Source organism: Callorhinchus milii, unplaced genomic scaffold (assembly GCF_018977255.1).
Source record: "Callorhinchus milii isolate IMCB2004 unplaced genomic scaffold, IMCB_Cmil_1.0 Scaffold2, whole genome shotgun sequence".
Classification (NCBI taxonomy): Eukaryota; Metazoa; Chordata; class Chondrichthyes; order Chimaeriformes; family Callorhinchidae; genus Callorhinchus; species Callorhinchus milii.
In genome coordinates this window covers 93060041-93204219 of record NW_024704743.1, presented here as the reverse complement: position 1 = coordinate 93204219, position 144179 = coordinate 93060041, and the positions used below count along the sequence as shown (strand labels likewise).

General features: G+C 39.4%; 1 protein-coding gene across 3 annotated transcripts; it reads left to right on the top strand.

Moving 5' to 3' along the window:
• The first annotated feature begins 26810 nt into the window (after positions 1 to 26810).
• On the top strand, positions 26811 to 112661 carry neto1l (neuropilin (NRP) and tolloid (TLL)-like 1, like). Of its 3 annotated transcripts, none has more exons than XM_007888012.2 (10): positions 26811 to 27301; positions 28274 to 28327; positions 28723 to 28860; positions 29642 to 29890; positions 74240 to 74281; positions 74395 to 74522; positions 86078 to 86306; positions 94109 to 94222; positions 96878 to 97436; positions 111959 to 112661. In XM_007888012.2, the coding sequence occupies exons 1-10, from the start codon at positions 27268 to 27270 to the stop codon at positions 112050 to 112052; spliced, it is 1641 nt and encodes a 546-aa protein (XP_007886203.1). In that variant the 5' UTR covers positions 26811 to 27267; the 3' UTR covers positions 112053 to 112661. The 3 variants fall into 3 exon arrangements, with proteins under 3 accessions (XP_007886203.1, XP_042188094.1, XP_042188093.1); XM_042332160.1 differs by lacking the exon at positions 111959 to 112661 and adding an exon at positions 106955 to 107163; XM_042332159.1 differs by lacking the exon at positions 111959 to 112661 and adding an exon at positions 101339 to 101909.
• Positions 112662 to 144179: the final 31518 nt, after the last annotated feature.

Here is a 144179-nt window from a genome sequence, read left to right as displayed (position 1 = left end):
CCCTTTATTATGAAAATAAGATATTAAAGAGAAACATTGATCAATAATGCTGACTATGTCATCAAATACCAGAAACTGTCATCATGTCCAGCCCCAACACAATCAGAGTATCTGATTCGACATAATAATGTAGCTAACTACATTCACTTGGCAATTTGTAAATACTTTGTATGAACATCAACCAGAAAAAGTGACAACAAAAGATAACATCAAAATAATCTGGGACTCACAAGTACATACAGATAGAACAGTAATCTGTAACAAACCCAATATTATCATAAAAAAGACTAGATTGTACATGAAGCATTATTGATGTGGCTATCCCAAGTGATTACAACAAAGGAAATAAGAAACTAGAGAAGATTGGGAAATATATCGATCTACAAATTGAATATGGACGTATGTAGCAGTATAAAACAAACATAGTTCCAATAATCATCAGCACAAACTGAACTGTTAATAAGACTATTCAGAAATGACAATCTTGCACCATCTTAAATTTTAAGAAATAATGGTCGAACGGTATAAGATTAAGTGGAATAATAAAAATAATAATCCTTGATTTTGAAATAGCACTGGTCATGTCGGGAGACCGTCTCAGCACGCTTCACTGCATTTACTGTAAAGTATAGTGATTGAGCCTTGTCTAGGTGAACAGCCATATTATTCCTTATTACTGATCACTGCAAATTAGAACCAATACATTGAAGAGTTTACTAGTCTTCATATAAAATAGGAACAAAACCTCTACCTATTCCTCCCCACTTTCTCTGACTATTATTTAAATCTGATGCAATTCTTTTTTGCTCCAGCACAATAGATTACATTTTGGTGAAAATATTGTAGATCCATAATTGTGCTAAAACAGAATATTTAAGAGCATGGTAATAACATGCAAATGACTGTTCAGCTGGGATTTCGAGCCACATGGTGTACTTGCTTTGTGAAATAAGTTAATTTGCTGCTGTTGAGCTCATAAAAAATAAAGCTGCAATTTTGTAAAGTGGTTCTCACTCTTCCCATTTATATATTTAGTATGGTGATAAACTGTATTCTGATCCAGCTCATGGTTTATAGCAAATCTTTGCAGGCATAATCATCAAAGGCATCAAACAGTGTCACGCAGCAGTAGAAATGATCAGTAATGTAATTTGCGGAGGATCAATTATAAATCAAATATGAATATCATTTTCCAACACTTTAACCAACTCACAGATATTCCAAGAGAAATAATTATAAAATGACAAAAGAGTCCATTATAGACCTCAACCGGATACTATATAACCAGGAAGGAAAATAACACAATTAACCATATCAATGGAAATCACTGAAGATATAATCATCTTCAGAAAATATACAATGGGCAAAGGTGGTGCATAAATTGGCATTGTTTTTCGGTTTTACATCCCCTTCATAGATATGACTTAACAATCATGTTTGATCTTCAACTGCTGTTGCTGACGTAGAAAATAAATATTAAGATATTTTTATTGTTACTCTCTTTTATTGAAAGCGTGATGTGTAGAAAGAATGGCATATCCAACAATTCAACTATTGGGGAAAAATTCTGCTGTGATATTCCAAGAGGTCTTCTGGATGTCTGACATATTGCAGGAACCCATTATCATGCTTAAGGCTGAGAGTTCCATGCAAATAACAGTAAGGTATCTAATTTGAGGAATAAATTTACAGAGGCTGTGCAAATTTACATATACTGGACTGACGTTTCTCAAAAGAAAAAAAATGTTCATTGCTAGTGTTCAAAGGATTGACTGGAGATGCTTGAATTTTATTGTTGTAGTGGTCCCTACATTCTGAGATGAGTGTGGCTTAGGCATGCCATTAAGTTACAGCAGTCTGAACTGTTGTGCCTACAACTGTGTCAGTGTGTTTCATGTTTCATCCTTTTTGTATCTGTCCATTACACTGACTACTGTCAGAACTCAAAGAGATTAAACACTTTTTACTGCCCTAATCTACCCACACATAAGGCTTGAAGTTGCATCAAGTTAACTCTGAGCATTTTGTCTTAAAATATAAGATTGCACAAAATCATGGAAATTTTTAAATTCAGTTTTATTTTTGAAGCCAGTTATTTTTAAGAATGGCAGAAAACTACTTTCCAAATTAAGGCTCAATTTAAGAATTTTTCACACTTGCACATTCTTAAATTTGAAGCCAATATGATTGTATGGACTAGATGGATTATCAGACCTATAGTTTCCCATGGAGAGTGAGATTCTAGCTTGATGTGATTGAAATGGCCTACCCCTGCTCCTGATTCATATGTTCTATTCTTATGAAATGGATTAGCTCAGTTATATGTTTGTCTAAAGTTGATTGATTGAGTTGATCTTGTCCCACCAAGAAATATTCTTTCCTAGGCCCCCCAAAATCTTCAAAGGTCAAGTGTACTGAATATACAGTCAATTCACTTTACAGTGTGCGAAATACTGCAGATGCTGGAAATCTGAAACAAAAATATGTTCCCAGCGACTTCTGTTTTTGTTTCACTTTACAGTATATTCTGTGAAGCGCTTTGAGGCATCTTGAAGATGTGATAAGGCGCTATATCAAATGCAAGGATAATGACTATTATTAATACCATGTAGAATGCAAAAGAAGGATTTCTTCATGCTACTGTATCAACTATTAAGAGTTTAGTTAGGCCAACCAGCTTCATGTGATTCCATATTTCAGGTCCTGAGAAACTCATCCAACTGAACACATAAAGGAGAAATAACATTTTGAGCTTTCCCAGCTTAGACCAATACAGCTTTTGAAGTCCTTCACCTAATTGTCCAATTGGTAGATAAATGTCGCTTTGAAACTACATGCTATAACTTTGTGGGGTCAATACTTAATATATTGTAACCTTCTTGGGAGGAGATAGGCTAAAGTTGCAAGTGGCCAAAATGTGAGCAGGGAGTTCCGGAATATTGCACTCCTGCCATTCAATTCATCTACTGTCAGATAATAGCGATGAGATGGTGAGATGACCTCTGGCGGCATATGTTCTGAAATAAATGTGGTGTCCATCACTAAAATGTTAGTCATAGCAAATAGAAAACCAATTTACAAGGTAACCTGGGAATCAGAGACATAGGAGTTATGAAGACTGCTGGCAATAGGGAGCAAGCAAATCATACAGAGTGACATATTGTTGGAAAAATGTACTCCATCTCACATTTGCCATCAAATCATACTAAGCAAAAGGGTATATTTGGTGTTAGTTGTTTAATTTATAGTCAAGTAATACACACTATAATATATTCAAAGAACCATGTCACCTGCATCTGAACAGAATGATAAAATCAATGTATCTTATAAAATCACATTATTATTTATAGTAATGTTAAACCTTACACCTTTTACATTGGAAATTTGCCTCAAAGTGCTTGACAGAATTTAATAATTTGATATAGCACCTTTCTCGTTAGGAGAATGTCCCGAAGTACATCACAGGATTTACTGTGAAGTGGAGTGACTGTGTATTTTTAGGGAAACATGCAGCTCCATTGTGCTCAGAAATGTCACTCAAACAGCCATGAAGTGAATGACCAATTTTATTTGGGGGATTAATGGCGAGGACACCTGGAGAAACTCTCTTCTCTTTTAGAGTGGTGTCTTGAGATCTTTGAAGTCCAGCTGAACATGCAGACAAGACATCAGTTTAATGTCTTATCTATAGGAACATCACCAACAATACAATATACCCCCAGCACTGCAATGGATTGTCAGTTTAGGCTATGTGAGTTCAATCCCTAATGTGGGTCTTGAACCCAAGGCCTTCTGACTCAGAGACAAGAATGCTACCAATTGAGCCAGACAGATACACATATAAACATTTACTCTAATAAATACATAGAGATGGAATTCATAAAATAATAGTAAGCAATTTGATATAGCATATTTCACATTGGTGAAGTCTCAAAATGCTACACAGAATTTACTGTGAAATGTAATGACTGTATTTTCTCTTCTCGAATAGTGACAAGGGAACTTTAATGCCCATCTGAACAGGCAGAAAGGACCTTGGTTTAACGTCTCATCCCAAGGATGGCACCTCCAACAATTCAGCATCCTCCAGGCAATGTATTGGAATGTCAGCCTAGACTGTGTGAGCTCAAAGTCCCAACGTGTGGCTTGAACCCATAACTTTCTCAATCAGAGGAGAGAGTGCTAGCAACTGAGCCAAGGTGAAGCTTTAAGCAAAGAGGAAAACGTGTTAATAAGTTGCACCCAGAATCAAGTTAAAGTTCAATTTCATCATGTTAATCAATCAAAGACAGTCAAAGATTTGCTGAAGTTATCTGTCTTCACACCGTGATTGATATTTTGTTAATGACTATCACTGACATTTAAATGTTATTAGCAATATCTTCCCTGTATCATAGATGTTTCAAGGAAGTGATGTGGAGAGGATAAACAATTTTTATACAGCTGTCATTGTAAGATTTTCATTTTGTGTTCCTGCAATCAAAACACAATTTATAAAGTGGATTGTGCACCAAAAGTCCCTGAGGGCTGTTTACAATTTGTTCGCAGTTCTTAATGTCTGATATTGTGCATGCTGTCACTACATGTTTGAAGACTTATCAATGAGCTATATCATGAGATTAAAGAATACTTTAAAAATCTTCCTTCTTGATTTAATGAAAATATCAACTACATAAATTATTTTTTTTAATATCAACAACAGACATTTCTACAACAGAATTGACTCTCCGGCCATAAAATGTAGGAACATTATAAAGTATTCTTTAATTCTTGTCTAATTGAAATGCATGGCAATTCATGAAAACCATCTGCAGTTATTGTCATGCTAGAATGGATATGCGTGATTATTTGTGACTCAAATGACTTTCTGTAACATTGCCATCAGATTGAATGAAATTACAAATCTCTTACTATTGATGTCAAATTCATGCTCCTCCATATATTGAAAGGAAAGGATTTGAAGAACACGAATGAATCTAAATGAAATGTTTCCTGATCTTGATTTAGACTTGGAAACAATCTTGTTGCTTCAAATTGCTATATGCCAAGCTCTGACAAAGTGGAGGATAATATAGGCTCAGTCACGAAATAATTCAATCATAACTGAATTCATCACAGGAATTGTAAGTATGCTCTATGTTGGTGATGCAATAAACATTGTCCTGTCTGTTTCATATTATCATGAACAACCTGCCTCCCTGCAATCACTTTTTAAATCTTTTTCATGCTGAAATACGTTTGTTTTTGCCCTAGAATTATTGGTGAATTATGTAATAATTCTGATTCTTTGCATACCATCTCTGAACTTCATAATAATAATTTTATATAACACTTTATCAGATCATTGAGAGATCTCAAAGCTCTTCACAGGATTTAATGCAGAGTAGAGGTTACCAAACATTTTTTGCAGCCCCCCCATCCCACCCCCTTTGGAGATTCATGTCCCATGCATGCTTCCCTTTTTCTAAGAAACATAATTTTTGTACAAAATTTTATTTTTTCAGCAAATATAACATACTGCCTAAGACAGTAAGCAACATAAACAGCCACTACTCTACAACTGAATAAACTTGATCATAAATGAACACTTGATGACTCACAACCCTAACCCTAACCCTAAGTCTTAGCAAATAGGATAAGCCTGATTGGTAGCACAAAACATTCTTAACCAGCCAGATCCTCACCTGCCCACCTGATAGACACCCCGCCACCCCTCTCCACCCACCCCCAACAATTTGAAATTCATCGTATTGAATATAGTAACTATGTATTTGTAGGCAAATGAAGAAGCCAATTTGTGAAGGGAATATCCCCCAAACAGATATGAAATAAATGAAAGTGTTTTCATTTACAGCCAGATAAGATACTGATGCAGGTCCCACAACTAATGCTGACCAGCATCTTTGCAAATCATCATCCTAATGCAAGAATCTCTATAGCTGTTCCACTTCCAAAACATGGAAGTTTTGGCTGCCATTGTTTCCTTTAATTCAGAGGTTGTCAGCCTGGCTTAGTTGGTAACACTCTCACCTCTGAGTCAGAAGGTACCAGGAATTCCTGATACCAGGAATGGGGAAGCTTAGCTATGAGGACAGGCTGGAGAAGTTAGGACTTTTCCCATTAGAACAGAGAAGGTTACGCGGGGACCAGATAGAGGTCTTCAAGATCATGAAAGGTTTCGACAGGCTAGATAGGGAAAAGCTGTTTCCGCTGGTAGGTGTGTCTGTGACTCGTGGTCACAGTCTTAAGATATCTACCAAAAAAAGCAGAGTGGAGGTTAGAAGAAATGTTTTCACTCAGCGAGTTGTTAGAATTTGGAATGATCTGCCCGAAAGGGCAGTGAAGTCCGATTCGATAACAGCTTTTAAGAGAGAACTGGGTAGGTATCTGGAGAAGACAGGTTTGCAGGGTTATGGGGAGAAAGCTGGTGAGTGGGGTTAATAAAAGTCAGTTGCTCTGTCCAAGAGCCGGCACAGACTCGATGGGCCGAATGGCCTCCTTCTGTGCCGTAACATTCTATGATTCTATGATTCTATGTTATGACTGAAACCCACTTCAAGTTTCAAGTGAGATTTAGAAACAAAGAAACACAGAAATCTACCATGCAGAAGTTGGCCATTGAGTCCACACCAGATCCATAGAGCAAGAAACTTGGAACTCAATAGTCTTAACTAACACTCAAATGCAGTGCTGGGGGTTTGTTGTATTGTTGGAGATCCCATCCTTTGGCTGAGATGTTAAATTGAGATACTGTCTGCCTGTTCAGGTGAACGTTACAAATCAAAAGAAGAGTTTCTCCTGCTGTGCTGGCCCAAAATCCCCCAAATAAATTTGATCACTCACTGCAAGTTTGTTTGTGGGACATTGCTGTGTGCAACTGGGTGCCTTGCTTTGCACACAAAATACACAATAAATCCGTTATATCCTGTAAAGACCTTTGAGACAAATCAACAACCTGAGAGGTGCTATATCAAAGATTATTATTAATATTATTATTAAAAGAAGCAATATACTAGTGACCGTTCAGCATATTACACAAAGGCTAGTAAAAACTTCAAATGGTACTGCACATTAAAACAACAATTTTTATCCAATGATAGTTTAATTTGTCTAGATATAATAATGTGCACTGAAGTACTTTGTTCCAGAATAATGCCTCCTTTTCACTTTGCAGATCCATAATTGCCACTTTGAAGGGAATTGAAGCTCCTTTTATTTAACCAATAATAGAAGAACCACATTGTATTGCTGTTGATTAAATTTATGGTACACAGCTATGGAAGCTATTGTGATCCAGGAAAATTCTGCAAGGTATTGGGAGATATTGGCACTCATATTGATATTCATTATATGAATAAAAGTATTTCTGAACTCAAATAGGGATTATAAAGCTTTGATCTTCCATTAAAAGTACATACTTTACAAAATCCCACTCAATCTTATTTTCATTAAAACAGGAAACTGTTTCTTAAATAAGACTAATCCTAAGGCCTTCACCACCTTCCTGATAAACTGATTCTAAAGCCAGCAATATAGAGTGAAGACATTTATTTGAGATGGTCTTTCTCAGTAAAACAACTGTGAAAACAATGGGTCTATCTTTCTCTTCAAAGCAAAATGTGAGTAATTTAATCATCTATGGCTAATTGACAAATGTTTAGTGAAGTGTGAAAATGCATGAATTAGCATTGGAAACAGATGATGAAAGAACCTTGTGTCAATTAGGTGCATTTGTAAGAAAACACAGCAGTCAATTTGCACACAGCAATGTTTCACAACCAGCAATGAAGTGGATAAGTGGATAACCATTTTTTTTCATTTGGAGAATTATTGGCCAGGACACAAGGAGAATTATTGGCGGAGGAATGGAATTGAAGGTTGTAAGGGTCAGTGTTGTTTTATATACTCATGAGTTCCAAAAACTAAAGGGCTCTACACCAACAGGGATATTTACAACTGGCCAGCTGGCAGTGTATGATCTGCTAGTGGGAGCCATGATACTCCAGAAGAGGCCTTTGTGGCATATTGTCCAAGTAATAAAGAGATAACAAAAGGCTTCAAATGTCTTCTGGTGCTAAAAATGTAATTAAAAATTGAGAAGTTAATACTTTTTTATATCCATATGTAAACATTGGAGACTTGACCTTTCGTGGCATTGAGCTCCATACGACATTGATACAACCTGANTTTTTACAATGGAAGACATAGCATCCATCAAACAACCATTTCATTGATGATGGGGACTGCTCTCTCCGAGACCTCACAGAAGTTGAGCAGACCATGGTGCCTATGGTGCCTATGTCTGCACAAAGGCCAAATTAAACCTATCAGGATTGCGTCAATACTTTTGTTCTCTGGAGTATAAAGAAGCAGTCTAAATGTATTGGAAAAGGTACCTATGCCTGGTGTTATACCAGGTAGTCTGACAAAAAGGATGGCAATGGCTTTCTGGGGACATTGAAGCATTATTGGCTGGCACGGAAACTACTGTAATAGATGCTTGTAAATATGTCCGGGCAACAATGTATGGATGATACCAGGGGAGTGATCAAATTGTGACACAGAGGAGTGCATGAATGTGAGTGTTATACCCACTGTTTTAATATGGGTCCCTCTGCAACAGAGGTTCTGCAGCAAAAAAGTGGGTAGCATATGATCTAATGATGGGAGCTTGATACAACAGAGGAATGTGGCAAAAAGGAGAGTGGCATGAAGGAAGGCAGTGTGAATGTCAGCAACATCCTATATTGCCAGAATGCAATGCCCACGCCAACTCATTGATCTGCGAAACCAGCCCGATCCCCTTCAATTGCTGTACAGAGCTACAATAAAACACAATTGTAACGCTTTCAAGTTTTCCCACTAGTAGCAGAGTGTCAAATTATGCCACCGATTCTTATGCTCATTATTCTCTTGTTGTGGCCTTTAAATGCCTGACTGGTTAGTGCTATGGTGGTGCATTATGATGGGTTAAACCATGCCACTATTCCACTCCATGACTGTATCATGAACCTCGTAGAGTTTATGATGCAGTCTAATTTTTCTCTGCATGTCTACTAGCTTTCCTTAGACAAATTACATAGCTCACTTGAGGGTCTACCTTACTGTGTTTTTTTTCTAAATCATTATTATTATTACTTCCAATAAACCTCTTCACTTGAGAGATGTCATTAACTTCTTGGCAGCAGTCTTGCCAAATTATATTTTGGTCTCCCTGGGATAAACTGAGATGGGTTTGTCCAAATATGTGTTCATTGGCTGCCAAGAACAGCAATGAAGACATCTATCTCCTGAACGGAAGATTTGCAATTCAATTTTCTATATCAAGCAACAGCAGCTGTGATTTCAACAGAAGATGCCTGCATTGTGGTTTGCAGTGTCCCCAGAACCACCATTTACTGCCATGTTATTACAGTATATTCTGTGAAGCGCTTTGTGCTTTGAGGGCACAAACTGAACTTGTTGGACCAACTAATGACTTTCCTCCTGGCTTCAAGGTGTCAGGCTTCCCAATAGAATGTCAGAATTGAGTCAACATGCTGTGGCGGTCTCGGTAGTCTTGTGCCTGAGCCAAACGGATCCGTAGTATTCCAGGGCACTAAGAATGACAGCCCAGCCAGCCTGGCTCATCGGCAGTACTTGGAAGGGCAGACCAAGATTGGGGATAGAGATTCTTCCCACTCAGCTCCCGTTAACCCTGCAAGCTAAAGCCCTAAGGCGCAGGGTCACACTAGTTGGACAAGCAACGAGGAAGCTTGTCAGACTGTGATATGAAAGGCAAGCTTTGAGGTTGTAGCTGGTTATTCTCACACAGTACCCCAATATACACTCTGGGGACTCCAAGCTTTGATCTGTGGCTAATAATCTCCAGAAACAGGTAGACAGGATGCTTACTTCTGAAGGAAGAATGCACATTCTGTTCCAACATATGGGAATTTCCATGTGCAGGTAGCATGTGTTGGAACCCTCAGTTTGCTTTGGATACTCTTAAGCTGGTGATCAGTTCCCGCATGTGTTATCCACCCGGCTGAGTGAAAAAAATACAATATTTCTCCCCCGCTATCCCCTTCCCACCATAGTGTGTCTCCACTGTGCTTATTGAGCTCATTAGCCTCTTGTGTATAAACATAGTCTGCAATTTATGTAACTCCTTTGTCACAGCAAAGTGGCAATTCATAAATTGGTGGGTATGGAAGTGTTCATTTATAAATAGTAGGAATCCTCCTTAATCACGTCACTAATAACACCCAAAGCACAATTTTCAAGAGAAGCTTCTGAATTTGTTATCACTGAAAACAAAATATGTTATCTTACATAGAGTTGATGAGATTGATATGGCAAGGAAACAGACCAATTGGCCCAACTGGTCTGTGGCAGAGTTTATACTTCACCCAAGACTCCACCCCTTGTATCCCTCTTCTCCCTACTTCCTCAAACATGTATCAAGTTCCTGTTCAATGCATTGATGCTTTTTGCTCCAACCACAGCTTCTGGCATTGCATCCCACATTCTCACCACCCTTTGCATAAAGAAGTTTCTCTTCATCTCCCTTTTAAATCTACTGCTGGCTGTCTTATATCTATTTATATTTATAATTGCTCTATGCCATTGGCTGCCATGTTTTGCCCACAAAACTGTACAGTCAATTCACTTTACAGTATATTCTGTGAAGTGCTTTGAGACGTCTTGAAGATGTGATAAGACGCTATATCAAATGCAAGGATTATTTAATATTTATTATTATATCCTCTCATTTTAGATTCATCTTTTAGTGGAAACAGCCTATCAATATTACATTGTTGAATCCTTTCGTAATCAGCATTTCAGGTCCCTGCTCAATTATTTCTGCTCCAGAGAGAAAGGCTGCAATACATCCTGCATAGAGTACTCCAAACTGGTCTAAACAAAGTTGTATATAATATAAACATTACATATACAATTCCATGGGTTTAAACAAAACACTAGTAAAATTTCAGCAACTCAGCAACAGTATTTTAAAACTTGTTTCCAAGAAATACAATGTTGTTAAAATTGATAAAGATTTGGGAAGTATTTTCTGGGAAGCTGGATGGATCAACAACCCAGTCCTATATGAAACTGTTTTTGTATTACTATGGAAAATTGAAGCAACATCAATAATAATAATAAAAATAATCCTTGCATTTGATATAGCGCATCTTCAAGACGTCTCAAAGTACTTCACGGAATATACTGTAAAGTGAATTGACTATATTTTTTGTGGGCGTAATGCGGCCGCCAATTGCATACAGCAGTGTCCCACAAACAGTCGTGGATTGAGTGACCAATTTATTATTTTTTTAGGAAATTTGGAAGCAATGAATGTTTCATATTTTTCAAATGGCAAACAAACCACCTGAGACCTATACAATTCATAAATAAAAACAAAAATACAATTGCAGAATGTAGAATTTAATGTTCAAATGCTGCAATAGCTATTTTGGAAAAGTCAATGTTTCACATGAATTCTGGATGAATCCAGATCTTGAACAAGTTGATGAAGTAACATCATAATAGCTTTAAAAGGAGAGGTGTGTCCTTGCTCCAAAATAACACAAAGAAATCAGGCATTTCCGATATTACCAATTGGTTGCCGTGATTCTCCGAGTCAATTCACTTTACAGTATATTCTATGAAGTGTTTTGAGATGTCTCGAAGACGTGATAAGGTGCTATATCAAATGCAAGAATTATTATTATAACACTAATTTCACTGCCTCGGGAATATGGCAGGAGGTCAATAGGGCTACAATATTTAAAAATCACCAAGTTAAAGAAAAAAATGCTTTGTTTCAGGATGACAGAACATGTCAGTAAACATAAGTCTAAAATTTCAACTCCATATGCTGAAATGTTTTTCTGAGAAACATTAGTAATACTGCAGAAAAACAGGTAAAAATGAGCAATTCTACAGGTCTAGAAGAAAATGTTTGTTTTAAAAATGTGCAAATATCAACATTTGTAATGTACGTATACTGGGTGCGAACATATATAAATGAGACAAAGGAAATCATCGTCCTTTACATTGAGCCATCAGCATAGTTAGAGTTCCATGGATAGTATAGATTTAGTGGAGCGTTCACCAGTTGGTGTACTGTGAGGAAGGGAAACAACAAAGGAAGATGAAGAAGGTGAAGAATTGCCTGAGGCATTATCTGCTATTGCAAGCCCAGCCCTGGCTTATATGAGGCTAAGTCAGTTATTGCACTCAGGAGCCTGCCTAGTGGGGTTAAGTTTTAGAAGGAGATTATTAAATCTCCTTGTGCAAAGCACAAACCATTTAGTTAAGAGCATCCATTCTTCAATAGAAGGCAGTAGGTGTATCATCACCAAGATTGTTGGTGTCATATTTAATTTTAAGAAGGATGCACATACGTAATTATCTTCATTGCAGATGGAGATCAGATTTGCACAGATTGCAATTGAGCAGATGGTACATTCAATGGATGTATTTTCTCAAAGGGGAACACTTCTTTTTTTTCTCTCTGGCAGTGTTCATTTTCCTAAAGAGATATCTGCATTTGAAATGCGCTGCCCAATGCATGAGGTCTATTGACCATGATGGTCAACATTTTTGTTGACTGATGGTCAAGGGAGCTACATGCATGTAGTTCTGGTGATGTCAAAGTTTTGATATTGTAAATATCCCAATTTTATAGATGAACCAAATTGGCAGAAATATGTCAGAAACACTGAAAATATTACATGTCTTATTTAATCCTTAGAATTGTGAACAAAATTTCTGGTATCGCTTAAGGAATTCTTCGTGTTAATTAACACACAGGACACTTTAAGGAAATCCACACATTTATAGCCTCTGTATTCCTTAACACTATACCTACTACATCAGAGCTTACTTGCACTCACCTCACTGTTCCCAACTCCAAATCCTCCGACATCTTGACAGACTGCCGGCAAGAAATAAAATCTCAGGTCACTGACTTTTTCTTGTCAGTTTTCTGATGCACAACAGCATCATAACTCCATGTATTTAGTCTAACATAGAAATCCTCTCAGCTAGTAATACATTACTCCATTGTAATTATGTATTTAATTGTATTGAGTTGCATAAACTTTCAGTAATATTCTTAATAAGGAATGCATTCACTAAACAAAACAAGAAACTACTGGACAAAACAGAGTGGTGCAGTGCTGAGCATGTTGTTATTAACTATGATGAATGAATCAGGAAACATTATGGTTTATGATATAAATACATTTTTTGCAAATCACATTTGCATATAAATTTGTTCTCTAGTGTGCATTGATACACTTTATAGCTTGAATAAAATATTCTCTAAAAACAAAGTGGTGATTTATGTTCTAATGTTTTAAACACAGAGCAAGAAGATAGATATTAAGGCACTTTGATTATGCTTGTGAATTGTGAAAATGCAGTGAGTTACTGAATAGAATCATTGGTGAATGTTTTGTAAAATTTTAAACAGGCTTTTGGAAATAAACCAATTGAAATGCTCACATTTCTTTACATGTAGTGAAGCGATGAAAAATTAAAGGTGATGATGATAATTAGACAACCTCTCTCAACGCACCTTTAAAGATGACATGTGTATAATTATAATATTACAGAAACTACCCATTAAATGAAAGTCATAGAGGAAAAGAGTTTTTGCAAATAGAGCATTTTAATAAAGCTTTAATAAATGCAGTCACCTGCACTGACTTCACTGTAATGACCCCAACTCCAAATCCCCCAACACCTTGACAGATTCGCAAGAAATAAAAACCCAGATAATTGACCTTGTATCATCATTTTTCTGGTGCAGTACAGCATTGTAAGTTCATGTATTTAGGTTTAACATAGAATTTCTCTGAGTTAATAATACATCACTCCATTGTGGCAGCAGGGCCATTCTGTTTGGTTTCTGGTCATACATAGTAAAATCCTAGCAGGAGGTCAATAATCTGGTCAATTTTGTGAAGACAACCAACAGTAAATGGGGTAGAGGATAATAATGATTCTTGCATCACACTAGAGAAGACATCAGTTTATCATCCCATCTGATCGATAACACCTCTGACAATGCAACACTGCTCCATTACTACATTGGAGTGTCAGCCTCGACCATAAACCTAAAGTCTTGATGCAGGATAATCCATTATTAAGAAAAGTGCTGGAAAAACGAATGTTCAATTTTATAAATTTTAGGCAAGAGTTAAAATTGCTCATTCCCTCTATGGCTGTTTGTGACACATGGCTGTGCATAAATTGACCTACAAAACACATTACTTTACTGTATATCCTGTGAAACACTTTGGGACGTCCTCTTGAGAGTCAAGAGGACTGTGAGCCGAGTGAACCGAGTTGACACACAAAGATCTACTAAGATCAAAGCAACAACTCTGCTGCCACCCTAGCTAAAATTAACAAGGTTACCACATGACTATGGATCAGACCTTGGATTAAAGGGCCAACATTTATTGTACTGCACTTTATGGAACATGATTAACCTTAAGCACTTGTGTTTCAAGCAAGTTCTGAGACACGAGATAACAGTTTCCATTGCCCCTGTGCCATTGCAGCACAATCTGGCTCAAGATGCTAAGTGCTTAATTGTTTCAATGTGTCACATTTTTCTCTGTATTCTATTGATGGGCTTTTGTTCCTGATCTTAATTGTTCATGGAACGTGATCACGTGCATGCTATATTTTACAGAGAACTGCATTATACACAGAGAAAACAAGCAGTTGCAATAAGTTGCAATTCAAAGTCTATATTTACCACGGAAATGTTAATGGAAATCTATTTCATAATGGTATTGCGTGAAGCCAGCTATTAGACCAAAGCACATCAAAACCTTCATAGCATGCATTTATATTTCTGATAGGTATGAATAAATAATGCTTTTATGTACAAAAATTGAAATCCATGCAAATTAATTGACTTTTACCCATCCTGAAAGTCCACTTTTGTTTACCATTGAATGATTCAATTATTTTAACCTTCATCTCCAAGGAATTATAAATTAGTCATTTATTTAGATTTCAGCTCATATGGTATGAAACTCAAAAATCACCTAGCATTTCCGGCAGTCACACTACCGAGATGTTAGAAAATGCTTAATTGCTGAAATATTACTCTAATATTAATAAAGATTAAAAATCTTAGATACGTCATTGTTGGCATACACATTGATTAAATGCATCTCCAATTGCCTGAAAACCAATTCCAAATTTATCAATAAACAGTACATGAAGTTGACCTGAGCATATTAATGGAAAATAGTCAAACAGGAATCAGAATGGAACCACAAAAATAACTCTTTGATGGCTCAGGTAAGTGAACATGCTGAAAGAGTTATTGTGATGATATCCTCACGAGTGATATTCAGAAGCTAATAAAGTGGAACAGAAATCCGTTCAATGTCAGTCTGACTCATTTGTTAACAATTCCTCTTTGGATCAGAAGGTTGATGGTTTAAACTCCACATCAGGACTTTCAGATCATACAGGGTTTTGTCAGCTTGTTGGAGGTGCTGTCCCTCAGGTGAGCCATTAATCCAAGGGTGGGAGTTCTAGAGGGATGAGGTCAGATTGGCCAAAAATGCCTTCTTTATCCAAACTAATTTTGTGATCTTTTGATTCCATTCTGTTTGTTCGGGTGAGCTTTAAGGAAATTGGTGGCCATGTTTCAGGTGCTTCTTTGATTTGGTTTCAACATGGTTATGATGTGGACCCACTGACTTATCAGATTCACAGCTTGCCTATTTATTTCCCAAGCGCCAATTGGTTTTCGCATTAAAGCTTCAGTTTTTCACTGGAATCACTTCCTCCACTCATGAAGTGACATTGGTGTAGATTTAATGACCCAGAAATCCACCATTTTAAGGATAAAAATGTCTGGCTTCCAGATCATTAGCTCACCTAATGCGCATGCAAAACACACAAGAAGCGACATCGGCAGCAACCTTATGACCTGGTAAATGGCTTCTTTTTCAGTGCAGGAATTAACCAGTGCATAGGAAACAGATTGTCCAGCTACATTATTGTGCTACACTATTTTGTCTTTGTTTTTGTCTAGGTTGGGATTTTAAGCATCCCAACTCACGAGATATAATGTGACTCCACTGTATATCGAATGTAAAGATTATTAATCAACCTTTGCTTTGTCCCTTCAGTTCCTCATTCATTTAGTTTTTGTCAGGAAATATTTATGTATCAGTGATTAATTGTTAATCAATACATGTTAATCTTACAGTGATGACATGAGAATCGTTATTCTCTCAATGAAAATCAGAAATCAATGATGCACTCCTCTCTTCAGTGCCTACTGTGATAGCTACAGCTGACTAAAATGTATAAAGAAAGCATAATTAAGACACCTCCATAATAATAGTTAAACTCATCTTTTCCTTCTCCCCCCAAGCTCTGATACAGCTGGTATTTTCAAGCACTTTCAGATATCATTCCAATATGAAAGATGCTGTATAATTGTACTGTAACTCAAATATCCTGATAATTAAATGGGGCAATGCTTGATGCAGTGTTTCACTGACAATAGGAACCAGGACAGTTTAATTGTTCTTGTGCGCAAGTTTGCTTATCTCAGAAAGAGTACTCGAGGGAACAAAACGTTTTTTGGGTATGGGTAGGAAAAATTAATACAATAACAAAATTAATCAGGTTTGTTGCTCACAATCAGTGCCCAATGACCCCTGCTGGAAAGTTCAGATTATATAATGGGTGAGAGCAGGATCTACACAGTGATGGCACTCTGAGCTGAACATTTGCCATTATTGATTGTCCAAGCTGACTCATGAACATTTAGGTTAAATACCAGAAGACTGCCAGATCCTGTGAAATTATACCTTGGTATGAATCACTGCCTTCACTAGAGGAAGGAGAAAATTTTGGGGAAAATTGCTGACCTGTTATTTCAGGACTAGTTTCTCATCTTTAGGTACAGTAAGTTGCAAGCATTTCTAGGAATGAATTATTCTCTCTATATTATGACTTCAGACTGAAACGATAGCGGGATTCGCAGAGCAATTAAGAAAATAATTGACACCACTTTTGCAACTTCATGTCTGTAGAGAGTAACAATAGCAGACAATAAGCAGTTGTTGACATTGGCAATACATGTACCACAGCAACATGCTGCAGGCTATATAGAAGCTGTGAAACGAGATACCTCAGTGCAACATACTGCCACACTGCAGCATGTTGTAACCACAGTATAATACCACTGTGTTTTAATTTGGAGAATGCCCTCAATAGTACCAATTGCTGCTAATGTGTAAAAGTGTTTCCATTTTACTTTTGAATTAAATTTTGCAGAATGTACAAAATAAATTGAAACTAACGTATTCAGGTCATAAAGAGAACTATTGCCTTTCATTTTACAAAGTGAACTTCAAAGCACAATATGGAATTCATTAGATTGCTTGTTCAAAGAGCCAACACTGACCCAATGGGCGTAATGGATTTCTGTGCTGTAAGACTTTGAGTATATTAATCCACAATTCCCCTATTTGCACATATTAGTTAAAATATTATTTTTTTTACAAATAAAAACAAATTAAGCCATCAAAGTCCTTAAGAATTTGTCCGCAATGTCCGCACTGAGAAAGGTCATTAAAAATGTTGATATTTCACTCAAGGTGAGAAGAATGAAGACAATCACTTGGAGTTGGAAATGGGATTTGTGACCAGAGAGGAGTGCAGAATTTATGTGACAGGGAGTATATAATAATAATCCTTGCTTTTTGATACACTGTCTTTCAAGTTGGGAAAATGTCTCAAAGCGCTTCACAGGATATTATTGTGAAGTGCAGTGACTGAGCATTTTGAACTATGTATGAATGTAGCATACATATGCATGTGGAAGAGTAGAAAGAAATGCTGATTGAGAAGTACAGAGGGTTTTAAATGTTTACAAGTGGTTGTAGGTACTATCACAGGCAGTGAGTCTATTGTAGCAGAGTTAGCTGCCTTGATATGACACTGAATCAGTACCGAGGGGCAGTGCACAGGCTGAACCAGGAACTGTGACTAGGCTTTCAATCTGCTGTGCCAAGAACCTCGGAAACCCTCTATAGTCAGTCTTCATTGCCAGGTCACCATTTCCCTCAGCGTCTTTGACACTGGGACCTCCGAGCATCCACAAAGAATATTGAGGTCAAAGGAATTCATAACTAGCTAATCCCAGATCTGGTGAATCCGATCCTCTGGAATTCTGCTTGGACAATGACATCATGAAAGTCAGGACTGAAATGGGCATTCCAGAGGATCATCCTCAACACATGCGGGATTCACTGGTTACAAATCACTTTGTGATTCCATAAGAGTCAGTCTGTTTGCTGTGTCATGCTGCATGCAGGATGTCACTCGTTCACAATGTGACCTGTTATGTACATCTCAGCAAGAATCAACTGCAGCGAGAAACCCGGTACATTTCTTTCACTGATGGTTCACTTAGACTTTCTGTGCACTGACTTTCACAGCAGCCAATTCACACACCCAATTGCTTTCTAAACTTTGGATTTGGAAAGTCCTGAGGTTTTGCATTAAATAAAAAGCTGAAAAGAACTAAGCCAAATTTGAATTAATGTCAAAACTCATCTATGATGAATAGAACACTAATTCTTGCATTTGATACAGTGCCTTATCATGTCGTTAAAGTCTTTCAAAATTGTAATAATTCAATTTATCTTGCACCATTCTCTATGATTATGTTTCACAATGCAGCTCAAGATGAAATACGGTAAAACTTACGTAGGTCGTATCAGTCGGGACCACAACATTTAACATGACTTACCCAAAGTACGAGGTGCAGGGAAACTGTATAAATCATATAACATCCAATTTAATCGATAATCTACACTGCGCATGTGTAATTCGATGCAGTTGTAAGCATGCATGCAATAGTTCATCATTGCATCGGTAAGTGCTCGTGGGGTTACAGGTCAAGACTACATTTCCTGTGATTCAATGCATCTCGACTCATCACTGCATGCGAACTTACCAGCAAGCATTGGAATCGCATTAAGTGATTCCATCAGAAATGAAGCTTTTCTGCGCATACATCAGTGGATCAAGAATACGTTTCCAGGATTCAATGCAGCCGGACGGTAAGTGGACATGTGTCACTGGGTCAGGATGTCACTTCCCGTGATTCAAAGCACCAGTATGTGTGGGAGTAATGAAGCAGCATAACAAGTCAGGAGGTAATTAATACGAGTAGTGCAAATAAATCAAAGTGGTTTTGATAGGAAAGTTAATGGGACTTAGGTGAATATACGACTTAGACAATTATACGATCTATAAATATGAAACTTATGTGAGCTGTACTGTATAATTTAGCCACAGCAGCAATTTGCTCGCAGTATTGTCTCCAAAAGAGCCGTGAAGTGAATGACCAATTTTACCTGAAGGAATTTGGCTAGGACACAAGAAGAAACTTTCAGAGAGGTGGGTATACATAACCTTCTGCGGTGTTGCCAACAAATTAATATGCTAACTTGTACTTACCAGGTGGGAATCCCTAGACATCATTTAGAAAGACGTGTTTAAAGAAGAAAGTAATTTATCAGCGGACACATGGCTCTGTTTGGCTTCCAAGTCGTATGTCATGGCTTTGCTAATGAGGCCTGACTATTTCCCATTGGGCTAAGATCATTAACTTTTGTACTTATCAACTTCACTGATTCCCCACCTCAAGGGGGCTCAATGTGAGGTTAAACAACAAGTATTTAATATTTCCAGATTTGTGATTCTGCCTTGTATGAAGAGCACAGAGCTACTGAATGAATGAACAAGAAAGCCTCAGGAATGCTAAATTTGGATTATGATCCTAAACCGTTTGATAGGTCGCATCCATTTAATTAATTTGAAGCTATCTCTTATCCACACTCAATATTTGCTAAGCTTCAGTGTTTGGAGTTGACAAATTTGTAAGAATCCAATTTATATCCCACCACCTTTCTCTGTCATTATGTTTGCACAATGTAGTTCGAGGTGACATATAATTTAGTCCACATTACTCTCGTGGAACTAATGACAATTTGAAAAGTGATTTCAAAACAAAATAAAAAACTGAATAAATATTTTCAATGACACCTTTCCCCACCTCCCCCCTCTCCCAGCATATACACATAAAGATGTAGTGGACCATACATAATGTACCCTGTCCAGAGCAATTTCATCCACGGCTACACAGAACTGAAAAACAAATAATGATTTATTACCTTGTTAAAGATGAGAGTAGAGGTAAAAGTAGGTGCACACATGTGATTGGTCTAAGAGTTTGATCTCTCTCTGGTGCTGAAAATATAGCGTTGAAGTTTGGGTTTTTTGTCAGCTGAAAGACGTGCACACCCGGAACCAAATCAACACCACAAAGAAAACACAATCCGGCTATGTAGATATCAGTAATCTTTCTTCCAATATTTATCTAAGAGGGAGACAGTATTTTCTAACTTATGCACCAATGGGTCGACATTGATCGAAATTTTACACAGAGGAAGGAATATTGAATTTCATATCACCAGGGCTGACAATCTGTCTTAAAATGAAAACCAACTGGTAGCCAGTACACGGTATGTAGCAATATTTGGCTAATGTTCTTAACTTCTGAATTGATTCTACAGACATTCGTATGGGAGGAACAAAATCCAATAGATGGGGGCGCGGGGGGGGGGGGTAGGCCGAGCATGGCCCCAAGCAAGAAGATTCTTTATCAGACCATTACTATTAAGATTACACAACCGTAAACGTAATAGTTATCCTTGCATTTGATACTGCATTTTTCACATCGGGAGGATGTTTCAAAGGGCTTCATAGAAATTAATGTTAATTGAAGTGACTGTATATCTGCAAGTGAATGCGGTAGTCAATTTTTATCCAGCAACAACAACAGCAGCAACAAAATTACATTTGTATAGCGCCTTTCACATCAGGAGGTCGTCCCAATGTCCCACAGGCAGGAGGTGACTACCAATTTAACTGGCGCATTATTGTCTACTTTCTCTTTTCAAATAGCGTATTACTATATTCTGAACTCTGACTGCATTGTGTAGGTATAACATTAACTTGGTAAAATACTGTTTTACCTTGATATCCATTAATGCCGTGTAAATGTGTAGTACCAAGTATGGTAATACATTAGTGTTCATAATAACTGGTGTGTATACATTGCCTTTTTATAGCATTGCACAAGGTTCCTTTACACCAATGCCAGAAATATTACAAAGCAAATGGGAGAATTAGAAGTATAAATCAATCTGCAGGAGTATGATGTAATAGCAATTTGCGTGCAATTTGGAGAAAATTGGAAGCTGAATATAAGAACTGAGGCAGGTAAACAGGAAAGGTTATGAATGAAAGGCACAATCATAGCAGTTGAAAGCGATGTATCAGCAGGTTATATCATTGTAGTTTGAAATGCAAAAGATTATAGGATGTAAAGCATCGGTAAGCTTTTTTTATAAACCATCCAACTCTGACAATTCTATAGGGGTCTATATGTACAGGAAAATCAGGGAAGATTGTAAGAAAAATAATATGGTGATAATGGGATGTTTTAACTGTATGTATATTGGGAGATGAATAGTAGTACAACTAGAATAGAAACAATTATTGAATGCATACGGGATAATTTTTGTGAAAAAGTATGTCTTAACTCCAATAATAGATTAAGCCATATTCAATTTAGTTGAGTAATGAGCCAGAAATTGTTAGCAACCTGGAAGGAAGAAAGCATCTTTGTAGTGACAGTAATAAGACTGAACTCCATATCAGCCTTTAGGGGGAGAAACAAAGGTCACAAATCTGAATGCTGAACTTAAACGAGGCCAAGGTTGAAGAAATGAGAAATAATTTACTAAAATAAAATGAGAAGAAATGTTAATTGGTAAATCAACTGACCAAGATAACATTTTCTCATCTGAAGGACAACAGCTTTGGCAATGCAATTCACCCCCAACTCATTAGATAATGTTAGTGTCCCAATACAGCAGTTTGAATGAACAACCTTCTGATCCAGAAGCAAAAGTGCAACAAAATAAACAAAGCGTCTAGAAATCAAGAGAGTGGTAAAGGAGGAGATGAGTCCATTAAAAACAAATTGAAAGAAGGTCATGGCAAAACTGGTAAAGGAATATTTTGCTTCAGTTTTCACTTTAAAAACCTGAACGTAGAGAGAATATTTAGGGGTCAATCAAGGTGACAAATTAATATAACTAGTGGCATTGGAGGGATTAGTATAATGAGTGGCACTGGAGTCAGACATGCCTAGATTATTTCCATCCTCAGGTAAGGGAAGTGAATAACTAAGCGAGGAAACTAGATACATGATTTCAAGAAACTTGGTTACCAGAGTAACTGAGAATCTGGATGAATATGAATTGATGAAGGAGAGTCAACACGGTTTTATGAAAGGTAAATCATGTCTCACAAATCTGACTTTTCTTGTCAGCGCCACTGAGGTGATAGAATTTATAACAAGGGGCCTGGAATAGAAAAACAAGGAAATACTGCCACAGTTAAAGTGCCAGTGAGAACTCATTTACGGACAGTTCAGAAGTAAGGAACATAGAGAAAAGACTGGGAAACGGGATTAGAAGATTTGTTGTGATCTAATTGAATAGCAGAACAGATTTAATGTGCTGGATGACCTGCTCCTGCTGCTATTTTACAATGTTACTTTGTTACTAAGTATCCTGGTGTGATATGCATGGTGTGATTATGCATACAACAACAAGATTTCATTTATAGAGCGCCTTTCACGTCGGGAGGACGTCCCAAGGCGCTGGACAGTTGGGTCAGGACCCGAGCAGGGGGGAAATGGTCAGGGTGAGGGGAGGGAAGGGAGGGAGCGAGGAGGGGGTAGAGGCATCAGTTGATGTAGTTGTACTGCTTGGGATAGATAATAGCTCCCAGACAGCAGTGGACTAAATATTGCTTGAAATTTGCCTGGTGGTATTTCTTCCTACCTATATTTTATGACGATACTTGCATATAATATAGCCATTTCACCTTGAAATGTTTAAAAATCTTCCAACAATGGACTTTGACAGTAGGAAATGTGGCAAGTCTGCATATACTGTATACATAGCATATCACAACAGTGTAATTCACTGCACTTCATGACAATATAAAATATACAATGCAATAACAGTTGTGTTTTCTTACTGCAGTGTGTGATCATCTGGTCTGTACAGTGCATACGATAGAGTACCTACAATGATTATTAATAATGTGAGTTCATCGTTGTCAGTCTGAGATTCTGTCTCCATGTTCTAATGGATATTAAGGATACAGTGGTGCAATTTCAAAGAAAAGTTTGTAGTTTTCCAAAAATTAAGATTGAATGTGGTCACAGAATCATAAGAGGCATAAAGATGGAAAAGATCCCATTTGGTCTCCTCATGCTGGTCTCCTACCCTACCAACCTTCTTACTATAGTATCAAGCTGCTTCATAAATAAGCAGAGTTTACTGGTCTTAACCACCCTTTCTTAGTTTCAGCTATTATTTACTGTATTTACTTCCTAGTATTTATTCTGAAATTGCCTTTCATAGCCTTAGTCAGTGATTAATTTATTAGGTTGTTTTAAAACAGGGAATCTTTCATGTGCTACTGGTGATTGAATGTATTAGTTTCAAACTATTAAGGCTAATAGAATATTATTTCCAACTATAGTTCTACTGCTTTCCTTCATCATAGGATGAATATTTTCTAGTTTTATTGGCTTTCTGGAAATTCGCAAGATAGACTTGCCACATTTTCTACTGTCAAAGTCCATTGTTAGAAGGTTTTTAAACATTTCAAGGTGAAATGACTCTATTATATGCAAGTATTGTCATAAAATATAGGTAGGAAGAAATACCACCAGGCAAATTTCAAGCAATATTTAGTCCACTGCTGTCTGGGAGCCATTATCTATCCCAAGCAGTACAACTACATCAACTGATGCCTCTATCTCCTCACCATAGTGTGCAATGAACAACGACTATTCCAATGATAGAGAAAAATGTTGATTTTCCTCCATACAGTTGTATGTGTTTTCCGCATGTTTCGCCAACAGCTGTTGCCCTCAATAAACTGGAAGCTCTGATTCTCACAATATAATGAATGAGGGCAAACCAACATTTCACAGAGAGGCTGCTGCACTGTAGGATGATGGCTTAGTCGCATCATGGTGAACCTCCAATGAACTTACATAGACCAGGCTGATTCTCCAATGCAGTGCATTATTTGAGGTGTCCGCCTTTGGTTGAGACATTTAACTGAGGCCCTTCTCCCTGTTCAGGTAGACACTAAAGATCCTGGCACCATTAGAAAAGAAAATTGAGTTTCCCCTTCACTTTTTGTATTTCATGACTTGCTGTGTACAAATTGGCTCATCACGTTTGCCGACAAAATACAGTCACTGCAATTTATAACAAATCTTGCGAAACGCTTTGAGATGCTTTGACAACATGATAAGGTGCTACATGAAATGTAAGGATGATAAACAACTCACAGCGTTAACTGTAAAGTATAGTGACTGTGTATTTTGTAGGAGAATGTGGCAGCCAATTGTGCCACAATGTCTCACAACATCCATGCAGTGAAAGACCATTTTTTTTATTCCTTCAGGGATTGCTGGCTGGGTCGCCAGGAGAAACTCCCTTATCTTTCATCTAAAGGATTGGTTCCATGTGTTCAGTGAATCAGAAATTCTTCTATCAGATACGATTGCAGATTGTGGGTGAACTCTCTACCGGTGTATTTTAACAAAAGCAAGTGAGACACAGTTACACTGCGACTCGTTTTGTCGTTTATTCCGGGCAGTGGGGACCTTGAGGTGAGAAAAGGAATAGCACAAGTTGCAACATTTTTTTTCCCCTGCAGTGGATTCTTCACTCCCCACTTCCGACCAAAATGATCTGTCCATTCTGTGCCAACATTGAATGCAGCAGCAGACACAACCCTGTGTGCTCGCCGTTTAATGTGCACTGTTCTTTACTCTGGGCTGTTGCATTCACTGCAGCGAAGCTGTTGACTGGTGAACTCTCCTGACTGGTGGGGAAGTCGGTGCAAACGTCGGGAGGGAGGGATGAGCAATGAGGATCGGGACAGTAGCCACACAGTGGACGTTATCTTACATTTCCAACTCTGCACCACCGAACGTGAGCGGCATTGCAATGGAACAGAAACTCCCTTCCAAACCCAAACGTTTGCAAAACTAAGCATTTCTTCCACTTCCAAGCACTCAGCTGACCAACTGGTTGGTGCTCTCTTTGGACGCGAAATAACGTTGTCTTTTCGTAAAAAAAGAACACAAAACCAAAAAAAAAAATTGGCTTTGGATTGTGCAAAAAAGGCGGGGACGAGAGCTTATCAGTGGATATTTCTAATATATACAAAAAAAAAGATTAGAAGGTCAACAAGTGCATCTTGAATTGGCAGATCGGTCTCATGAGTGTGGGTTTTAATGGCAGTGAAGGCGCGGGGGCACTGCAGCGCTGGGTTTATTGAGCAGTGGACAGTGTGTGGGGGAGACACACGTTAAATCTGAACAGAAATCTGAACACCGAAAGCCCTTCAGTGATCTGCACCTTCCCTGCCAGCGGGCAATGCTGACTGACCCCCAGCGCCCAACACACCGCCAGTCACCAAGTGTGACTCACTGTGTTATTGGCGGCTCCCTCCCAACATGCGGCCAAACCTCCTCCAGTCGCAGCTTGAGATTCCTCTCAAAAATCACAATAACCCGCGCTCTTGTCCTCTTTGGTTCAGTTCATTGCCAACCTTTCTTTATTTTTTGCTGCTGCTGCTGCTGGTGCTGGTGGTGGCTGCAAAGAGAGAGTGAGAGATCCACACACACACACCACACACACAGAGAGATCGGCGTAAAGACTGCGCCTCTGAATCCTACTAATATTTTTTTCCCCCCCAAAAAAATTCATGTGCATTTGCTGAGGATCCCTCCATGTTCCGAGGTTGCAGCTGCACAGTTTCTTGGCTGCAGTAACTTACTGGCGTCCAGGCGTCTTTGCCATCTCTCTCTCTCCCTCTCTCTCTCTCTCTCTCTCCAGTTATGTGTCTGTCGCCACAACCCGTTTTCCTCCTTATCTTTTTACCTTTCCTGCCGCAAATGTGAAGCCTGATCCGATCCTCGGCTGGGTTTGCATTTTATTTGTTGTGTGTGTGTGTGTGTGTGTGTGTGTTTGTTGTTGTTGTTGCTGTGTGTGTGTTTGCGTGTTTGTGTGTCTCCTCTTTTTTTGTGCACAACCCCCCCCCACCCCCACCCCCCCAAAAAAAAAATTCGTCGACAAAAGATTTTTATGCATTCCTTAGCAATTTTTTTTTTGGGGGGGGAACAAAAATTACGAATTCGTCGCCATGTGACTGTAAGGTCTTATTTTTCTTGTTGCCTTCCCGATCTGCGGTGGGAACCTCGTCTCTTGGATTAAAAAAAAAGGAATGAACTTTGTTTTATGATTTCTGCAAACCTTCCGAGAGAAGGGAAGTGGGGGGTGGGGGGGGGGGGGGGGGGAGGGGGGGGATGTTGGAGAGAACCGTGATCTGAAATGGGCTGTCGCGGACCAGAGTGAGAGAGCCAGAGAGAAGTCTCCAATCCGATGCAAAACACGTCCAGCAAAAGAAAAAAAGGGAGAAAAAAGAGCGATCTGTGTTGGAGGATCTGCGAATTCAAGTGGGGTAGTGCTGGTGGTGGGGGGATATTAATCAAGTTTATGCCAAACCTTTTGATCTTGCATTATCCGTGGGGTTTTGGATGGATCTCTCTGCTTGTGGTGGTGGTGGTGGTGGTGGTGGTGGGGGGGGTGTTTTTTTTTAAAAAAAAGGATTTTGTTAAATAAGGCTTTGAAGGAGGAGTAATTCCCCTTTTGTACGGCGGCTCCCAGAAGATTGCAAAGGTGGAGCGATCAGAGGGCTGATGACGGACCTATTAATCCCTTTAATGCATCAAAAGAAGCGAGGGATCGTGGAAACGTTTGTGTGGAAATCATGGGAATATTGTGATCTGCCCGAGGCTCTGGGCGAAACTGGTGATTAGTTTTTGGGGTTGAGTTTTTTTTGAAAAAAAAGACTCCCCTGGATTTTTCCCCCCCCCCTCTCTCCTCTCCCCCCCGTTGTTTTACACCGACTTGGAACGTGGGTGATCTTGTTTTCTCTGCTTTGATCCCGAACCCCCATCCCATCTCTCATCACTCCTGTTAGCCACGTTATAGCTTAAATGGAATTAGTTTGGATTGGAGCCCCTTTGCATAAGAATCAGACATGGTCCAAGGGCATCGCCTCGGATTGCTTCACGGTAAGTGTGCAGCCGATTGCATTTCACCAGGCGATGTTGCCCTCTGTGATTCGGGGGATGGGAGAGAGGGATGGTGGGTGGGTGGGTGGAGGGGGGTTGGTTTTGTGCTTTGCACAGAAAGCGACCCTTACAACAAGCTGTGGACCATCGTGACACCGGGTCATGTTGATCAGGACCGAGAAGGACAGCGCCTGCAATGAAATCAGGAAAGAGAGTCAGAGAACGCGATACGGGGTTACTCAGGGCAGCCCTTGGATTGCACAAGTCATCTCGTCACTGAGATAACTCACTGTCTTCCACGGGATAACATCTGTCTTCTTCCCCAGAGTTTATTTTTTTTCTTGCTCTCCCCCCCCCCCCCCAAATGCGATTCTTTCTTGTAACCGTATCTATATATCCGACGCCAACCCGTTATGAGATTCCACGAGGGAATCGTAAATCCTTTGCTTAGGAACTCAGATAGGAATGGTCTGGAGTGTTTTTTTTAAGAGCAGGAGAGAGAGAGAGAGAGAGAGAGAAATACAGAACTTTTATAGAGGATTGTAGGATATCCTCTTTTGTTGATCACTTTTTATCCAAACGAAGCCACATTCTGCAATAAAAATAGCTCAGGTGTGGGCAGCATAACTTGATACGTATGAACGTATGTGGAGTGTATAGATCTAACAATTCATGTGTAAATGCTCACTGCAAGTTTATCATTGAACTTGCCATGTCTATTGTACACAGAATCTGTATCAGGCGTATTTATAACATCAAACTGCAAGTTGCAATTAAGACAGGACGCAGCAAAGTGCTAGGAAAGCACATGCTGTTGGAGATTTCTAAACTTTAAACTTCTGTGGACTGCAATTAATAATTTCCGTGGACTTGTCTCCAGCAGTAGAAGGTGTATGTTTTCTGACAGTACTGACGTGATTCAGATAAACACCACAGTATTGCTTGTGTTGAATATTTTCGTTTCTGTTGCAGTTGTATCAAGTCTCATCCTACTCGGTCTGTGTGTGGCAACAAAAAAGGATTCAGGTAATGAATAGTACAATGTACTTCATTGCCAGGTTCATTTCAGTATGTTTAATTTTCTGATTACAATCACAGCAGATACTGTTCCACGTGGGTTTAAACTCTATTTAGAATGAGCTGCAGTGATGTGAAATAATTCATTGAAACGTAGAGATGAATCATAATTTAAAACCCTTCTGCAATGCTTTTGCCAGAGAACAGTTACTGCATTAAAACACTGCAGGTTACTGTGCGCCAGAGTGGACGTAGATTTATTCAGTGTGGGCGAGCAGAGAAAGAGAGAGAGGGGGGGACACAAGGGGGAACCAGACGATTTTTTTTCAAATGAAAAATAACTTGCTGGCCTGGCTTTACTGACTCAACACATTTTTTTGAATCTGAATCTGAACTGTTCACAGACAAAACAAGGTCTTCAGAACGACAGAAGCCGGTGCAATGTGGTTCCTGGATCAAGAATCCCAATGGTGGTTCCTTCACTTCTCCCAACTACCCAAGCATGTACCCTCCTGACCAAGAGTGCATATACATTATAGAAGGTACGTCCAAGGGGCATTGCAGTCAATATACGTTTCACTAAAATTTAGGAGAATTAACAGATTGCTGTGCTGAGATTTCCCACTTGAAGGAGAACAATACTCAGCAAACACCCAAAAGAGTGATTATATCTCATGTTTAGCCCCCAAAATATGCAGTCAATTCACTTTACAGTACATTCTGTGAAGTGCTTTGAGACATGTTGATGGCGTGATAAGGCGTTCTATAAAATGCCAGGTATTGTTTTGGGGGCTGGAAATTCAATGTTAATTAATGATCTTTAAAACTGCCAGCATTTAAAAAAATTCTAATATCACTATTTCTTCAAATATTAAAAACAACGTGCTTGACATTTTTAAAACAAATAACTGGGTCCAGGTTGAATTCTTGATATAAATTATGAAAATGCCTTTTCTTATCGTACCAATAATAGTCTTACACTTCTCTTTACGTCATACCTGTCTTATTGGTTTAATGTTAGAAATCAAAGTTACTCTAAGATCAAGTTACTGTTAAATAAAATCACAGGGTATTATTTGTAATATCTTAGCTATTACATGAAATTGTATACAAGTGTATATTAATAAGTATATATAAGTACTTAGTGCATAACTAATAAGTACAGATGGCTTTACATCATGCATTGCAAGGTTACAATACATTTAAGATTTGGTTGAGGTTATAAGCAGAACAAGTTTATTGTTATTATGTGTAATATCTGACTCGCTCAAATGTACCACACAATTGTAACATGCTCACTAATCCTCTGATTTTATTGTTCAGCTGCTCCAAGACAAAGTATTGAACTTTACTTTGATGAAAAGTATTCTATAGAACCTTCTTGGGAGTGCAAGTTTGACCATATTGAGGTACGAGATGGACCTTTTGGGTTTTCTACTGAAATTGGACGTTACTGTGGTCAGCAAATTCCACCTTTTATAACATCATCTGGCAGATTTTTATGGATTAAATTTTTTGCTGATGGGGAACTTGAATCTATTGGATTCCTGGCAAGATACAACTTTATACCAGGTAACTAGTACATTATTTTCTTATCTGAATGCTGTGACTGAAATGAAGCAGATATTACTCTCATACCTTTTCTGAATAATGCCGTATGTTTGGAAGTTGGTGTGGCAATTGAAAGTTGATAGTTTCAATTAAAATGTTCTATGCTATTGAAAATATTTACTTTTATTCATGATTGAAAGATTCAGCTTTCTTCCTTACTGTTACAGAATAAATAATCAGAGTAAAATATTCTATTTTATACTACACAAGATATGAAATGATTTAAAATGAAATCTGTTTTGTTATATATAGGATTAAGAATATTTGAAATTGATTAAAGCTGGGAAGGAGCATGGAATAAATCAGATGGGCTGAATTGCTTTTTTCATTCCTTATTGAACTCTATGGGGGTTAAAGAAATAGAATGGATTATTGCATGCTGGAGTTTTTAGATAATTCACTTACTTGTTGCTTGCGGTGTTCTTTTCAAGAAAATCCTTCAAGTTTGTTGAACATAATGTAGCACAAACATGTTATGCAGCATTGGTTTCTTATTTCAGATCCAGTCAATGTGGGTTAATATCATTGTACTCTGTCAGTGCCCTCTTTTACAAGATATTGCCATGGGCTGTATAAACAAAAATAACAGCTCCCATCTACTCCTGTTACTTAAGGTATATTTGCTTTTCATAGAAGTGTGTGTGAATTACCAATGGGTTCGTTTCCTGACTCACTCTCTGAAACACTGTGTATTATGCTGATATATTATAATTAACAAGAGAATTATGGGCAGAGCCTAACTAATGCTTAAAGTGTAAAACAAGGAAATTAATTTATTATCACAGTATTTAGATCAGATTTATTCAGTGCTATGCACTAGGAGGGCATAATGTTTCCAAGTAAATTCCCTCCAAAAACAAAGGATAACCACCATAGTTGGTTGTTGTTGATTTGTTGTGAACGGTTAGTATAATTCATTACTTACAAAGAGGATGAGGTGAAGGCTGAAGAAGAAGTTCTCTGAATCAAAATGTTGAAAAGACATGATTTAAAGGGGAGTTACTTTCACTAGAATGTGTTTTTTGTTTTAGTTAGAGGCTTCTCCGAAGACTTACTCACAAAAAACCATAGTCTCAACTGATAACAAGGCTCAGCCTGAAACATGTCCTGTTTGCTTTTAAAGTGTAAAACAAAAGAAATTAATTTACTATCACAGTAAATTAATGTGATATTCTGCCTTCAACTAGTTCAGCCTAAGTCTGCCTTCAACTAGTTTATCTCAGCTGTAGCAGCAGTGATGGTACTTCTGTTGATTACAGTAACCCTGTGCAAGGGAGGATACAAAACAGCCAAGGTTCTTACTCCTGATCCCTATCCAGAGGGACATGTGCAGAATAGAAAATATGTAGGGATATTAAATTAGTAGAGGTGGGTCCCCCACCTCCACAACATCGTCCGGCTCCATCACTGCCTCACCCTTCAGGCTGCTGAAACCCTCATCCACGAATTCATCACATCTAGGCTCGACTATGCCAATTCTCTGCTTGTTGGCCTTCCCGACTCTCCTTTACAAGCTGCAGATCATCTAGAACCGCAGCTCATGTCCTCTCCCGCACCAGTCTCCATCACCACCACCCTTGCCTGGTTTCACTGACTCCCAATTCCCCAGAGGATAGGGTTCAACATCTTCATCTCCGCCTTCAAGGTCCTCCACAGCCTTGCTCCTCCTTTCTTCTCCTACCTGCTGACTCCTTATCAACCGGTCCACTCCTTCTGCTCAGCAAGCTGTGGCTTGCTCCACGTTGCCCGGCTGACCTGTTCCACCATTGGCAGTTGGGCCTTCAGTCTTTCTGCCCCCATCCTATGGAACTCCATCCCACATTCCCTTTGCCTTGCTCCCTCCTTTGCCTCCTTCAAGGCTTATCTCAAAACTCTCCTCTTTGACCATACTTTCGTCAATTCCCTGCTCTCCACCCTCCTGATCCCGATCCCCAGCTTGGATCCAAATTCCTGACTGTCCAGCACCTTGGGACATCCTCCCAACAAGAATGGCGCTATACAAATGTAATTTTGTATTGTATTCAGTTGAAATGTCTCCTATGTTTGAACAACCTGCCAAAAGGTTGTTTTGGTTCAATCATCCACTGAGTCGAAGGAATGGAGGATAGTCAACATCCATGGAATCACACTGCAGGATGAGTCAATGCCTTTGAGAAGGATGAAGGGAGAGAATGGAAAGGGAGAAATGAAGCATTTGACAAACATTTATTGTGATCGAATAGGAGAGGAATATTGACTTTCTTTTTTTATATCCCAGTGACGTAACACATAAGTGACTTAATTATGTGTATGAAATGATTTAAATCATTGTTACAAGTTTACAAAGAAAAAGTATTCTTGGCAGGTGCATTTCATGAGTAACATCATAATTGCGGCACATGCAATAAAGATGCTGAGCAGACAAGCAGAATCCTGTGTGACACAAAAATTCTTTATGCTTTCAGCTGGGCAGAATTCAATCATACAGGCTGTAGATGAATTTACTGATGTTACGTTTAAAATCTGCCCATGTGGTAATGCATATCTTTTCATGGTACTTTCAGTGAATTCCAACGTTCATTGAGGGATGTCCATGATCATTTGTAAAAAGATATTTCACGAAAAGTATCTTTTGTTTCACCCTGCTCCCTGCTAGTTGTTGCAATATTTCCCCACGCATAATGCAACAAGTTATGTTCTTGTTCTCTGGATTCTGCCAGTGTCATTTAATAGCCAACCATTATCAGGGCTGCAAGTAGAGTTTAGGCTTTTTTCGTTTGTGTTTTTGCTTATTTTCAAAGAGAAAGATTTAATCTCTGTTTGGAACATTCCCAGTTGGCCTGAGCAGAATTAGAAAATCACTATGTAAGAAACACCAGGGAAAGTCCCAAGCCCCACTCATGCATAGCAACGAACAATAATGTATCAAAGCAACATCTCAGAGGGGAACAACAACAACAACAAATTACATTTGTACAGAAGCCTTCACATTGGGAGGATGTCCCAAAGCGCTGACCAATAGATGTATATAAGATTTTAAATGGATTTGAGAAAGTAATCCCACAACAATGTTTTCAGATTTGCCAAGGTAGCAGAGCAAGACGGGATACATTCAAGGTTATAATTGATAGTTTCTGAATGGATCTAAATACCAGGACGTTTTCTTACCTAAAAGAACAGGTTACAGAAAGAATGGTTGAGCCCTGGGCACTGGAAACACTGTGGGCACTTAAGAAACAGTTTGGCAATATAATGGGAGGATGGCAATCTAGAAACATGAGATCAAATGGGCAAAGGATGCCTCTTCATCCAAACTTCTCTTCTGATCTAATGATCAATAGGGCAGTGACTGTACATTTACTGAGATTAGAGCAGCTTGAATTTTGATACAAGGTGCTTTTGGTGCCATTTTAAAACTTCAGTATATTGGTTGTCTTAACTCAAATTGTCACTTTATTTAATTGTACTGAATTGAAATCAATTGTTCACTCAGAAATTTGTGAGTCTTTGTGTGGTGCGGGACTCCGAGACAATCAAGCTCACACAGACAGATTAAAATGTACTTTTACGATTTTTATATAGCAATATGCGTGATACAGAAAGGTAGAATGATAGAGCCGGAGAACAGAATACAGTGTTGCAAGTTTTTTTCTTCTTTGCCTTTTCTTCTCAGCAGTTTCTAAGTAGTTTCTTCTTCCTTTAAGTGGTACCTTCTTTCTTCCCAGGTCTGTTCTAAAGACCATCAGCTGCAACAGCTACATTTATACCCACTTGATTGTTTAACTCTTCCTTCAACTCTAACCATCTGGTCTCTCTTACAGAGAAGCATTTTCTTGGTTTTACCTTTCTATCCCATTAAAACATTCCTTCTACCCCTGGCCGCATCTTGATCACATTGATCGAAAAACATAGACTTTGAGAAGGAAAAGCAGTTTTGCACTAATAAAAAAAGTGCCATGAGATAAGGTGCCTAAACTTCCTCCAATTATGATCCATGGGGGCATCCAGGAAGACTAGAAATTTGTATCTACAAAGTGCAACTGGCAGTTCATACCATTTGCTACTTTCTTATCTGTCATTATAAAATGTTAATCTATTTTTTATGAATACATGTAAACTCTAAGTGTGCTGGTGTGTTCTGTAATATAAAGAGACAAAAAAGTCATTCACTTCATGGCTGTTTGTAGGACTTTGCAATGCCAAGCTGGTTGCTGTGTTTGCCTACAAATACACTTTACAGTAAAATCACGTAAAGTGCTTTGAGCCGTCTCAATGATGAGATGAAGTGCTATATTGAATGCAAGGATTATTGTTACCATAATGCATCATATTTTGCTGCTTAAACCATATTTACAAATAATAATGTAGTAAAGCTCTTGACTGCAGACATTTACCACAAACATCAACATGTTATTTTTTAATTTCATCATCTTGACAAACACTTGTATAATTTCTCCATTGATGGTAGGAGTAAAAATAACTCACTGCTGTTTTCTATGATTTTTCCTCTTGTTGAGAACATCAGCAATAGGGAATGCACTAAACTCCTGATAACTTGACTCTGTCTTAAATAATCTCAATTACTTAAGTTGCCAGGCTATCAATATTCCAGTTGCTTCCCATGCAAAATGTTCGTAAGGATTCCATTTTACTTGTCATCACTTGATATCCTGCTTAACACATTACTCATCACGTTCTAGAAGTTGTTATAAGTACTTACTTCAGATAACTCATCCTATAAGATGGCATCTCGCATGAAAGAACCTTTGACTGGTGCGGGTGCTCTGTGGCAGTTGACATGCTCAGATGCATTAAGGTAGCCTCTCATCTCTTGTCACAGGATATGGTGGGAGGCAGGGGAGGAGGCCACAGGATGGTCCGTATTGAGGAGATGCCAACAACTTCTTGGACCCTTACTGAAAGCATGATGGATATGGTGTGGCACTCTTCCATCCAATTGATTTAGCGAAGAATCTCCCATCTTTCCTGTGACAGTGGCCCTTATGGTTTGGGAAGACCAATACCTAACTCGCCACTTTGGATAATTTGGTGCTGAGTCCTTTTCCCTTGGGGTGTTGATTTGTCCAGAGTTTACTGTAATTTCCAGGAAAGAAGCAGAAGAGGCTGGATGAGAGAGCCAGGAAGGCAAATTCATTGTGCTTCTTGATGGCTTGCATTGATTTTGTCTTGTCCATTGAAGTCAGCAACAATAATCTGAGGTTGCTCAGTCTCTATGATAATAATTACTAAAGTCTTGTATTTAGCTGTGTCTTGTCAATGTTTGTCTTATTTGAAAGCAGTTCATCTTTTTGTGTTGGCAGAATTACTACACATTGCTACCAGGTGTTAACTCAGTAATATTTTTAAAAAAATACTGTTCCTTGCTAGGGCAGACGTTCTTCTTTGTAATTATGATACTTTTGGTTAGAGAGAAACATCAAGTTTCAAACTGAAGCAGGTCTGTTGTCAGCAAAACTGGTGAATTTGTTGGCTTTCAGACCCCCAAGAGGAAAATGGCCATTTTCCTCTTGGGAAACTGGGAGCCACTTGTGATACGTCATTTGTGATACCATTGTGATACCTTGGTCAACACAACACAATTAGAAGTAAGTTAGATATATAAGGGTAAGAACATGTCTTCATTCATAACAGATCTGATGTGATATGAAACATTAATTTGTTCGGCCTATATTGTCAATTTGAAATCTTCTCATTCGTCCACAAATCCTTTCATGCCTTGGCACCCCTATACCTTTCTGGCCTCCTATCTCCTCACTCCACTATCCGCTGCCTCCGCCCGCTTGGCTGGTTCTGGCCTCTTGCCTGTCACTTGTCCACTCCACCATTTACCACCACGTTTTAAGCCACTACACCTTGAAGCTTTGGAACTCTCCCCCTCAATTCTTCCATCTTGCCCACTGCTTCAACTCTTTTTAGATCATGACTGAAGACCGTGCTTATGATCAACTCCTCCATTCCCCCACCTCTGTGTCAAGCTCCGCCACTGTTAAGTGCTCTGCGACGCTGCCCCTCGTGAAGACCGCTATATAAATGCAAGTTGTTGTAATCAACCTCAGATTATATATATAGGTAAATCTACAGCGTTGTCTCCAAAACCACTCAATATATTTTTGAGTGTATCCTTCTGCAAACAGCATGTTGCATTTGTTCAGTTTAATACAGATGTTTACTTAAAAATTCAGCACATCAAGAACTATAGCACCAAATGAAATATACTTCTATCCATCCTCTATTACTGAATAATCCATGACTATTACTCTAGAGAAGTATATTTTTATGCATTAACAGGATTTAAAAAAACGCTGAACTTTGACCTGTAATGCACAGCATCCACACCTCAAACAGCCTCCACATAGAAGGCCGCTATTGAATACAGATTAGTACCTTGAATACCACAAAATAATTAACAACAGATGAAAGGGAATAATTTGTAAAATTAGTTATTGGATTTCATAAATCATTTGAGCTTCATTCCCCGAGTTTAATTATCTCCCTTGTTCAGGTTACACTCTTACCATTAAAATTGGAGTTTATTTTCCAAATCTTGCTGCCACACACAATGTTTTTTCAGTGATCCCGTGCATCACTAGGTCTGGGGAGAAAATGTTTTGTGTTGATTTACATTCCAAATTCCGTAGAGCTTTTTTTATGGTGCAAACATTTCCCTGTTATTAGAGTAAAATCCTTAGCTAATTCTAATGAACGGGTAGATTCAAAACTGCATTTTCTATTTAAATTCCATTGTTTCTGAGGCTTTTAACATGAGTGTCAATATATATGGCTAGTGGATCTCAGCCTATTGGTCCAAGGAGCCATCATAACAGATTGCGCAACTCGTAGGATTACAAACCTATTACTCGGAGAAGTATTCTTTACTTTCACTTATTACTGGTTTCTACCATGAATAGTACTCTTTTGGAGTGTCTTTATAGCTGAAGCAGCTACATTTATCAGGGATTTCTCTCAACTTAGCACAGAGATGACTCTTTACTTCCATTGAGTCTCAGCCTTGAGAAGCCTTTATAATGTAGGGTATAATATCTCAGAACTAAGCTACTATTGATAGCAGTGTTTCTCTGCATACATTTCAATATATATGACATATACAGGACACCAAATTACAATTTGCTAGACATTTAGGGGGAGAGTGGTATGCTGAGTTTGAAAGTAGCCATTCTGAAGATCTGCTGGAGCTTTGAGAAAGCAAATACTCTCTTTCATACGAACATAAGTAATGCTAGACAAAAAAAGCCAAGGTCCATCTCGTTCGCCTTCCACGTTCCTGGTGGTCGCATGCACATATTGCTCAAACTACCTATGTACTATATCCCATAACGTTATTTCCTAAAATAAAACTATCTAATCTGTGTTTGAAAGAATCAACACTCGCTGCTTCAGTTGTCAGGGAGCCTGTTCCACAAGTTCACTATTCGCTCACTGAAATAGTGTTTGCATAGATTCTGAATTTACCCCCCTTCAATCGCAGGCCATGTCCTCTGGTTTTACTATTCTGGACAAATTGAAACAGCCTGTCATGATCTATATTGTCTAGCCCCTGTAGAATCTTAAAGACAACAATCATGTCGCCTCTCAATCTTTTTTCCGTGTACATGGCCAATTTACTTTGACACTCCTCCAGTCCAGTCCTTCCATTCCCCCAATCATTTTGGTTGCCCTCCTCTGTGTCTTCTCGATTTCTCCAATATCCTTCTTGTGCTGTGACAACCAGAAATGTACACAGTACTCTAAGTACGGTCTCACCAATGATTTATACAATGGCAGGATTACCCCACTATTTTGGCTTGCTATTGATCTTTTGATACATCCCAAATTCTGGTTTGCTGTACTTACTGACACAGATCATTGTTGAGGAAGCTTCACTTTATTGTTAATCAGGACCCCCAGGTCCTTTTCATTATCCATACATATTATTTTCCTTCTGTTCAAGTAATAGTCCTTTCCAGGATTTTTTGTCCCCATGTGAAGTACTTTACATTTCTCCACATTGAATTTCATCTGCCACCGATCTGCCCAATTCCCAAGTATGTTCAAATCCTCCTGTATACTATCTTGTTCAGCTTCGCAATCTACCACATTCATTAGCTTGGTGTCATCTGCAAACTTAGCCATTGTGCTTGCGGACTCCTTGTTCCAGATCATTTATAAAAATATTAAACAAAAGAAATCCCAAAACAGACCTTTATGGAACTCCACCGGTAACATTTTCCCAGTCTAATGACATTCCCTGTACTACCACCCTCTGGGTTCTTCCGGTCAACCAATTGCACATCCATTGTAATATACCTCCACTGATTCCTGCTTTCTTTACTTTCAGTACCAGCCTCTCAAGAGGAACTGTATGAAAGGCCTTACTTAAATCCAGATATACAACATCCACAGCCTTATCTTTATCAAGTTCCCTTGTCACACCGTTAAAGAAAAACAGTAAATTAGATTGGCAAGACCTTCCCTTCATGAGCCCATATTGGCTATCATTTATGATTTTATTTTTGTCAAGATGCTCCATGATTTTATCCTTAATAAGAGTTTCTATAATTTTACCCACAATGCACATCAAACTTATTGATCTGTAATTTCCTGGGTCACTTTTGTTACCTGTCTTAAAAATAGGAGTAACATCTGCCTTTTTCCAGTCCCCCGGCACCTCTCCAGTATTCAGTGATTTTTGAAAGATTTGTGCCAGCGTTTTTGCAACTTCCTCCCTTAGTTTCTTGAACAGGCCCTTGTGTCCCTTTCAACCTAAAGCACCTGATGAAAATGTCTAAACAATAAAGGAATGTAATTTTATTTATGGATGTGGTGACCTTTTTGTTGGAGGCATTAGAAAGAAGAATTGACATTCATGAGAAGGTCGAGATTTTCCTTCAACATGTTTGAAGTTGCTTTGGTCTCTAATGGCTTACCTTGTCGTCCCAGTGTTCGTAACAACATGCTGGATCTGTGACACCTCTTTGAATGCCTTTCAGGTTTTCCTGGATGGCCAACCCAGGTTTGGCTTTCCTTGTGGAACCTACTTCACCTTTGCTGATCCTCTCATCTCCCACTCCCACCCCCTGGTAATTGGAACTGTTTCCTTTCCCGCATACTACTATGGCATTGCCTTGAACTCCAAATCACGACACCTCTAACAGTCTGGTACTGATGGTTGCTTTCAACAATGGCATTCTAATCTGACAGCCTTCTGTCAAAGATACAGAGGATGAATAGGATGAGAGTGGAGGAAGGGCTTCAGCCAGAATGGAGCCAGTAAGGAGCCAGCATGGAGGAGGCAATAGTGCACATCACTGTTTTTTTTCCACACAGTTGATCACGCCATCCTCATCCACCACCTTTCCTCCATCATCCACCTCAATGGGACCACACTCGACTGGTTCGAGTCCTACCTCATCAACCATCTGCAGTACATCTCCACAAATGGCTTTTCCTCCTGCTCCCACCCGGTTAACTGTGGCGTACCCCAAGAATCCATCCTTAGCCCCCTCCTCTTCCTTATCTATATGCTCCCTCTCAGGGATGTCATCTGCAGACTTCCACATGTATGCAGATGACACCCAACTCTATTTTTCCACCTCACTTTGCGGTCCCCAATCCCCTGATGTTCTGTCAGCCTGTCTGTCAGACATCAGGAGCTGGATGAGCGCAAATTTCCTTCAGCTAAATGTTGACAAGACCGAAGCCATACTCTTTGTATTTTAAATCGCACAGTTCTCATCTCCTCCACCTATCCTACCAACCCCTAAAACTCTCCGAACCCGTACGCAACCTAGACATCGGGTTCAACCTCCAATTATCCTTCCTCCCCCACATCCAGTCCCTCACCAGCACCGCTTTTTTCCACCTCCAAAGCATCGCCCGTCTCCGCCAATAAATCACTCCAAAAGCCGCCGAAACCTATTCAAATGCTCTCTTGGCCGATCTCCCCTCCACTACCATTCATAAAATCCAGGTCATCCAGAATTCTGACGCCCGCATTCTCACCCACACCAAACTCCGCTCCTTGATGACCTCAGTCCTTGCCAGACTGCAGTGGCTGCCTGTCCCAGAAAGGATCGATTTCAAGATCCTCATTCTTGTCTTCAAATCCCTCACTCCTCTGCACCCCCTCACTCCTCTGCACCCCCTTACCTCTCTGACCTCCTCTCTCCTCATAACAGTGCCCGTTGCCTTCGCTCCACCGGGTCTGGCCCTCTCCTTGTCCCCCGAATTCTCTGCTCCACCATCGGCGGCCGTGCCTTCAGCCATTACGCCCCGAGGCTCTGAAACTCCCTTCCTCACTCCCTTCGCCTCACCTCCCCTCTTCCTGTTTGCAGGTCTCGGCTAAAGACCTTTCTTTTCAAGCGCGCCTTTGGTCACCTTCTTCCCCCTCCCCGGCTTGGCCCCGGGATCCGTTATTGTGAAGCCCTCTGAGATGCCGTCCAGCGTGGAGGGCACTATATAAATCCAAGTTGTTGTTTTTTGGTAAAGATCTGCACATTCTCCACTTTCTTAAAACTGAATCTGACCTAGAAGATAATCCACCCCAGCTGACCACACTACTTACAGTCTCTTCAACTTGAGTGACAAGCTTCTTCACAGATCACAGGAAAACATTTTGACCATGTTTGAAAGGTACAAACGATCATCCATCTGTTGCTCCAGATAAAACACCTTCAAGGAGCTAACATAACATAACATGTAAGAGCAGGATAAGCCATTCAGCCCTTCGAGCCTGCCCCGCCATTCAATCATGGCTGATCTTGTAATCTAACTCCAGCTAATAACCTGACCCTGCCTTATCCCTATATCCCTTCATCCCTTTTGCAATAAGAAATCTTATCTATCTCAGTCTTGAATATGTTCAAGGACTGAGCGTCAACAGCCCTTTGGGGTAATGGGTTCCATACATTCACCACTCTTTGAGTGAAGAAGTTCTTCCTCAACTCGGTGCGAAAGGGCTGGCCTCTGATTTTAAGTTTGTGACCCCTGGTTTTAGTTTCTCCAACCAGGGGAAACAATCTCCCACTATCTACTCTTTCATGCCCTTTGATGATCTTATAGGTTTCTATAAGATCCCCTCTAATTCTTCTATATTCTAGAGAATATAGGCCCAAATTGGTCAGCCTATCCTCATAACTCAACCCCTTCATCCCTGGTACTAACCTAGTAAATCTACACTGCACCCCCTCCAAGGCAAGTACATCCTTCCTTAAATGAGGAGACCAAAACTGGACACAGTATTCCAGGTGTGGTCTCACCAGGGCCCTATACAGTTGCATCAAGACCTACTGCAGATTCACAGTCTATTGAAATGTATGTTATTTGTGGCTGCCATTGCCACAACATTACCATTATTTTTTATTCTTTATATATCTGTGGTCATTTTATGGGGGAATTTGTGCATATATATTGTGCCCTTCATGTAGGTTAGTGTCTCAGAGCTCTGGACAGTGGTGGGGGTTGGACTCCAAGCAAGAGGGAGCTGGGCATAGGTGAGATTGAAGAGGTAGGTGTTCAGATGAGATTTAAAGAAAAAGAGGGTTGAGGCAGGGGGATAGAGGCAGAGAATTCCAGAGGTTTGGGGCATAGTGACTGAAGGCTTGGCTACAGGCAAAAGTAATGGACATGCAGCAAGCTTGTGTCAGCTGAACAGAGTGAGCATGGGGAGGAGTGGGGTAAGAGAGGTTAGGAGGTACACGGCATAAAGGGATTAATATGTGAAGATAAGGATCTTGAAGTCGATCATCTCAGAGCCGATGGATTCTGACAAAGATTGGACTAAATGGAAGTGTGGAGTTTGGTGTGGGTTAGGAAACAGGCAATTTATTAGCTGGACCTTAATAATAATAATAATAATAATCCTTGCATTTGATATAGCGTTTTACACGCGGGAGGACGTCCCAAAGCGCTTCACAGAACACACTGTAAAGTGAATTGACTGTATATTTGTGGTCCACCTTGTGAACAGTGGAATTAGGAAGAGCAGTAATTCTGTATATCTCTGTTTTTTTTTAATATGTACACACTTGGCTATACTTTATACGTGACATAGATATGTGGGTATCTAGGTATTAATGACATTATTTATGCTTTACAGTTAATTAGTCAGCAATAATCTTAAAATGTTAATGCCCCTTTGTATGTGGAAGGAACTTTGATAACAACAACAACAAGATTTCATTTATAGAGCGTCTTTCACGTCGAGAGGACGTCCCAAGGCGCTGGACAATTGGGTCGGGAAACAAGCAGGGGAAAATGGTCAGAGTGAGGGGAGGGAAGGGAGGGAGCGAGGAGGGGGTAGAGAGTCGAGAAGGGAGCTGAAGGTGCGGTCGAAGAAAATACTTTATATGATACTAGCTGTACCCGTTGCAGCTTCTCTTGCAACCAAAGGATCCAATATGATTGCAGATTGACACAGACAGGCACTTCATCTTTATCGATACTCATCGAGGAGGACACCTGTGGGAGGACTTCTTTTGGGAGGACCCAGTGGGAGGATTCGGTGGTTTAAAAATGTAATTTTGTTGTTGTTGCTACGGCTTAGCTTTGTCTGTGTTCTTTATTTTGTTCCTGTCGCCTGGCTACATACGTGCTCTGTGACGCAGGATGCCACAGCGCCAAGGTCAGCCGGCGTGGCCACCAGGCGGAACTGCAGTGTATGAGTACATATGTAGGTTCTCTGTGATGCACGATGCCACAGCGCCACTTTGACTCAGTGGCCACCAGGTGGAACTGCAGTTAAAACGGCAAAACTGAAAATAACTGCTGCAAGATAGGAAATACCTGAAAACAAATATGCCCATATCACTCCCAAGGGCAAGGCATTTCTGATGAGGTATAAATCATGTCTCTACATCAATCGGTTATTGAGATCCTTCTTGAAGCGCAGACAGACATTGTCATTTTATTACTATAGATTTATGCATGATTCTATTCATCTGCTAATAATTGTCTTTATATATATTTCATTAATTATGATTGCTAAACCCATACCTTTAATGATCACCTTATTGTAGTCCGAAGTTTAGTAAAGATTAATTGACCCCATGACCCAGATGTAAATATTTTAAACCACCTTGCGCTACTCAGGGTTACTATGCAAGAGATTGACAAGATGATACGTAAGTCTTTAAACTTTTATTTTAGGAGTTTAAAAATTCTCTTCACATTGGCTGCGGTTATAATACTGCAGTAGGAAACTAAAACAATGTGAACCTTCCTCCCTGTTATACTGCAGAGCTGGCGATGGTTCAATACACAAATTGCTCTGAATCAGCTCTAACTCTAGTAGAAATGGCCCGTTGGAAATGGTCTTGATACCTTTGTATGAAATATTGGCAAAATGTAAGAAGCTAATCATGTGTGACAACCAACCCTCAATCATCAAACAATTTTGAACATTTAAACCAATTATTTTGAGATGAATTTAAAACAAGAGTTAATGAATATTTTATTATTCACAATAGCCACCACAATTATACAAATGAGAAAAGAAGAATAATTTAACACTTTGATACCATGTTGAACAAATGTAGTTATCTTATTTAATCCTGAATAATTTATTTGTACATCACAATAAAGTCAGGGAATTTACATTCTTCAAGGGGTTCCCAAGTTGAAAAACAGAAAGAGGTAAAGCACCATTAATCATGTCCAATAGCAATAACAACAAAATAGCAAAAGTGAACAGAAAGCTGTGTCATGCTATCCCATCAATTGAGTTTAATGATCCCCAGAAGCTATGCTTAAACTGTATAGTGCTCTGGGCCAGACATTATCTGGAGTTACTGAGTACAGTTTTGATCTCTATGGCATACGAGAGTCACACAGGACTTAATGATAATACAATAATAATCCTTGGATTTGATATAGTGCCTTTCATATTGGGAGCTTGTCTCAAAATGACTATTTTCTGGGCAAATGTGGCAACCAATTTGTACACAGCAGTGTCCCACAAACAGCCATGAGATGAATGACCAATTTATATTTGTGGGATTGTTAGACAGGTCACTAGGAGAATAATGCCATGGGATCTTTAACATCCACTTGACTAGGATCAGAGAAATTAAACAATTCGGATTCCAATGTTGAAGGAAGAGCAGTGAAAATGACTATAGATAGCTCAAAAAGATGACCGTCGATGCTTCATAGAATATATTTTTTAAAAAGCAGCAACAAAATGTTCAGAAATAGTAATGCAATAATTGAGAGGTCACAAATTCAGCATGTTAGAAGCCAGTTTATTACTTTCTTTTAACAGTCAGTTAAAAGCCGGAAATTATTAAATACAGAGAGTAATGAACAGCTCTCATGGGTTACTGGGAGCAGTGGTTTAGGCCAGAGCACTTGACTTGTTTAAGAAATATTTTGATGCTGTAATGAGTAGATAATACAGTGGGTATTCTGGAAGGAGGAAATTAAACAAGAATATTCGTTGTTTCTTGTGAAAAAAATGAGCCTGCCTAATCTACAGGATCTTCAGGGATTTGGAATTTAGAAAATGCTCCTAAAATATCAGAACTTCCTAAAGAAAATATATGTGATTGGATATTGTCTGAACATCTTAGTAAATTTATGCAGTAATTTTGTTGTAGTGTATCTGTAATGTGTAGTTCAGGGACTCGTCAACAAGAACTTGGAGATTGATGAGTGAGAAGGAAAATCAAAGCAGGAAAGGGATAGGAGGTACAAGTAATAAGAAAAGCAACATAAGAAGGAGAAAATGCTGATTCCCAACAGAAATAAAACTATGAAACTGAGAAACAAAATCCTGGTTTGCAAATTGTCCATTCCAGGCCAGTCTGAGCTTGTTGTTTGTACCTATGGGAAGTAACGCATGCTGTATGGGATTAAGCAGTGACCCAGGGTGCAACTGAAAGTAGCAGCTGCTTTGAAAGTACACGGGTTAATGCAGGGCATTCGATAAAGCTGAAGCCAAACAAATATACAAAATCATGAGAGCTTCCTTCCAGGAAGAGAGCAGAAGCTTCATTGCATATGTGGAACTGTGAGATTTTTGGTTTGAATATTCTTAGTGATTGTGATGGGTTTCCATGTGTGACAGACACCCATCTTATCCACAATTCTTGAAATTCCTTCAGAACACATACAACAACAACAACTTGCATTTATAAGCAGCTTTCACGTGGGGTACTTTCCCACAGTCCTTGTAATAGATATTGGATAGATGTCTGAATGTCATCTTATCTCAGGAAGAAAAGGAACTTTATTTTGTATAATCTTGTAAGTCTGCAAGACAGGATTGTAAGTTCATTGATTCGAGAAACTATCCTACATGAAGGGTGCTACATGAATTGAAGTTGTTGTTCCTGCATTTCCCATTCCAAAATGTTGGAAGAGCAAAAATGTATAAAATCTACAACAAAAACTTGGATTTATATAGCGCCGTCCACTTCGGACGGTGTCTCAGAGCGCTTCATAGGAACGGATCCCGGGGCCGAGGCAGGGGGAGTGTGAGGAAGGTGACCAAAGGCGCGCTCGAAAAGAAAGGTCTTCAGCCGAGACCTAAAAGTGGGAAGAGAGGGGGCGAGGCGAAGGGAGTGAGGAAGGGAGTTCCAGAGCCTCGGGGCGTAGTGGCTGAAGGCACGGCTGCCGATGGTGGAGCGGAGGATTCGGGGGACAAGGAGGAGGTCAGTCCTGGTGGAGCGAAGGCAACGGGCATTGTTGTGAGGAGAGAGGAGGTCAGAGAGGTAGGGGGGTGCAAAGGAATGGAGGCATTTGACTGTTCAGTGCTTTGGGACGCGAAGGGCGCTCTATAAATGTAATTTTGTTGTTGTTGTTGTTGACAAGGGTGAGTATCTAGTATAGTAATTGCACCTGTATATAAGTTGTACAGATCTCACAATTTTTATTTGGTAACAGTATGACTTATGTACTATATTTTTAATAAAACAAACTAATAATGTATTTATTTTATTGAAATAAATACCACATTTTAGCTGTTGACTTCTCTACAAATCATTAAAAAAGTACTAAGGTATTAATTAACGTGGTGTGTTGTATGAGGGATATATGCGTACATGAAAGAATGTAAGGTGTGGAAATGGAGAGGTGATTAGGAGGGATGGAGGCTCATATTGAGTATAAACACTGACACAGACTAGTTGAGCTGACCAATTTGTTTCTGTGCTGTAATGTTCTATGTAATTCTGTGTAAAAAATAATGTGAAAATAGTCAAAGAATAGTAGTGAGGAAAAACAATGAGACTAAGAGAAGCAACATGACAGTAAATATTAAATCAATCCTAGATTACAATTCATGTGTGCACTAGATGAGGAAACAAAGAAAGGTCCCAGTCTCAATGTTTTCATTCTTTCTCTTAGGCAGTTTTCACTTTATTTTCATGAGGAAATATGCTCAAGTATTACGTACAGAAATGTCGAACAATGATACAAACCACAATAATTTTTTTGTATTTAGTGCCATATCACATCGTCAAAGCATCTCAAAGCATTTCATATCATCTACTGTACAGTGTAGTGATTGTATATTTACATAGGTGAACACAGCAACCAATTTGTGAGCAGAAATGTCCCATAAACAGCCATGAAGTGAGTGACCAGTTTTATCTGGGGAATTATTGGCCAGGACATCGAGAGAACACTCTTCTTTTTTTTCAAAGATCCCTTCTCTTTAACGCTCACCTGAACAAACAGCAAAAATCTTGGTTAAACATCTCATCTGAAGCAATGCAGTATCCCTATCCCCCAGTACTGTCGTGTCAGCCTAAACTGTATGAGTTCAAAGGCCTGACATGGGGCTTGAACCCACAACCTTTTGACTCAAAGGCAAGAGTGTATGTGCCAAATTATAAAGAGTTTACTAAACAGTGATCACATAACTTATGGTCGCTTGGCATCATGCTGGGCCTGGCAAGTTCAATTAAATTGAGCAAACTATTAAGATGAAGATCAGAACAGCAGTGCAGCACGTTGGAGATCAATGCACTGGACAATGGAGTAATTCACTATATGGTGATATTTGGATCTCAGCTGTGCAACATCTGGATGTATTAAACAGATGGAAAGTGCTTCACCCCACAGAGTACGAAAAGGTAAAACCAAAGAGCGAGCCACTCCAAGCTTCTCTTGTCTACCTTCTGTTGACTGGTAGAGGCCAAGGAACAAATTTCCAGCTTGTCCTTCAGCCAGGCAGGGTGTGAGACACAAAGAAACTGTAGGGGCACTGAAGGTGGAATATGTACATATTTTTAAGATAATTCTTGTTCTGTCTTAAGAGATGCCAATTAAATAATATTTATGATTCATATGGATATGTCAGGATACAAGCTTATCATAATTAGCAAACAGAACTGATGTGTTAAGGAATTATGGTCCCACAAGCATGACTGCACCAAGACTAGTTAATTTAATAATTAAAATATAAAACTGATCAAAATGCTAAAATATCCTAAAGTCAAATATATGCAACCAGCGGTGATAATACATTGAAAAAAATAAAGCAATCATTGAATAATTTGTCTGAAAGCAGATTGTGTGTCATTATATGTCAGCCTGTCTCATTTGGCAACACTCTGTGAGACTGAAAGCTGTGGGTTAAATCTCCATTTTAGGACATCCAATTCACAGCCCAGACTGTCATCCCAGTGCATCATTGTGATGGAGTGCTGCATTGTCGGAGGTGTCATCTTCCAGTAGAGGCAGGAATCTAGGGTCTTGTTTGTATCTTCAGGGGGATGTTAAAGATCCTACGACACTATTTAAAAAAGATGAGTTTCCCCAGATGTCCTGGCCAACAAATCTCCAGATTAATTGATCGTTCATTTTATGACTATTTGTGGATCAACGCTGTGAGTAAATTGGCTGCTGCATTTGTCTATACATGCACAGTCACTACAGTTGATAGTAATTCTCTATGAAGTGTTTTCATTCATTTTATCATGATGCTATATGAAATGTGAGTATTATTAGCAATTAAAGAACATCGTCATTATTGGAAAAAATTTTAACAAAGTCTTTTTTGTTATTGGTGAAACAAAATCCAGCAATCAAATTTACAGCAAAAGATACAGAGGGCCAGATTAAGTTTACATTAGGTAAAGGTGCTTCACTTCTAGAATTTTCATTTGAATCTAGGCAGACTGCTGGGATAGAAACTTCTGTCTGTTGGTTATAGTCTGTTCTAAGAGGGGAAACCCACTTACCTAGATTGACAAGAAGCAAGGCATGGAAATCCCAGAGTGTATGTTGGGATAATGCTAGAGTTTAAGCAGCTAAAACCACATAGCCCACCTTTGAGGGCACTGTTATTGTGAGGATAATTGGTACCAAAATGAGGATTGAGGCTGTCTTTACATACTTCCTAGTGGAATTGCGCAGATAAAATAGACTGGGCTTAATTCAGTAATAAATTGGTAAACTCATCCCACGGATCTGCAAGTTGGTTGATGTAGATTAAGCTACTCATTTAATGAAAGGAAAATTATATTGCACTTTATTTTTATTACTTGCAGACCTCAATAGTTGACCTGTTTGAGACCCACAGTGAAATTGCTTTACATCCAATTGATTTGTACAGAATATAATATCTTCGCCCACAAATATACAGTCAATTCACTTTATAGTCTATTCTGTGAAGCGCTTTGAGACATCAAGAAGACGTAAAAAGCGCTATATCAAATCAAGGATTATTAATATCATTATTATTATTTGTGGTCAGTTAGAGCATGGCAGAATGTGGCATTACTTTTAGAACAGCATATAAACTTAATAGATTCTGAAATAGTTGTAATTTTAATTTTTGCATTGAGGTTCTTCCAAAACAAGGCTTGTTGGGTGGAATAATACCTATCAGGATGTTTGATGAACACAAACTATTGAAAGGTAATACTTTTTCTCAACCTAATAATCCTGGCATTGTTTTTCAACCTGCACACACACACTTACCCGTGCATGCATGTGAGTAGATTATCAAATAAGATATGTTTCTTTGGCAGAGGCTGAGTACAGAATGGTCTAAAACTGTGCCACTTTTTCAATATAACAAAATAAACTGTAGAATTATTTATATTGTGAAAAGTGCAAATTCTTGGCAATTTTAATCAATGTGAGCCAATGGCCCTTAAAATGATACATTTGGAATAGGACCAAATGCTGACTGAAGCAGATGGCTACTGTAAGATCTATTTGACAACTTCTAGAATGATAGTAAATCAAACTTCACCAGCAATATTAAGCTGTGATATATGATTTTGTTCTATGCATGTTGTCATCACATCACTGAGAAATCTTTCATGTTAACTCATGGTTGTTGACCTATACACTGCTCTGGCCTAGTCAGAATAATTTTGATTCATTGCAATTCATTACAACAACTGTGGGATTCAGAAATATATTTGTGGTGTGTTTACACAATGTTGACTTAAGGCGTCAGTGGATTCAGCTGACATAAGTCGTCAGTGGAATCAGACCTGACATAAACAAGCTCACAGAGTGTTTGCGTGGGTTGCAAATAGTTTATCAATTACAGAAAGATATATTGATCTAAAACTCCGCCGCTTGCATACTCAATTCCATACACCCATCACACCAGTTCTAGCCAGGCTCCACTATCGCCAAATGGATCGATTTCAAGATCCTCACACTTGTTTTCAAATCACGTTATGCCCTAGCACCTCCCTACCTCTCGGACCTGCTTATCCACAACCTGCTGCCTCCCCTCGATTGACTCCAGCCTTCTGCAATAGCCCTTGTGCCCTCCATTCCACCATTGGTGGCTGCGCTTTCAGCCACTATGCCCCGAAACCCTGGAACACTCTTCCTCTATTCCTCTGTCTTGTCCCTTCCTCATCTGATGAAGACTGAAGACCTTCCTATTCGACTGTGCCTATGGCCACGTCCCCCTCCACCCGCCTCAGTGTCATGCTCCTCCACTGTCAAGCACTCTGGCCCCTGCGTAAGAAGCACTAAATAAATGCAAGTTGCTATTGTTACCAATCCAGAGAACAGAATAAATAGTAACAGGAGTTTTAATCTTTCTTTAAATGANTTTTTTTCACTGGTCTGTTCTAACTTAAGGCTGGTTAGTGCCCGATATTTATAAGTAGGAACAAACAAGTTTTCGTGACCTTCAAGACCATCTGGTTTGGCTGACAGATACCATTTCATTGTTCTTACTTCTCACCTTCCCCCACTATCTTTCACATACTGTTCTAACTGTTCCCCACATGACTATACCAGATCGACCAGGGACATTAAATTAAGGAAAAACTGACATAATTCATTTCTATCAAAGTTATAAAAGTTCTCAGCAGAACTTCATTTAAAGATACAGGAGCACAAAAGTTACGCAATTTCGATTATAGACAAAATGCATAATAAAACAGAATAGTTGTCAACTTAACAAAATCTAATGTCAAATATACATAACAAAATCTAATACAAATATATGTTTCATACTAACAAAGCATTGCAATAGTATATATTCCCAAGATGCATCATTTTTATGCCAAGAACAACTTACTCAGGATGTTTTAGCAGCCTTCTTAATCTAGTGCCATTCTAACAGAACTATCTTATACTTATGAACTTGGAATACTCAGGCCTGAATTTGTACTCTCCTTGTGATTTGGATTCAGGATGGAACAACACATGTGGCAGTGCCTGAATGGAAAGGATCTGTCAGTACTTGACAGAACTTGAGGTACATTCAGAATAAAGAAATCTTCAGGACCGGAAAAGACCCTTATCATCAATTGACCTAACATTATCTTTCAAGAATGAATAAATTATCCTATCCAACATACTATCTGAACTGATCTGGAATCCCTGATGACCTGGCATCATCATGGTAAAACATTCCCAATAATAAGAAATGCATCAACTAGAAAAAAATATTCTGAGTAGAATTCTACTACAATAATTGACAATTAATAGCTTAACTACTGGAAGCAAGCCACTTGACTTATATAAATTACTTTCTACCCTCTCTACACCTGGTGGTAAATGGGTAGAAATGCCATTTAAAGCAGTGGCAGCAAAAAACTAAATGGCTTAATTACAAAATGTGTTCCTGTGCAAATACATGATTGGAACAAATTGCTACAAATGTCAAGTTTCCAAAGTAGTTCATTCAACTGTGGGAAGAAGATGACTAGTTAATAGTAATAATAATATTCATAATAATAATCCTTGCATTTAATATAGCACCTTATCACATCGTCGAGATGTCTCAAAGTGCATTATGCTGTGAAGTGAATCGACTTTATGTTTTGTGGGTGAAACGTGGCAGCCAATTGTACACAGCAGTGTCCCACAAACAGTCATGTGGAATGCCTCAGGACTCGAAAGCCAGAACTGCTTGCTCTTTAGCTTAAACTGATTTCTCTTTGGGAAGCAGATTATCAGTGTACAGCAGATACAGGAGGCAATATTTTGTACAGAGAGATCTCCCACAGAACCATAACATCTGGGAGGTACACCTTAGCCAGAACTTTAGACGCTGTTTCTTCATTCCCTCAGAGGACACAGGAGAGAGGATTTAATACCACTACTAATAATAATTCTTGCATTTGATATAGTGCCTTATCACATCTTTGAGAAGTCGCAAAACACTTCACAAAATATGCGTAAACAACAATAACAAAATTGGTGTGATGGGTGTATGGGGGTGATACGGTCACAGAGCCTGGTGCAGAAGAGGACATGGGCTGTGGAGTTCTGGATGATCTGAAGCCTATGGAGGGAGGAGTTGGAGAGGCTGACAAGCAGGGAGTTTGATTGGAGGGGTTCGTGAAGGTAGTTCCAGAGAGGAAGGAGCAAAGCTGGGAAGCAACGACTTGTTCGAGAACCTTGGAAAGGAAAAGGAGGTTGGAGATGGGGCGGTGGTTTGAGAGCAGGGATAGGTCCAAGGTGGGTATTTTAATGATAGGAGTATGACGGACGTTTTTAAAGGGGTGGGAATGGTGCCGTGGACAGGGAGAGGTTTATGATGTCTGTGAGTAGAGGGGCAAGGAGGTGGAGCTGGGAGGTAAGGAGAGGGGTAGGGATGGGGTCGAGGGAGTAGGTGGACAGTTTCATGTGGGTTATAGTGGTGGTGAGAGAGGAGTGGGAGACAAGTTCGAAGGTGTGGAAGGAGGGATGGGCAGGGGCTGGGGCGTGAGGAATGATGGGGAGAGGGTAGTAGACGGAAGTGCAGAGGCACCTGAGTGAATTCCCTTGACTTTGGTTTTGAGGAAGTCCAGCATCCACTCCAGTTGGCATTGGAGAAGAGGATGGGCTGAGCGGAGAAGCCGGTTGGTGATGAAGAAGAGGAACCTGTTGGATTTGAGCCAGGTGCATTCAGCAGCATGCACCTGTGCCTTAAGGGAGTGGAGGTGGCTGGTGTACCATGGTGACTTTCGTGAGTAGGAGATGGTTCGGGAAGTGTGGGGAGCAAGGGCATCGAGGGTGGTGGAGAGGGAGTTGTGGAGGAGAGTGACCAAGGAGGACAGATCATTGCAGGAGGTAGCCCAGAGGAGAATGAGTTCAGATGACTCCAAGGCAGGGGAGAGGAAGTGGGAGAGGGGGAGATTTGTTTTCTAGGGGTAGGAGATGAAATGGATTGGGTGGTGGTGGGAAGAGGGATCGAGGAGTTAAGGGAGATGAAGTGATAGTCCGTGATGGCTTTGTCGGTGATGGTGAGGTCTGAGATGGTAAGGCCCCGGGTGATCAGTAGGTTGAGGGGGTGACTGCGGACGTGGGTGGCGGAGTGGAGGGAGAGGTTGAGGGAGGAAGGAGGAGAACTTAGCAGAGATAGACCAGGATGGAGTGAAGGTTCAAGTCGCCTAGGATGAAAAGGCATTCAGAGCAGAAGGAGATGGTAGATAGGAGGGTGGAGATTTCCGGGAGGAAGGTTGGGGAGGGCTTGGGGGGAGGTTGATAGTTAAGGAGAATTTTGAGGGAAAAGTTGGAGGGGCGATAAGGTGAGGTGCTCAAAGGAGGGGAAGGTTCCGAGGAGTAAGGGGATAGGCTGAGTGGGAACCAGGAGATGAGAGCCATACCATGGCAGTTAGGTCATGCGGTATGGTGGAAGGTGTAGCCAGGTGGTGTGGCCTCTGTCAGGGGTAAGGTGATATTTGGAATGACGCAGGTTTCAGTGAGAGTGAGGATTTCGAAGTTTTCGTCGACAATGAGATCTTGGATGGTAAGTGTTTTATTGCAGAGGTAGTGGACATTTTGTAGGCTGATATGGAGGAGACAGTTGGTGGCGGAATATGGGGGACGAGGGTAGGGAAGGGGAGGATTGACAGGGAGGTTGGGTATGTGGATGACGGAAGAGAGGTCAGGGACCGATGAGCCTTGCGGTGAGAATGGGGATAGTGCGTTCAGAGTGGCTGCTGTTGGACAGCCAGCAGCATCTGCCACAGTGAGCCCAACGGAGGATTCGCAAGCTGAAGCAGAGGGAGGCTGTGGTGCGGTTGAGCAGGGATAGGAGTCGGGGAGGATGGTTGGAAAGGAGGAACGATCAGGAGTAGTGCAGGGTAGAGGACAGGGGTGGGAGCATTTTGAGGAAGGCAGGTTGGGTCGGTGATGGCAGACAAAATGCACATGCAGAGATTATTTCGCCCTGCCGGGAATCAAACCCAAGTCTCTTGCTTGTGAGGCGAATGCTCCAACTACTGAGCTACAGGACTCCACACAATTTAGTTCCATATGACAAACAATAGATACATTTATTATATATTGATAATAATATGGCTTCACTTCACATCAAAAGGGGGTGTCTGTATCTGTGAGATTAATTCTGAGTATCGTGTGCTCAGCTGTATTGCATTCCAAATCTCAGGTCAATATGATGCACATACTTGTGTTCCATGAGTGCTCTCATTACCTCACTGGCACATAACTGTTCTGATCTTCAGACTCAGCTAAAGGCTATCGTGAGGCGAATGTCAGGGCATCTTCCAATGTTTATTGTGGCTGATAAAACCTCATCCTGAAGGTAAATTTGAATAGAGTACCTCCATTGACATACCTATTTGACCACACTTTCGATCACCTTTCCCCTCCTCAACCCACTCTGCTCTCACCCCCAGCTCAGGTACCAAGCAAGGAATGTCAAGTGCTTTGGAATGTACTTCCGATATGAAAGTCACTATGAACTTCCGATATGAAGGCTTCTACCAAAGCTTCAGACAGTTTTGTCTGCAGGGTCCAACATTCCAGTAGGGAAACATAAATAGCATTTGGCCTATAATGGAACTTTTGTAACACAGAATGTTTGTGGTTACAAATTTCGGTCTTGTTGTACTTTAATTTAAGTGTGATGAGGAATACAGTAGTCTCAGTGTTGATCAGAGCATGAGTTTTCAAGGCATCTCAACTGCATATTAAGCCTTAGCAGCTAGAAGATAGCAGCAACTGACACTGCCTTACTCACTGAACCATCGAGCTACTCTTTCCTTGCTTCTTTTATGATATCACGGGAACGCTCAGACAAGGAAATGAAGCAAGACACTGGCTGTTTTCTCCTTTACTCAGTGTCACTGTCATCCTGTGTACTGAACGTCATAATGTACGTGCACTAAAGAACAAAAGAATATCTCCCCTTCCCCCCCAAAAAAATGTCTCAATGAAGAAAACAAATAAAGTTATCAAAAAGTGAACAAATATTTATTGTGTGATCATATACAATACTAATTCTTACATTTGAAATAGTGCCTTATCACAGAATATACTGTAAAGTGTAGTGACTGTGTGTTTTGTGGGCAAAACACGGCAAGCAATTGTGTCTTCAGTGTCCCACATACAGTCGTGGATTGAGTGACCACATTATTATTATTAATAAGTTGTAATATTGAATTATTTCCAGACTTGTTTAACGATCAACTTCACCAAACACAATATTTTGTGTTCCTATAATTGTAACCACATCAGCTAACATGTGTCCCTGAGACATTTTGTCAAGCCCGGTCAAATTAGCAAAACCGGGCGCTTTAATCTTACATCTATAAGGGTGACTTGTATGATTACATCATATCCTAATGTACCAACTTAGCCTTTCGATTGCACTTAATTGCAATCGACTCCTTCCAAACGTTACATTTTTACTCCGTCCATTGTGGTAAGTTAAAGTCATCAGCAACACATTTGAATGCAATAAACATTCAGCATGTGCTTAATAACAATGATAAATAAATCACTAAATATGCAAGTAGCACATACTCATGTTTGAAGCAGAACTGCTTAGGAGAGCATGCATAAAGATTTCTATTTGATTTGATACATTGCTCCTAACATGTCCTGTGCATTAGCAATTAAACAATCCATTTTGACTACAAGTAGAGAACTATAACATAAAGGACTTAAGCAATTACATGCATGAATAACTTTCACACCAGCTTGTAGCACCGCCACGGAGGGTTTGCTCGATTCTGATATTGTGTTTTAAACATGTTACCAGTTCAGCTCCAAGAAACTCTGCTTACATTGCCCCCAAGAAGGATAGTCACTAGTTGGTCATTTGACATCCGAGAAGTGCTAGTTTGAACCTCATGAGGTGAATGGCAAGAACCAGGAATTCCCTGTGAACCTCCTAGTGGCCAACATTGCTTTGCTTAAAATGCGTGAGAACATTGTCATCATCTTTCTGCCTGTAGCTCAGGCATACATCCCTTGGAGTCCTGTAGCTCAGTGGTTAGAGCACTCGCCTTGCAAGCGAGACAGATGGGTTCAATTCCAGGCAGGGTGAAACCTTGGGCAAGTTTTTTTACTCCACACGCCTCATAATAATCCCTCCAAAAACAAAAACAATAATAAATTGGTCATTTTCAATCCACGACTCTTTGTGGGACACTGCTGTGCGCAATTGCCTGCCGCGTTTCGCCCACAGTCACTTCACTTTACAGCATATTCTGTGAGGCGCTTTGAGAAGTTTAGAAGACGTGAAAAGTGCTATACCAAATGCAAGAATTATTTCCATTGAGCGCTGGTTCCACTAGTTGGAGCTGCGGAGGTTGAGCAGCAGTTGTTTACCTCTCTGCAAACCAATCATCATGAAGTGCAAGTGCTGGATGTATGAACCAACCCTCAGAGTTTTTTCATCAGCTATCTGATGGATGTCTGTCTTCAGCATGGTGAGAGGACCTTTACAGCTTGTGATGTGCCAGCCACCTTGATGTTCTTGAGGTCCAAGTGCACTTTGGTCATGCTCATCTCTTTAAGGACAGCAACATTGCAATGCTGGTCAATTTTGTGAGAAATAAAAAGCAGCTGGTGCTGAGTAAATCTGATAAACTGCACTGGACATGGACAATTCTGTTTAGCACAGCTCTAAGGTTGACCTATTCAGTAAGCAATACAGCATTCTATTGAAGGGCTTTACCATGATGTTCCCTGTATCTAAACTCAAAATCTTCTCACAACATATTAAAATGTTCTCCATTCTTGAAACCTATTATTTTAAAGGGCGTTTTGTGGAATGTGTGGTATCAGTTGTCTTCTCTATATCCAGCTAGTCATTCACATACTCTTCTTAATCATTCTCTTCGACTGTCTAGGAAATCAATTAGAGTAAGAGTAAAAGGCAGCTTCTCAGACGGGCAAGAAGTAAGATATGGCATTCTGTATGCTGAAAATTTGCAGATGATACCAAACTGGGGCTATAGTAAATAATGAAGCACATTGTAAAATATATAAACAGGCTGATAGAATGGGTGGATAAATGGCAGATGAAGTTTAATATTGAGTGATTCACTTTGATAGGAGGAATAAAGAAGCTGACTGCATCCTGGATGGATGAACCCAAAGAGGGATAGAAGAACAAAGAGGTCTAGGGATATCAGATTCACAGGATTCTAAAAGTAGCAGCATTGGTTCTCAGGGCCATAAAGAATGCAGAATGCATTGGCTTTACGTCCAGAGGAATAAAGTATCAAAGTAGAGAAATAATGTTAAATTTATATTCAGCTTTGGTTAGACCACATTTGGAGTGCTGTATACACTTTTGGTCATCATATTCCAGGAAAGATGCTAGAGTATTGGAAATAATGTAATGCAGATTTACCAGGATGTTACCAGGGTATAGCTATCAAGTACGTATAATTATCAAGAAATATTGGATAGGTTGGAGATTTTCTCTCTGCACATGAGCTTATTGAGGGTGGCTAGAAAGAGTCAGTTCAAATTATAAAAGCATTTGATGAGGTGAAAATTAATAAACTGCTTTCACTTGTTTGTTTGTGAGTCCAAAGCAAATGGGCATGAATGTACATATACTACTGTATATTCAACATTAACAAGATAATATCTTGAGATAATATCTTGTTAATATTAGATAGTAGATAATATCTTGTTAATATTCATAGAAAATCTCAGCCCAAAGGATGGCCTTCAATTTATTATGTCTGTTCCATTGCTATTCTGTATTTTAAAATTCAATTGAAAATTGCACAATAAATATAATGTATTTTAATTTCCTTATAATTACGGTTTATATTTGTTTTCAAATCATATGAAGATGTTGTAATATTGTTTGGAATAAAAATTAGGAATCAGCTGGTTCTGTCCTTCTGTTCTCACCAACAGCGTTCAGGCTTTCTGCTTATCTGCCCGGACTCTCTTGAACTCTAGCCAAGAGTCCATTTGCCTCACCCTTTTCCTCGCTTCTTTCAAGGTCGGTCTCAAGGTCTTTCTCTTTGACCATGCCTTCAGCTATTTCCTCCCCCTCCACCCCCACTCTTCCAAAATCTACCCCCAAGCTTGGGTGCAAACTCTTAATGTCCTCCCTATGTGAAAGGTGCTATTTAAATGCACTTAATTATTGTTGTTTAACTCTTTCTTTGCCACGATGATTTTACTTCCCATTTCATGGAACAGTTGTACTTGCGATGTGTTTCTTATACAGCTTCTGGAATTATCTACTAAATTAGATATTTGTGGTATTTTTTAATGGATTTTGCAATAATATCAGAATTCCCTTCGACCCACTGGAATGTCAAAGGAATTTGAACTAAAGGAATACATCCCATTGGAATGCTGATCTGTACATCAAAAGTAGATTATATTGAATAGAGTTTCTGCAAGTTGTAATTAACTATCAATATTTATTGGCAGGAGTTCCCATTTGTGCAAACGGAATCTCATTAGAAATATCACATATTGTGTGTTTTTTTTTGCATTCTGGAATCACATCATGACAATACAAATAGATCTTCTCAACCGCATTTTCCAAAGGTATTCCTTCTACGTTATGTGATGTTATAATAGTGCAGTGCAGAGTTTCATTACAAATACTCAGCAACCTCGCAAACATTATTGTTTTACAGCTATAAGTATCTGTACTAGGAAGCATTTATGAAATGCATTAAATGCTGTCCTAAACTTGCTGGATTATTTTTCATGCTACAGTGAACTGCTGATTAGAAGACCCTGTCTTATATCATCACATGGCTTATATCATGTGATGCTTTTATAGCCTCTCTGCCCCCACCCTTTGGAACTCCATTCCACAGTCCCTTTGCTTCGCTCCCTCCCTTGCTTCCTTCAAGGCATGTTTCAAGCCCCTCCTCTTCGACCATGCTATCGGCCACCCTCCTACCCTCCCTGCCCTCCACCCTCCCTGATCCCAACGCCCCCTGCTCGAGTTCAAATCCCTGACTGTCCAACACTTTGGGACATCCTCCCGGCATGAAAGGTGCTACACAAATGTAATTTTGTATTGCCATGTATTGTACCACCGTGCTGTCAATAACCTGGACACTTCCCATATCAAATTTGAATAAGGGGCTCCTTCCCTTTATTTAATCACTCGCTTATAATGCATAAAGTAAAATTCTATACATCCCAGTAAGTAAACTATGAAATATATCATCAGAACAAACTTATCTGTACCTCTCAGTAAGCCTCACCGTGTGCCGGGGCTGCTCAGTGACCTCTCACGATGAGGGACCACGTACCCTAGGAAAAGGTTGCTCTTGTCCTTAGCCAGCCGTGTAATAGGCTATTTTGACCTTTGTGGCAAGATTTTGAGTAAGTAGAAATGTTAGATCTTGTCTTCTGTGAGGATCTGCCTGATTGTTATAGAGTAATTCAGGTGGTTAAAACTAGCAACATGAACAAAGTTTTTTTTGATAGACACATGTACAGATACATAAACTTATACTGTATTTAACTTAAATGAGTTTTGACAAATAAACTGATAGTTGTTGGGGCCAGGGCCACTCTGTCACATTAACAGCTGCTCCCTCTGTACAGTGATGTTTTGGAGTAGGTCCTCCCAGCCACAGCACCCCCTAGTGACCCTGGAGGACCTTTTTAGCCATCCCAGATATAGTCACTGAGTTCTTTTCACTTGGAGTGATAACATATAGGGAGTTTACAGTCTTTTGAAAGTGCAGTTTTTGGCGGAATGGCAGAAATGTGAAGAAATTATGGATGACCTGACATTCCAAGTTTAGATTGGCTATATACCTAATAATTGTATGTATTTCAACATTGGGAAGGAATAATTGAACAGGCACAAATTCATTTTTCTGTCTAGTGCATTATTTTGTTACTTAGAGTAATACTCCGCCTCCCAAGACATTTTTCACAAGACTATTTTCATTCTGTACTTCATTCTGAATAACCAGCGCTTGGATATCATTCATACTGGATGACCATCTTGAAGTGGTTAACAATATGACAAAATCATCGAGCAGGGAAAAGAGAGAATCAAGCTTGTGACTTGGGAGTAAAAGGAGAAGTTTTGAAGAATGTCTTCTCACAGATGCTTGCCAGAGTATAGAATGACTTGCAAGGGGTGGTTGTTAAAGCATAGTTGATATGGGCATCAAAAGAGAATTAGACAAGCCATACAGAGGAAGGGTATTGGAGGATATGGGAAAGAGCAGGGAATTGTGATTAGAAAGCATAGTTTTGTGGTGGAGCAAGCACCAACTCTGCCTGATTCAGTCTGAGCGATGGAATCAGAGATGATAAGATATTGGCGAGAACCAAACAAGCTGGCTTCAGTTTGAATTATTGAAGATACTTATCACTGAATCCTGTCTGATCCTCGAATTCCATGCTTCTATGCCTTGGTGGAATTGCTTTGCAGGCTCTGCAAAGTATAATGCTGTCACCTCTCCTAGTTGCTGGAAACCTGAAGGTATGGCAGTGCTGCTATGTTTTTTTATTCCAACCCAGGGGTTCTAAGACCAATTTTAGTGGCCAGCTGCAATCAGCTAACTCAATCTGTTCTTTAAGTTAATTTTTTCTCTCACCCTGAATTTTGCAATTAAAATGTGAGATTGTGATTGCATTGCTCAAATGGGACTGTTGGCACTGGCAATGTTAACAGTTAGCAGTTTAATCCGTTTAGAAGATCAATCTCCCTACCTCTCCTATCTGCTTAACCCCCAACCTACTATCCTGGTGCCTCCACTCAATTGACTCCGGCCTTCTGCATGTCCCTTATGCCCTCCATTCCACCATCGGTGGCTGCTCTTTCAGCCACTATGCCTCGAAACTCTGGAATACACTTCCTCTATCTCTCCATCTTGCCCCTTCCTTACCCATCTTCAGGTCACGCCTAAAGAACTTCCTCTTCGACCATGCCTATGGTCAACTCCCCCTCTCCCAGGCTCGGTGCCGTGCTCTGCCACTGTTAAGTGCTCTGGGATGCTACCCTGCATGAGGGCCGCTATATAGATGCAAGCTGTTGATGTTGTCATCAATATTTGTTGACAACAATGATACAGGTGGAGTTCTGTAGCTCAGTGGTTAGAGCAGTCGCCTTGCAAGCAGAAGACCTGGGTTTGATTCCTGGCAGGGCGAAACCTTAGGTAAGTTTCCTTACTCCACACACGTCTCTGTTTACCTAGCAGTAAGTCGGAACCCAGTTGTTAGTTGATTGCCGGGGGTAATAATTTCTTCAAAAAAAAATAATAATAAATTGGTCATTCAATCAACAACTGTGTGTAATTGGCTGATGCGATTCACCCACAAATATACAGTCAATTTACTTTACAGTATATTCTGTGAAGCTCTTTGAAACGTCTTGAAGACCTAAGAAGACACTATATCAAATGCAACGATTATTATTATATATTTATACAATGTATTTCCTCGGAATATTATTATTATTATTAATATAAAGTAGGAGAAGGGTAATCCATGATTGGGTAATTTTTGTCTGGTTGAGAAAGCACAGGATTTGATGGTCTGCATGGCCTTTATTTTTTCATGGTTTCTGATGTTCTTAAAAGTTTTCAGTACTTTGTATCATTCTAATGGTCAAGATGTTTATGCGATAATGAATATTAATTTCAATTCCACTGATAGTCTCTGGGAACCTGCTTCTGATAAAATATATTACTCTGCCCTTTCATTATGGTGCATTTAAAATTGAAGAGCAAAGTGTCACAAAACATCACTTCACAGAAAGATCAAAATATATTCTTTTCAATTATGTTATCAAAATGTTTCAAAACGCTTCCTGGGATTTTACTGTATTTTATAAGCAAATTCAGCAGCTAATTTTGCCCATAACCATAAAGTGAACAACCAATTTTATTTGGAGGATTGTTGGCCAGGACACCGGGAGAAACTCCTTTTCTTTCTGAAGTGTCATGGGATCTTTAATGTCCATCTAAACAGGCAGACAGACTTTGGTTAAATGTTTCAATCAAAGGATGTCACTTCCAAGAATGCAGTGCTCCCCCTGCACTGCAGTGGTGTGTCAGCCTAGACAGTGAGCTCAAAGTCTCAACGTAGAGCTCAATGTGGAGTCCTGTAGCTCAGTGGTTAGAGCACTCGCTTTGCAAGTGAGAGACCTGAGTTCAATTCCAGGCAGGGCTAAACCTTGGGGAAGTTTCCTTACTCCACATGCCTAATAATAATCCCTCCAAAAAACAAAAGAATAATAAATTGGTCATTTTCAATCCATGACTGTTTTGTGGGACATTGCTGTGCGCAATTGGCTGCCGCGTTCGTCCACAAATATACAGTCAATTCGCTTTACAGTATATTCTGTGAAGCACTTTGGGACGTCTAGAAGACGTGAAAAGCGCTATATCAAATGCAAGGATTATTATTATTATTATAAACCTACTTACTTTTTGAGACCCAACTTGAGTTACCAACTGACCCAGGCTGACACCCACAATAGTAATAGAATTTCAGGTACTGTTTAGCTAAAATTACCACACCATATTTTTCTATTTAAGGAATGATAACTAGAGCACATCTTAAATAATTTGCAGATCTCACCAATAGTGGTTTCTACTGATGCGACTTAAGACAAGTCCAGCCTAATCAGCATCACCGCACTCTTTGCTGCAGTACGCTGTACATAGGTCTTCACCAGCAAGAAATTAAATTAAATAATATGCAGGACAAGACAATATAGACTTAAACTCTAGCATTTTGTCTCTGTCTACTGTTTATATGTGCATTTCTCTTTACTAACTTAGTGTGTTCTTACTTACTAACCTATGCTTGCTCTTCTCCCCACCTGTCCTCTCCTTTCCCCACACTCTTCGGCTCTTATTCCCAGCTTGGGCGACCAGCCAGCAGTGTTAAATGCTTCCCGATGTGAAAGGCACTATAAAATTGTATTATAATTGAATTGTATTCTTTCTATGGCCATAGACCACCTTGGACCAGTGTAGGCTTTGCAATAATAATAATAATAATAATGCTTGCATTTAATGTAGCGCCTTATCATATCATTGAGACATCTCAAAACACTTGACAGGATATATATTCTAAAATGTATTGACTGTGTATTTTGTGGGCTAAACGGATCCATTCAATGAATATCAACATGATTGATACAAAGTATCAACAGGATTGTTAGCACACCTCCCTGTTGATAAAACTCTCATTTGGAAACGCTTTCAACTCACAAATATACAGTCAATTCACTTTACAGCATATTCTGTGAAGCGCTTTGAGACATCTAGAAGATGTGAAAAGCGTTATATCAAATGCAAGGATTATAAACTTTGGCTTGCCTATTATTATGATGTGCAAATTCAGTGAAACTCTACTTTTTTAAAAAAATGTATTAACAGTACACATTTCACGGATCAAATGGGATTTGCTGTGAAAACGAATTTGAGAAACAATCTGCGGCTCCTTCTATTACTTGCTGTGATCTGATTTTCAGAGCTCCACTCAGGAGAAAAAGGAGTGAAGGCACTTACTAGCACAGTACCTGAGTTGACACAAATTGAATTGTATTAAATTTTAGATGGTGCAGTACAATAACAACAACAACAGCAAAATTACATTTATGGAGCGCCTTTCACGTCGGCAGGACGTCCTAAGGTGCTGGACAGTCAGGGGTGAGGACCCGACATGGGGGAGGGGTGGTGTAGGGTGAGGGGAGGCAGAGAGGTGGGAGGGCGACCGAAGGCATGATCGAAGTGGAGGGTCTTGAGACCGGCCTTGAAGGAGGCAAGGGTGGAAGTGAGGTAAAGGCACTGTGGGATGGAGTTTCAGAGTGTGGGGGCAGAGAGGCTGAAAGCCCGGCCACCGATGGTAGGGCCGGCTGGGGAGGAGACATGGAGCAGGCCAGAGCCCACTGAATGGAGGGAGCGGACAAGTTAGCAAGGAGTCAGCAGGTCAGAGAGGAAGGTGGGGGCAAGGCCATGGATGGTCTTGCAAGTGAGGATGAGGATCTTGAATTCGATCCTCTGGGGGATGGGGAGCCAGTGGAGTCAGGCGAGGGTGGGAGTGATGGGGTCACGGAGCCTGGTGTGCGAGAGTACACGAGCTGCAGAGTTTTGGATGATCTGCAGCTTGTGAAGGGAAGAGTTGGGAAGGCCGATGAGGAGGGAGTTTTCATAATCGAGCCTTGATGTGACTAAAGCGTGGGTGAGGGTTTCGGCAGACTGAGGGGTGAGGCAGTGGTGGAGTCTGGCAATGTTGCGGAGGTGGTGGTAGGCAGTGCCGGTCATGGTGCGGATGTGGGGGAGAAAGGACAGTTCAGGGTCAAACAGGACACTCAGGTTCCTGACTGGCTTAGTGAGGTTGAGTGTGCAGCTGTGGACGCTGATGCTGCCAGCGACCGAGGTGCGGAGGTGCAGGCACGAGCCAATCAGGAGGGCCTCGGTCTTACTGACGTTCGGTTGGAGGACTTGGTGTTGGACAGGCAGTCGGTCAGGACGCCAGTAGTCCTGGAGTTGAGGGTGGAGGCAGAGAGAATTTGTTGGGTGTCATCCGCATACATGTGGAAATTTACCCCATGTCTGTGGATGATGTCACCAAGAGGGAACATGTAGAGGGTAAAGAGGAGGGGACCGAGGACAGAGCCCTGACGAACGCCTCACGAGACGGTGCGTAGGCTGCAGGAGAAGCCGTTTGCTGCCTCAAAGTGGAGGCGGTGTGAAAGGTAGGACCTGAACCAGTCAAAGACAGAACATTGAAGGTTGAGGTGGGAGGAGAGGCGGTGGAGGAGGATTGAGTGGTCCACAGTATCAAAGGCGGCGGAGAGGTCGAGGAGGACGAGGAGGTAGAAGGAGCCCTGGTCACACATGGTCAGGATGTCATTTGTGACCTTGATCAGAGCAGTTTCCGTGCTGTAGGCATCATGGAAACCCGATTGGAGGGGCTCATGGAGGGAGTAACATTAATTATGCCCTTTCTGAGTGTCATAGATGCAGTTCAGAAGCATCAAACCTTCTAATGAATTGCTTGTATCCAGTCCTTATAATAAGGTAATCAAATGGAGTCGTGGAGTCCTGTAGCTCGGTGGTTAGAGCACTCGCTTTGCAAGCGAGAGACCTGAGTTCAATTCCAGGCAGGTCAGGGCGAAACCTTGGGCAAGTTTCCTTACTCCACACATTATTAATAATAATAATAATCCCTCCAAAACCAATAATAAATTGGTCATTTTCAATCTACGACTGTTTGTGGGACATTGCTGTGCGCAATTGGCTGCCGCGTTCGCCCACAAATATACAGTCAATTCACTTTACAGTGTGTTCTGTGAAGCGCTTTGGGACGTCCTCCCGACGTGAAAAGCACTGTATCAAATGCAAGGATTAGTATAGTGCCCCATCCTAGGACAGGCAATAGGGACAAGGACTTACATGAAGATGAAGTTTTGTCAGTGCGAGCTGTTGGTAGCGAGAATACCTATACTTTGCTTGTGAATTAGGATCTGTATTTGTTTTTCTTTGTATATCTTTTGGGCTTTCCTCACACTCACACATATCTTTTTCACATGGAGCCAGTCATACTCTGTGTATCTTCATTGGTTCTCCATATTATACTTGCATGTGACACTTATCTTTTACGTCTGCTTTACCTTCCACTATTACATTAATTCATACCTATTTCCCTTCCTTTTGTAAACGCTCTGAGATGCTGCCCTATATGAAGGGCGCTATTTAAATGCAAGGTGGTGTTGTTGTTGCATGTCTGTCTCTCCTTTCTCTTACACATTCACACTCGTTACCCTTCCTCCTGTTCATTCTTTCTCTTCTTTCCTTCTCTCATCCCTCTCCACTTCTTTCCCCCGCTTTCCCTCCCCCCATTGCTGTTCTCCCAAACCTCTTTTCTTTATCTGTATCTACTCCTACTGACTCATTCTCCCACTTCTTTTTCCTTGCCCCTTTCCTTCCTCCCCATTTTGCCATTCCTTCTTTCTTTACTCTCTCTTTCATTCCCTCCCCCTATCCCTTTCCATGGAGAAGAGTCGTGGAGTCCTGTAGCTCAGTGGTTAGAGCATTTCCCTTACAAGTGAGACACTTTTGTTCAATTCCAGGCAGGGCGAAACCTTGGGCAAGTTTCCTTATTCCACACGCCTGATAATAATCCCTCCAAAAAACAAAACAATGATAAATTGGTCATTTTTAATCCACGACTGTTTGTGGGACACTGCTGTGCGCAATTACCTGCTGCGTTTCGCCCACAAATATACAGTCAATTCACTTTACAGCATATTCTGTGAAGCTCTTTGAGACATCTAGAAGACGTGAAAAACACTACTACAAATGTAAGGATTATTATTATTATTCACTCCCTCCTATTTCCTTTTTCTCTCGCTCCTTGTTCTTTCATGCAGGTAGCAGAGCGTGTGCTGTGTAAGTTGAAGGATGCAGTTCCCAAAATTCTAAATGCATGGTCAAAGTAGTTATCTTGGCATCACTTCCTAAACATTGAATGTTTTGGTTATGAAGTTCTTCACTGTATGTTGTTTAAGGATGCTACCCTGTGTGAAGAGCAAGTTATAGTAGTAGTAAAATGTAATGTTTAAATTGAATCTGCACTGACTTAAAGTTGGAAATATAAAAAATGTCTTCAGAGTGAAATTAGCAAGGAATTGTTTTGACTGATAGGAACAACTGATGGAACAATCTTTGAGGTTTAGAATGGTTTAAAAGGCGGTTGTTGTCATTGTTTGATTCACAGGAGTTATTTTGGTGTTTCTCAAATTTTCCGGATATACATTTGCTATTGGTCTAACTTATTACACAAAACACCAACAACAAGATTACGTTTGTATAGCACCTTTCATGTCAGGAGGACGTCCAGAAGTGCTGCCTACAGTGTTTACAGTACATAGGCTACAGTGTTTAATTAATGTTTTGATCAAACTTTTGCTATTGGAAAAAACAGGGGCATAGTACCAAAATTGCATTTAGTGATTCTACAATAACGATAAATGAATGCAAAGTCTTAATAACTTACACAGTATGAGATCCTGGGCAATACACAATGTACCCATTAGCTAAGGTATGAAAGTTCAAGATGTTTGCAGAAGGTACAGAACTTGAGATTATTAATGGATCGGTTATGTAAAATGAGTCACCTTGATTTTTCTTTCAAAAATGGTACATTACACATTGAAGACTGATTCATAGACTGCTTTAGATGATTAGAAAAACCTTGGATGTATATTTAGAGTGGGGCTGTCATTGTGAGGAATGATGATGCAGCTTTCTTGGCAGAAGTATCTGCTCCCCTTCGAGTAGATTCATCATGGTCAGAAATATGCTGGGTTTGGTTCCTACATTTTTCATAGGATATGCAGAATTGTAGATTAAACCATAACACAATGATACCTATTTTGGAGTGGACAGGAGATTTATCACAATATTGTATATGTTTCTTCTCCTTTTGCCTCTTTTCGCTTAGAGCAGGCCCAGTCATTAAATGTCGCAGTAAAATCCTGTGAAGAGCTTTGAGATGTCTCAATGGCACAATAATGTGCAATATTCAGTGCAAGGATTATTATATTCATTATCCTAAGGCAATTGGATTGAAAAAAATATTTAGGATTTGAGTTCAATTGATCTAGTCTCAAGTGTTCTGATGCTACTTGATTTAACTGTGGCATTCTTATTATCCTGGTTACCGATAGCTCCTTTATTGGCTTTCAGATCATTACCATTGCCATGTGTTGTTTCTAAAACCATTTTTCTTGTTCTTCAATGGAAGAGGTATTGAGCGAGTTGTTCCCATGGAAGATTGACACTTTTGAAAAGAATGAAGTCTTAAACACAAACAATAAACACCTGCTTTGCAGTAGGATCATAAAAAAACAGGAACAGGAGGAGATTATTCAGCCCATTGAGCCTCTTCCATCAGTATATTGGATTTTGGCAGATTTTTTTTATCCCATCTCAATGTGTCACCATTTTGCCATGATCCCTTATTATCTCTATTACCTAGGTATCTGTCTATCTTTGAAATACAGTAAATTCCTGAAAATCTGACCTTAGTTTGGCTTGTCATTACCACTTCATGCTATCATATCCCCCCAACATTTATTTATGTATTTATACATTCACTCATATAAATAGAATTTATGGATAACTGATCACTGAGCACTTTGCCCTTGGAGCAATGAGTTATCAGGAGTTTATTGTATCCTATTGATTCCTTCAGGTTTCTGGGGCAGAGCATTTCACATCTTCACAATGTTCTAAATTGAAGAATTGCTTTTTGACCTCAGTTCTAATTGTCTTTGTTCTGATTTTAATTAATGGCCGGTGGAAAACGATTGAAGGACATAGGAAAAGAGGATTAATAAAAAATGTAAGTTTTAGCAAAACACGTAGCAGTGGCACAGATATACTCATTTCAATAGCCTTATTACATAATAACAGGAAATGCTAGACGCAAAAAGACCAAGGTCCGTCTAGTTCGCCTTCCGTCCCGAACTACCTATGTACTATATCCCATAATGTTATTTCCTAAAAGAAAACTACCTGAACTGTCCCGAACTACCTATGTACTATATCCCATAATATTATTTCCTAAAAGAAAACTATCTAATCTGTGTTTGAAAATGTCTTTCTTCTGTGATGAAAATGTTAATGCTTCTATTTTCTTAAAATATTTTGCTTGACTATCATAAATAATCATATATTTAGATATTTGGAAAAAAATCCCAGTTTGGGATTTCACTTATTGATGACATCCTACCAGTGACCTCGCCTATTGATGACTTCTTGTCATTGCAGATACTAGCAGATTCCACAATTCCAATTGTAGCAAGTTATTAAATAACTACTGTCAACCTAACCACACTTAGAGAACAATTTTAGCTGGACTAATATTCACTAAGGCTCCTCTTTGTAACGAACAAATGTAAAAAAAGAAAACAACAATATAACATGTAACAATATAAAGCAATCCTCAGCCTTAGATGGGTACTATTGGCTGCACCAAATGTGACAATTTCATTTTCTAAAAGACATTGCCCTCATGTCCTCTGTGTGTAAGATTGTTAATTTACTGCTGATTGGTGATGATCGTGTTCTGTGCACTCATCCTCACTTGTAACTGCTCAAACCTGTTTCACGTAGGCTATTGCAGCTGGCAGATTGAGCAAACCTGCTTCCCGTTAATGATGACTGCCTTTGAACACAGATGCCATAGGCAAAAGTTTTAACCCACTATATCGTATAATCCCCTCCAGCAAGATTTTTCCTGAAGTCAGTTAAAACTATGTTATTGGCACTAACTCGCCACTCTTTCTGTTGAGTAAGTGGTAACTTTCTACATAATAAAAATAATAATCCTTGCATTTGATATAGCACCGTATCATGTCTTCAGGACGTCTCAAAGCGCTTTACTGTAAAGTGAATTGACAGTATATTTTGTGGGTGAAACATGGCAGCCAATTGCACACAGTAGTGTCCCACAAACCGTGGATTGAGTGACCAATTTTTTTTGAGGGATTATTCCCTCCAGAAAAGCGATCCATCAATGAATAACAACTGGGTTCCTACTTTCTTGCTAGGTAAACAGAGGCGTGTGGAATAATGAAACTTACCTAAGGTTTTGACCTGCCTGGGAATGAAACCCAGGTCCTCTCGCTTGTGAGGAGAGAGTGCTCTAACCACATAGCTACAGGACTACATGCCATAAGGAAGCACATTTATGATTACTCTAATAAAACTTGAATGCAACTTGATCTTAGACAATTCTTCCAATGGAAACTAAATTGCCATCAAGACCTCTGGTTGACTCCATGGTTCCAATTTTATTTCTCTTACATTATGAAGGTGTCTACTTGTCAGTATGGTTCTGACTTTAATGTGCTTCAGAAAATGCAATGACAAGCTGACAAGTTTGACGAAACAGACACTGAAAAATCATTCTTGTCTTTCCAGTGGTGTGTTAACCAGTGACATTGAATTCAAGATTGCATGTTACTCAAAACTTCAATGAATATAAATTACTCAATGTGACAAAAATATCACATCAATAATAGCAAATAGCTCTTTTGTCATTTCCTTTCCTCCATTCACTTTATAAGTTGTAATTTGACATTATTGAATCTCACTCGACAGTAAATAAAATTCATTGGTAATTAGGTATTATAATAGATTCATAGATCCATATAGGTGTAAAATAAATAAAATATTTGTTTCTAGGGCGGAATCTCTGAAAGATGTAATCAGTTCCCTATCCCATATGTTAAATTGTGGTAAATAATTTATTATTTGCATTGATAGCCAAGCCCATTCTAGTAGATGATTGGTTTTATTTCTGTGTTAAACGTTTTTACTCTGATTATTTTATAGAATCATAGAATTATATGGCAAAGAAGGAGGCCATTCGACCCATCATGTCTTTGCCGGCACTTTGAAAAGAGCTATTTACCATATGAAAAGGAAGTTTACTATCTTCGAAAAGTTGAATGAGCAATAAAACCCACTAGCAGCAAATTGAATTCTTATAAAATAAAATAGCTGAAATAGACCTGAACTGAGTTTTTGAATTGACCATTTTATAGAACTTTTTCATGGCATCCAAAATATTGCCAAACCATCAATCAGCTTGTATTGTATTGTCTTAGGAACCACCACAAGATATTGTAGAACCATGAATGGGAGGTGAAAAAATGATGCTGCATGACAGTTGATGACCATAATTAATTAATCATTGGGTTGAATTTCCATTGGTGTTGAGCACGGCACCTTTGGTGATGTGAGATTCTAATGGGGGAAATCCCGTTATCAGCCAACATCATTAAAGATGCTATTCGTAACGCTCTCCAGAAAGATTGCAATTTCGCTCAATAAATATCAACTGATTTTGGATGTGAATCCTCACCCTCGACATCAGGTTGGGTCCATAGCCCGTCCAAAGCAACTAACAACAACAACAACAAACAACAAATTGCATTTATATAGCACCTTTCACATCAGGAGGACGTTCCAAGGTGCTGGACTGTCAAGGGTTTGCACCAGAGCTGGGGGTTGGAAGCATGATGGGTGGAGGTAATGGAGAGTAGGGGTAGGATGGTGACTGAAGGCACGGTTGACTAGGAGGGTCTTAAGACACACCTTGAAGAAGGCAAGGGAGGGAACGAGGTAAAGGGACTGTGGGATAAAATTCCAAAGGGTGGGTGGGGGTAGAGTGGTTGAAGGCACGACCGCTGATGATGGGACAGGCAGGGCGGGGATTATGGAGCAAGCCAGTGAGTGGAGGTTGGTAAGGTAACAGAAGTAGGGAGTGGCAGGACCGTGGAGGGCTTTAAAAGTGAAGACAAGGATCTTAAACTTGATCCTCTGGGGGATGGGGAGCTAATGAAGCTGGGAGTGGATGATCATCTTAAGGAGTTTGATACAGGAGAGGACACAAGATACAGAGTTCTGAGAAGTCTGTAGCTTGTGGAAGGAAGAGTTGGGAAGTCCCACTAGCAGGCAGTTAGCATAATCAAGCCTAGATGTGATGAAAGCATGGATGAGGGTCTCAACATCTCAATGGCCTGAAGGGAGAAGTGGGGGAATGCAGAACGGGTCATGGTGGGGTTTAAAGAGCAGTCAGGTTGTGAACCCTCCGCCCTGAGTTCATCACAATGATCAGGTCTGAAGTCAGTCCAAAATCACTATCAAAAACAACAGACACCAAATTGCATTTCGATAGCTCATTTCACATCAAGAGCATGTCCTAAGGTACTGAACAGTCAATGTTTTGAGTGTCAAACAAGACATCAAGGTTCCATATTGGCTCGGTAAGGTGTAGAGTGAATCATTGAATGGTGATGTTGTCAGTGCCTGAGGTGTAAAGGCGCTGATCGGAACCAAGCAGAAGGGTTTCACTTGTTGACATTCTACTGGAGAAAGTTGGTTCTCATCCAGAACCCGATGTCTGATAGGCAATCCGTCAGGGCAGTAGTGATTCTGGAGACAAAGAAATAAAGTTGAGTTCATCCTTGTTCCTACATCAACTGACATTGGTGTTTCCAAGCAATAAGAGTCCAACTCAATTGTAGATATACCAGCGTCACATGAAGCAGTACTGAAACACTACTCACCACATCACTAACATCAATGGTAGGGCTTAAATTTTGCTTTCTGATTTAGTTGAGCTGTATCTCGTAGCTCGGTTAATAGAAAGATATTTTAGATTCTGATTAAAGCTAACCTCTCCCATCTTACCTTTGTTGATGAACATTATCTGGAAGTGCAACTTATAGTATTAATAATAATAATCCTTGCATTTGATATAGCTTCTTATCATGTCATTGAGGATTCTCAAAGGGCATCACAGAATATTTTGGAAAGTGAATTGACTCTGTATTTTGTGGGCGAAATGTGCCAGGCAATTGTACACAGCAATGATCCCACAAACAGTCGGGGATTGAATGATCATATTTTGGGGGGGAGAAATTACTACCCCCAGAAAGTGATCTGCCAATGAACTAACAACCAGGTTTATACTAACTGCTAGATAAACATAGGCATGTGGAGTATGGAAACATGTGTAAGATTTCACCCTGCCGCGTCCTCTCACTTGCAAGGTGAGTGAGCTAACCACCACGCTATGGTACAAAACATGTAAGTTTTAACCGTTAATCATTGACTAGTCTGAATGTGTGTAAAAGGTGCCCTCCCGCATATTATTCACAATGGTTGTACTCAGGAGCAGCCATATCATAGAATCATATAATTTCACAGGGCAGAAGGAGGCCATTTGGCCTATTGAGTCTGTACCAGCTCTCAAAGCATGCTGTACTTTCATTCCTACTGCCCTGCCACATCCTCATACCGCTCCAAGACACTAACTTTCATATACTAGATTTACATCCTGGATTTCCAGTTCTTCGTTACCAGAGTACCAGTTTTACTCTGATATTTTTATTTCCTTAAGACAGTATTCTGCTAGCTATCAGTCTATTACCACATCCATAAGGTGAAACTCCAGAGATCAGAAAATCTCACAAGTTGAACCCCACTGTCAATCTGAATTGTCACCTCTCTGCAAAAAAAGATTGGTGTCTTTCCTGCCCAGAACATTAATGCCCACCTTTACACTCAACTCATTGAATGTGATACCTCCCTTGATTCTCACTGGTGACCAGTTTTTCCTCCCGGTGAGCAGGCAGCTGACTGTGTGATACTGAAGCCTCCTTCAGAGGAGCCACGGGTGGAACTGTGAAATTGCTGAAGCTTGACAATGGTTGGAAACAGTTTCAGAGCCAAAGTTAGGCCAGGCTTTAGGATTTATGCAAACTCAGCTTAGTAAATTGTACAAAAAAAAATTAATGCCAGTTATAATTTGTAACAGAGGGTAAAATGTAATACCTAAAATCTGTCAGTCAATGATCAGCCAATATGCCTCGGAGCAAGTCTGGTGTGTCTTAGAGCTAGTTCAAAGCAAGGGATTTGAAGGGAACCATCACAATAAATCCTCCTCCTCTCAAGGAAATATTAATTGAACTCAGAAGAGCTGAGTGGATTCACTAGAATTGAAACCTAAAACCTTTTGGTCTTATGTCTGAAACAACTGAGCTTCCTGGGTCTGCTATACATAGGAAAGCTGAGTCAGTAGGAATAGAGTTTGCTGCAGGCATTCAATTGGTGAGTTGAATTGAGTTGCAGTTAATTGTCACTGTAAAACATGCTGTACTTCCCTGCATGTTTCCATCCATGCATGGGATATTAGGAGGAGAAAGAACAGTGCTATATATCTCACAACCCCCATCCTGCAGCATGGAGATAAATATCCGCCAGGCACAGGAAGTGGGGAGCAATGGAACTACCTATGAGTATTCGCATCTAAAAATGTGAGCAGAAATTGAGATAAATGAAATTATAAACACGTCAGTAATATGCATCACAAAGAATCTGGGTTACTGTGATGATCTAAGATGTAACTGTTTGAATTGCAATTAAATTGATTATTCAGGAATAGCATCTATTTGCCACGGTAATATATATATATATATATATATATATATATTTCACGACACATCAGGCAGCCATATTTTCTATTTCTCTATTCATTCTGAACAGACAGTAGTTGCAGACCTTTTGAGATTCTTTACAGTTTTCCAATATCAGTGTTAAGTATTGTGATGTGACCATCTTCTAAAACAAGCTACTAAAAAGCTTGAGACATAACAGCTTGAGGAGGATGTCATGTGATTCTCAGTCTTACTGTTGTTATAAAACTCAGTCTTTCTATAACCATAGCCAAATGCTTTGCGGAATTATTGTTTTGCTTAAATGTTTATTTGCAACCCAAGCTACTAAGTTATTTGGCAATGAAATTCAAAGACAGTGGTGACTTGTTAGACAATTGCGGTTTACTTCATTATTTTCCATGCAAATAAGCTACATATTAAACAGTGGCAGCCTGGGCTCAAAATGACAACTTGTTCTTTAATCATGCAGTGAAATTGTTCCTTGAGATTTTTCCTTTTAATCATTGCTTCAGTATTTAAATCCAATATATGTGCAACACCATCTAACAAATGGATACATGGGTATGGTGAGCACAAATGGTAGCTTTCATGTTTCAGAAGATTATCTTAGCAGCAATTTATTTTGTAAAAATGATCTGAAAGGTAACGTTGCTGCCATCTCTATTATAAACTTATTTATTTTATCTTTTAAGATCCTGAATTTGCACATCTTGGTGTTCTGAAACCATTGCCAGGTCAGTATCTATATATTTCACAACACATTAGACAGTCATTTACATAGACAAGACTCTTTTGATCAGTCCGATTAAGCCATGTGATTTCCACTTTGATTTATTTTCTTACTCAGTGTGTGAGTTTGAAATGGGAGGACCTGAGGGGATCATTGAATCACTGCAAATCGTGCAGGAAGGAAAGGCTAACTCCATCGAGGCAGTCGATTGTAAATGGTACATTCAAGCACCACCGAAATCCAAGGTCAGTGTCTGACACCAACAGAGTAAAACCAATGTTTGAAACAAATAATGTTTGCGAAATGTTTTCTTGCAGTATTAATAGAATTTCTGACTGCGAACATAGTTTTATAATTTTGCAGGTTAGAAGTGAGATTAGGAAACATTCCTTCACACTGAGGGTAGTGAGAATCTGGAATGCACTGCCCCAGAGGGTGATAGGTGTAGAACTGATTGGGATGTTTAAAAGACGGAAAGAGAGCTGATCGAGAAGTATGGTTCTTAAGGAATTTGGAAACAAGACAGGGTTTAAAAATCTGCCATTATCTAAAAAAAAGAGCAGGCTCTGCTCTTATTTTACTATGGGGTCAAAATTGTGGTAAACACAATCCATTCCTTATTTAAAGAGATTCATCCCAGCTTTGAATAATGGTAATACCTGACTGACAATGTTCTGGAACAAGGAAGGCTTAAAATAAAAGGTTGGAAAGTGCCGACGTTGCCAACTGTTTGGAGTCACAGTTTGTTTCAGTGAATTTTCTGTTAAATTTGGTAATGAAATATGCAATTGTTGTCACAAAACTAGAATGGCAGTTAGCACAGCAATGTCTTACAAACACCCCATATACCTTTAAACAGCTTAGTTAGTAAATCTTGTATAGGGTGAAAGTGAGCCACACAGACAAATGCCTCCTATTCCCGATCTTCACCCTGGTTCACTAGCCACCTCCACTCGCTCAAGGGCCAGGTGCTGAATGAATGACTGGGCTCAAATCCGGCCTAACGGTCGACCGGCACATCTGGCTGGACCACATCAAAACTTACCACTCTGCTCTCGCCTCGGCCAAATCATCCTTCTACTCAGGTTAATCCTGGAGGTGAAGGGCAACTCCAGGCTCCTATTCTCCACCACCAACCGGCTCCTCCGCCCTCCCTGCCATACCTCGCAGATTCTTTACTCCGACTCCCACTGCGAGGAAATGCTAAACTTCCTCCAGTCCAAAATCGAGGAAATGCACTCAGCTGCCACTGCCCTCCCAACTTCCACCCCCTCCCTACCCCACCCCACACTCTGACCACTACCCATCCCTTCTTCCACACCTTTGAACCTGTCACCCCCTCCTCTGTCATCACCACCATATCCTCCATGAAGCTCACCACCTGCTCCCTGGCCCCCATCCCCACCCCTCTCTCTAAATCCCAGCTCCCCCTCCTAGCCCCACTATTCGTCGACAACATCAACTCTCCCTGTCATCTGGCACTGTTCCTACCCCGCTCAAAACAGCCACTATCACCACCAACTTGAAGAAACCTTCCATTGACCCAAAACAGCTATCCAGCTACTGGCCCATCTCCCACCTCCCTTTTCTGTCTATGGTCCTTGAGAGGGCCATCACCTCCCAGCTTCGCTCTTTCCTCTCCTCCGACTCCCTCCATGAGCCCCTCCAATCAGGTTTCTATACTGCCTACAGCACGGAAACTGTTCTGCTCAAGGTCACAAATGACATTCTGACCATGTGTGACCAGGGCTCCCTCTGCCTCCTCATCCTCCTCAGCCTCTCCACCGCCTTTGATACTGTGGACCACTCAATCCTCCTCCACTGCCTCTCTTCCCAACTCAACCTTCAAGGTTCTGCTCTTGACTGGTTCAGGTACTACTTTTCACATGGCCTCCGCTTTGTCTCTGCAAACGGCTTTTCCTCCAGGCCCCGCACCGTCTCGTGCGGCCTTCCTCAGGGCTGTGTCCTCAGTCCCCTCCTCTTCACCCTCTACATGTTCCCCCTTGGTGACATTCATCCGCAGACATGGGGTAAATTTCCACATGTATGCAGATGACACCCAACTCTATCTCTCTGCCTCCACCCTCAACTCCAGGTCTTCTGGCATCCTGAACGATTGCCTGTCAGACATCAAGTCCTGGACGAGGGACAACTTTCTCCAACTGAACGTCAGCAAATCCGAGGCCCTGCTGATTGGCTTGCGCCAGCACTTCTGCACCTCGGGCGCTGGCAGCATCAGCCTCCACGGCTGCACACTCAACCTTACTAAGCCAGTCAGGAACCTGGCTGTCTTGTTTGACCCTGAACTGTCCTTGCTCCCCCAAATCCGTGCCTACCACCACCTCCACAACATTGCCAGACTCCGCCACTGCCTCACCCCTCAGGCTGCCAAAACACTCACCCACACATTCGTCACATCAAGGTTCGATTATGGAAACTCCCTCCTCATCGGCCTTCCCAACTCTTCCCTTCACAAGCTACAGATCATCCAAAACTCTGCAGCTCATGTACTCTCATGCACCAAGCTCAGTGTCCCCATCACTCCCACCCTTGCCCGACTCCACTGGCTCCCCATCCCTCAGAGGATCGAATTCAAGATCCTCATCCTCACTTGCACGACCATCCATGGCCTAAACCCCTCCTACCTCTCTGAACTGCTGACTCCCTACCAACCTGCCCGCTCCCTCCATTCAGCGGGCTCCTGCCTACTCCATGTTGCCCTCCTGACCAGCCCTACCATCGGTGGCCGGGCTTTCAGCCTCTCTGCCCCCACACTCTGGAACTCCATCCCACAGTCCCTTTGCCTCGCTTCCTCCCTTGTCTCCTTCGAGGCCGGTCTCAAGACCCTCCTGTTCGATCGTGCTTTCAGTCGCCCTCCCATCTCTCTGCCTTCCCTCACCTCTCTCCCTCCCCCAAGCTCGGATCCTGACCCCTGACTGACCAGCACCTTGGGACCTCCTCCCAACATGAAAGGCGCTCTATAATTGTAATTTTGTTGCTGTTGTTGTTGTTGATCAATAACTGGCCTCTACTGAATCTATGTATGTATTGGATATCTGGCTGTAAATTGCATGATTTATTTCAGCAGTGATTCATCGTGAAACATCCAACAAAAGTTGAGGCTCAGTTAGCTCAGATCACTCCTACATTTATAATTGGTAATTATCAACAACACAATACAGTCAAACAGTTGTTCAAAGATACAAGGTAGTATGGGATAAAACAGTACCCAGGTTTTCAAATTTTATTACATCAAAATATTCACACATTCAAAGAATATACAGTAGCCACATGAGCTAAAACTTTTGCACAATGCATGCAAAGGCACAGCTATTTGTGAATGTTTGTATCACGAATGAAGCCATGCTCCAACAAACATGCAACATTGCTATCTCACTGAAACACTGAATTGCTCAGTTCATCATAGAAAAATGGTGAGATGTAATGTTTATAAATATATCAGGGCTTTAGTGGCTCCTTATCTATCCTCTGTTGAAATGAATCTCCTTTGTGATTTACTTGAGAGAAGAATGTTTTACATATGATCTGGAAGTAGTTGTGTGATGCTGTCTGGGAATAATTAATCATTTGTATTCTTTTTAATTTCCACTGTATCCTCCACTGAAACTTGCTCCAAGTATGCTAAAGCATTATGGCAATTGCTGGTACCTGGCTCTTCCTCATCGTTCATGGCTTCCCCTATGGCTACAGCCAACATTGCATAAGATAGTGGTTTGCTGGTTACTGCTCTGTGGACACCAGTTCCGACTTGTTTCTCTGCTCACATGTGGGAATATGTTCTTGGAAACATTAGCTACAAACACTCAGTTCACAGTTTAAGTTTCTGAGGGGTAGTCACTGCAGTGACTTGCTAGCCCCTGTACTGTGATGGTCAGATGATTTATTAGGATCACAGGAACAATCATGAAGCATGCAATGTTGAACTGGTTGCGTTGTATTGGTATGATGGTATATAGCACCTACATGTTGCATTGCTGCCTTGTGTAGGTTCTACCTAGGTTATAACATGGTGACTTGCATAAGGTAATCTTTTGCCACTGATAATGGACACAATTCAAACAAACATCACTTGTCTAGCTCACCTGCCAATTATTACTATGAATTTGTCTGAATGTCAATGTAATTGCTATCAAAATTTTAGTCATTTTACTACATTTTGAATATTTGTTAAAAGTGAAGGTCAATTTAGAATTTCTCCTTGGATTTCTGCTTTGCCTTAAAATGTAAAGGCAGATGTATAGTTGGCTACTGAATGCATGGTAATACAGCAAATTTGTTCAAGAAACATATGCTATGAATCATGTTGTCAAAGGACTTGCCAGCCTTACTTCTCAAGGGCATTCATACTCAGTTTGAGAAAAATCCTCAAAAAGCCTACTCTCTATTTCTCAGTTTACTTGTGGTTTCCTCCATGATTGGCCATGACATAAGGGCAGTGTCCAGGCCTGAGAAACAGTGCAGAGGAAAGGAATGAGGATGATTCCCAATGTTAGAGGAATAATCTATGAGCAATGATTAAATAAGCTAGGGCTCTTAGTCTTGAGACAAGACTTTTCAGAGAGGACAGAGGTGTATAATATTTTAAATGGGATTTAAAAGGTAAAACCAGTATGTTTATGGCTTCCTTTAGGAATCACCAAGACAGTAGAAGATGAGGACATGGGTTTAGAGTTGCAAAGGGCAATTTCAGTTCAAATACCAGAAAGATTTTCTTTACCGGAGGATAATTAATGAATGAAATGGGTTGTCAGGGAGGATAGTTCAGGCTAGGACACAAGGAATTAAATTTAAAGAGATTTAAGAAACAGCTTGATGCTGTGATGGATGATGGTAGAGTCATGTTCTGGTTAGATGAAGATGAGATCCAATTGGGTGAATAGCCTTCTTCATCCAAACTAATCTTGTGAATACCCTGATAACACTCACTGCCTGGACTCAGCTGGGTGAGATAGCTAAGCATGGCTGGTTTATGTACAACTATACCTCAGAAAGAATCTGCTCTTTGGGAGATGAAGGGAGAATATTGAAAGGGAAACATTTAATTTATTTTGCCATTTTACCTTTGAATATTGATATATGCTTGAAGAAATCAATGGTGAAATAAGTTCCTAAAAAGGTAAAAATATCTCTGGTTCAAGTGTAGTTGACGAAAAGTGGTTTTTTCATTTTCTTTAAAATATATTTTGCCATTTTTACCTTTGGTACAAAGTTCCAGTATCTCATTCAAAATTAATGCAAAAGTGAGCACTATTGACACTCTGTCTGAATATAATGTTTTCATTTGCATTATGAGTTCAATTCCCAGCAGGGTGAAACCTTGGGCAAGTTTTCTTACTCCACACGCCTTATAATAATCCCTTAAGAAAAAAAATAATAATAAGTTGGTCATTTCAATCCACGACTATTTGTGGGACACTGCTGTGTGCAATTGGCTGCCGCATTTCGCCCACAAATATACAGTCGATTCACTTTACAGTATATTCTGTGAAGCGCTTTGAGATGTCTAAAAGATGTGAAAAGCGCTATATGAAATGCAAGGATTATTATTATTATTATCACATGTGGAAGTCTTGAGTATCAAGCATGGATTTTCAGGCCTGTATATCCAGGAAGCAATGAATAATGCTAATGGGATGCTGTGCCTTATAACAAAGTATCTGCAATATAAAAACAAGGAAGTGCTGCTCCAGTTATATGAAGTACTGGTCAGACCTCATTTGGAATGTTATGTTCATCTTTGGGAATTCAATCTTACGGGGAATGCACCAGTCCTGGAGTGTGTTCAAAGATAATTCAATAGATTTATATCAATAATGATGATGACTTGTATTTAAATAGTCCTCTTCATGTAGGGTAGTGTCTCCACAGGACATTTTTTTAAGGGCAGGTGGGTGTCTGACACAAGCAGAAACCCATCACCATGCTTAAAAGTATCGAAATGAAATTGAGAATTCCATGCATCTCATCTACACATGGAAATTCCAAAGATGTTTATTTGAATGTAATGCACATCTCTCCCTAGAGGGACACATCCTCTTTACCTAATTCCGGAAAGTATTAGGAGCCCAAGGAGGATAGTCAATTGGTAGAGTTGGATACTCAGGAGAGGGGGGAGAGCAGGAGGGGAGAAGGAAATGGCCATAGTTGCATTCAAAGAGGTAAGATTTGAGGTAGGACTCAATTAAAGAGAGAAGACGAGATGGAGTGTTCGAGGGAAGATGTTCCAGAGGAAAGGAGAAATATAAACTGAAAGATCGGCCACTTATGATGGCACAGAAACCTACCAGGGAGAACAAGCTTAGCTATTATGAGAGCTATATACACTTGGGTGTTTTCCTTAGTGCTAATGAAATTAAGGGGTGATGTGCTTAAAATAATGAAAGGAATTGACAAGTTAGATAGTAGATGACTCTACCCTCTGATAGATGGATCCCAAACTAATAAACTTGTGAAACATTCTCAATGACATGTTCTTGTGATTACATTGGAATGAATATGCAAAACATTTCAGACTGCAAAGAAGGAAAATGTTTCTCACAGACTTTATCAGAAAGCAATCACATTAAGATTGATTTTGCAATAAGAACTCTATAATAATAATGACATTACAATTTGATTCAATTGGTAGCACCTTCACCTCTCAGCACAAGGTTGTGGATTCAAACCCCAAATCAAGTCAATAGCTCTTAGTTTCTGTGTTTCTCTAGAGTTGAGATCTGGGACTGATCACATGGAGAATTATGGTGTAAATTATGTGTTTGAATATCTTTATGACAAAATGTTGTAGCTAGTCATTTTGTGAGGAGTTACTAACTGTGATTACAATTAGACACTGTTATTAACAGGTAAAGAAATATGAATCTAAAAAAGTTGAGGGTAAATTAGCAGCATTTCTTAATGTTAGAATTCCTGCTCAGTCATATCAGATCAGATACATTTCAGGCATCAGGTGCGAGGAGAAGAGATAAAAGAAAATGGGAAGAAAATTGGCAAAGCATGAAAAGGAATTGAAGGACTCAGTTTAGTAATCAGATTTGCTATTAAGTAATGAAAAAAAATCCTTTATTTTTAATTCAGGAATCCAAGAAATTTACTCATATCAATTGTGCCTATGATTATCTCCCTTTTTTCCCAGCTTGATGTCAAACTGTACCGTTGTTAAGCACTCTGTGTTTTATAAGGTGTTATAGAAATGGAAGTTGCTGTTGTGATATTGGGTTGTAATTTGTGGTATTTATTTTCTATTTTGTTTCCAAATTTATTGTGTTCAAATATTTTCTAGTGTTTTCCCCACTGGCATATGCCTCCGTTCATGATCTGTCCTCCTCTTGCTACTGGTTCAATGATGCCTGCAGCATACCCAAGTGTCATTGTTCATGTGTTAGCCTTGGCACTGAGTGGTGGTCAGCCACATGACCGTAGAGTGCGTACTGAACGGAGCATAACCTCTCGTCACCCTACTGAACCGCAGGTGAACAACCAGTAGAGAGCGCTGTACAAAGACTAGTAGCAGGAAGCCTGACTGGTTTTCCACTTCCCTAACCTGGATAGACCAGAGACAATTTAATATCCCCATGTGTGGAGACCAATAAACTCAACATAAACCGGGATTTGAACCAGTGAGCTTCTGGTCATAAGCTAGAGCTTTATACACTACCATTAGGGCTGCCATCTGTGCTATTTCTTGATGGAACTCCTAAAAAAATGTACCATGCAAACATTCATCTAAGTAACTGGCAGTAAGACACATCGATCTGTGGAACTCTGATCCGACTTGATCTAATAGAGCAGCATAATTTCCATGGGTTTAAGCAAATTCTACCATTAAGATATGCAGCATCCTAACATTTCTTGTTTTGTGGAAAGTCTCTTTATCACTATTCTCTGTGCAAAGCAATTGAATTTGAACTGTTAGTTCACTGTCCTTCTGATCAAATACAACAAAATACATAGCATTACCAGAAGATAGCTCAATTTGGTTGGATACTGATAGCATTTAAGGTCTTGAATGTTTGTGCACCTCATCTACACCTGATCTTAAATCCTGTATTAAATTCACTCCAGAATAGTTGCCTTGTGATGTGGACTCTAATTTTATGGGAGGTTTTATTGAATTTGATATCTGTGTCTGTGCTGTGAATCGATGTGTGATGACATGACATTCACACTGAATGACTAACAAGTGTGACGTCTTTTGTGCAAGTTGATTGATAAACAATTTGTAATTAATTTTTACTTCTATGACCAGTAAATATTATAACCTGATTAATCGCTGCGGATCACTGGAAAATCTAATCCCATGGAGAGGATTGTGAGCCCAGGTCAGGGAATCAAAAATGTCTGGATTAAGTCCATTTGATTAAACCGATTCAAATCCAAATCTTTGTCAGTTCAACTAAGATTTGACTTAATTTCATCTTTTTGATCATGCTTACGGTCAATTCAGCCCTCTCCCCTGGCTCAGTGTCAGACTCCGCCACTGTCAAGCGCTCCGGGACGTTACCCTATGTGAAAGGTGCTATATACATACAAGTTGTTGTTGTAGATATCCTAAAGCATAGCAACTGCAGTATTGCATGCTTGCATCCTCTCACATTATTGGAGATGAACTGTAACTCAGTGTTTATCATCTGATTACCTTGCTCAGTTTGCATATATTTGATAGCACAATTTATTTGGGAGATTTTCACAAATTCCTGAGATTACATTCAATGAAGAAGACCCTTTGAGCCATCTGATCTCATCCTTCCAGAGTAACCGCCCTCCCACCCTCTCATAATAGCAAGACCAGCCCAGGAGCGTTTGAAGAGCTATTTGTGTTGATAATTTGAATTTGAATATTTCTTGATGAATCAACACTCCAAAACATTGTTACTGTGAGGGCTTTTCTGACATCTTGGATAGTGCCCAGTTAATGTCATCGCTATGGTAACTGACTGCAGAAAGTTCCATTACGAAATGGATAATGAATGCTGATTTGCAATTATAAGATGAAAGTATTTTCAAAAGGTGCTGTAGATGGATCTAAGCACAACCAATTCATTTATTTTCAATTAAAGTCCGAGTAGAAGAAGTTTAGCACTAAGGTAGTATGTACATGTATCAGATAGAAATCTGTCTTTAGCACTGTACACTTCTGGATTTGTCAAGTGTGAGGCTTAATGGAGAGGAAGGAGTGTAAATGAGCCTTGGAAAATTTCAATAGAACATCTCTAATTGTTCTACGTAATGGTGTTTAAGTAGTAGCAAGAGCAAAGATTAAGAAAAAAAGCATAAAACAAAATACCCGACAAAGGTTTACAGTATTTAACTAAATCTTATCGGGATAAAATTTGTATTTCTTAGTGTTTGATGTGATAACTGAAAACTATTACTAGCATTAATTTACACAATAGTAGTTAGTGGTATTTTAGTATTTAACAGTAAATTCCTGTTAGATGGCAATGCACCACTTCCACAGCATGTTCTCTCCTGACTGCATTGAATGCTTTATTGAGAAAAATCTCAGGCAAGCTGATTTTAACTTTTAAATTGTAGCCTTAATTCTAATTGATGCCTATGTGGCACAGTTCAAATCTGTCTTCATACAAGGTTGATAGTGTGAAAATGAAAACTAGTTCTATTCTAGCTCACAAGCTTTATATTATATTTTAATGGTCATCAGTTATATAACAGGACAACTACCATGTTCAATTGGTATCCAGCCAAAAAGCTGGCAGCATTCACTTCAGTATCCCCAACTATCAACGCAAGGCAATTGGATTTACTTTGTGAGTTCTGCAAGGGTATGCAGCATGTGAATTATCGAAATAGTTGCATTTGATAGCGTGCCTTATTACATCAAAATGCTTCACAGAGATTTTTTGTAGAGAGCAGCAACTATATTTGTAAGCAAATATGTTCGCTAATTTGAACACAGAAGCACCCCACAAACAGCCATGAAGTGAATAACTTTTTTTTTTATCTCTGGGGATTGTTAGCCTAGACACCTTCTCTTTGAATATAGTGTTATGGAATCTTTAACATTCATCTTAACAGACAGATAGGACCTTGGTTTAATATCTCATCTGACACCTCCTACAATGCAGCACTCCTCGAGTACTATGTTGGAATATTAGCCTAGACAAAGAGCTAAAGAAGGTATGACATGGGGTTTGAATGCAGAACCTTATGTCTCAGAGGCAATACATCATCCAACTGACCCAAGTTGTAAATTAGTGTGGTTATTTAAAAAAACACAGAATTTGTAAATGCAATGCTTAGATTGCGCAATCTTCATTTTTTCTCCTCCCATAAGAAGGAATTTTCTTTTGCAATCTAATTATAAAGAATCTAAAAGAACGTACTGTACTCATGAGGGACTGCCTTCATTGTCTCATTGCCTCTCCCAAAGCTTAAAGTGGTTGAGCCTCATTAATACAAACCGTACTATTACAAATGCCTTGCAAATGCCTTGCCTGGATAAGAGAATTAGTTATCTTACATCCCCAGATGCTTATTTTATTAGATCTCACAAGTTTATAATATAAAGTGTGCTATATAAAGTGAAATGGCAAAAGAAATATATTTGTGAGAAGCACAAGGATAACACTTTAAAAGATGCACATTCATTTTTTTGTTTCCCTATGAGAGGAGTTGCAGGGTTGACTGAAGAATGTGTGAGACATACCTATGCGGCAGTTATATTAGAGGTGCTTATTAATGTACTGCCTGTATTAGAGCAATTCAGAGGGGAATCGGAATTGCTCTTGTTCAGAGCTGGTTATATATGAAGCATAATTCTCCGCATATATTTAAGCGCTCCGGGATGCTACCCCGTGAAAAGAGTGCTATACAAATGCAAGTTGTTGCTGTTGTTGTAGTTGGCTGTGCTCAGGAGCTCAGTGATAAAAGCATTTATGCAATGTCTGATATTGGGCTATGACAGATATTTTGACTCTGTTTTCATAAAAGAATCTTGTAAATATAGGGAATGAAATAACAAGTTAGAATAGGAAATAAAGACATACTGGATAAGTTAGACAAACTTAAGGAGGATAAAACATTAGGTCCAGGTGGACTGCACTCAAGAATCCTTGAAGAAACACATAGCTGAGGCACCAGTGATTAATGTTTAGGAAGTCATCAGAAAAAGGAATCATGCCAGAGAACTGGAGGGTGTGAAATGTAATGCTCATATTTAGAAACGGAGATAGAGCTAATCCAGAGAACTACAGACCAGGGAAGGTGTTGGGAGTCTTTAATAAAGGATGAAATAACCAAGCATCTTGAAATTAAAACAATGGATTTGTGAAGGGAAGGTCATTTTTGATCCAACATTGATTGAAACTATCACTATGCTCTTGTAATGTCAAACTGGATTCATTGTATGAACAATAACAAAGAAAAATAAATAAAAAAAGCAAATTAAAGGTTTTCAATCTTTAAGACTTGATTAAATAGAAAGTTTGGGCTCTCTGGGAACTTGCCAAGATAAGATCAGACTGATATTATGCATAACTGATATTATCAGCCTTTGGCTTCTTTCCATCTACCATTTTCTCCTCAATTTGGTAAGCACAGATATATGCCTATGTATCAGATAATTGCTGTTTTACTGTAATCTTACTATTGTTATTTATAATAGTAATCATATTTTTGTCAAATGATTTGGGACTTCCTCGCATTGTCAGAGGTGCTATATTAGTGTAAATTGTATTGTATTGTACATTCCTTCAATAATTTCTTAATACTGGAGTTTTAAGACCTTGTATGAACTATTACTTTTTGTCCCTTTTAGATCTATTTGAGGTTCCTTGACTATGAAATGGAAAATTCAAATGACTGTAAGCGCAATTTTGTGGCAATCTATGATGGGAGCAGCTCAGTGGAAGATCTGAAAGCCAAGTTCTGCAGCACTGTAGCCAACGACCTGATGCTCGGCACAGGATTTGGGGTTATCCGAATGTGGGCTGATGAGGGCAGTCGGAATAGTCACTTCCAGATGCTTTTCACATCCTTCCGAGAGCGTAAGTTGCTGAAGAACACAGTATCTGGCATAAATTTGAAATTATCAGTAATGGGCGAAATTGTGTGTATATCCAACATTGCCAGAGATTGAAGATGTGCCTTGTGAATCTTACAACTACTCCATGTTGCATGAGCTTTATTTATTTCAGATTGTAATACTCTAAAGCTCACGCAAGTGTCTTATTTATCTAAACAGTTGCATTTGTAAATTGATATGTTTCTAATACAAATTTAGATTGGTAGCTGACATGTGCACTGGATTTAAAATGTCTTGTCATGGTTATGCTATAGGTACCTTACCATGAGAGCAGTGTGAGATAATCTCCCAATTACTGTACATCACTGTCCAGTCAAGTGAGCTCCTGCGCAACAGAAATTTCACAAAATAGCAGAAAAATTAGCTGATCTATGTGTCGTAGCAAGACTTAATGACACAAACTATATTCAGCACAAAAACAAGCACCTGACAGGGGAAAGTTTATTGAAGGACAGCGGATACTGGGTCAGACCATTCAAATAATGAAAGATTAAGCATTGACGGGTGTAGTTATCTGGGTGAAAATTGTGACGTGTTATATATTAATTAACTCCAAATTAACTATTGGTTAATTAGGTGTTAGTTTGAATGATGGCTTTAATAACAAGATCACAAATCATAAGATTAATTTGGATGAAGAAGGTCCTTCAGCCCATCTGATCTCATCCTTCGAGAACACCCACCCCACCATCCTGCTATCACAGTCATAAGGTGCTTTTTAAATGAGTCTAGTGTCCTGGCCTGAACCGTCCTTCCTGGTACCTGTTAATTACTCTCTGAGTAAAGAAGAATTTCCTGGTATCTGTCCTGAAATATCCCTTTGCTACTCAGAATCTTTGATCTCTTGTTCTGCTGTCTTGGTGCATCCTAAAATATTGTTTTGGATTTAATTTCACAAACCCTCTGCTTTGTCGATAAAAAGAGTAAACCACTACCATTGTGAACAGCTTTTTTATGTGTGTGTGTTTGGGGGTGGGGAGATTGCCTCCAGCACACTCACAGACCTCTCAATAATTCAACACATCCACTGGTCCCGTTTTCAATGAAGTGTTAATTAGCACATACACATCCAGGTTGTAATTTTCACCCAATAATTTTAAAGGGATATTATCGCCATGGTAATGTGCCTTCAATGCTTTGATTTTAACATAATTATAAGACAAAAATCTGGACTAAAATTTAAAATGTTTCCATTGTAATAGATACAGAAATATCCTTGCTTGTAATACAATGATACCACTCCTTTAAATTTATTTTTTATGATTTTTTTTGCCTTTTGACAGATTCTTGGCAAGAGCAGCACATCTTGTAATGCAGCTCTTGTAGGCGGTCATTTGCAGTGGCTGTGTATTGCTTCATGAGATACAAGCACATCCAAGCATCCTGTTGCCGCAGTAACACACCACATAACTGATAACAAAATATTCATTGATTTATGAGTTTAAAATATAATCCTGGTATTTGGCTGTTTAAAACAGCAGAATATGTATATCGTGCTTCAATAAATGGAACCTCTGTAGGCTCCAAATCCTCCTGATCTTAGCCTTAAAACCATTGTCTTAAAAATTAAGATGTGCAGAATTTTGGAAAATTCTTGAAAGCAGTGTTAATCTGGAAACTGTTTTTCTGCAGTTTTTTAAAGACTGTGGTAAATCACCTTCCATATATAATGTCTAACATCAAAGGTCCCTTGTTCACTATTGACATTCTCTTCACCCACCTAGTTAAATCATCCTAACACAAGGGAAAGGGAAAGGAAGGCTTTTTTTTCTTACTGAAAAGAGATAAGTACCATGCATAAATTTATACAATAACACATCATGTTTGGATGAAATGCAGGGAACCTTGTGTTTATTTTATTGTGGGTTGTGGGTTCAAGCCCCACTCCCACATTGGAACTTCAAACTTAGAAAGGCTGACATTCAAATGCAGGATAAGACTGGGATTTAAAGAAGTTTTATATGAAATGTGCCATAGAAAAGCAAGTTATTGCTCATAAAATGGAGCGCAAGAAGCTGTGTGATGGAGAAAGACAAATTGGAGGCTAAAGGGGAAAGAAATGATAAATATTGTCTTGCATCTTTTCCAGGTGTTTCAGAAAGATACTAGAAGAGTCTCCTTGGGTATGGAGGCAATATTTAAGTTTGAACATATATGGGGTTTAAAAATGTTTAAGCATTGGTGAAGAAATGTGACTCAAACTGAGTTTCTTGGGGGTAGCTTGAGATTACAAAACAATACAAATTGACATTTATATAGTGTCTTTCATGCTGAGAGGTTGTCCCAGGTGCTTTACAATAATGACTTGGCACCCAGCTGAGGGTGGGAGTAGAGGGAGGTGAGAAGAAGAAAGAAGACCAAAATCAGGGGCAAAGTGGTAGATCTTGAGATGGTCCTTGAATGAGGTAAGGGTGGGAACAAGTTGGAGGGATTCCGGGATAGAGTTCCAGGGAATGGGGGCATATAGGCTGAAAGTCTGCCCTCCAATGGTGGGATGGGCAGGACTAGGGACATCAAGTAGGATAGTGCCCAATGAGCGAAGGGAGATTAGAAGATATGTGCGAGTTACATTTGTAATAATACATACAGTAAGGCCAAAGATTATTAATTGCTGATGGTTGGGCTTTTGAGGGACAAAGGGAAGCTGTGCCTTTAAAGAATTGAGAGATGCAAGATTCGTTTTTGCTTCATCCAAAAGCAACAACAACAACTTCGATTTATGGTGTCTTCGAGCGCTTCAAGGGTAGAATGACTAATTCAGTCATTGCATTTGAGAAAATTGTAGGCTGTACACTGTTAAGGCTTATGATCTGAATGATATTAATAAATGTAGACTGGAATCATCAGGCAAAGTGTTTCTGGCTATTATGCGCAAGAGTGATAGATCCAAAGCCAAATAGGGACCCTGACACTTCATCATTCTTAGATGTTGATTTGAAGATATTTTTAGGTAGCTACGTTCAAATCTCTTGTAGCTGAAATTAGCAGACAAGTTAAGTGGTACATTGTCACAGCTGAGAATCAACATTTAAATTAAGGATAATGTCATATCAGGGAATAAAAATGTGGGGGAGGGAGTACCCCTTGATTTTTTTACAAAAGTTGGATGTGATGATTTGAGCTACCATGTTGATGATGTTGAAAGGATTTTGTGTTCAAATCTCTTCACTCTCTGACAACTCCCTAGCTCTCCGATCTCTTCACTCTCCAATCTACTCGACTGGCACTGGCCTTCTGCTCATTCCTCGTACCCTCTACCCCACCTTGGCAGGTCGCACTTTCAGCCACTGTACCCCGAAACTCTGGAACACTCTCCCTTAATCCCTCCGCCTTGACCCCTCTCTCCCCTTTTTCAAGTCTCACCTGAAAACCTTCCTCTTCGACCATGTTTACGGCCACCTCTCCCCACCACTCATTTCGGCTCAGAGTCAGGCTCTGCCACTAAGCGCTCTGAGACCCTACCCTGCATGGAGGGCACTGTATAAGTGCAAGTTGCTGTTGTTGATGATGGTTGTGCTGTCTGTGTTACTTCATAGAATCCCATTTTAAGTAAAATTGAGTGAAGCCGGTCAGTATCCTGTGAAGTGACACTGCAACAACTTGTATGGGATGGAAATAAGTATCAAAGCTGGTGCTGATAAACCAAGATGGCATCACTAAAGCTCTAGGAACTACCTTTGTGTCCGACTATTGTGGGGAGTTGGGATCAGAAGCAGTACCCTGTCTTTAGGAATAAATGGAAAGTTTTGATATTTCCTAACAAATTCTATGGCTCATTCCATAACATGGAATCTACAATGATTTGCATTTATATAGAGTCTTACACCCGGGGTAGCATATCAGGGCGCATAGAAATCTAGAAAATATTGTGCTTTGCACACCAAATTTAAATAAATAAATATGATGCAGTGTAATCCTTGCACCTCCCTGCATAAGCTATGTTCTGTTTTACATGGCAGGAATTGTGCCAATCTGGTTTGGTTTTGTCTTATTCAACTTCTGCCTTTATATGCACGTATGAAAACCTAACTCTATTAATATAGTGAATCAGATATATTTTTAGATTAGGCTTAGAAGACATTATATAAGAGATGAATATAATCAACCATTTAACCACATTATTGTGTTCTAAACTCACACTGGATAAAACATATCATCTTTAACAGCAAAGTGCATTGCAAACAAGGTGATATTCAATTTTCTACCAGGGTGAAAGCTCATATATGTGGTACGTCTATGCACACTGTGTTCTCTTTATCCCGATTTTTCACTTTGCTTAAATATTGGGTGGCAAACAAAAGAGTGAATAATAAAGAGTAATCGTTTTTGAAATGTGAGTTGAGAGCAATATAGCTGTGTAGTGTACTGTATTGGAGCTAAAATAGGACAGACATTCCATGCTGCTGCACAGTTCATGTCAAACCACCAGCAAACTAAGTGGGGCAAAATGATATTTCATAATTCATAACCTGCAGCAATCAAGAGTCACACAGCAGAACTAGTGCCTCAATTGGCCTTAGCTACCCTGGGTTGAAAGGAGGAAAATCAGGAAGGCACTGGGTAATTTCAGGAGTGAGCTCAGCTGTGATATCCTTCAGGGTCAAATAGCCTGCTGATGCTCACTATCACAGCTAACACATACATAATGGACCTTTGAGTGAGACACTGGGTGTTTGTAAATTTTCCAAGAAAGAAAAAACTTTCATTTTTATAGAATCTTTTCATGTTGAAATATGTCAAAGTAATTACTGCCAAGTCCAGTGAGTTTTGTAGGTAAATATGGCTATAATGGGGAATCCCATTTGTGCCTGACTTAATCAAATGCATTCAATGCTGAATAGAATATTTTTCCTGAAGACCTGACATGGGGTTTCAATCCACAACCTTTCAAACCAAAAGTAAGAGTGTTAGTAATGGAGCTGCAATACCCAATTGGAACATTGTTTTGTGCAAAGTTGGCTGCGGTGTTTGTGTTGCTGCCCTCAAAACACAAAGCCACTCCACTTTACAGTCTATCCTGGGAAGCGCTTTGAGATGTCTTTCCGCTGTGAAAGACGCTTTCGCAAATGCAATGATTATTATTATAAGTGTAAAAGAGTCAAATGCCTGCAGAAAAGTAAGATGGGAGGGGAAGAGATTGGGAGGAAGGAAATGAGCAACATCCTCCCATTTCATTCCTTAAAATCATATTTTATTGAATGTATAGCGTTTCTTTTTGTAGATAATGATAATGATATATAATCTCATTCTGCTTCACTTTTGGGACAAAAATGCTAGAGTCTAATTTGCTGTATTGCTAAATGAGATTCCTTAACAAGGAATCCTTTTGGAATTCCCATTAAACCACAGGAACTCTGCTCTGAGAGTGAATTGGTCTGCACAGAGGTTGGTTTGATGTATTGTCAGTTAATAGAAGGATTTCCTCACTTGCTTGGCTCGGATTACTTATTGAGGATTCTCATGTGAGAAATACCATGAATTAGACCTCAACTGGGGGAAACTGCACCTGGTCCTACATGTATTGTATTGATGCAGCAATTCAGAACATCCAGAATTTGACTAATTCTTAAATAAAGCTTGAATTTTTAAGACCGTTCATCTTAATTTATTACATATAAACCAAATCCCAGTTGATTTTCCCCCAAAATATTTCTAAATTAAGATTATTTTTATTATTCTTACATTAATAATTCTCATGCAATGGTACATTGTTCCGAGCATCTTGTGGCTCCTAAAGCAGGGAAGTGAAACATGACATTTTTATGCTAAACCTTTGCTCACAGCACCTAAAGTATTAATTTATTTGCTAAGAAATAGCAAACACTCAACAGTAGGACCCAACCAGGACACCACCCACCCTTCACATGGTAAGTGATTCTTTTAAAAATCCCCTCTGCCTTTGTGGTATTTTCTCATATTAAAATATATAGAGAAGATTCAAATCAGCATTCGTTCAAATCAAATAGGATTTATACATTTATTAAATTTTTACATACTTTTCACCAGAGCACCACCTAGTGGTCAAAACACTCTTAAAACAGAAATATAGAATTGTGATTGTACGATGGCAACTGCATTACCATCAGTATCACTAATTCCACTCTCCTGCTTTTTCCCCATTTCCCTTAATGTATTTAATGCTCGGGTGCTTGTCTAGTTCTCTTTTGAATAATTTACTGATCTTCGAAAGCCACTTCTTGTGAGGAATTCCACACTCTTCTGATTGAAGAAATTACTTCCAATTGCTATCCTGATTCTTATTCTTCAGACTATGCTTGCATCCTTGAAGTGTATGTGACTGTAAGTTTGAGGTGTCCATGTATGTGAGTTTAAGGTGTATGTAAGTATGGAGAGTAGATACTTGCACTGGCAGATATTAAATGAATGAAGCTCTGTTAATAATAATCCTTCCATCAGAGCCTTATCACATTGTCGAAGCACCTCAATGTGCTTCACAGTAAAGTTTAGTGTTTAGTTTAGTGACTGCATTTTTAGGTGAACTGGTACTGTCCGTGGTGAAATTCTACACTACCTCTCACTCTCTGGATTCAGATATGAAGAATGATCTGCGAGCTACAAGCATCTGTTAACCTTAGGGTAGCATGATTAACTCCTTCAAGTGAGGAGAGGAAAACATTGGAGGAAAAAGATTATATTTCCTGCAAAAATCGATTGTTGATTATTTTATAAGCCAATTAACCCCAAACTGAAGGTTTCATGACAATACCATTAATTATATAATTGAAGCTAAATGTTAAAAGACAAACGCCACCCTCCACTTACAGCTTAGTTAGTTCAGAAAGATAAGATCCACTCAGCTATAATGGTCACCATATAACATATAATGGTCAAACGCAGCTGACCAAAAGCAGAGTTCATAAAAAGGAGCTAAGGAATTGTACTATCTGCTGGAAAGTCTAGACAATATACTCATCTACTGGCCTAAAATGGAGGAGAATTCTACTCAAGTCTACAGTATGCTCTCAGATATTTTATTGTTCTTGCTAATTTTACTCCCATCAATTGTTCTCCTCTCCTAACAGCATATTATTCTAATTTTCTTTCACTGGGTTACAATTTCATGGGTGTGTAGTCTGGCCATGGCCATCTTTAATCATGTTGTTGTGAGCCTTGACAGCGAGGCTTGGCATAATATTTGACCACAGTGTTGTCACAGTGGAGCCTGATCCTGCATTCATCAATCTTCAATGCACATATTTAAAGGAGCAGCTATGAGGAATGATTAGGAAACATAATGCTCTTCACCTTTGAAATGAAACATCACAGAGGAGAACTCATCTTAAATCCTAAATGGAATTAAAGTAAATCCTTGACGATGCTCTTAGATACATCAATGCAACATAAAATGTACACAAATTCAGGGTTGTGAAACATAATTTCAGGACAGACACCACAAAATATTTATTTATTTATGCAGAGGGTAGTTACTGAATGTAACATGTCTCCAGGAAAGGTCTTTGAGGCCATTAAACTGGACTCAATTAAAAACCAGTTTGATGCTGTAATAGGAAGGCAGTAGTGTGGGTATTCTGGAAGGATGGAATCAAGTCAACGAATCAGTCTTCTCATTTGTCTTTCTTTTGTAATAGTGTGTCTTTCAAATACCTTTCATAACCAGAAACATTAATGGCAATTGTAATGCCTTAACTGTTGTTTAGACCAAGTTTAACTTACAGCACAAACCATACTTTAACATCTAGATGCTTTTTAACTTGCGTCTCCTTTTACGTATTTCTTTCTCAGCCCCTTGTGATGCCAACACTTTCTTTTGCCACAGCAACATGTGCATTAATGACACTTTGGTCTGCAATGGAGTTCAGAACTGTGTGTATCCCTGGGATGAAAATCATTGCAAAGGTAAGAGCCTCTTCCCTTTCTTTAAAAAAATACTTTTTCTTCCCTCTTCTGATTTCCTTTCCAAAACCTCCGAGCAACCCTGTGCGCTTTCATGAGATTGTGAAATGCACAAAAAATGTCTGCAATTTGGTTAAGTGCAAGCTCATGTCAAAAACTCATGCATTTAGCTTATCTAGCATTCCTTATATAGATCTCCTTTGAATTATGCAGCAATTTGCAACTTGTTAATACCAATATTGTTTAATTTGCTCTCAAAGTAAAAAAAGCACTCTCTAATTCAGATCTGTTGATCTGCTGATAAGAGATTGAGGGAAGGAAAAGGAGAAAACTAACCATAAGGACAAATAAATTATGTAAACTTATACTACACGTACTTTCTAATTCTTTTAAGTAGTAGTCATTTTTTTAGAGTGACAGAGCATTTCAAATAACCATTTTGTACAACGGTCTGAGTAATTTAGTTTAACAAAGATTTGTTCTATGGAATGTGTTACGGATCTGTTATGTCATCTCTACAATATTCATTTGTTATATAGGATAAATAATGAATTATTTAATAACCATAAAGTATTACTGAAGATTACATCATATTGCGAAGGGTCTTTTTGACATTTAGACTTTTATTCTCTTATTTATGTTCTTAAAGATCCACAATCCCTTTTCCCAGTGATTATAATGAAAGGTTTGTCATGAAACAGGACACCATTTAACTTACAAAAAGTCAGGTATGAAGGGCGAGGAAGGGATTAACTAAAATAATATGGAGGAATTATTAGTTGGTAAATCACCTGAAAAATATATAATCTATTCTGAGAGATAATTAGGACATTACAAAAATGAGTATATTCCTCCAAAAGGCAAAGTTTGAGCTTTGACAATTACAATTTACATTTATGTAGCACCTTTGATGTTGAGAGGACTTTCCAAAGCACTTCACATGCCTGATTTGGAGTTTGAGATGGGCTGTGGGGGGGAGGGGGAGGTCAGGGTGTGGAAGGGGCAGAGGTTGTTGGTGAGACTAATAATGTGGTTACTATCAGAATCAACCCCCAAAAAATAGAATAGCAAGAGATAGCGCCAAGAAACTGGATAAATATAGGAAGTAATAAAAAGAGCTGAATAAATTATTATGGAGGCAGGAGGGAATATGGGACAAAAATAACTTTCAGATGGTACTAAGAATTAAAGTTTTTTTCACTAGTATTCCCAAGAGAAAGTGAGTCTTAAAGGAAGACAGCCCATTAAAAGCAGATATATATGCAACCATTGGAGAATAACCTGGAGAATAAATAAAATAAGTGAAGACTTTGCAGATATTTTAATTATAATTTTCCAAAGATTCTGGATTGTGGAATTATACCAGCAGATTGGAAGGTAATACATGTGACACTGTCATTGAAGAAAGGAGGTAGGGACAAACTATGTATGCAGATTGTGGGTTTACATCAGTTGTGGGCAAATTACTGGAATCTTATCAAGTATAGAATAACTGAACATCTGCAGAAATATGCACAGAGAGCCAGAATAGCTTTGCAAAGGAAAGGTCATGTCTCACAAACCCAATGGAGTTCTTCAACAGAGCCACAGAGGTGATAGATAAAGGAAGGTAGATGGGAAACCTTAAAATGGATTTTCAGAAGTTATTTAATAGTGCACCACATAAGAGATTACTTGCTAAAATTAAGGTCATTTTGGGACACGAATAAAAAATGTGTGTGTGGTAGAAAGCACAGTTGGACTACAAGTGACATTCTCTCAATTGTGGACAGTGACAAAAGGCAAAACAAGGATTGGTCCTAGTTTTTTACACCTACATATAAAGGACCTGTAGATAGAAATGGTGTGGGAGGGAGGGTGAATTAGTCTCATAAACCATTTCCTCACATAGAGCATTGTCAATATGTGGAATACACGGTATAAGAAAGCTACAGAGACAGAATAATTTGGGATGTTTAAAAGGGAAATAGAGAGATGAGAAATAAGGATATTGAAGGTCATTGAGTGAATATCTACATGGGATTAAAAGACCTGAAATGATTGAATGAACTGTCAGAACAGGCTCAAGAGCCTCTTCAGGTTGCAATGTTCTCAGGGCTATAATAGTGGAGGCCATTAATACAAACAAGAACGCAAAACCTCATGGTGCAGTAATAACTTTTAAGGGTGTAGTTATTAAAGTAAATTAACCACAGTAATTCATACAAGTGATATTTTCCAAGTTGTCAGAGAGCAGTAATATGTGCCAAATGATGAATGGTTGTGTTTTTGTGGCTGATGGAAGTCAACTAGTGGAGATGAATACAACTGAAAATCAAACTAATTCAGCACCTGAAAAATAGATAGCTTAACATAACTGGTCTGATCCTTCATCAGAACCAAAATAATTAGACTGAAACATTTTATAGGATCAAAGAAGGAAAGAAAAGCAGTTTGATTCTGGGAATAGAATATCTCCCCAGTTTCTGTACCTCATTTCAATATCAAACCCTCCTTGGGTCAAGCGTAGCATCATATAAATGAATATAATGCTCCTCATGTCCACTCAGGCCTTTACCTAAAAACCCAAGAAAAGGGAACCTGCAGCTTTAAGACAATCTTGAAGTGTAAAATGATGTATTAAAACTGGTAACAATTTCCTTCATTTATGTTATACAGAGAAAAGAAAAGCAAGCCTGCTGGACCAGCTTACCAACACCAGTGGGACTATAATCGGGATCACCTCTTGCATTGTGATTATTCTCATTGTTATCTCTGTTATAGTTCAGATCAAACAGCCTCGCAAAAAATTCATCCAAAGAAAACCAGACTTTGACCAAACAGTTTTTCAGGAGGTTTTTGAGCCCACACACTATGAACTCTGCTCTCTTAAAGGGAAAGGGGCAGCAGCTGATCTGGGGGACATTGTAGATGATTTTGAGAATTACCATAAACTGAGGCGATCGTCTTCTAAATGCATCCACGACCATCACTGTGGTTCCCAGATGTCTAGCATTAAAGGTAGCCGTAGTAACCTCAGCACCCGCGATGCCACTATCCTCTCAGAGATACAGCCGCAACCAGTGAAGCCTAGCGTCCAGCCTATGAGCAGGCGGAGTATCCTCGTCATGAAGCACAGCTACTCACAGGACGCAGCAGATGCATGTGATATTGATGAAATCGAAGAAGTCCCGACTACGAGCCACAGACTGTCCAGAAATGATAAGTCTGTCCAGCGGTCAGTATCAATTGATTTTTGATAAAGACTATTTCATAAACAAGGACTCCATAATGTCCAATATCCTCTTTTTTTTTTCTGTTTCAGTTTCTCTTTTCATTTAAGATTACATCCCGCATGCACAGTGAAATCTTGAGAAGTGATTCTCCAATTTACAGAATCAATGATCAGAAAGCAAGAAACCTATTTGTGCATAAATAACACTAAAAGTCAGCTAACCAAAGGAATATTTTTATCCAGAGATAAACTTTATAGGGTTCCACTGTGCAAAAACAAACATTCAATGGTGTTAAGGTAGCGTTTTCACTAAAACCAAAGAAAGTTATATCATGTAGATATTAACTCTATCTGGGAGAAATGCATGGTACACGTATGTTAATGAGTTGAAAACTTGATGCATTTATTTATAACATAAATGTTTGTTTTAAAAGAATGTTTTTTATTCTACGATACATGAGAGACCTAAGGGCAAAATGATGACATAATTTAAAACAAACAAAAAACGTTTTTTAAATTTTGTGATCTTTTTCTACAAAGGCCAGTGATGATTGTTTTTAAAATTAATCACTGAAAATACTACTATTATCAGCCAAACCGTGCTCATCTTGTAGATATATAATTTACACTAAATTACTTACAAATACATACCTAGACATATTCGTATGTAGTGAATACAGATATCGATATGCATAAAATTATGCAAGAAAAAGGCAATATAGATCAGATTCTTTTTATGGCTTAAAACAGAAAAGGGTGCATGAGCCAATGTTTTTGATAACATCTAATAAAAGAGAAACTATTTTTATTGTGTACTGCACCTTGAATATTCATTAATCAGTTAAAAAAGTAAAAAGTTTAGAGAAAATTTCTAGCTTCTAAATGTCCTTTGTTCATATGCCTCTACGATATTTTGTGAGTGTTAACGTGTCTTTTTGATAGGTATACTTACTCACTCTGTTTTTCCTTTGTCGCATTAGATAGATAAGTATTGAGAAATTTACTTTTATAGTTGTTCTTCATTATTATTCATAATTTTTCTAGAGGCTAGGATACACAAATATTTTACTTTCAATGTATTATGTAAACGTCGTAACAGCAAGCAAAAAAATGTCCTCCATTAGGAAATGAACAGTACTTTCCTCAGATGTTTAGTATTTTTGGGGTTGGTTGATCTGCACTTTGGAAACAGTGTCTGCCAAGTTGGCTCTGGTTCTCACGTAGATCGCTATCACTCTATATGTTTATGTATAAATACACTTTTCAATGGATATGCAGATAGATAAAGATGGATTTATGTGATGTGTGATATGTACGCACATATTTATCTATATATAGATTTATAAACACAGATATCTAGCGGGTGAAAATTATGATGTGTGATGTGAAAATTATCACCATGGTAATTATCACATTGTTGAATACAGTCAACAAAGTCAGTCAATAGCAAACTTTCTTCCATATACTCCCTCCTCCATTACCGTCATATTGGATGGGTCCAAAACTAGCCTTCAGCCATCACTGAACTTCTGGCTTGTGGATCATAGCATCAGAACTAGGATTCACAGGGTATTGGCTTAACAATGATTTATTCTGTTGAGTTATGAAAGTATCCCTCAAACCAGCCACTGATAAGCTTTTGACTCATCCAAAAGCTCAGTGTAACTCAGTAGTTGGAGCACTTGCCTCACAAGCAAGAGACCTGGGTTTGATTTCTGGCAAGGCGTAATGTTGAGCAATTTTCCTTATCCACACGCCTCTGTTTACCTAGCAGAAAGTAGGAACCCGGTTGTTAGTCGATTGGTGGATCACTTTTCCAAGAGTAATAATTCCTTAAAAAAAATAATAATAAATTGGTCACTTCAATCCATGACTGCTTGTAGGACACTGCTGTGCACAATTAGCTGCCATGTTTCACCCATAAAATATACAGTCAATTCACTTTACAGTATATTCTGTGAAGCGCTTTGAGACGTCTCGAAGACGTGATAAGACACTATATCAAATGCAAGGATTATTATTATCCATTGTGACGTAGTTGGGGAGGGAAGAAGAGTCTTGTTATCAACCAGCTTCATCGACTCCATTTATCACCAGTATGCTGATTATCACAGGTGATAACAAATTACAAATCATAATTTTCACCCCTTATGTAAGCAGAAGAATATTTTAGTGTTCTGTGTACATTCTCTGCACCATATGTCGTACTATGGATGTAAGTCAGGAACATTTACTTAGAAATCATAGAACATTTAGCATTTGAGACACAACAATAAAGAATTATTATACTGGTGAATAGTTTAATACATGTAAGTAACTTTGTTGCTTGGGTATATTTTGGGGAAGTCGAATAAGAGGGTCAGCACAAACAGTAACATAGGGTAGGTCTCAAAATGGACTTAACAGAAACATCATCAACTAGGCAAAAATCCATACCATGCTGATATATACAATGAAAACTTTGAATAGGTGATATCCATAGTTACCATGAGTACAGTGGCCCAGTTTATTTTAATTGATATGTGTATTCCTCAATTTACATGGCTATTTACCATGATCCAATCTCCTTTGCAATCCTGCCTATGCATTGATTTGCCCCTGTATTACTGCAGTCATATACTGAGCTTGTCTGGAATGAAATAAAAGAACATATCTATGACTCAAGTGCAGTTTTTAACCCAATAGCCTTCGGATGTCCTCCCGACGTGAAAGGCGCTATAAATGTAATTTTGTATTTTTTGTATTTTGTTACAGCCAATTATGTAGTTCATGAATTTTACTTAAAAATTACATTGCTGGTGCACTGTTGTATGTTACAAGAAGGAGATCTTGAAGGTGTCCACCTAGAGTGCATGAGTCAGACTGTGAACAATATATCTTTTGGAATTCTTGTAGATCATAGAACAAGCGATGGCTTTACTTACGTATGAAAACTGTACACTTATTGTCTGCAGATCTGCTTATGCAAAGCAATGGGAAGAGAAAATTCTATAGTTAAAGGGGAGTACCATAACTTGTTGGTGTTAGAATTGCTAATATCATAGTTCTTCCATCAGAAACAAATGATGTTAATTATTTTTAAAATCAATAACAAAGTAGCATAGTACTCCTAGGCTATTATTTGTAGTTATGGGATCCTCCAATCTCCAGACAGACCATTCCCAGCAGCAGAATCATAGGCACAGTGAGTATTACTATCACATCTGCCACACTACCTTCCCTAGAGTCGGGGAGAGAGAGGTCAAGCCAACTTGATTAAGTCTTTTATTAAAAACAGTGGGTTCTAATTTGTAGCATTTCTTACCAAGATTCGTTAACAAAGAATCCGAGTCTCACTTCAAGAAATTGGCAGGGTATTACAGCGACCTACAGGTCGATGGCAACTCTGACAGGATTCATTATTAATGAATATAATTAAGAAATACCTCACGAGACCTCACCATTGATTTCTGGAGAGATGGTGTGCTGTCTTCTCAGTAGAAATAAATAAATGATATGATAATTAATAAACTCACCACATGAAATCATAACTTAAAATGAGAGTTTTGGGGCTGTAATTTAGAATCTTTAATTCTGCTTATTGAACGACGTAACTTTAAATCTTTTTTACAGTTGTGTTTTGGAATAAGACGAATAGATAATGGCACCAAGATTTACTTTTTTTTAACTATGACACCCATGAATAGGGATCACGTGAAATGGGTTTGCGTAGATTTACTGGTTAATACATTTTTTATAGATGCCATTTCATCTTATATTTAATTAACAAAACTCATTGTATGCATTAACTGTTTTATGAATGCTGTTTTCATAAGTTGTGCAATGTACTAAGTGGCAGTATTGTTTTGACAGTAATAATTTTCACCTATTCATTGTGTCACATCTACATTGTTTTCATTATATAGACTGCTTGAGAATAGTATGCTGCTGGATGATTTTGAACATGCATCAAAGAATTTTGAAATTGTGGACCTGGGACATACATCAGCATGACCCTCTTGGACACCTAGCTATCGCCTTTTTTCCTGAATCAAAATGTAGACGTGCAATAATGGTGTAAAGACTAGCATTGCCATTTTATATAATATACAGTCAGATCCGGGATGGTACATGTATCGTGTGTAAGACAAATACATGCTGAAGAACAAGTACAACAATTGAAGCTGAGGATCAAGAACAATGCAGTTGAGCAGTGGCGAATGAGTGTCTCAGAGTTAAACAACAATAACACGTCAAAACATGAGCACTGTCAAATCTGGCTTTTTATACTTTGTTTCATAATCCTTTCTATGGCTAGAAATAATACAGTAGGTTAACATTTGATTAGTGAGATGGTTTCCCTTAAGTGTTTAAATTTGATTGAGATTGACAACATTTGAATATTTGATTTGGAGATAAATATTGACCAAAATTACAGTTTGTTATTTCAGGGTTTGCCTAACCATGTCTAACCTTTACCTTTGCTGTTGTATGTCACTGAGTATGTCACTGAGCTAGATTTGTATATGTGTTCAATACACAGTATGCAATAATCTTTGCTTTCTTGTAGTTTCTTGTAACTAAAGTGGGTTTTGTCCCATTGACCTCTGTTTGATCTATTAGTACCCAATATATAATTCTCACATACTGTTGTTTTCTCTTAGTTGTTAAATACATCTGAGATTTTNAAAAAAATTCTGAATCTGATATATTTAGTGCTTCTGCACAGGTCCCTAATTTATCTTCAGGGATGATTGAAATAATACTTTTTCTAAACTAATAATCCCTACCTGTATGCTTCAACAACCATTTCCATACCACTGCTTTCTCAGTCCAGAAAGATGAAGCAAAAACAAGGCTTATTTCATAATCATAGGCAACATTAACACTTCCGGGTGGGGTGAAAACACATCTTGTTATTGTTATTACTATAATATGATATACCCTACCAAAAACAAGATCTTTGATAGCTTTTAAAATGAAATTAAATAAATAATAAATTGAAACAAACACAAGCCTATGGAGTCAAAATTCAAAGTGGCGGCAGAGTTACAGCCTGAGTGGGTGACCTGAGACAGATTCACAGTTAAGGTTATGCAGGCAATAATTAAAGAATGAACAACACAAATTTTAGTGTATGAAAATGGGGTTTGTGCTAAAAAAAGGTCTTCAACCATCACCCTATTTACATATAGATATCATGCTGGAGCAGTTACAACAACAAGATCAACACATTACATTTGTATAACCTTCCACGTTGGGAGGATATCCCAAGGCGCTAGAAGGTCAGGGATTTGGACCCGAGCAGGGAGTTGCGATTGGGGGAGGGGTGGAATGAAGGCCAGGGAGTGTAGGAGGGTGGCCGAAGGTGCAGTTGAAGAGGAGGGTTTTGAGACGCGCTTTGAAGGAGGCAAGGAGGGAGTGAAGCGAAGGTACTGTGGGATAGAGTTTCAAAGGGTGGGGGCAGAGAGGCTGAAAGCCTGACAACCGATGGTGGGGCCGGACGGGCTGGGGACATTCAATAGGCCCGAACCTGCTGAGCGGAGACAGCAGACAGGTTTATATGGGGTTAGAGGGTCACAGAGGTAGGAAGGAGCAAGGCTGTGGAGGGCCTTGAAGACAAGGATGAGGATTTTGAACTCTATCCTCCGGGGAATGGGGAGCCAGTGGCGATAGGTGAGGGTGGGGGTCATAGGGTCATGGAGGACACGAGCTGCAGAATTCTGAATGATCTGCAGCTTGTGGAGCAAAGCATTGGGAAGGCTGACAATCAGGGAGTTGGCAGAGTTGAGCCTAAATGTGATGAATGTGTTGATAAGGGTTTCTGCATCCTGAGGGGTGAGGCAGTGGTGGAGCCAGCCTTGTTGCGGAAGTGGGGAAGGCAGAGCGGGTCATGGCATGGATGTGGGGTAGAAAGAACAGTTGAGGATCAAACAACAACATGTGGCAACAACAATAACTTGCATTTATATCGTGCCCTTATACAGTGAGTTCATAACATGTTCCTTGTGATAGTTATAAAGAACGTGGTGTGAAACTTCATAAATGTTACCATCAGGAATTGTGCACATCACTTTTTCCACTCAGAGATCCATTCGTCAGTAACCTCACATTGGCCATTGTCAACATTTAACTGTAAACAAATATATGATACTTGCAAAAAATTATTGCAAATTGTTTATTGTATAGCATATGTGTTGAGTGTTAGTCAAACCTATTTTTCTATAGATATAAAATACACCATGCTGTACCCTGAATATTTCACTGTAATTATAGTTTCATTTGAAAGATGCATAAAGTTGTTTTTTTTATTTTTGAGGGCAAATGAGAGCATACAAGAGTCAAAATTGTAAGATTTCTAAACACGTGACATGGCTAAGTTTGAGCCTTTTCTGGCATTCCTTGTATAGATGAAGCACCTGTCTCCAGGTAAAGGGGATCACTATTTGCTTGCTCGAACACGATGCTAATGAAGGGTGAAAATTGCACCCTCCCGGGTATGGAAATAACTTTTAAGTGATCCAGAGATCTGAGCTTGGAGGTTGTTTAAAAATTATGTTCTGGATGGGTTTTTGGCTTGTCCTTGGCTGATCAAGCCCAGGAAACAAATGTATTAGAAATCACCCCAAACTCATAAATTACATTTTAAAAAATTTCGATAAAAAACAATGGTGAGCTAGAAGAAAGTGATCCCATTTAGTTGGAGAGATGGTTGTTTCAACTACTGGTAGTTATTGAAACATCTTAAGGAACATAAGGAATGTTAGAAAAGACCACAATTCAATTCATGTTCCTTAATTGAAGAGCAAGATTAAATGTGCTTGGAAATATCTTCTCCTAACTTCACAATGATGGTAGTGCTCAAAACCAGCTCAAATTGTTGAAGGTTACCATCTTACTTTCTTGCTCAAGTGTGCCTTTTTTTGAACCCCAGTCGTGATCTTTCATGTGGTGCTTGATAGGTTGTCAATTAGTTAAGTCATTATTCGATCAAGTCACACCAGAGGGCCACAATCCAGGATCCAAAACTTTAGAGTTGATAAGGAAAATTTAGAGCCAGTCAGTGATGTGTTGGTAGTTCACAGCTGCCATCCTTGAAGTCAAAGATCTATCTATGTAGTTGCATTTTGGGGTCTTGCTGCATGGATGTACAGACTCCAGCCTGACTTTTGAGTTGGTCTGATATTCTGGACATGAGAATTGTTCACCTTGAAAAAAAGTGCCTTTAGAAGACATACACTCCATAGATCTTTAAGATATTTAGTGCCGGGATTTGACATTTAGGATCCTTGATTGCAGCCTTTCAGTGCTACCTTATAACATGATGAGTTAACTGAGAGGCTTCTCTAGCTTCCAGAACAGGGCCCTCACGACGCGCTAATCCAAGACAAATAATTATAATCCTTGCATTTGATATAGCGCCTTTTCACATTGAAACCTCACAAGGCGCTACACAGTAATCACTGTAAAACATAATGATGTGCATTTGTTGACAAATGTGGCAGCAAGTTTGCACACAATGTCCCACAAACAGTCAAGAGTTGAATCATCATTTTAACTGAGAGATTGTTGGCCAGGACTCTGGGGGAAACTCCCTATTCTTTTTGAATAGCGTCCTGGGATCTTTAATCTGAACAGACGGACAGAACCTCGGTTTAATATCTCATCTGAATGATGGCACTTCTGATGTTGCACCACTCCCCAGCATTGCACTGGAATATCAGTTTAGATTATTAGGTTGAAGTCCTCGATGTTGGGTTTGAAGCTATGTAACCTTCTGACTCTCGAGGCAAGGGTGATATCAACAGAGCCAGAGTGACACACCAATATTTTCCATTGGGTTTGGATACTACCATTATTTGGATGTTGGAGAAAAAATTCAAACCCATTTTTACCTTGTTCCTTAGTTCATGAGAAGAATGTGTTTAGGAAACTGAAATTCTGAGCCCTTCATTTCTACAGTATAAACTGATGTTGTAAGAGAGAACGTAAACCAGCTTTTTTTTTCCACATACATTCGCAGGTGTTTGCCTAAACCCTTCACACAAAGCAATATACTCTTGGGTGAATACAATGCTTACAATTGGTTAATCTGTCATCTCTGAATTAAGACCAGTTGGTAACCATCTACAGTGATATAAGTTTTATAACACTGTAGATGGTTGCAGGGAATGGAGCATAATGATTTTAGATTCTGCTATGTAATAACTTACATCTTTATTTGCCCTCTCGGGATGTCAGGTAGAAATTATATAACTGTCATTGAAAGAACTGGTCATTTATGCCTGGTAACCCTGGCTCCATATTTTCACTCTAATCCATTGACCAGCAGAATATATAATCAGGAGATTTTTTGCAATAATGCAGCCACAGGACATATTATGGATAATAATTGTTAATGAACAATATTTGGAAATAGCTACATCATAAAACAAAACTAATTGACCTCTGTAAACTATTTATAAAGGGATGAAAAATGCAATGCCTTATTATCATATTGTTAATAATTGCGGTTTAATCAGTTCATAACTAATGTATGTCTGTAAATGAACCCCACCCCCCCCCCCCCCACCCCCCATTCCCCACCACACCATTCCCTGACTTCAGCAGAAAGGCTAAACCTGGGGTCTCTAGTGGCCATCATTGGAGTTGCCAGCAGCTGGACAAGGGATAAGAGTGCAGGTTCAATGGATACCATCTTATCTCAATCTGAGCTCACACTATGATTCAACCACAATTTTGAATGACAATAATTATAATATCACAATATAAATCTTTCTGTTTTTTTTAGCTACATCAATGCTGATTCTGATTGAACAAGCTTAATGCAGTATATATATATTACATATATAATATATATGTGTATACATAAAATATCAACATGGAAATAAGGAAACCATGTGTATCTTATCACCTTGATTGTACAGAACTGTTTTATGCAGGGGAGAATAGAATTAGTGTCCAATATTATAAGCTAAGGAAACACATGCTATAGCTACCTTGAGGAATAAGGACATCACATTCATAACAATTAAATAAGTTCCAGTGGGTACAATGCGGGGAGACTCACCTCAAGCATTTACTTAGGGAATGAACACATTCTTAATTCACTAGGGAGTAGAGGGATGCTGCAGACTTGGTACCAAGGCAAGTTAAGTGTGAAGGTGAGCATCATTGAATGATCCAAAATGAGGAGTTGAGTTAAATGAATAAATGCCTTTCCACATGACTATCTTATTTTAGTCTTTTTGAAGGCATGAGATCCTCCAGCACAAATAAGTTATTTTCTGTAAATTGTCCCTCCACAACAGACTCTGAATATGCAAATATATATATCTTATTTGCTAAGTATACATTCCTCCTTTGTGGTCTCTTTTTTAAAAAATGAATAAAGTGGATAGAGTCCACTACAATAATAAACACAAATACTCAACATCCCAGTAAAACAAGGGGGTCTATAATACTATCTCTTCCTTCAGTGTGAAGCAGGCTACTAAAATATCTGCCTCAACTTGCCTTCCTGTGATGTGTTGTCCCAATAGGTCCGAATGGCACAATATAGCCACAACAGAAGATATGAACCTGAATCCATATAGCAAAACCTGCTGGTGTTAGCAAAATAAATCAACACAAACTGAAGGTTGTGTACATTATTAAATATGTGTGTGTGTGTATATATATATATATGATTCTTTGGATAGCATGTTACAAGGATATATTAAACTCTAGTTTGCAAAAGATTTTATAATAAATTCTGAGATTTACTGCCATATTTTGTAACATCAATAAAACACTTTTTGTCTCAAGCTTTTTAACATTTTGAAAGCATCCATTATGATATAACTTGAGTTATTTGTAAAAACTATTTATCTCTGAGTGCTTATTACAATAATAAGTTAGGGACCCATAGAACCATGGAAAAAAGTGGAGGCTATATGTCACACAGGGAGATAAGTACCTTTAATTAACATTGTGAAGTTAGTAGAAATCAGTAATCTACTTGAAGAAGGGTGAACTTTTTAAGTATAAAATTAATGGATTAAGTATAAAAAAATATTGGATCTTGAAAGGTTTGACCATCCCTAAATGGGTTTTCCCATTGATAAATATTAGTTTATGTTTACACCATTACAAATATCTATGCATTGTATTGTCATACATTCAAACAATCATAATATTTTCAGTTCAGATTTACAGTTCGTACTTTTTAACAGTATTATTTATTGATCATTAAAAGGAATATGGACTCATAAATAATTATTAACTGAACATTGAAGACTTGCTAGTGCTAGATTTACATTTTAATATCACAACAGGTGATGAAGAAGGCTCTTCAGCTCATTTGATCTCATCCCATCTTACTGTTTTCCTGTTATAGCATTAATGTATTTCTTAAATGACTCCAGTGTCCTGGTCTCAATCAATATTCCTACAAACTATTCCAGTCATCAATTACATCCTTCTAGTGCTTGTTCTGAACTTTTCCTTCAAAACCCTACACATGTGCCTTCTTGTCCTGCTGCTTTGGTGAATGTGAAAGTTTGGCTCTGAGTATACTTTAACAATCTCATTTTACCATTTGAAATGACACTATAAGATCTTCTATGAAACGCATTTTCAAATATGATTCATACTAAAGCATAGGATAAATATTCTGCTCCCTAGAAAAAATATGGAAGATTCCATGAAGCAGTATATGTTTTGTCTGTGTAATTAGTAAAATATATTTAAATATGTTTAAATTCACTTCAAGGTCTTGCATTTACAAGAAAAAGAAACAGAAAAATGTGTCATGTATTACAAATGTGATGTATGGTTGGCGTGGCTGGCAGTGCCCTTGCATCTGGCTTAAGAAGTGTGTGGATTTTAAACTAATTATCTGGGCTAACATGGCAATGCAGTACTGAGGTAGCACTGCATTGTGAGAGTTAGTCATCTTTCAGTTGAATTGTTAAACCAAGGAGCAGTCTGCTGGTTCTTCAGGTGGACATTAAAGATACCATGACACTATTTGAAAAGAGAAAGAGTATTTCATGGTGTCTTGCAGATGAATTGACAATTCACCCAACGGCTGCTTTTGTTTCTTTGCTCTGTGCAATATGACTGCCACATTTGCAGTCGACAATAATTACATGCAATTAATGTCCACGTGTTAGGTGCCATAAAAATACAAATTATTTTTCACTTGAAAAGGTTCCACTTCTAGCAGTACACTGACAGAGAATGTTTAAAACATAATGTTAAGATGCAAATCAGACATTTAGTTTAGATTTAACATGGGTTTTCAGTTTGGGGATATTTAATATAAAATTCGGAGAATGGGCAAATCATACAACGTTAGCTGGATGATTAAGTTATGTGAAATCTATTAAATTAATTACTACATAGCTATATTTGAAATAAAGAATATATTTCTCACTCGTATAGTTTGATGAAGAGCCCTGTTTGTCATATCCACTTTCCATTTTGTTGTTTTGTGACAAATATCCTCATGTGTCTTTGCTGAATAACTGTTTTTTATAATGGCGTTTATTGCATGTGTGTAACCCTTTCTTTATAATTTATGTCTCAGCTGCAGTTTCAAGAGTGAGACTTTAAATGGTGATTAAAACCAGCTCTTTCCTGTCCCTGTCTCAGTTCACTGCACTGCTTATCAATTGTGAGAGCTGTTGCATGCTAAAGCCCCAGTGCTATCTGATGTTAGGAAGCTCATTAAACCAAGTCACTACTGGTGAATTCCCTTGGTCAGGGACTTGGGCAGGTACATAATTTCATTTTAATAAAAGGCATAGGAATGTTTGCTTTTCAACTGTACCACACCTTCAGTGAGATTTCACTCTACTCTTTATGAAAGTAAATCATCGCCGAATGTTGTTTGGAAGTTCAGGTTCACAGCAGCCCAGCTCAACAAACCTAGTGGTTCCTCAAACTTGCTTAAGATCAGAGCTTGACAAAGCTACTGACCTTTAACTGAGAAGTTCTTTTACTGGCTTCAATAATTTTTTACCAATGTAACATCAATTGAACATCAATAAAAGTTGGTAAACAGACTGACAATCAAAGAATAACTCCCGATATCTTTCATTAGAAGAAATAATCACTTTTATAGCCTATCCTTTCTTTAATAAATGAAGACATTAACATCTACCTAAAACTGTTTAATCAGAGGGAACCCAGTCCAGGTGTTGCAACATTTACCAACAATCCTTTACAAAATCTAGATACCTTACATTTGGTGCAACATCTCAAAGTGGTTCACAAAAATGCTGTAAATTGTAGTGACCATGCATTTATAGATGAATGCAGCAGCCAATTTGCTCACAACAATACTCTATAAACAGCCATGAAGTGAATGCCTAATTTTATCTGGGGGATTGTTGGCCAGGTTACAGGGAGAAATTCCCTTCTCTTTTTAATTACTGTCATGTGATCTTTAATGACCACATGGACAGATAGACAGAGTCTTGGTTTAATGTCTGAAATCTGGTACTTCTCAACAACAATAACTTGCATATAGATAGCTTGCTTCACACAGGGTAATATCTCAGATCGCTTAACAGTGGAGTGCTCACAATGGAGAGCTCACCCAGTACTGCACTGAAGTATCTATCTAGGCCAGTAGTCGCCAGTGGCCTATGGCCATCAAGAAGTGTGCTCCACCTCCGAGTATTCACAATAGTCTAGGTGAGCCCATGTTCAATCAATAGTGTGTTTCAAGTTATTTTGATCAAATATTTCTTGATTTATAGCATAAATCAAGAAATAATCAATCAAGAAAATTGAGTTTGTTGGCCGATCAAAATGGTTGGCCAACACTGATCTAGTCTGTGAGTTCAAAGTTTCATGGGGTGTGAATCCACAACCTTCTGAGCATTAGATGTATTGCTGCAGTAAATGTATTGCTGCGACTTATTGCTGTGCTGTAAATAGGGAATGACAATAATTCCCAATAGTAAACTATAAATTATGACTTTAATGTAGGCTGAATGCTGCAACCAGTTCTACTGCTCATATATTCAGCAGATGTTTTTGTGATGGTCGATAAACCTCCTCTCTGAAACGCACTGGTGTGCTGATGAGCACAGCAATAATGATGTGAGGCTTGGAGATGCCACACAAATACTCAACTTAGCTTCAGCCTCTGCAATCTCAGAAACTCCTTCAAACTCCAGTGGGAGCAAATCAATTCACCAATTGTCATTTGCTGCAGTCGGGCAATGCCTTCTTAAATAACAATAATCCCTGCATTTAGTATAGCTCCTAGAACGTCAAGAGTATGTCAAAGTGCCTCACAAATTTTCTGTAAAGTGCAACTATTGCGTATTGTAGGCAAGTACGCCAGCCAATTTGGGCATAGCAATATCCCATCCAAACATCCATGAAGTGATTGATCAATTTTTCTGGAGAATTCCTGGCCAACACATTATAAGCTCCCTTCTCATTATGAATAATGACCTGGCATCCACCTGAATAGGTAAGGGTTTAATGTTTCATCCAAATGATGGCACCTTCAACAGCTGCTCTCTCAATATTGTTCTGGAGTGTCAGTCTAGAGCATGGGCTCAAAGTTCCAATATGGGTCTGACCCAAATGTGAAAGTGGCATAAACTTAGCTGAGTTGACATCTCAAAGCTGAGATCTCCTACCCCACATGCCATTGCAGAATAATCAGGCAGTGTGTCGTCTGAATGTTGTCTCCTGAATTGAGAGAAATTATCTTCAAGGTCTTTTTTTCAATTCTCACTAGGCATAGTTTGAACATATAGTATCCACAAACAATGCAGTATTCTAGTAGAACATTAAACAAAACATAGTTTAGGTCAACAACAACTTTTATCATAGGAATTTTGTAACTGCAAGAAACCTACAGGCACCCACACATCTCATATCACAGAGCCAGTCAGCACATCTATGTGAGGATCGTATTGTAATGCAAAGAACTTGGCTCAGCTTTCACTAAGTTTACATTATTATTTGAGACAAAGGTATAATCTGAAATGTTATTATGTGTTTATCCCAGGGGCTGAAGTGTGGCAAATCTTATTTTATCAGTGGAATGTGGTCACTTCCCTAAATGATACAGTAATGGTGAAGCAGAATCCAGCCCCCATTCCTTCATTCTGTAGATCATCTTGTTTTCAGCCACCTGCATATACGTAGTGGCCTAAATATAAAAAGTTTGAACTCTTTTACGATCCTAGTCCATACTAACTTAACCAAGACAAATGCATAAGTAGTCACAGATTCAAGGTTATGAAGGGCAATTTCAGAACTAACACCATGAAGTATCTTTTACACAAAAACATGTTATCAGAAAGAGTGGTTGAGGCTGGGACGTTGGAGTCATATAGGAAATAGCTGTAATAATGCTGTAATGGGAAGATGGTAGTGTCGGTATTCTGGATAGATGAAATCAAATGGGCTGATATACCTTTATCCAAACCTTGTGATCTTGTGATAATCATCCTTGCGGCTACTGTATGGTTAGTGAAGTGCTTTATCTTGGCCTGTTGCGTTGTTAACTGTGTTCTTGTCATCTTCTTCAGAGGGATGCCCGTGAGGCTGGAAGAGAATGACAGTGATGATTGTGAAATGCAGCAAGAAAGGCAAACGGGACTTTACTTCCTCCACCACTGTTAAAAGTGCTGCCTCCAGGCCACTAACATGACTATCACATTCTCAGGCTCATCACCACAATCAAAATCCATCATGCACATTTTAAATGCAGAAGAAAAAGTTTAAAAAAATCTAAGTGCCTGTTCCCATATGCATCGACTGACAGGAATTTGGCTTGGATAACTAGCAGAGTTTTAACAAATGCAAACTTTAAAATTAAAATGTCTGTTAGGTGAAAAAGCATCTGGCTGACAGACGTTACTGGTAATAGTTTCAGAAATTGCTGTAATTATTTCCTAGTGGTGAGATTTCCTACCGCAATGTGAAATGTACGTAGCTTGGCCCAAAATGTGTTAATTGCTGGATCCATCACACAGCAACTATGTGGGTTTGAAATACAAGTCCACTGAAATCACGTCAGCTTATTTTCACTGTGTTTTTCATCAGGTACGGCAAGTTTCTACTGACAAAAGTGCAATTTATGTCATTTTGAAAATTAAACTCAGTCAATTTTCCAAGTAAAAACTTGCTTAATGGGCCCAGAACATCCAAATCAGCCTTCTTACTGTCAGGTTAGGTTTCTATTGCTAGATTTGTTTGTTTCCAAAATGAACACTCATTTTACCTATGACCAGAGCAGAACTAGTGGAATCTCATTTGATATCTTTGCATAAAGATGAGTGTGACTCTTTCAGTTCTGTTTTCTCTCTGAGTATTAACATTAAAATGTCAATTACCTTTGCATTTAGGTGTTTATTCAGGATCTGTATTTTGTCACATAAATGCAAAAAAAAGGAGAAATTATATGTTTTGATGTCTGTTTTAAAACTGCAATATCAAGTCTGGAATGTCATGTTTATTGAACTTGTCTTGCAACCATTATTGTTTTTGTATTACACAAAATACTTACGAGTTCTCAAATGTAATTGTCACATGTATGTTAAATGTCTGCACTTTTGTTACTGCATTGCTTTGGGCTTTTTACTGGAAAGGGAAATAAAACATGGAAAAATTGCTTAATAATTTAGTTCTGATTTTATGATAGCAGTCAAAATAAACTGGGGAACACCCACTGTTAAAACCTTCTTCATTGCATTAAAAGACAGTTTTGTAAGATCATGTATAATAATAATCCTTGCATTTGATATAGCGCTTCATCACGTCTTTGAGACGTCTCAAAGTGCTTCATAGAATATATTGTAAAGTGAATTGACTATATTTTGTGGGCATAACACAGCAGCCAATTGCACACAGCAGTGTCCCACAAACACTCGTGGATTGAATGAACAAATTATTTTTTTTTGAAGGAATTGTTACCCCCAGAAAAGCGATCCGCAAATCAACTATCAACTGGGTTCCTACTTACTATTAGGTAAACAGAGCCATGTGGAGTAAGGAAGCTTGCCCAGCGTTTTGCCATGCCTGGAACTCAGGTCCTCTCACTTGTGAGGTGAGTCTTCTAACCACTAATCTACAGGATGCATGGCTTCTTTGTGGGACATTGCTATACGTAAATGGGCTACCACGTTTGCCTACAAATTCTCAGTCACTACACTTTGCAGAAATTCCTGTGCAGCACATTTGAGATGTCATTCCAACATGAAAAGCACTATCCAAATGCAATGATTATTGTTAGTAGTTGTAGTATTATAATAATAATAATCCTTGCATTTGATATAGCGCTTTTCAAATCTTCTAGACATCTCAAAGTGCTTCACAGAATAGACTGTAAAGTGAATTGACTATATTTGTGGGCGAAATGCGTCAGCCAATTGCGCACAGCAGCATCCCACTAACAGTCGTGGATTGAAATGACCAATTTATTATTGTTTTTTTTCTTGAGGGAATATTATCAAGGGTGTCGAGTAAGGAAACTTGCCCAAGGTTTCACCCTGCCGGGAATCAAATCCAGGTCTCTTGCTTACAAAGTGAGTGATCTAACCACTGAGCTACAGGACTCCACTTATAAAGAAGGTCCTTCAGCCTATTTGATCACATCCTTACTGAATAACTGCACCACTGTTCTTTCATCATAACATCAAGCTCTTTCTGTTCAGTTAAATACCCACTGGGTAAATGAAGACTTTCTGGTTTGTGTCATGAAATTGCCCTTTGCAAACCTAAATCGGAAAGGCAGCAGAACAAGGGATCACAAGTTTATGTTTGTAGAGAACAATTTCAAGACAGACAACATGATGTATGCTATATCTAAAGGGTAATTGACAACTGAAACAGTAAAAGGAAACGTGGTTGATGTCAGAATGTTGGACTAATTTGAGAAATGGTTGATATAATAATAATATTATTATTGTACCTCACAAGATTCACTGTAAAGTGTAGTTACTGTGTGTTGTGTGGGCACATATGCTCTAACTGGTAATGTATGTATTCTGGATGGATGGGGATTAAATGTGACAAAGGATTTTCTTCAACTGAACTTCCCTTATGATCGATTGATTAGTGCTTAACTAGATAAAGCACAGTAGAGACTATCAATAGCAGGAGGTGTACAGAGAGATGACTCCTGCCATTGAAGTACATTTACATTCTTATTCTCTTCCCCAGGTGAAAATCAAAGGGCTATTAATCTTTTTCGATATATACTGGGCCTCTGATTACAAGAGAAGCATGCTCTAACATTTTAGCATCACTAATAGCACAGCCACAGCCTTCAGATTGAAAAATCTCATTGCATGTTTGTCACTCGCAGGCAATGTGATCATTTGGTAGAGATGACATTGTTATCCCGTAAAGACAGCATCAGAGTGTAATAACCAGAAGCAGGAATGCTCCAGATTGCCTTTTCACATCTTGCACTCCTCCACATTCTGGCTGAGGGCTTTGAGAACACTTCCATCTGTTCATAGTTAACCTGCATGAAATCAGCAGACCCAGCCTACAGCAGGGATTGAATCCGGCACCACATTGTTCCTATATCTCAGTCCATGCTGCATGGTTAATTTACCTACTCACCATCAGTAAAGCTAATAAAACACATTCCCAAAAAATGTTTTACTCATCCACAAAATACACAGTGTATCCCATGAAGTGCTTTTGCGACGTTTTGATAACTTGATGAGGCGATATATCAAATACAAGAATTATTATTGTTGTTGTTATGATTATTATTAAAAGAAAATGTTAGACAGGTTTACCATAAGGAACTTCTCTATTCATGTAGATTCCTTTATTAGTAGTACTAACAGATTTTATTTTACCAAGAGAATAACAGGACGAAATCTATCAAATTATTTTATGATTACGATTGAGCTTCCTTATTTTTAATATATATGGAAGTATATCGCTAGATCTATTCCTACAAGTCTTTCAGATGAGCCAGGCTAGCTGGTCTTCCATCAGCAGTATCCTGGAGTACTGCAGCCCTGCCTGATTCAGGTACTGAACCATCAATACTGGCAAGGAGGATTAACTTGATTCTGACATTCTGTTGCCAAGCACATCATGTTGCTACATGCACAGCTGCAAGGAAACTTCACTTACTTTCCCCAAGGAAGACAAACAGAAAGAGCCCCAGCCTCTACTCGATACCTGGAGTGAAAAAAGTCCCAGGGCCTCCAACTTCTACTGATGTCCAAATCCTCTCCTGTCCATCATCAACCTCTATGGGCCCTCTCCATAGCTCTAATAACCTTTCTATAGTGTGCTTTGAGACATGCTCCCAATATCAAAGGTGATATATAAATATAAATTGTATTGTGTGACATTCAAAACTGCAGACAATATTTCAGCTGTGTCTTAACTTATATAAAACACTGTAAATACAAGCTTGTTCCCAATTTCAGACATCCAAAAGATCCCAAACATGATAAAATATTACTGCAAACTGAGCAGATGAATGGGATATTTAAAGATGTTGACCAAAGACAAGATTAAAAAGCTAAGCTTTTTGATGTTCTTTTTTAAGGCAGGGAGAGAGCCAAAGCAGAGAGAGGCAAAGCAGTTTAAGAAGAGACTTCGAGAGGACAGAGGCATGGTGATTAATTATAATAATAATAGTGATCGTTGCACTTGATGTAGCATCTTATCACATCATTGAAATGTCTCAAAGTGCTTCACAGAATATATTGTGAAGTAAATTGATTGTATATTTTGTGGGTGAAACACAGCAGAAATTGCGCACAACAGTGTCCAGGCAGCAATGGTGAAGTGAAGAGAGTAGTGAGGGGGAAAAACAAAATGAGAAGAGCACAAGGTATGGGCTGGAATGTAGTTTGGAGAAGACTGGAAAGAGGTGGAGTGGATGAGATTCTAGAGGAATCTGAAGATCAGGATAAGGGTCTAAAATGCAGGCTTGATTGACATACTTTGAGTAAATAGAGCTTGTTGAGGATGCTGGTAATGGGTTTTCAGAACTTTGTGCAAGAGAGAAACTCGTTTGCAGCTTTCAGAGATAGTAGATTAGTAAGGAGAGTATTGGATATAAGCAGGTTAAGAATACAAAACTTGAGCTGAGAGGATTAGAGATAAAAACAATTAAGAGAACAAAGTGTCAGGTTTACAACAGCCAATGCACATGAACCTTTCTACACTTCATTAGAGATAACCTTTGATGTCATCTAGCAACACTCTTTTTTTCAATGCAGCGACAAACTTGTATAGCGTCATGGAAAACAATACACTAAAAGTGACAAAGTACCACTAAGCATTGAAACAGATATACTAGGTGATAGAGACAGTACCTGGAGAAAAGATATTTAGTGCTTACTTTGAGGAGATTCAACTGAATACATTTGAATACATTTTCAGAAATTGTACAAAAATTGCAAAATAACCGCATGATGGAAAATAAAAATAACTTGCGTGAAAAAATGTATGCAAGTTCTGAATTGTTGTAAATTATGACAAAAACAAGTCATAAACTGATCTGAACATAAAATAATAACTGGCACCAGATACAAGAAATATTTAAATCAATGCAATGCTCCCCTGATGGTTTGTTGTCTAAGTTAGTGCCCATTGTTGGCCTGAATATGGATCAGAAAGGTATCAGATCTGTACTGAGCTCATCACACACCTGTGGGATCCACCACTTTTCCTCAGGGCTCTTGGATTAGCAATGTAAAAATATAAGTTGGAGTTCCCATTCCTGTCTATTGATCTCCAATGGGAATTTATCTTATGAGTGGAGGTGGGCCATAGGTAGACTCTGGTTTAGTTGTGACCCCTCTTACGGTTGCAGGCAGCCCGCACTCAGTGTCTTGGTGTCATACATGAAAAGTAATAACTTGGAAGAGTATTCCAGGGTGGCTGACTCATTGGAATCATACTCCAGCAACAGTCAGTACTTTCAAGAGATGAAAGAAAATTGAAAGGAATAATCCAAACCAAACGTAAAACAAAGCAATTTAAACAGCAACAAAAATTAGTTGTCTTAAATAATGAATAACACAAACTAATTATTAATATTGTTTTCTAATATTATGATGTGATAACTGTTATCCAATGTTGCAATTTTATTTCAGAGTGCAATTGTTGATGATGTGATCTAATGCTTTTAATGTATAAGAGTAGATACACACTTGATGCCCATGGCCTCGGCCCAATCTCTGTGATCTCCTATAACTATTGACCTGGATTGTGCCTTTTCTCATCAAACCCTGGCTTGCTTCATGACCCCTACCTTATCTGCTCCTCCAGCAGGGGGCATTCTTTCACCCATTCTGCTCCTGCTCTTTGGAACTGCATCCCAGAGATCCTCCAACTCATTCTTTACCTCCCTCATTCAAGGCCCAGTACAAAGAATTGTATTTCTTTCCCCTCCCCACCTCTTTGGCTCACACTCCCTATTCTAAGTAATAATAATCCTTGGATTTGATACGGCTCCTTATCACATCGTTGAGACGTCTCAAAGCACTTCACAGAATATATTCTAAAGTGAATTCACTGTGTATTTTGTGGGTGAAGCACAGCAGCCAATTGTGCACAGCCAGTGTCCCGCAAACAGTCATGGATTGAGTGATCACATTTTATTTTGATTGTCACTCAGGACATTAATTTTCCTGATGTGGTGATCAGGGATAATTTTACTACAATTTTCCCATGGCCTCAGCACTGTAGTATAGTCTGAAGGAATCCCTGATTTAAAACAATTTGATTCCTGAAGACAGGCTTGAAAGGATACATTTTTAACCACAGTATTTGTACCTGGTGTCAGCTTGACTCAGTTGATAGCATTCTCACCTCTGAGTCAGACGGCTGTGCACTGGATTGTTGGGAGATGCAACCCTTCGGATGAAACATTAAACCAAGGTCCCAAATGCCTGGACGTTAAAGATGTCGTGGCACTATTAGAAAATAAAAGGGAGTGTTCTGACTAACAATCACGTAAATAACTACTTTTAAAAACGCGGTGGACAGGTATTTGAGGAGGACGGGTTTGCAGGGTTATGGGGAAAAGGCTGGGGAGTGGGATTGACATTAATTGCTCTCATCAAAGAGCCGGCACAAACTCGATGGGCCAAATGGCCTCTTTTTGTGCTGTACGATTCTATGATTCTAAATAAAATTGGTCACTCACTTTGTGGCTGTTTGTTGAGCACAGATTGTCTGCTGTGTTCGGTTACAAAATACAGTCTACACTTTACAGTATTTCCTGTGTAAAAACCTTGCAATGTCCTCCCAACATGAAAGAATTATTATTACCATTCCTTAATCATCCCAGCAATAATTGACAATGTGTTAATTATTTTAATGTAATAACTGTTCAGTAATCCTGCAATTTGCACCCCCACAGAGTTTACAGAGAATGAACACATCCAGTGACATCAACACTCTACCCTATTACAAGGTGGCAACTTTTCTGTATGGGCAGGGGCAAGTATCTTCCTTCAACAGTTACAGTCCCAGAAGGCAACCTTCACAGCGACTGAGAGGGGAAACACAAATAACAGGAGATGTGCCTTCTCCTCAACCAATAGAAACTATGATGGAATACTTCATGGCATTCTTACAGGAAGAACAAATCCAAGGCTTTCCTCAGTAATGATTTGAGAAGATAATCAAACATACATGAAGGTAAAGTACTTCAAGTGCTCCCCTACTGCATTTTTTTTACACGTGGACTCACAAAGGACTTTACAGGACACTTTCATACTACTCTGCACACACACTACATCGCTAGAATGGATCAATGGCCCTTCAATCTTGCATTTATGCCAAATCCAAGGTACTGGACTTTTAAACCTGCAAAATCTGTCACATATCTATAATAATTTATGGGAGCACTAACTTTTCTCCTTGTGTCATTTTTTTCATATTACTTTGAGAATGAGTCTTTATATACTGAAGTGCTATCATTTTTCATAAAAAAGTGACATGACTTTTTGCTTTGAATTAGAAAGTGCCTTTTGTTATTGAATAACTACATAGTATTATCTTTCATTATTTAGTGACATTATCACTAATTATATTTCATATGCAGTGTGGTAATATTATATTGCTTTATGACCAGAAGTCAGTATTTATATAATAGTTTACTTGTCTTTTCTGAAAATGGTTATTATGCAGGAGTATGGCAGGAGTAACTGTTCTGTTCCTATCTTCATAATAAAGCCTGAAAATTACAACACCAAAACCAACTTGCATTTATATAGTAGGTTAGGATCTCTGAGTGCTTAGCCCCATCCAATTGTGTAAAACTCCCTTTTGAGCAGAGATTCAGATGGGTGAGAGGAGTTTGGTAACACAGGGCACAGCCTATAGATCCGCGGTTTGGGAGTGTGATAACTGCAGGACACCCACAAGCACATCACCTAATAAAATTCAAGTTCAATCAATAAATCTAGTTTCCAGCTTTGCAAAACCCATCCCTTTGTCGGTTACTAAGTCTGGCCACCTTTTAATCTCCCTATCTAGTCAGAGGACTTCTTGCGTGCTAGGTTATGACAGTTTGGGACTCTTTCATGAGTTATTTATTATATTAGCAAATACCAAAAATAGAGGCTTAGCTGCCTATGGAAGATTAGCTAGTCCTTTCTATGTAATATAAAAGGACCTTATTCCAATTATAAAATTTTGCAATAGGGAGACATAGCAGCTATACAGGTCTTGTTCAGACTGAGGTAATCCACAGCAGCCCACATATTTGACATTCTACCCTCCTTGCTAGATGATCCGATAAGCAGTGAGCCCTGTCCACAGAATATGTCTAAGCCACTGAACTGGCACACNAAAAAGTATGTTTTATTTTATTCTTTAACTGTTGGCTCCTGGAATTTCTCACCCAATGTGCCAAAAGCCTTTTGGCAGTGTTGACATCACCAAAGGTTTGGCTCCTACATCCTATAAACTTGTTGAGTTGAGTCAGAACTCTGTACATTTTTAGCAAAATCATTATTAATGACAAATGTTCTTTATCAAGCAGCACATGGGATTAATGTAAAACATAAATAGTAATTCTAGTTTCCTCTCATTCACCATTTCCTTCTCTTCTCTTCAAGGTGGTTGAGTCATTTTTCTTTCTACTGCAGTGTCATTCCATGGTGTAGTGTAATCTCCTTGTCAACAATCTCCCAGATAAAATGATCATTCACTGCATGGCTGTTTGTGGGACATTGCTGTGCGCAATTTGGCTCAGTTTGCCCACAAAACACAAAATACTGCAATTTACAGTATACCTTGTGAAGCAATTTGGGAGTCTCCCTGACATGAAAGGCAATATACTAAATGTAAGCAATTGTATTATTATTATTACATACCTGTCTACCTCCCTCACGTATGATTGAATCAAATTTTGACTCAACCTTCACCTGTCAATGATTAGAATATGTTATCTCAAAAATGATTCATTCATTTTGAGGTTGCCAATGGCATTCCCAACATTAGAGCTGAACTTGCTCCAAGGTGGCATGTTTGACAACAACAACAATATTACATTTGTATAGTTCCTTTCACGTTGGGAGGACGTCCCAAGGCGCTGGCAACAGAATGTCAGATTCGAGCCAACTCTCCATAGTGGTCTTGGTAATCCAGTTCCTGAGCATTACAGGTCACAGTACTCCAGGGCACTGCTACAATAATAACATGCATTTATATAGCACAATAACTTCACATGGGTAGGGTCTCGGAATGCTTGATGACAGCCCAGTCATGCTATCTTATCGGTAGGCTTGGAATGGCAGACCAGTCATAGGGGCCAGAGAATCTTCCCATTCAGCTGCAAGCCAAAGCCCAAATGGATTGGGTGGGTCCTAGCTGGACAAGCAGTAGGAACCCTTGCTAGGCAGTGCTCTCAATGGGTTTTACTATGCAGTTTTAGTCAATGAGACTCCAGCAGTTACTCCAAAGCACACTCTGGGGTCCCCAAGTCTTGGCTCTTGCTAACCTGCACCTAATACTTTCCAGAATTAGGTAAGCAGGATACATCCCTCCAGGGAGAGAATGCACATTCCATTTCACCAATCTAGCTCTGGGATTTCCATGTACTGTATTGGTAGGACGGTTGAAATTCTCGGTTTGATTTGGACACTCTTAAGCATGGTGATGGGTTTCCGCATGTGTCAGACACCCTGCTGACCAAAAGCAAAGGTATCTAATACCCTATGATACTTTGCAAACTATGACCCTATGATCCCAACTGCATCACACTGTAATGAACTAGATATGCAAAAACATCACGTTTCAGTTTATAACACAGCAAATTTCTAGCCCAGCACATTGAAAACTAAATCAACAAAGAAAGGATGATTCATTTGTAGCCCTATGGTGCTATCTAGTGGATACTTTTATCAGTACAGAATGTTTTGTTTGGCAAACCCATGATACCATAAATATGCCTATTTTGGGGTAAAATTATTTTTTTTAAGCCCAATGCAGCTGTAATTAATATTTAATGATGTGCATTACAATTGGCCTTGCTAGTTCATATGTCATTTGCTATTTCAACTTTTTAAATCTGTTATGGTTTGGATGAATGGATCAAACTCCCACCAACCACTTAAAGTCTGTTTAATAATAAAAATCTGTTTAATAAAAAAAACTACAAAATATGGAATTAAACTACTATAACCAAGAAATGGACCTTGTGAAAATGTTGTAGAAAAGTATTTGTTGAGATTTTCCTTCAAAATGAAACAATTAGCTCTAGATCCAAAACTTTCAAACTTGATGCTTCAGTCTGTGAGCTCCAAATATCCTCCTCCATGCCCTAAATAATTTCAAACCACCAATCTTCTTATAGAACCATAGAAATGTATGGCACAGAAGAAGGCCATTCAGCCTATCATGTCTGTGCCGCCTCCCTAAGACAAATCCTTTCAGTTCCGGCCGCGGGATCCGTTACTGTGAAGCGCTCTGAGACGCCGTCCAGCATGGAGAGCACTATATAAATCCAAGCTGTTGTTGTTGTCTGCCAGGTCTGCTCATGAGCTAGTCTAACTGAGCTGTCATCGGCAAGTGCCCTAAAGTATTGTAGACCCACTTGGCTCAGGAACTGGACAACAAATAAGTATGAACCAATTTTAATGCAAACCTCTTTCAGAGAGCCAGCACAGATATGGTAGACTGCCTGCCCCCCACCCCCTTTGTTTTACATATTTCTGTTTCAGGTTGGAAAATATAAACATAAAAAATATATATTCATATCACTTTTGTGATGTATTTAATAATGCTCTATTTTCAGAGTGAGCCTGGTTTTACTGCATAATCATTGGGACCATCCTGCCAGAATGATAGGAGCTTTACAAATGTAATTTGTTTATTGTTGTTGTTGTTGCTCGTGTCATTATGTAATTGTGGAAAGCAGAGTTATAATAATAATCCTTGCATTTGATACAGCGCTTTTTACGTCTTCTAGACGTCTATGTACAGGACTTGTACCTAGATAATTAATGATTGGGAAGCAGTGAGTATCTTGTTACCATGTTTTAGCATTAAGATGTGAACAGGAGAAAGAGGACAACCACAATTTTTTAAAATGATAAAAGTTACCTATTTGTTGGTGGTGCATTATTTAACTGTTTTTACGCTGTTGCGTCATTACTTTATACAGAACACATTGATGCTTCACTACTTCATATTGGCTTGTTTCTATGATTGTATTTACAATAATAAATAATAATAATAATCCTTGTATTTGATATAGCGCCTTATCACATCTTTGATATGACTCAAAGCGCTTCACAGAATATACTGTAAAGTGAATTGACTGTATATATTGTGGGCAAAACCCGGCAGCCAATTGTGCACAGGAGTGTCCCACAAACAGTTGTGGATTCAATGACCAAATTATTATTTTTTTTTAAGGTATTATTACTCCCGGAAAAGCAATCCGCCAATCAACTAATAACCAGGTTCCTACTTATTGCTAGGTAAACAGAGGTATGTAGAGTAAGGAAAATTGCTTGACGTTTCACTCTATCGGGAATCAAACCGAGGTCCTCTCGCTTGCAAGGCAAATGCTATAACCACTGAGCTACAGGACTCCACAATAAAACAGTTACAACAACAACAACAAGATTCCATTTATAGAGTGCCTTTCACGTCGGGAGGACGTCCCAAGGCGCTGTACAGTTGGGTCAGGACCTGTCAGGGGGGAAATGGTCAGGGTGAGGGGAGGGAAGGGAGGGAGCAAGGAGGGGGTAGTGAGTCGAGAAGGGAGCTGAAGGCACCGTCAAAGAGAAAGGTCTTGAGACCGGCCTTGAAGGAGGAAAGGGAGGAGGCGGCGAAGGCACTGGAGGATAGAGTTCCAGAGCCTCGGGGCTGAGAGGCTGAAGGCCCGGCCACCGATGGTAGGGCGGTTAGGGCGGGGGATGTGGAGCAGACCGGAGACAGAGGAACAGGCAGGTAGGTAGGGGGATAGTAGGTCGGAGAGGTAGGAGGGAGCAAGGCCGTGAATGGCCTTGTAGGTGAGGATGAGGATCTTGTTCGATCCTCTGGGGGATGGGGAGCCAGTGGAGGCGAGCGAGGGTGGGAGTGATGTGGTCCGGAGCCTGGTGCGGGACAGTACACGAGCTGCAGAGTTCTGAATGACCTGCAGCTTGTGGAGGGAGGTGCCGGGAAGGCCGGCGAGGAGAGAGTTCCCATAGTCCAGCCTTGAGGTGATAAAGGCGTGGACCAGAGTTTCAGCAGCGTGAGGGGTGAGGTAGTGCCGTAGTCTGGCGATATTCCGGAGGTGATGGAAGGCGGTGCCAGTTGTGGCGCGGATATGAGGAAGAAAGGACAGCTCAGGGTCCGAGGTTCCTGACCGGCTTTGAGAGGTGGAGAGTGCAGCCTTGGATGCTGATGCTGTCAGCGCCTGAGGTGCGGAGGCGCTGACGCGAGCCAATCAGGAGGGCCTCAGTTTTACACACGTTGAGCTGAAGAAAGTTGTCTCTCGTCCAGGACTCGATGTCGGACAGGCAGGCTGTCAGGACATCGGTGGTCGTGGAGTTGAGGGTAGAGGAGGAAAGGTAGAGTTGGGTGTCATCCGCATACATGTGGAAGTTAACCCCATGTCTGCGGATGATGTCACCAAGGGGGAGCATATAGAGGGTGAGAGGAGGGGACCGAGGACAGAGCCCTGAGGGACACCGCATGAGACAGTGCGGGGGGCGGAGGAGAAGCCATTTGTAGAGACAAAGTGAAGACGGTGAGAAAGGTACGACCTAAACCACTCAAGGACAGGGCCTTGAAGGTTGAGGTGGGAGGACAAGCGGTGGAGGAGGATAGCATGGTCGACCGTATCGAATGCTGCCGATAGGTCGAGGAGGACGAGGAGGCAGAGGGAGCCCTGGTCACAGATGGTCAGGATGTCATTGGTGACCTTGACCAGGGCAGTTTCTGTGCTATGGGCAGCACGGAAACCCGACTGAAGGGGTTCGAATAATGAATGGGTGGAGAGGAAAGAGCGCAGCTGGGAGGCGACAACTCGTTCCAGGACCTTGGACAGGAAGGGGAGGTTGGAGATGGGCCGGTAGCTTGATAGCTGCGACGCATCAAGGGAGGGTTTTTTCAAGGTGGGAGTGATGGTGGCAGTTTTTAAGGGAATGGGAACAGAGCCAGAGGAGAGGGACAGGTTGACGATGTCTGTGATATGTGGGGCAAGGAGGTGGAGCTGTGAGATATGGAGTGGAGTGGGGATGGGGTCAAGGGAGCAGGTGTGGGTTTCAGGGATAGGATGAGTTTTTGACAGAGGGTGGGGAAAGGGTACGAAAGTGTGTAGGGGAGGATGGGTAGGAGTCGGAGTGTGGGAGGGAGGGGTGGGGGTGGGTGGATGTTGGAGGGGAAGTGACCGCGGAGCGAATTCCCTTGATTTTGGATTCAAGGAAATCCAGCATCTCCTCGCAGTGAAGGTTGGAGGAGATGACCTGCGCGGTATGGCGGGGGGGACGGAGGAGGAGTCGGGACGGAGAAGGAGTCGGATGTGGTAGAAAACAATAGCTTGGGGTTGTTCTTCGCCTCCAGTTTTTGCAGAAAAAACTCTCTCCATGCCTTAGTTTGTAAGTATCCCATTCAATGTCTAACTAAACCAAATATTTGCAAACTGATTCCAGGTTGTGCTAATTTAACTGATTTCAGTTGTTGTATCAATGGAGTTGCAAATGCTACAATTAGTCTCCGAGCCTGCTGGGGCTATGATGGGAAAAATGAAAATATATAGGACAGGACAAGACCAACCAATTTCAAAGTGTAAAGAAAACTAAATTAACAAGGAGTCTTTCTCCCACTTTCCTAGCTTATCCTTTTCCCTAAGTAGAATTACCCTCAAATTCAAAATTGGTTTATTACCAGTTGCTGGCACAGATTTGGTGCCATGTTTATCGATATAATATTCACTTCTATTCCTAATTAATTTTGAAGCAATTTGGTGTGTTTATTTTATTTGACATACATTATCTAAATGCACATTATAAATAACCTATACTATATCTCTCAATTAAATTTCTTTACTATATAATTATCTAGTTTCCTCTTGTATTTATTAATGCAATCTGCCTCCATTACTTCCCAGTCTAGTCCACATAATCACAACTGTACAAAATAATTGATTCTGAATTAGCTTTTCATCTTTCCTTTTGTGAGCTTGAACCTCTGTCCTGTCCTCATATTCTAAGTAGATTTTACTTAATTCTTCCCCTATATGTTGCAGAATAGTTCTATCTCATCAAACAAGCTGACAGGACATTAGTAGACTGGGAGTCGCAGTTTGAGGAGAAGTAGATTTTGGTGTGATCCACATACATATGGAAGTTGACCCCATGTCTGCGGATTACATTGCTGAGGAGGGAGTATGTAAATAAGGAAAAGAAGGGGACCAAGGATGGAGCCTTGGGGTACCCCACAAGGTGACCCTGTGGGAGCAGGAGGAAAACCCATTTGCCAAGATGTTTTGTTGCTGGTTATGTAGGACTCGAACCATGCGAATGCGGTCCCACTAAAGTGGAAGAGGGAGGAGAGGCCGTGGGGGAAGATGGTGTGATCAACTGAGTCGAACGCGGTGGAAAGGTCCAGGAGAACGAGGAAGCAGAAGGAGCTGGAGCATGAGCTGACGACAGGTATAAATGATTATATAACTATGGTGGTTGAATCTCTGACTAATATGCAGTGAGATCTTTCTCTATCCAAATGCTTTGCCATGACCAAAAAACCTTGTATATTCATAATTTGCACACATGTTAAGGAAGGATTGCATACATAAACAATCTTTATGTTGAACAATCTGATTATTCAACTCTGTTGATCATTTTGGAGTCACAGTTGTTGCATAGTCATTTTATATTTTTATGTGTGCAACTATTTTTATTTTGTGGTTTACTGGGAATGAATCACAGCCATATTCAAGTCCGACAAAATTGGAATTGATTCATTAATTGTTCTTTTGCTTCTGACATTTCAAAAACAAGTTATTATATTAGTCACACAAAAGGCTAAAAATAAGACTGAGGAATCAACAAGGCAATTGGGAACTAGGATATAAATGCATTTATGCATTTCTAAATTGAATATAAATGTAATTTACTTTATACTTTTCATGGTGATGTTTATACTTTTGGTAAATACTCTCTTATCACCCAGTTTGAGATCTTTAAACTTATTGACACTTTATTTTTCTACATTTTGATTTTGCAGCTTTATTAAAGGATATGTGTACCTTTTGATAAATGTTATTCTAGATTTTCCTGTTTATCTGCTGCATTGGTACAGAGTCAGTGATCCCACATGTCTTCAGGATATGTGTCACCATCCTCTTTATTAGGTTTGTCACACACCTTATGTTTTTATATACAGTGTTTTATATAAATAATATGTATAGTCTGCACACACAATTACATACATATATAAAACTTAGAAATTATGGACTATCCTTAGAAAACAAGAAAACTCCTTTATGTTACCTATCTACCCCTGTCTCTCTCTCTAAAAAGATTTTATATCGGGAGCAATTAATGTGATTTATTCATGAGCTGGTTTCTTGAACCAGTGCTCATGTGATCCACAGCAAATCCACAGTGAATGACTTGCCAGAAATTATATGATCAGCATTGCTTAGTTTCTGGGTGACTGTCCAATAACACAAAAATTGACATAAGCTTCCCTCTAGTGCTAAATGATCTCAAGCTCACAAAAGGGCATGTAGCATTTCTACACATCAAACGTCACGTTGCTGGGGAAGTCGGGTCAGTATTAATGGACCTGGGGGCTCTCAACTCAAAGAGCTGGCTTTGTTGCAATCAAGCATGAACATAAGCAATATTGTGAATGTCATGCCTATTTACTCTGACAGAATGAAACCAAGAAACAGCCATTGCAATTGTCATCTGGGAATCACTGACCTCATCTTTTACACTGGCAGGCCATTGGGATTGTTTTATAAGATAAAAGTTAGACAGGTTAGCTTGTCACTCACAGAGAAGTAGCCAGGCCATAAAGTACATTTTATGTAGAGAAAAAATCCACATAATATAAATATCTAGTGTTCAAATTTTTTTTAGCATAGAGGTTTAGTATACATTTTTATAACTTTTTAAAAACTCCTCTTTGATGTTGTATCTAGTTTGTTTGCCAGTTAATGATGGGGTTTTTGTTTGTTGGTGCTTTTACGTCAATATTACACCATACTGCTACCAGTCACTTTCAACCTGGCAAATCTGACAAGTATTCCTTTACATTGGACCACCAGTCAAGATTGTCAGGAACAAAGGTAAATTGCTCTATGCCAGCGAACTACTTTTATTTTTAGTTTGAAATATATAAATATGGATATTTAAAATTACTTTGAGATGGTTTGCGTTTCTTTAAAGTAGAATCCGTGATTCTTTCTCTAAATCACTCTGAACATTAATTTGTGTTTTCTACTTTTAACAAATGACACAAAATAGGGTAAATCAGAATCTCTTAAACAATGTGTTGAAGGAATTATTGGTTTAAATTCAATATATATATATAGATTGAATTTTTATTTGGAAAGAAAAGTCCAAAAATGACAAATTGGACAATAATTCAATTTTGATAAGGTTTGGTGGAATATTTGTTTCCAGATACTAACAACCTGGGTTTTCTGTTCTACATAGCATTGAAATAAGGAAAAGAAACTGACATTACTCTGTTAGCTAACCTTAGAAATAATGTAAATGGGCAGAATATCGAGGGAACATGTCTACGAGTGAATCATGCATGTTTGGATCTACATCGAGCCATGCATCAATTGTAGTCTCAGTGTGAAAGAGAATGGCGATACCAGGACCTGGAGTGAAATGGACCACTTACGTGGTGAGGGGTGCTCCACCTGCTGGTAGTTATCAAATGTTTCTCAAATAGCACTAGGAAGGCTTTAAAATTACCGCAATTATTATCCCATAAATTGCAAAGAAAATTTAATTTCAGGATACAGTTTTAACAAGTTGTCAATTGAGAAATATCTTCAAATCTTCTTGTCAAATTTAGCACCAAATATAACAAACACATGGCACTAGCCAATCTATTCTTTTGGTCGTTAGATTGTTTCAGTGTGATTATTTATTTGATATTGATTATAGTTGATAAGCAATCATAATATATTTCTTCCTTTTCAGCTTTCTACACCCCACTCCTGAACATGCTGGTGCATGCTGGCATATGGTTTCAAACGTCATGTCTCACCCCTGTGGTATCTCACCATGGTGGTGATTCTTCATGTGCGCAATAGAGGCAGAGTTTTCTGCACAAGAAGGTATCACCCAATGTCAAAACATGGTACTTTCATCAATGATGCTGGACAGTAATCAGGAGTTGGAACGTTTATTAACCTTTCTCCTTATTAGCTTAGCTGCTGAGGTACATACTCGACCTTATTAAGCCAGTCCGGAACCTTGGTGTCTTGTTTGAAGCTCAACTATCCTCCCTAACCCACATCCGTGCCATGTCTTGCTCTGCCTTCCCCACCTCTGCAACATTGTCTCCGACACTTTCTCACACTGTAGGTTGCCAAGACCCTCGTACATGCTTTCATAACATCCAGGCTTGACTATGTAAACTCCCTGCTTGTCAGCCTCCCCAACTCCTCCCTCCATAGGTTGCAGGTCATCCAGAACTCTAGAGCCTGTGTTTTCTCCTGCAACAGGCTCCATGACTCTATCACCCTGATCCTCGCCTGACTCCAGTGGCTTCCCATCACACAGAGGATACAGTTTAAGATCCTGGTCCTCACCTTCAAAGCTTTCCATGGCCTTGCTCCCCCTACCTTTGCGACCTTCTAACCACATAACAACCTGTCCGCTCCCTCCGCTCGGTAGGCTCCAACCTGCTTCACGTTCCCCCCCGTCGCCCACCCCACTATTGGCAGGCAGGCATTCTGTTACTGTGCCCCCACGCTCTGGAACTCCATCCTGCAGTCCCTCCACCTTGCCACCTTCCATTCCTCTTTCATGACCTGTCTCATGACCCTCATCTTCAACCGTGCCTTCAGTCACCCTCCTTCATCCCCTGCCATCCATCCTCCCTGATCCCAATCCCCAGCTCGGGTCCAAAACACTGATTGTCCAGTGCCTTGGGATGTCCTCCCAATGTGAAAGGCACTATATAAATGTAATTTTGTTGTTGTTGAGGTTAATTCTAGCACCTCAATCTTGTCTTGACCAAAATCAAATATTTAAGATCACACTAGTGATCAAGCATAGGCCTCTGGGTCTAAATGGTTCAGTTCCTCAATTAGAGTGGCTTTACCAACAGAGATACTGCTGGACTATGTCATAATTTCTTTTATATTTCAATGAGGAAAATTTATGATTTCAGTAAGAGTTAGTAAAATGGACCAAGTGACAACAGTCTGACAAATATAGATCACAACAACAACAACTTGCATTATATAGCGCCCTTCACGCCGGACAATGTCTCAAAGCGCTTAACAATGGCGAAGCCCGAGGCCAAGCCAGCGGGAGGGGGAAGATGACCATAGGCGCGCTTGAAGAGGAAGGTTTTCAGGTGCGACCTAAAGATGGGGAAGGAGGGGGCGAGCAGTTAGAGCACTCGCCTCGTGAGCGAGCGACCTGGGTTCAATTCCCGGCAGGGTGAAATCTTGGGCAACTTTCCATGACTGTTTGGGGGGCACTGCTGTGTGCAATTGGCTGCCATGTTTCGCCCACAAATATACAGCCAATTCACAGTATATTCCGTGAAGTGCTTTGAGACGTCTAGAAGATGTGAAAAGCAATATAGCAAATGCAAGAATTATTATTATATAACTTTTACATTTCAATCACTAAATTTGTACACAGATCTCAACTAAACCTTCTCTCCCTCCACACCTCCACTGAAATGATAATGATCTCAACTAAACCACTTTTCCCTCCACACCTCCACTGAAATGATAATGATCTCAACTAAACCTCCTTTCCCTCCACACCTCCACTGAAATGATAATTACCTGTTTGGGCTTTACTACAGAAGCTGACAGGTAAAGGCAGTCGATAAACCATTCTGCAGGTAGAACAAGAAGCACTTTTTGTCGTAACAGTCATAATTATATGGATGTAACTTGCTAATGAAGTGATTAACAGGTCACCATGTACGGGCCATCACGCTCTGAGACACACACAAAACCCTTTGTGTAAAGGGAGGGCTATAATACTAATGTACTATATTGCAATGCAGCTGTCGTTTGTAAATGTGGCTTGTGAAGCACGTAATGTATCAAACAGAAATATATCTCCTCAGGATACCAAAGTTACTTAGCAGGTGTATGTGATATCCCTATGGCGAAGCTGGTGCGAATTGGGAGCATTACACTGTATTAAACATTTACGCGATGGAAAACATTCTGAATCATTGATGAGCATTTTTATGGCATCTATTCCTTGGCCCGTCTGTTATTAGTTTCCCATGCAAGAAGGTATGGAGATTGTGTGTTTGAAAGTAATTGTAAAATGTCAACTGCAGCTCACACAAGGTGCCTCTCCACTCTCCTGGCTCAGTCTTTCACATTAGAGAAAATTCAACAATGAAGTTGGCCTTTAATAAAAGCGTGATGTTGTCTCACGGGTAATAAATAATGTTATGTTGGTCATCAAACTCTAGGAATGAATTGAGTAAGCATTCCTTTGCCTATGTATAAACATCTGTGTACAAGTAATTTTGTATTTTTTTCAAACATTTTATTTCCTTCAAACTCCATTCTTTCCTGAAGACAATGACTTTTCAAATTCTGTTGGCGATTTGGTGGTTGAGTAGAGGATTTTGGATGTGAACCCATCATAGTTTTTTAACCAGAAAACTAATGCATGGAAATTATGTTATATAAGTGTTAGTCTCTGGCAGGTACAACATCTTATGGCTGGACATAGTCTATCAGGAATTGATTTCAGAACAGACCACTGCCCCCAGTTCAATAAGGTGATAACAGCCACATGGAATTTCAGTGGGAAAAAGAAGTGCAATCATTATGGTGAGCAGAGCAGTAAAGGGACACCTCTTTAACCCATCATTCCCTATCCTCTGCCCCCTTTTCTCCTTTGTCTTCCTTGCCCTGCCTCACCCCTCTCTGTTAGCCTTTAAAAGCCTCTCCCTCCCATTATGCCGCAGTTCTGACAAAGGATCGTGGACCCAAAATGACTCACTTTTCTTTCTCCGTAGATGCTGCCTGACCTGCTGAATGTTCCCAGTGACTTATGTTTTTGTTGCAGTATAGGGAAGCTGGAGGAGAAGGTGTCTGAGCTCTAGGAGACACCGTTTGTGTTGTGTAATAAGCTATAGAGGGGTTCTCTTTGGAACCACTGAAACTCTGCAAACATTTAGTTTGCTACATGTAATATTCTTTGGAGTTGCAAAGAGTTGCATAGTTACACATTTTTGCTGTTCTTGAGAAAATATCTAAATTTCCTAGGCAAAAAGAATCCAACTTAAACCAATACAAAACTAAAAACCTTTTTAGTGGTTTTCATGGGACCATTGTATCTCCTATAAACAGGCACCACAATATCAAGGAATTTAGGGTTTGTTTTCCCATTAGCTCCTCAAATGACACAAGATGTCTTATTTAACATATATAATCTTCAGGATGTAATTGAGAAACAGAAGAGTACAGAGGACAAGGAACAGTGGGTCTGGGTGGTACCTGTTATTCAGGTATTCAGAATACAGCAAAACTCACATAAGTCTTATCTTGTGGAGTCCTGTAGCTTAGTGGTTAGAGCAGTCATATCACAAGCTAGAGGACTTAGGTTCAATTCCCGGGCAGGGCGAAATGTTGGGCAAGTTTCTTTACTCCACACACCTGTTTATCTAGCAGTAAGCAGGAACCTAACAATTGTTAGTCGATTGGCAGATCGCTTTCCCAGGGATAATAATTCCTTAAAATTAATAATATGGTCACTTAATCCATGACTGTTTGCGGGACACTGCTGTGTGCAATTGGCTGCCATATTTCATCCGCAAAACATACTGTTAATTCACTTTACAGTATATTCTGTGAAACACTTTGAGACGTCTAGAAGATGTGATAAGGCGATATATCAAATGCAAGGATTTTTTTTATTATTATGATTTAGAATGCTTTGCATCTCCACAATATTCCAACTTAGAGGGTGTCCCAAATGATCCTAGCTTACTTTTTTGTTGGAATCTGTTGTCCAACATCCAGTCATAGTTTCCAGCAGGGGTGTTCATTAATGTGTAATCTTAATTTCTCCCTCCCTCTCTACCTCAGCAACTCACACCACAGATCTGCTGCACTCATTGGGATCAGTTAGTTCATACAGATAATGAATTGAACCAGAGATTTTTTGACGAGTGAAGCCAAGTTCAATACAGCATGAGATAAACATTTCAGTATTATCATGGGAGTTTTTATAGAACTGGTATTAGTTTAAAGATTTGCTTTGGGTAGTAGTAATGCTACTTAATAAACATGGAGTAGCATAACATGTAAACCAATTTACATTTAACGTGTGCCTTTTATGGAGGGAGGATGTTGGGAGGATGTCCCATTGTTTGCTGATGAAGTAAAACTACTGGTTAAGCTACTTGCTTAAGTCTGATCCAAAACACTTTAGATGCTTCTTACTTGCATGGAGTTCTTCAATAGTCCTGGAAGTCAAAGACTGAAACCAATGTGATACCAGTGATTGTTTTTTCTCCACATCAAACAAAATATATATTTTAAAAAAACAAGAATGTATAGCGTACAGTTTTTAAAGTGAAGATATCATGCACCGAAACTGATGATGTTCAGCTTTAGACAATTATATGTACCAAAAGCTATGAGTATGGTTTAGTTGGTAGCTTTCTTGCCCCTGGATCAGAAAGGTGTGGATTCAAGCCCTATTTGGGAGTTTGAACTCACAGTGTAGACTGACACATAGTGTAGTGCTGCATTGTTGGAGGTGCCATCCTTCAGATGAATTGTTCAACCGAGGTTGTGTCTACCTGTTCAAGCAGACATTAAATATCCCACAACACTTTTCAAAAGAGAAGGGAGTTTTTCTCAGTGTTCTGACTAATAATTTCCCAGGTAAATTGGGCATTCACTTCATGGCTGTTTGTTGGACATTGCTGTTTAAAAATTGGCTGCCACATTCACATACAAATATACAATCACATTATTCTGAATGCACATATTGGAAATTACATAAGAAATGCTAGACGAAAAAAGACCAAAATCCATCTAGTTCACCTTCCACCTTCCTGGCGGTTGCATGCACATATGTCCCAGACTACCTATGTACTATATCCCATAATGTTATTTCCTAAAAGAAAACTATCTGATCTGCTTTTGAAAGAATCAATACTTCCTGCTTCAACTGTCTCACTAGGGAGTCTATTCCACTGGTTCACGATTCGTTCATTGAAATAGTGTTTGCATAGATTCATTCTCAATTTATCCCCCTTCAATCGCAGGCAGTGTCCACTGGTTATTTCTATTCTGGACAAGTTGAAACAGCCTGTCATGATCTATATTGTCTAGCCCCTTTAGAAGCTTAAAGACAGCAATCATGTTGCCTCTCAATCTTGTCTTTCCCAGCGTGAACATGCCCAGTTTACTTTGTTGCTCCTCATAGTCCAGTCCTTCCATTCCTTCAATCATTTTGGTTGCTCTGTATCTTCTCGATTTCTCCAAAATCCTTTTTGTACTGCAGTGACCAGAACTGTACACATTACTCCAAGTATGGTCTCACCAATGATTTATAGAGTGGCAGGATAACCCACTATTTCGGCTTGCTATTGAGCTTTTGATACATCCCAACATCTGGTTTGCTTTACTCACTGCCACAGAGCATTGTTGGGAGAACTTCAATTTATTGTCTGTCAGGACCCCCAGGTCCTTTTCATTTTCCATACATATTATTTTCCTTCCGTTCAAATAATAGTCCCTTCCAGGATTTTTTGTGCCCATGTGAAATATTTTTCTCCACATTGATTTCAGTACCTTGGGACGTCCTCCTGATGTGAAAGGCACTATACAAATGTAATTTTGTTGCTGTTGTTGAATTTCCCCAATTCCCAAGTATATTCAAATTTGCCCAATTCCCGAATAGGTTCAATCCTCCGGTATCTTATCTTGTTCAGCTTTGCAATCTATCACCTTCATTAGCTTGGTGTCATCTGCAAACTTAGCCAATGTGCTTGCAACTTCTAGTTCCAGATCATTTATAAAAATATTAAAAGAAAGAGGTCCCAAAACAGACCCTTGTGGAATGCCACTGGTAACATTTTCCCAGTCTGATGACATTTGCTGTACCACCACCCTCTGAGTTCTTCCGGTCAACCAGTCGCATATCCATTGCAATATACCTCCTCTGATTCCTGCTTTCTTTACTTTTAGTACCAGCCTCTGAAGAGGAACTGTATCAAATGCCTTATTGAAATCTAAATATACAACATCCATTGCCTTACCTTTATCAAGCTCCCTTGTCACACCGTTAAAGAAAACCAGTAAATTAGATTGACAAGAACTTCCCTTCATGCACCCATATTGGCTATCATTTATGATTTTGATGCAAGTTCAGCGTTTTCTGGGAGGAAATAAGCTCTTCATTGCAACCAGCACAGGTGAAGGCCATCCTGTGTATCCAAATGTCTACAGTAGAACACTGAAGATTTCAAATCTGGATGTAGAATGGGAGTGACAAAATTCAGAATGGGAAAAGATATTGGAGAAGAATGGAGGAAAACAAACATTTTTACTTTAAGGATCAGCAGAAGAATATTTTCCAGCTAAAGTAAACTTCACTTTTACTATAAAGTTCAAGAAGATTGCTACTTTTATAATAACTTGATGCACACTTTGTATTCTTAGACTCAAACCGTTTTAGTTGCCTATTTAAATCTCCAGTCACCTATTGCAATAACTACTTTATCTCCTCCTCAAGGCAAGTGAAGATTCAACAGATGAAAGTATAACTAATCCATGCTGTGCGATGAATAAGATTCACTTTGTTTATCTTAAAAAGATTCAGGCAATTCTAATACACCCTAGGCTAATACAGACACAAAATGAGTGGCAGGCTAGGTTGAATGCAAATAGTTTAAATCATGGAATACTGTAGAAAGATAAAATTTACCCATGAATTTAGAGTTGCTACTTCACTTACCCTCACAGTGAACCAAGCCTTTGAAATATCCTACATCTTTTCTTTACCTTCTCACAACAGTTTCTGCTAATTGTCTCAACACATACAATGAGGGAGGACATACAGAATGTTGGATTATTACTCTGTTTTGTGTGTTACGGGAGTCAATAAATGTTTAATTTTTAGGTTTCTCCACATCAAGCAAAAAAAAAAACCCTGCAGTGGCAAGGCCTGAACAACAAGAAGATATCATGACAAGCCTGGAAAGGGCCCTTAAACACTTAAGTGGGAATAAGAGGTCTAATACGCAACAAAATGAAAATTGTAATTAATTAATCATTGAAAATCTTAACCTGAATTAACAAGTTGTCTGGAGGTGTGACTCAACTCCAACTCCATTAAAATGGTTGGGCCGGAAGCCACCGATGGCCAGATTAGTCTTCTGGTTAGTGGGATAACCACTATAAAGAACTCACTGGTAACTTACTAACTGACATTCCTATGTTGTCATCTGCGAAGCTGCAGTTCAACGAGGGGGTACGGCTAGCCATGAAATGTACCATTATACTGGAGTGGTAGGGTTGGGGGATGTCACACTCATGGGCCAGTTAAGACATTAAGACATTACTAGTTGCTTTTTATTAATAATTTGTGATTTAACACTGTTAATAAAGTATCACAATCCAGAATTTTAACTGCAATAATTCTTATTAGGATTTTTTGATAAGAAATTCCATTAGAATTCCTATCAGTGTAATGAAGCTCTGCTCCAAAAATAGATCATGGTGATTGACATGAAGTACTTCCAGGTCCAAGAAGAGGACACAATTTGCTGGACTCAGTGTTTTTATTGAGAAGTTACAAATAATGCAAAATTGTACTGGTTCATTGAGGTTATACACTGAGTTAACATTGTGTTAACATTGAGTCAACATTCATTGAGTTTATAAACTCAGCTGAGTTTTCTGTCCAGTCCTGAACATTTAAGATGGGAAAAGACACTGGAGAAGAATTCAGGAAACCAAACCTCTTTATTTCAAGGATCAGCAGAAGAATATTTGCAATGAAAGTAAACTTCGCTTGTACTATAAAGCCAAGAGGAGTATCGACACAAAATGGGTGGCAAGCTGGGTTGAATGCAAATGCAAGAACCATGCTGAGCAATGAATATGATTCACTTTATTTAGTTTAAAAAGACTCAGGGAATTCTGACTTGCCCTTGGCTAACACGAACATGAAATAGGTGGCACTCTGGGTTGAATACAAATATATCCCGCATTATTCCTGATTAAGTGCTCCAGGGATCTTTCTAAGCTTCTCGTGATATACAGTTTATGGAAACGCAAAAATGAAACAAGAACATTTATGTGTAACAATGCCATGCTGTGCGATGAATAAGATTCACTTTGTTTAGCTTAAAAAGATTTGTTTAGGGTTTTGAGACATTATCCCACTTGAAGTGCATTATAAAAATGGAAATTGTTTTTGCTCTATTTCCGCAACATTGCCAGACTCCGCCACTGCCTCACCCCTCAGGCTGCCAAAACCCACACCCACACATTTGCCACATCAAGGCTCGACTACGGGTACTCCCTCCTCATCGGCCTTCCCAACTCTTCCCTTCACAAGCTGCAGATCATCCAAAACTCTGCAGCTCATGTACTCTCGCGCACCAGGCTCTGTGACCCCATCACTCCCACCCTCGCCCGACTCCACTGGCTCCCCATCCCCCAGAGGATTGAGTTCAAGATCCTCATCCTAACTTTCAAGGCGATCCATGGCCTTGCCCCCTCCTACCTCTCTGACCTGCTGACTCCCTACCAACCAGCCCACTCCCTCTGTTCAGCGGGCTCTGGCCTGCTCCATATTTCCCACCCGACCCGCCCTACCATTGGTGGCCGGGCTTTCAGCCTCTCTGCCCCCACACTCTGGAACTACATCCCATGGTCCCTTCGCCTCGCTTCCTCCCTTACCTCCTTCAAGGCTGGTCTCAAGACCATTCACTTTGATCGTGCCTTTGGTTGCCCTCCCACCTCTCTGCCTTCCCTTACTTCAAAACCACCCTCCCCCATGCTCGGGCCCCGACACCTGACTGTTCAGCGCTTTGGGACGTACTCCCGACGTGAAAGGCATTCTATGAATGTAATTTTGCTGTTGTTATTTCTACACACATCCGGTTGACTCACATTGCTTAACATCAGAAGGTTAGTTGGCTAGCTTAATTGTGTACAGTGTTCCCAAATTGCTATTTAAAAAAAACACACAGAAGAACTTCATCTGGTCAACCATTTCAGCTGGCGCATGGTTCATGCAGAAATATGGGGCAGAAAGACAAGCCCGGAAATTACAGGCCAGTCAGCCTAACTTCGATAATAGGAAAGCTACTGGAGACCGTAATCCGGGACAAAATAGATCTCTACTTAGAGGAACACGAGGTAATTAGAGACAGCCAACATGGATTTGTTAAAGGCAAATCTTGCCTAACAAATCTAATAGAATTTTTTGAAGAGGTGACTGCGAGGGTTGATGAGGGAAATGCGGTGGACATTATTTACATGGATTTTAAAAAGGCTTTTGACACAGTACCGCATAAGAGGTTAATAAAAAAACTGGAAGCCCACGGCATTAAGGGGACAGTAGCCGTTTGGATTAGGAACTGGCTGAGTGACAGAATGCAGAGGGTGGTGGTTAATGGGTGTTTCTCGCAATGGAAGGAGGTGTGCAGCGGTGTCCCCCAGGGATCGGTATTGGGACCACTACTCTTTCTAATATATATTAATGATCTGGACTTGGGCATAGGGAGCACTATTTCCAAGTTTGCAGATGATACCAAGTTAGGTAGGGTAGTAAATAGTGAAGAAGATTGTGACAGACTGCAGGCAGACATACACAGAATGGTGGAATGGGCTGACATGTGGCAGATGGATTTCAATGTAGATAAGTGTGAGGTGATACACTTAGGTAGGAAAAATTATAGGAGGCAATATAGGCTTGGTAGCTCAATCTTAAGGGGGGTGAACGTACAGAGAGATCTGGGCGTTCAAATAAGTGATTCATTGAAGGTGGCAGAGCAGGTAGATAGGGCAGTAAAAAGGGCATTTGGTGTACTGAGCTTCATTAGTAGGGGCATAGAGTATAAGAGTAGGGAGGTTATGCTTAATCTGTACAAAACACTGGTTAGGCCTCAGCTGGAGTACTGGGTCCAGTTCTGGGCACCTTACCTCAGGAAGGATATTAAGGCACTGGAAAGGGTGCAGAGGAGATTCATGAGAATGATACCAGGAATGGGGAAGCTTAGCTATGAGGCCAGGCTGGAAAAGTTAGGACTTTTCCCATTAGAGCAGAGAAGGTTACGCGGGGACCTGATAGAGGTCTTCAAGATCATGAAAGGTTTTGACAGGCTAGATAGGGAAAAGTTGTTTCCGCTGGTAGGTGTGTCTGTGACCCGTGGTCACAGTCTTAAGATATCTACCAAAAGAAGCAAAGGGGAGGTTAGAAGAAATTTTTTCAGTCAGCGAGTTGTTAGAATTTGGAATGATCTGCCCGAAAGGGCAGTGAAGTCCGATTTGATAACAGCTTTTAAGAGAGAACTGGATAGGTATCTGGAGAAGACAGGTTCGCAGGGTTATGGGGAGAAAGCTGGTGAGTGGGGTTAATAAAAGTCAATTGCTCTGTCAAAGAGCCGGCACAGATTCGATGGGCCGAATGGCCTCCTTCTGTGCCGTAACATTCTATGATTCTCTGATTCTATGCCAAATGAAGCACTGAATATTAGACTAAGAAAATAATGGAGACGAAAAAGTCAATTTAGAAAGGAAAAACAATGAAAAATCCATTGCTGGTGTAACCCTAGACATAGTGCCTGTCAACAGATTCATTAGGAGCCTTTACACCAAATAGTACTCCAATGAATTGATTTCTCTGTTGAATACTCGGAAGGGGTATTGAAGGAATTTGTGGCAACCGGTTTACTCTAATACAGTAGAATGTTGAAACAGCATCTGTAACTAATTAGCTGGGGACCACAACGGATCTGGTTCTAAATCCAAGAATGATAAATATTGTAGTAACTTTAATTTATTTTGCTCATATCATCATAAATTGGATCGCTTGCCAAGAAAGAGTGATTGTGAGCTTATTTCTCCTCCTTTTCACACATGTACAAAAAAAAATGCAGACCGCTGTGCATGGCAAAAGATGCACTCTTGAAGCAGAAGGCAACAAATAAGTTAAATATAGCTAAATATTTGTAAGGCCTCTTATACAGATAGATTTCCACTGATGGTACTTTTGGAATGTCTGAATGATGGAATAAAGGCAACCAGATGCCTTTATCTGGAGAGATACTATTGCCTCTGCAACATGTTATCACTCCTATTATCACACCGTTGTCTTACTCAATGCAAATTATTACATTCTGACTAAAGTACATGGGCTGGATGTTTTTATTTAAATCCTCTAGTTTGGATAATTGCTTTTCAAATGTTGAGGAAAGGTAACAATCAGAAATGTGATTCAGTGAACTATATACTGGCTGTGAGCATCAAAAGGCACTCAATGGAGATATGAAGCATTCTATTTTCTTAACTAATTTTTCTTTTTCCACAGATAGTTGATAGGATAAGGAATGCCTTACCTGAAACAGTGGATGAAGCAGAATCCATGTTAGCTGTTCAGACAAAATTAAGATTAAGTGCTAGCCTGGCTCAGTTGATTGTACTATCACCTCTGGGTCAGCCTTCACAACCCTTCCCTCCACATGCTGCAGATCATCCAGAACTCTGCAGCCTGTGTCCTCTACTGCAGCAGACTCCGTGACTCCATCACTCATACCCTTCGCCGGCTCCACTGGCTCCCCATCCCCCAGAGGATAGAGTTCAAAATCCTCATCCTCGGCTTCACAGCCCACCACGGCCTTGATCCTTCCTACCTCTGTAACTTGCTGACCCCACATCAACCTGTCTACTCCCTCCGCTCAATATGCTCTGGACTGCTCCATGTCCCCCGCTGGGCCTGCTCCACCATCGGCAGTCGAGCCTTCAGCTTCTTAGCCTCCACCCTTGGGAACTATATCCCACAGTCCCTTCGCCTCGCTCCCTCCCTTGCCTCCTTCAAAACACATCTAAAGACCCTCCTCCACCGCCGCACCTTGGGGAGTCCTCCTGAAGTGAAAGGCACTATCCAAATGTAATTTGTCGTTGTTGAGTCAGAAAGTTGTGCGCCCTGAGCCTGATGTCAGGACTTTGAACTCACATAGTTAGTAAATTCTAGTTAGTGAAGTGCTTTGAGATCCCCTCCTGATGTAAAATATAGTATATGTGTCAATATCAATTGAACATCATATAATTATTATTAATAAAAATATTTTTAAAAAGTTAGATAAACATCCGAAAATTAGAAAATTTAAACATGCATGAGGAAAGGCAGAATAATGGAACTAGAGTGAGCTCTTTCAGAAAGCCAGCACAGGCATGGTAGACCGAATGGCCTCCTTCTATCTGTACATTTCTATGGTTCTAGCATTTTATGAAGGAAGCATGAGGGCCTATTTAAAGAAATAAAGCACAGTTGAGCTAATGGTCACCCTCCAAAAATCAATACAGAGCTCCATTTTTAAAAATTAAATATATTACTAATTTGTCCTCAAGATCTATTGTTCTTCATTGGTTTATAATGAAAATATTTCAGCAGTAGATCCAGACCAACATTCTACAATTGACTGTGTGTTGGCTGAATTGCTATCATCTCTCATGTCAGAAACCACCAAGTTAAAAATATACAGATTCAAAATAGCAATCCAAAATAGTACTTCACCAACTATCACAGAAACTAGATATGGTTTTAGGTTAAATATCTTCCTAGAAAGACAAACTAAATATAAAATTAGTCCTGGGTAGGTTTGTTGTTTTGTAGAGAATTCAAATATAAAGTGACTGCATTCTGAAATTAAGGTATACCAATACATTTTATTTCTGTATTTTTTGGTCAGCCGGGTGTCTGATACCCATCACCATGTTTAAAAGTACAGTAGCTAATCTTAGATTTAAAAAAAAACAGTTCATTTCTGAACCACAAAGCTAAAGGCACTCTGTAACTCAATGACTCATTGGCTCGAGTCTAGGTTCTATTTTGGATCAAAATGAACTGACTGCTTTCAGATTTGTCTCTGCACTAAGAAGATTTTTAAATCAAAAATCATCCAGATAAATTGAACATTCACTTCATTGCTGTTAGTGAGATATTGCTGTGTGCAACTTGATGGCTGTATTCACCTACAAACACAACAATTTGATTTATTGCATTTATATAATAAATGCTTTATCAAATGTAAAGATTATTGATTTAAGACAGCTTGTAGGAGCAGATTTAGTCAAGACATTGTGAAGTGCCTTTGGATATCCTCCTGACGTGAAAGGCGCTATACAAATGTAACTTATTGTTGCTAGGCTCCCTCATAGAAAATCTGTAATATGACATTTCAGTTCCAGCTCTTGAATGAAACTAATGAAGTACTGCGACAATTTCCAGAACTGGTTAAAGTCACTTGGAGAAGATCACCTGAATTAGTCTTCAAGACGAGCTTGCACAAGTTAAAACTTGACCAGACGCTCCGAGAGCAGATGCCTGTTAGTGTATTTTTCAGGCAATCGGCAGCTACCCTTATCCTTGATTTGCAGCTCAGAATACAAATAGAAATTACAATGTGACCTCTCAGAGGAGGTTAGAGCTTGATCTTATAAATGACACTGAAAGGCCAGTATGCTATGATACCCCAGAGAATATCAATAATTATCCCAGAGAGCTCAGGAGCTCCCCTTGCACACCACTAATAATGCACACAGACATTGTGATTGGTTTGCCCTCTCTATCTAATGCCCTCATATGCTTGGTGCAATGCTTTCTGATGTTTAGGTGTCAATGCTAAGTCACATCTCACAGTATTGGTTTAGGTCACTATGTGGAAATCAATCACCCTGTTTAAGAGTGCAGGAGCCAACCTTGGATTTGAAAAAAACATAGTCCATGACTTTGAACCACAAAATATCAAGCATCAAAACACTATTTCGGCAACTTATTAAGGGAAATATTCAAAGAACATACAAAGCACTTACATAGCACTCCACACAGTATTACTGAGCCTGGATTTGGATCACACCTTTCAGTTATCACTGGTGATAATTATCACATTTTCACCCCAAAGGTTTCACCCATAGCAATGTCAAATTTATTTTTGCTAAATTAATTAAAAGTACATGTATCCTAGCAGAAGCTTATTGTGATATTTTTAACCACCTTCTTATGTTACATATCATAGGAAATGCAAGTCAAGCAATACTAGAAATTCATTCTTTAACAATAATAAATAATAATCAGCATTGCATTTGATGATACAACATACAACACTTGATCACACTGTTGAAATACCTCAAAACGTTTCACAGGAATTACTGTAAAGTATAATGGCTGTGTATTTCTTGGTGAATGCAGCAATCAATCTGTGCATAGGAATGTCTCACAAATAGCCATAAAGTGAATGACCAAAATCTTTCTTTTCAAATAGTATCACGGTATATTTAACTCCCACCTGAACATTGGTTTAAAACTTGTGAAGGACCTCAAGTTCCAACAATGCAATACTCTCTCAGCTCTACACTGGAGTGTCTGTCCAAGGTTATGAGCTCAAAGTCCAAATGTATGACTCAAACTCACAGCCCTCTGTCTCAGCAGCAAGAGTGCTACTGAGTCAGGCTAACATCATTCCTTAATGTCCATCAACATTAACACTCAGCGGCTGTATTCAGCATTCTGTTCCCAGTCTCTGTTCCAAAACAACCCACTCCTGACATTCATCTGCTGGTGTCCTCTTTTAAAACAATACAAGCATCTCAATTTAACTTGTAGTGTGACTGCAAAACAGCTCCAATGACAAAAGAGAAATATAAATTTAAGTCCTTTATGAGCTGATTCTGACAACCATGTTTTACTTTCAGTTTCTTTGTAAGGATTAGGCAATGTGATGAAGCTGTGCCTCTTTAAGAGCCTGTGCCAGGTACTGCTGCCTGCAGCTTCAAGCCAGGATGGAGAGAGGCAGATTCTGGGATCACAAACACCTTTGTCCTATTCTCATAATTTAATTGGCATCACACCTGATTGACTGATGACCACCTACCTT

Bases quoted from the DNA above. Each gene is read 5' to 3' on its own strand.
- neto1l (XM_007888012.2), top strand. From the start codon at position 27,268: ATGGTCCAAGGGCATCGCCTCGGATTGCTTCACG. The intron at 27,302-28,273 runs GTAAGTGTGCAG...TTTCTGTTGCAG, and splicing joins TCGCCTCGGATTGCTTCACG to TTGTATCAAGTCTCATCCTA. The intron at 94,223-96,877 runs GTAAGAGCCTCT...TATGTTATACAG, and splicing joins GGATGAAAATCATTGCAAAG to AGAAAAGAAAAGCAAGCCTG.